This window comes from Centroberyx gerrardi, chromosome 19, assembly GCF_048128805.1.
Source record: "Centroberyx gerrardi isolate f3 chromosome 19, fCenGer3.hap1.cur.20231027, whole genome shotgun sequence".
Taxonomy (NCBI): domain Eukaryota; kingdom Metazoa; phylum Chordata; class Actinopteri; order Beryciformes; family Berycidae; genus Centroberyx; species Centroberyx gerrardi.
Genome location: NC_136015.1, coordinates 25,597,638 through 25,741,816, shown reverse-complemented (window position 1 = coordinate 25,741,816; position 144,179 = coordinate 25,597,638). Strand labels below are relative to the sequence as shown.

At 40.5% G+C, this 144,179-nt stretch overlaps 1 protein-coding gene, 18 pseudogenes and 2 gene segments (V, D, J or C); 13 read left to right on the top strand and 8 right to left on the bottom strand.

Moving 5' to 3' along the window:
* Positions 1-2,454: 2,454 nt before the first annotated feature.
* LOC144542899 (Ig kappa chain V region 3547 pseudogene) lies at positions 2,455-2,954 on the bottom strand (annotated as a pseudogene).
* Positions 2,955-5,660: 2,706 nt separating this feature from the next.
* On the bottom strand, positions 5,661-6,157 carry LOC144542843 (Ig kappa chain V region 120 pseudogene; annotated as a pseudogene).
* A 419-nt stretch (positions 6,158-6,576) lies between these two features.
* On the top strand, positions 6,577-8,101 carry LOC144542842 (Ig kappa-b4 chain C region pseudogene; annotated as a pseudogene).
* A 6,593-nt stretch (positions 8,102-14,694) lies between these two features.
* LOC144542898 (Ig kappa chain V region 3547 pseudogene) lies at positions 14,695-15,105 on the bottom strand (annotated as a pseudogene).
* Positions 15,106-33,121: 18,016 nt separating this feature from the next.
* LOC139927922 (hydroperoxide isomerase ALOXE3-like) lies at positions 33,122-43,620 on the top strand. Its single transcript, XM_078290483.1, has 16 exons — positions 33,122-33,151; positions 34,996-35,164; positions 35,428-35,632; positions 36,051-36,132; positions 36,240-36,362; positions 37,167-37,270; positions 37,902-38,074; positions 38,373-38,513; positions 38,970-39,173; positions 39,720-39,806; positions 39,954-40,120; positions 41,200-41,321; positions 41,453-41,553; positions 41,808-41,978; positions 42,106-42,303; positions 42,609-43,620. Exons 2-15 carry the CDS (start codon positions 35,018-35,020, stop codon positions 42,283-42,285), a joined length of 2,007 nt encoding a protein of 668 aa, XP_078146609.1. The 5' UTR covers positions 33,122-33,151; positions 34,996-35,017; the 3' UTR covers positions 42,286-42,303; positions 42,609-43,620.
* A 2,215-nt stretch (positions 43,621-45,835) lies between these two features.
* LOC144542841 (Ig kappa-b4 chain C region pseudogene) lies at positions 45,836-50,212 on the top strand (annotated as a pseudogene).
* Positions 50,213-55,824: 5,612 nt separating this feature from the next.
* On the bottom strand, positions 55,825-56,321 carry LOC144542939 (immunoglobulin kappa variable 3-20 pseudogene; annotated as a pseudogene).
* Positions 56,322-60,724: 4,403 nt separating this feature from the next.
* On the top strand, positions 60,725-61,908 carry LOC144542840 (Ig kappa-b4 chain C region pseudogene; annotated as a pseudogene).
* Positions 61,909-63,497: 1,589 nt separating this feature from the next.
* Positions 63,498-68,691, top strand: LOC144542839 (Ig kappa-b4 chain C region pseudogene; annotated as a pseudogene).
* Positions 68,692-72,949: 4,258 nt separating this feature from the next.
* On the bottom strand, positions 72,950-73,309 carry LOC144542838 (Ig kappa chain V region 3381-like). The segment is given in 1 exon segment: positions 72,950-73,309. A coding segment is annotated over 1 exon segment (360 nt).
* Positions 73,310-73,947: 638 nt separating this feature from the next.
* Positions 73,948-74,428, top strand: LOC139928431 (Ig kappa-b4 chain C region pseudogene; annotated as a pseudogene).
* Positions 74,429-78,701: 4,273 nt separating this feature from the next.
* LOC144542900 (immunoglobulin kappa variable 4-1 pseudogene) lies at positions 78,702-79,237 on the bottom strand (annotated as a pseudogene).
* Positions 79,238-79,966: 729 nt separating this feature from the next.
* LOC144542837 (Ig kappa-b4 chain C region pseudogene) lies at positions 79,967-81,531 on the top strand (annotated as a pseudogene).
* Positions 81,532-85,678: 4,147 nt separating this feature from the next.
* Positions 85,679-86,047, bottom strand: LOC144542901 (Ig kappa chain V region 3547 pseudogene; annotated as a pseudogene).
* A 1,996-nt stretch (positions 86,048-88,043) lies between these two features.
* On the top strand, positions 88,044-88,490 carry LOC144542947 (Ig kappa-b4 chain C region pseudogene; annotated as a pseudogene).
* A 7,058-nt stretch (positions 88,491-95,548) lies between these two features.
* LOC144542836 (immunoglobulin kappa variable 3-20 pseudogene) lies at positions 95,549-95,917 on the bottom strand (annotated as a pseudogene).
* Positions 95,918-97,807: 1,890 nt separating this feature from the next.
* Positions 97,808-98,303, top strand: LOC144542948 (Ig kappa-b4 chain C region pseudogene; annotated as a pseudogene).
* Positions 98,304-108,989: 10,686 nt separating this feature from the next.
* Positions 108,990-113,165, top strand: LOC144542835 (Ig kappa-b4 chain C region-like). The segment is given in 4 exon segments: positions 108,990-109,013; positions 110,696-110,747; positions 111,596-111,928; positions 113,140-113,165. Coding segments are annotated over 4 exon segments (435 nt in total).
* Positions 113,166-121,232: 8,067 nt separating this feature from the next.
* Positions 121,233-122,927, top strand: LOC144542834 (Ig kappa-b4 chain C region pseudogene; annotated as a pseudogene). Its single transcript, XR_013507483.1, has 3 exons — positions 121,233-121,241; positions 121,552-121,627; positions 122,474-122,927. The product of XR_013507483.1 is annotated as an Ig kappa-b4 chain C region pseudogene (transcript).
* A 5,531-nt stretch (positions 122,928-128,458) lies between these two features.
* LOC144542833 (Ig kappa-b4 chain C region pseudogene) lies at positions 128,459-129,959 on the top strand (annotated as a pseudogene).
* Positions 129,960-135,855: 5,896 nt separating this feature from the next.
* On the top strand, positions 135,856-137,331 carry LOC144542940 (Ig kappa-b4 chain C region pseudogene; annotated as a pseudogene).
* Positions 137,332-144,179: the final 6,848 nt, after the last annotated feature.

Genomic DNA, 144,179 nt, shown 5'->3' with positions numbered 1-144,179 from the left:
TGGGGAGTCTCTCAGGGTGACGGGGGTGAGTGGGGCCGGGTTCTTCCTGAAGTCCACAACCATCTCCACTGTCTTTACAGCGTTGAGCTCTAAGTTGTTCAGTCCGCACCAGGACACCAGGCGGTCGATCTCCCGCCTGTAGGCTGACTCATCCCCACCAGAGATGAGCCCAATGAGGGTGGTGTCGTCCGCGAACTTCAAGAGCTTGACAGACTGGTGACTGGAGGTGTAGCTGTTGGTGTACAGGGAGAAGAGTAGAGGGGAAAGAACGCAGCCTTGAGGGGAACCGGTGCTGATGGTCCGGGAGTCAGAGACGTGTTTTCCCAGCTTCACGTGCTGCTTCCTGTCCGACAGGAAGTCTGTGATCCACCTGCAGGTGGAGTCAGGCACACTCAGCTGGGAGAGCTTGTCCTGTAGCAGAGCCGGGATGATTGTGTTAAAGGCAGAGCTGAAGTCCACAAACAGGATCCTGGCGTAGGTTCCTGAGGAGTCCAGGTGCTGGAGGATGAAGTGGAGGGCCATGTTTACTGCATCGTCTACAGACCTGTTGGCTCTGTAGACGAACTGCAGGGGGTCCAGGAGTGGGTCAGTGATGTTTTTGAGGTGTGACAGCACAAGGCGCTCAAATGACTTCATCACCACAGATGTCAGGGCGACGGGTCTGTAGTCGTTAAGTCCTGTGGTCCTTGTCTTTTTGGGGACGGGGATGATGGTGGAGGTCTTGAAGCAGGCTGGTACGTGGCATGTCTCCAGTGAGGTGTTGAAAATGTCTGTGAACACCGGAGACAGCTGATCCGCACAGTGCTTCAGGGTGGATGGAGAGACAGAGTCTGGCCCGGCTGCTTTGCGGGGGTTCTATGGATGGGAGGGATTATGTAATGCATCATCACACATCCAGTAAACACATCCACATCCAATAGATGGTGGGCTTGACTGGTATAATGCTGTATTCATATGATGGTAAAAAAAAAACAGAATCAGAATCAAATGTATTTGTTGCATAATTTTATATTTCCTTTCTTGTGCTTTATTATAATAATTGTCTTGCCTCTAGTGCAGTGGAGGGAGGGAGACGTGGCTTTGCTGAGAGTTTATTTACAAATGTGTTGCTGTTCTTGTCGCCCTCTAGTGGTCAGAAAATGTCACTTATTGCAGCTTTAAATCATGTTGGGTTGCACCATTAGAAATGTGTTCTATAAATAAATTTGATTTGACCATTTTGTACAAAGTTTCTTTCATACACAGTCAGATGTTCATCATCAGATGTTTCAGGGTCCATAACTTCTACTTGGAGGAGTTGTTTGACTGTTTATGTGTGTGTGTGTGTGTGTTCTGAGAGAGAGAAAAAGACATGTTTGTTTTGAATTTAATGGTGTTGTGTATATTCTTGATGAGGTGTGCTCCATGATTAATATTTGTGTATTTTCATTCATATTTGCATTGCATGCTCAAATTTGATCTTCTGTAATGAATTTAAATAAAAGTATTTTTATGCAGTTATAGATTTGAATTACTTACTGAAAATATTTCATACTGTTACTCCAAGGATCCAGATCACCTCACCTCATTGATTGACAAAACATGAATGATAATACAAACTACTACTACATATTAGTCTAAATTATAAATTCACTCTTAGTTTCATATAGAGAAATTAAGTCATATTTCCTCATTGCCGATTTCATTGTTATAGGAAAACTCTTCACATATATATATAATATATATATTTTTTGCCTGTCAATCAACTGGTGCGCCGCCCACTGTGCTCCAATGGGCCGGCCGCCACGGACTGTTGGGGAGTTTAAACTCTAACAATGCAACATATTTTATAAGCTTATCATATGTTTTGCATGTAAAACCTTATTCTGCAAAGTATAAGTTACATAACTATATATAACTATAACTATATAACTAGTTAGTAGATACAACTATATATAACTAGTAACTACAGCCGTCAGATAAATGCAGTGGAGGAAAAAGTAGAAAGTCTCACAAAATGGAAATACTCAAGTAAAGTGCCAGAACCTCAAAATTGTACTTAAGTACAGTACTTGAGTAAATATACTTAGTTACTTTCCACCTCTGCATAATAGTAAAAAGACAAATAATTTCCACAGAAACAGGGTGAGTTGTTCCCTGTTGGGATGCTGATATCACACACACATGCGTACACACACACACACACACACACACACATACACAGAGAGAGAGAGAGACACACCCTGACTTCCACAGAATGTCTTGACATGGAGAATTATTAATACTTCTATGTGGAGACTGAACAGTTCCAAGGGTGAGTGTGTGTGTGTGTGTGTGTGTGTGTGTGTGTGTGTGTGTGTGTGTGTGTGTGTGTGTGTGTGTGTGTCCTCAGTGAACTGTATCAGTTCCTGCAGTAGCTTCCAGCTGCAGCAGTCAGTTCAGTCTGACTGAGGGAGGTTTTTGTACGATGCTTTATCACTGTGTGAACAGATACTGACTGTTGATATAGTGTTCACTCTGACAGTAGTAAACTGCTGCATCTTCAGCCTGGACTCCACTGATGGTCAGAGTGAAGTCAGTCCCTGATCCACTGCCTGTAAAACGACCTGGAATCCCTGATGCTCGAGTATTAGCATTATAAATGAGCAGTTTAGGAGTTTCTCCATCTCTCTGTTGGTACCAGGCTAAACGGTGGGAGCTACTAAAACTAAAATAAACCTTGGGACTGGTTCGACAGCTGATGGTGACGGAGCCTCCCGGAGCAGACCTCACTGCTCCAGGCTGAGTCACTGTGACCTGGCCTCTGGACTCTGAGGATACAGAGACAAAAACATAAACCACCGTCATGGTTTTCTCCGCTTCATTTCAGAGGGACGGATGTTCATAGAGGAGAGGAGTTTGATTCTCTGGACTTTACCTGTGAAGCAGCAGCAGAGGAGAGTCCAGATGAGGATGGAGATCAAAGTCATGTTTTGATGAGGAGGATTTCTGTGGCTTCTGTTGTCATGAAGGACAGCTGTCAGTCATCCAGTGTTCAACTCTCAGGACTATAAACTCTCCCAGAGCACTGGAGCATGGTGCTGCTGATGCAAAGTGGCTCTCTATGGAAATGCTCTGACTGACTCCAACAGGGACTTGGATTACTCTGATGATGCTGTTTCTAAATGGATCAATCAATTTAACAAACTCTTGACTAAGCATTTATATAAGCTAAATTTTTACAAACGAACACAAACACAAACAAAAAGTTATTAATCTTGTAAATTTGGGGCATAAATTGAAAGTTAGGTAGTTATTACATCAGCTAGCTAATGTTTTACAAACTGAGACTGATTTCGATCAGTTTGGGGTTTTTTTCACAGTGAGTGAACAAAATTAATTTGAATTTGTTAATTTATTTCCAACGTAGTTTAATATATTCCTGGTCATATGAGGACTCTTTCTGTGCTGATATGCATGAGAGGCTTCTTAAAGGGAAGTGAAACAATGTTAGCCTGGTTCCCGACTCCTGAATCGCGACCCGCCCACTTTTCAGATTTGTCGAGTGATTCAGAGAGTCTGGTGTTGCTCTATTCAACGGCGATTTCTCCATCGGAAAAACGATCGGACCAATCAGCGCCTTTGAGGGCGGGACTAAAGTTTGAACCGTTCGTGCAACGGGTTTTTCATTTTGCGTTTCGGCAGAATAATATTTGTTGAAATCATTCCTTAACCAACATATTGTCTTTACAAAGACGATATTTTTTGTCAAAAACGACCGACATTCTTGGTAAAGTTAGTAAATACGCCCAGCATCAGTGTAACTGAAAATAACGTCAGAGCGGCCGGATACGTCAGTCACTAGTGATCGGTTCGGGGAAAATCAAACCCCCCCACACAGAAAACGGCTAACAAGGAGGAAATGTCAGACTGAATAATGAAGTGGGAACGAAATGGCCATTCAGTCTGAATATCAGGCTAAAACAATGTGTGAGTGAGTGACTGGTGGAGCATAAAAACCATCTGACAGAAACTCCTTAAAGGGGAAAATCCACTCTCACACAGTAAAGGTGTCAAACCGCCTGGTGATTGATTGACAGCTGCAGCCTTCCTGTCCTCTAAGCTGATGAAGGTCACCCTCATGTGCCTGGACAACAACAACAGTAACGCCGCTATTCTTAATATGTTAAGACAATAAAGACTTTTCCACAAAATCAGTTGTGTCTCCATGCATGGATATTAATATAAAAATAACAGATGTTTTATGTTGCTTTCTTAATGGTAACAGTGGTTCCATTAAATCCACAGAGACTGAGCTTGTCTCAGGGTAAAGTGACTAGGAGTTTACAATTACTGGTGATAGTTTGAGACAGTTATGTAATGATTATGTAATGCATCATCACACATCCAGTAAACACATCCACATCCAATAGATGGTGGGCTTGACTGGTATAATGCTGTATTCATATGATGGTAAAAAAAAAAAAAACGGAATCAGAATCAAATGTATTTGTTGCATAATTTTATATTGCCTTTCTTGTGCTTTATTATAATAATTGTCTTGCCTCTAGTGCAGTGGAGGGAGGGAGACGTGGCTTTGCTGAGAGTTTATTTACAAATGTGTTGCTGTTCTTGTCGCCCTCTAGTGGTCAGAAAATGTCACTTATTGCAGCTTTAAATCATGTTGGGTTGCACCATTAGAAATGTGTTCTATAAATAAATTTGATTTGACCATTTTGTACAGAGTTTCTTTCATACACAGTCAGATGTTCATCATCAGATGTTTCAGGGTCCATAACTTCTACTTGGAGGAGTTGTTTGACTGTTTATGTGTGTGTGTGTGTGTGTGTGTGTGTTCTGAGAGAGAGAAAAAGACATGTTTCTTTTGAATTTAATGGTGTTGTGTATATTCTTGATGAGGTGTGCTCCATGATTAATATTTGTGTATTTTCATTCATATTTGCATTGCATGCTCAAATTTGATCTTCTGTAATGAATTTAAATAAAAGTATTTTTATGCAGTTATAGATTTGAATTACTTACTGAAAATATTTCATACTGTTACTCCAAGGATCCAGATCACCTCACCTCATTGATTGACAAAACATAAATGATAATACAAACTACTACTACATATTAGTAATATATATAAGTTACATAACTATATATAACTATAACTATATAAGTAGTTAATAGATATAACTATATATAACTAGTAATTACAGCCGTCAGATAAATGTAGTGGAGGAAAAAGTAGAAAGTCTCACAAAATGGAAATACTCAAGTAAAGTGCCAGAACCTCAAAATTGTACTTAAGTACAGTACTTGAGTAAATATACTTAGTTACTTTCCACCTCTGCATAATAGTAAAAAGACAATAACATTTCATATCAGAGAAGGATTTCCACAGAAACAGGGTGAGTTGTTCCCTGTTGGGATGCTGATATCACACACACATGTGTACACACACACACACACACACACACACACAGAGAGAGAGAGAGACACACCCTGACCTCCACAGAATGTCTTGACATGGAGAATTATTAATACTTCCAAGGGTGCGTGTGTGTGTGTGTGTGTGTGTGTGTGTGTGTGTGTGTGTGTGTGTGTCCTCAGTGAACTGTATCAGTTCCTGCAGTAGCTTCCAGCTGCAGCAGTCAGTTCAGTCTGACTGAGGGAGGTTTTTGTACGACGCTTTATCACTGTGTGAACAGATTCTGACTGTTGAGATAGTGGAAACTCTGACAGTAATAAACTGCTGCATCTTCAGCCTGGACTCCACTGATGGTCAGAGTGAAGTCAGTCCCTGATCCACTGCCTGTAAAACGACCTGGAATCCCTGATGCTCTCTGATTAGCCCTGTAAATGAGCAGTTTAGGAGTTTCTCCATATCTCTGTTGGTACCAGGCTAAATAGTGGTTGCCGCTATTAACATAAACCTTGGGACTGGTTCGACAGCTGATGGTGACGGAGCCTCCCGGAGCAGACCTCACTGCTCCAGGCTGAGTCACTGTGACCTGGCCTCTGGACTCTGAGGATACAGAGACAAAAACATAAACCACCGTCATGGTTTTCTCCGCTTCATTTCAGAGGGACGGATGTTCATAGAGGAGAGGAGTTTGATTCTCTGGACTTTACCTGTGAAGCAGCAGCAGAGGAGAGTCCAGATGAGGATGGAGATCAAAGTCATGTTTTGATGAGGAGGATTTCTGTGGCTTCTGTTGTCATGAAGGACAGCTGTCAGTCATCCAGTGTTCAACTCTCAGGACTATAAACTCTCCCAGAGCACTGGAGCATGGTGCTGCTGATGCAAAGTGGCTCTCTATGGAAATGCTCTGACTGACTCCAACAGGGACTTGGATTACTCTGATGATGCTGTTTCTAAATGGATCAATCAATTTAACAAACTCTTGATTATCAATGTATCTAATCTAATTAATATGTAGATTTGGTTTGATGTCTATAAACAAGTGTTTTTCAAGAATTTCTTTTGTCTTGTTTAAGTTCACTGCTAGAGAATTAAATATCACTACAAGACAAATTTAACAGTATACAAACCAAAAGTGATTAATGTAGGAATGTTGTGCTATTTGTGATAATTTAGCTAGTTATTACATGAGCTAGCTAGGTTTTACAAATTCAGCCTGATTTTGGTGAGTTTGTTGTTGTCAAAGTGAGAGAGCCGTGTCTCTCTAGAGTGAGAGGTTTTTGTACGGCGGCTCAATGAGTTTGTATCACTGTGGTGGACTTTTGGTGGAGGAACCAGACTGGATGTTGGAAGTAAGTTTCTGCACAAATTTTAAACATCATATTATTTATTAAGGCTTTTATTCCTGTGTCTGAATTTTAGAAGTAGATATAAATATCCAGTGTGTTGACTTACATCACTTACAGTTAGCTTTCTTTTCTCTGTTTCTCTCCTTAACCATGGAGTCTAACTTACAGCTGCTTGACTACACTTTTGTTTTTACACATTGTAGACATACTGTGAAAAGTCAACAACTTGACCTTTAGAAAAGATAAATGAAAAACATTACTACTTTCCAAAATTGCTTTTTAATCTTCAATTTTCACTTAAATGATTGTTGACAACTTGTGAATATTTGAAAATGTAGACAAATGTCTTATTTTGTCGCTTCAAGTAGGCGTACGGTTTCAAAAGCTATTTCAACATTTTCTAATTTTATGGTCATGTTTCTTTTTGGTTTAAACTTTACAGAAACGCAGAGTTATGTTTCAACAAACCTCAAGAAAAAAATCCTATTTAAAAATGTATTTGTAATCCAATTTGTTTGCAATTTTTCCAGTTTCTAGTTTAATTTAAAATACAGTTAGAAATGTTTGCTGATTTAGAAAAGAAATTTTAAAATGTTTCCAAATCTGTACTCCTTTTATTATGTAGTTTGATATATTCGTGGTCATATGAGGACTCTTTCTGTGCTGATATGCATGAGAGGCTTCTTAAAGGGAAGTGAAACAATGTGTGAGTGAGTGACTGGTGGAGCATAAAAAGCATCTGACAGAAAGTCCTTAAAGGGGAAAATCCACTCTCACACAGTAAAGGTGTCAAACCGCCCGGTGATTGATTGACAGCCGCAGCCTTCCTGTCCTCTAAGCTGATCGGTGTCTCCTAGGTGATGTCCGTCCCACCCTGACGGTGCTGCCCCCCTCCAGCGTGGAGCTGCAGCAGGGGAAGGCCACGCTCATGTGCCTGGCCAACAAGGGCTTCCCCTCAGACTGGAGGCTGGCCTGGAAGGTGGACGGCAGCAGCAGCAGCAGCAGCAGCTGGGAGGAGAGCAGGAGCCCCGGGGTGCTGGAGAAGGACGGCCGCTACAGCTGGAGCAGCACCCTGAGGCTCCCTGCAGAGCAGTGGAGGAAGGTGGGCTCTGTGACCTGTGAGGCCACCCAGGGCTCCCAGTCTCCGCTCTCGGAGACACTGAGGAGAGACCGGTGTTCCCAGTCCTGACCTGACTCACTGGGACTTCTGCTACTGGTTTTACTCTGCTACTGCTCTCAGTCTGCACTCAGCACTGTAGTCTCTCTCTCTCTCTCTCTCTCTCTCTCTCTCTCTCTCTGTCTCTCTCTCTCTCTCACCGGAGTCATTACATGTTTAAATAGTATTGTTTTCTTGATTACAGTAAAGCCGCTTTTCTTGATATGTTAAGACAATAAAGATCTTTTCACCAAATCAGTTGTTTCCATGGATATTATTATAAAAATAACAGATGTCTTATGATGCTGTCTTAATGGTAACACTGGTTCCATTAAATCCACAGAGACTGAACTCGTCTCAGGGTTAATTTGCTAGGATTTTATAAATGCTGGTGATGATCTGAGAAGGAAAAGATGGGATTATGTAATTCTTTTCTCACATATCCAGTAACTCTGTGAGAGCAACATGACAGTGGTTCTGTTTCTCAGTGGTTTCCTAAAGTTATTTTTGTGATTTGGGTGTTGTTGAGGACAAATTTCATTCTTTCTTTTTATTCTACAAGGTACAGTGACCTGAGAAATCTTTTGTTTAAAATAATACAGGAGAAAAACCCTGATTTGTTCTGGTCTTGTGAGGGTGATATGTTGAGGTGGCTGTTCAAGGAAGAGGTTTTTGTTTTGGTGAGATTTCTGGAGAAAGCGTGGAAGAGAAGGCAGGATTTCTTGTACCCCTAAGTTCTCTCCACCCTTGTGTGGCGTTCATGTTTTTGTTATTCACCCAATGTTTGCGGGTCTGGTGGACCCACAACATTATTGGGTTTTTAAAACAATACAGCCATAACAATTTATGTAAAAATAGGGTCAATCTCATCCTCTTCTTCCAACACACTGTCAGACTCCGAATTGACAGAGACATGATCCTCATATTTGGAAAATTCTTCATCTTCCAAAGTGGAAGACGCTCCTTCCACACTAGCTTCTCTCTCTGCAAAAATGATTTCTAAGGCCCTCTGAGCAGAGAGTCTTTTTGCCATACTGATCGACTGCGGTAACACACGCAAAGCTGTTTATGTGTTGTGTGTCTCCTCTATTTTAGCAGAGTGTGGAAAAATACTGAATGTTTAAAATGTTTCAAAATAACACTGTGCAGGTTCCCACAAGATTTAGTGTAGTTTCACACACTGCAGAGGGTAAAGAGTGCGGATAAAGCGGGAGCAGACAGGTTCTTGGTGCTGTGTTGAAACAGCAGGCAGAGTGAAGGCACACAGCAAACCTTTTTATTTCATTTTTACTTGCTTTCACCTACACACACACTTTTCCACACTTGTATTACCCTCGGGTCCAGTGGACCTGATCACCACATATGTAATATAAATGTGTATGGGGGTGCACAGTGTGCACTCAATGAAAATGTGTTCTTTTATATGTTCTTCACAGAAAATGAGCCAAGGTCAATGAGTCTGAGGTTGAAAAAATAATTCATTTTATCATTTTTCTTTTCTGTCTTGTAAGCCCATGTGGGCTGGGCATCCAACCGGTGAAGGACACTTTTAATAAATACAATTTATTCATTCATTTAATTCAGAATTCATTCAAATTCCAAGTAAAAGCTATAAGACTGTAAACCTGTAAGTACTGCCGGTGGAGCATGATGTTTCCATTTTATAAAGTCGTCCCTGAACATTAAAAGGAAACATCATGATTGACAGAGTGTTGTTCAGTTTTCTGACCTGAGGCTGAATGGAGCACAACAAGACTACTGTGTGTTTGAGTTTGGACTGAACCAGTCTTCCCAGTCTTCCCAGTCTTGGTCTGTGAACACAGACACTATGAACAACATCATAAATTCTCAATTGTGTGTGTGTGTGTGTGTGTGTGTGTGTGTGTGTGTGTGTGTGTGTGTGTGTGTGTGTGTGTATGTGTGTGTGTGTGTGTGTGTGTGTCCTCAGTGAACTGTATCAGTTCCTGCAGTAGCTTCCAGCTGCAGCAGTCAGTTCAGTCTGACTGAGGGAGGTTTTTGTACGACGCTTTATCACTGTGTGAACAGAGCTTGACTGTTGATAGAGTGGTGACTCTGACAGTAGTAAACTGCTGCATCTTCAGCCTGGACTCCACTGATGGTCAGAGTGAAGTCAACTCCATTCCCTCCTCCACTTCCAGTGAATCTGGAGGAGATTCCAGAAAATCTGTCTGATGTTAGGTAGATCAGAAGTTTAGGAGCTTCTCCAGTTTTCTGATGGTACCAAGCAAGGTAATATTGGGAGCCAGAGTGGTGTGTAACTTTTGGACTGGCCTTACAGTCCATAGAGACAGTTTGACCAAGCTGGACTGATTTTGCTGCTGGCTGAGTCAAGACAACGTTTTGACCAAAAGACCCTGAGGAGAGAGAAGAAACATTGGACATGAGATGGAGAGGTGAAACTCAGCTACACTCCAAATGATTTTCACAATATAGAAAAAATAGATTTTTTTTTTCTCACCCTGAGTGAAGCAGAGGAGAGTCCAGATGAGGATGGAGATCAAAGTCATGTTTTGATGAGGAGGATTTCTGTGGCTTCTGTTGTCATGAAGGACAGCTGTCAGTCATCCAGTGTTCAACTCTCAGGACTATAAACTCTCCCAGAGCACTGGAGCATGGTGCTGCTGATGCAAAGTGGCTCTCTATGGAAATGCTCTGACTGACTCCAACAGGGACTTGGATTACTCTGATGATGCTGTTTCTAAATGGATCAATCAATTTAACAAACTCTTGACTAAGCATTTATGTAAGCTACATTTTTACAAACGAACACAAACACAAACAAAAAGTTATTAATCTTGTAAATTTGGGCCATAAATTGAAAGTTAGGTAGTTATTACATCAGCTAGCTAATGTTTTACAAACTGAGACTGATTTCGATCAGTTTGGGGTTTTTTTCACAGTGAGTGAACAAAACTAATTTGAATTTGTTAATTTATTTCCAACGTAGTTTAATATATTCCTGGTCATATGAGGACTCTTTCTGTGCTGATATGCATGAGAGGCTTCTTAAAGGGAAGTGAAACAATGTTAGCCTGGTTCCCGACTCCTGAATCGCGACCCGCCCACTCTTCAGATTTGTCGAGTGATTCAGAGAGTCTGGTGTTGCTCTATTCAACGGCGATTTCTCCATCGGAAAAACGATCGGACCAATCAGCGCCTTTGTGGGCGGGACTAAAGTTTGAACCGTTCGTGCAACGGGTTTTTCATTTTGCGTTTCGGCAGAATAATATTTGTTGAAATCATTCCTTAACCAACATATTGTCTTTACAAAGATGATATTTTTTGTCAAAAACGACCGACATTCTTGGTAAAGTTAGTAAATACGCCCAGCATCAGTGTAACTGAAAATAACGTCAGAGCGGCCGGATACGTCAGTCACTAGTGATCGGTTCGGGGAAAATCAAACCCCCCCACACAGAAAACGGCTAACAAGGAGGAAATGTCAGACTGAATAATGAAGCGGGAACGAAATGGCCGTTCAGTCTGAATATCAGGCTAAAACAATGTGTGAGTGAGTGACTGGTGGAGCATAAAAACCATCTGACAGAAACTCCTTAAAGGGGAAAATCGACTCTCACACAGTAAAGGTGTCAAACCGCCTGGTGATTGATTGACAGCTGCAGCCTTCCTGTCCTCTAAGCTGATGAAGGTCACCCTCATGTGCCTGGACAGCAACAACAGTAACGCCGCTATTCTTAATATGTTAAGACAATAAAGACTTTTCCACAAAATCAGTTGTGTCTCCTTGCATGGATATTAATATAAAAATAACAGATGTTTTATGTTGCTTTCTTAATGGTAACAGTGGTTCCATTAAATCCACAGAGACTGAGCTTGTCTCAGGGTAAAGTGACTAGGAGTTTACAATTACTGGTGATAGTTTGAGACAGTTAAGTAATGATCAGAACCAGAATCAGAATCAGAATCAGAATCAGGTTTATTGCCAAGTAAAGTTCACAATACAAGGAATTTGCCTTGGTATGTAGGTGCATACAATAAACATGGAGAAAAATAGAAAGTAGAAGTAAAAAAACACAACAAGTACTGTAAGTCAAAGTCAAGAATATAAATATAAAAAACAAAAAGAGATATTTACAATACAGAATATGAAAAAATATAATAAAAAAATGTGCAATGTATCTGCTATTGAAGTGAAATGGAAAAGCTGTACAGTTAGTGCAGGGATGTGCAAAATATTGACCAGAGGAATGTTTACTGTACAGAATGCGTAAATGAACGCATTGAGTCAGATGTGGAGACTGTGGTTACTGTAGCGTGTGGTGCCTATGGGGGGAGGGGGCAAGGGTCCGTGTCAGTGGGGGTCCCGGGCCTTGTTGATGAGGCCGGCTGCAGACGGGAAGAAACTGTTCTTGTGGCGTGAGGTTTTGGTCCTGATGGACCGCAGCCTCCTGCCAGAGGGGAGTTTTTCAAAGAGTTTGTGTCCAGGGTGGGAGGGGTCGTCCACAATCGTTCCTGCTCGCCTCAGGGTCCCACCAGAGATGAGCCCAATGAGGGTGGTGTCGTCCGCGAACTTCAAGAGCTTGACAGACTGATGACTGGAGGTGCAGCTGTTGGTGTACAGGGAGAAGAGTAGAGGGGAAAGAACGCAGCCTTGAGGGGAACCGGTGCTGATGGTCCGGGAGTCAGAGACGTGTTTTCCCAGCTTCACGTGCTGCTTCCTGTCCGACAGGAAGTCTGTGATCCACCTGCAGGTGGAGTCAGGCACACTCAGCTGGGAGAGCTTGTCCTGTAGCAGAGCCGGGATGATTGTGTTAAAGGCAGAGCTGAAGTCCACAAACAGGATCCTGGCGTAGGTTCCTGAGGAGTCCAGGTGCTGGAGGATGAAGTGGAGGGCCATGTTTACTGCATCGTCTACAGACCTGTTGGCTCTGTAGGCGAACTGCAGGGGGTCCAGGAGTGGGTCAGTGATGTTTTTGAGGTGTGACAGCACAAGGCGCTCAAATGAGTTCATCACCACAGATGTCAGGGCGACGGGTCTGTAGTCGTTAAGTCCTGTGGTCCTTGGCTTTTTGGGGATGGGGATGATGGTGGAGGTCTTGAAGCAGGCTGGTACGTGGCATGTCTCCAGTGAGGTGTTGAAAATGTCTGTGAACACCGGAGACAGCTGATCAGCACAGTGCTTCAGGGTGGATGGAGAGACAGAGTCTGGCCCGGCTGCTTTGCGGGGGTTCTATGGATGGGAGGGATTATGTAATGCATCATCACACATCCAGTAAACACATCCACATCCAATAGATGGTGGGCTTGACTGGTATAATGCTGTATTCATATGATGGTTAAAAAAAAAACGAAATCAGAATCAAATGTATTTGTTGCATAATTTTATATTGCCTTTCTTGTGCTTTATTATAATAATTGTCTTGCCTCTAGTGCAGTGGAGGGAGGGAGACGTGGCTTTGCTGAGAGTTTATTTACAATGTGTTGCTGTTCTTGTCGCCCTCTAGTGGTCAGAAAATGTCACTTATTGCAGCTTTAAATCATGTTGGGTTGCACCATTAGAAATGTGCTCTATAAATAAATTTGATTTGACCATTTTGTACAAAGTTTCTTTCATACACAGTCAGATGTTCATCATCAGATGTTTCAGGGTCCATAACTTCTACTTGGAGGAGTTGTTTGACTGTTTATGTGTGTGTGTGTGTGTGTGTGTGTGTGTGTGTGTGTGTGTGTGTGTTCTGAGAGAGAGAAAAAGACATGTTTGTTTTGAATTTAATGGTGTTGTGTATATTCTTGATGAGGTGTGCTCCATGATTAATATTTGTGTATTTTCATTCATTTTTGCATTGCATGTTCAAATTTGATCTTCTGTAATGAATTTAAATAAAAGTATTTTTATGCAGTTATAGATTTGAATTACTTACTGAAAATATTTCATACTGTTACTCCAAGGATCCAGATCACCTCACCTCATTGATTGACAAAACATAAATGATAATACAAACTACTACTACATATTAGTCTAAATTATAAATTCACTCTTAGTTTCATATAGCGAAATTAAGTCATATTTCCTCATTGCCGATTTAACTATTATAGGAAAACACTTCACATATATATATAATATATATATTTTTTGCCTGTCAATCAACTGGTGCGTCGCCCACTGCGCTCCAATGGGCCGGCCGCCACGGACTGTTGGGGAGTTTAAACTCTAACAATGCAACATATTTTATAAGCTTATCATATGTTTTGCATCTTATTCTGCAAAGTATAAGTTACATAACTATATATAACTAACTATATATCTATACATATAGTTAATAGATATATCTATATATAACTAGTAACTACAGCCGTCAGATAAATGTAGTGGAGGAAAAAGTAGAAAGTCTCACAAAATGGAAATACTCAAGTAAAGTGCCAGAACCTCAAAATTGTACTTAAGTACAGTACTTGAGTAAATATACTTAGTTACTTTCCACCTCTGCATAATAGTAAAAAGACAAATAATTTCCACAGAAACAGGGTGAGTTGTTCCCTGTTGGGATGCTGATATCACACACACATGCGTACACACACACACACACACACATACACAGAGAGAGAGAGAGAGACACACCCTGACTTCCACAGAATGTCTTGACATGGAGAATTATTAATACTTCTATGTGGAGACTGAACAGTTCCAAGGGTGAGTGTGTGTGTGTGTGTGTGTGTGTGTGTGTGTGTCCTCAGTGAACTGTATCAGTTCCTGCAGTAGCTTCCAGCTGCAGCAGTCAGTTCAGTCTGACTGAGGGAGGTTTTTGTACGACGCTTTATCACTGTGTGAACAGAGCTTGACTGTTGATAATGTGGAAACTCTGACAGTAGTAAACTGCTGCATCTTCAGCCTGGACTCCACTGATGGTCAGAGTGAAGTCAGTCCCTGATCCACTGCCTGTAAAACGAGCTGGAATCCCTGATGCTCTCTGATTAGCATAGTAAATGAGAAGTTTAGGAGTTTCTCCATATCTCTGTTGGTACCAGGCTAAATGGTGGTAGCTGCTCGAAACATAAACCTTGGGACTGGTTCGACAGCTGATGGTGACGGAGCCTCCCGGAGCAGACCTCACTGCTCCAGGCTGAGTCACTGTGACCTGGCCTCTGGACTCTGAGGATACAGAGACAAAAACATAAACCACCGTCATGGTTTTCTCCGCTTCATTTCAGAGGGACGGATGTTCATAGAGGAGAGGAGTTTGATTCTCTGGACTTTACCTGTGAAGCAGCAGCAGAGGAGAGTCCAGATGAGGATGGAGATCAAAGTCATGTTTTGATGAGGAGGATTTCTGTGGCTTCTGTTGTCATGAAGGACAGCTGTCAGTCATCCAGTGTTCAACTCTCAGGACTATAAACTCTCCCAGAGCACTGGAGCATGGTGCTGCTGATGCAAAGTGGCTCTCTATGGAAATGCTCTGACTGACTCCAACAGGGACTTGGATTACTCTGATGATGCTGTTTCTAAATGGATCAATCAATTTAACAAACTCTTGACTAAGCATTTATGTAAGCTAAATTTTTACAAACGAACACAAACACAAACAAAAAGTTATTAATCTTGTAAATGTGGGGCATAAATTGAAAGTTAGGTAATTATTACATCAGCTAGCTAATGTTTTACAAACTGAGACTGATTTCGATCAGTTTGGGTTTTTTTTTCACAGTGAGTGAACAAAACTAATTTGTATTTGTTAATTTATTTCCAATGTAGTTTAATATATTCCTGGTTATATGAGGACTCTGTGCTATATGACTTCTGTGCTGATATGCATGAGAGGCTTCTTAAAGGGAAGTGAAACAATGTGTGAGTGAGTGACTGGTGGAGCATAAAAACCATCTGACAGAAAGTCCTTATGGGAAAATCGAGGGCTTGACTGGTATAATGCTGTATTCATATGATGGTAAAAAAAAAAACGGAATCAGAATCAAATGTATTTGTTGCATAATTTTATATTGCCTTTCTTGTGCTTTATTATAATAATTGTCTTGCCTCTAGTGCAGTGGAGGGAGGGAGACGTGGCTTTGCTGAGAGTTTATTTACAAATGTGTTGCTGTTCTTGTCGCCCTCTAGTGGTCAGAAAATGTCACTTATTGCAGCTTTAAATCATGTTGGGTTGCACCATTAGAAATGTGCTCTATAAATACATTTGATTTGACCATTTTGTACAAAGTTTCTTTCATACACAGTCAGATGTTCATCATCAGATGTTTCAGGGTCCATAACTTCTACTTGGAGGAGTTGTTTGACTGTTTATGTGTGTGTGTGTGTGTGTGTGTGTGTGTGTGTGTGTGTGTGTGTGTGTGTTCTGAGAGAGAGAAAAAGACATGTTTGTTTTGAATTTAATGGTGTTGTGTATATTCTTGATGAGGTGTGCTCCATGATTAATATTTGTGTATTTTCATTCATATTTGCATTTGCATTGTATGCTCAAAATGTATCTTCTCTAATTAATTTAAATAAAAGTGTTTTTACTTTTTATGCAGTTCAATAGATTTGAATTACTTACCGAAAATATCTTATACTGTTACTCCAAGGATCCAGATCACCTCACCTCATTGATTGACAAAACATAAATGATAATACAAACTACTACTACATATTAGTCTAAATTATAAATTCACTCTTAGTTTCATATAGCAAAATTAAGTCATATTTCCATATTAGCGATTTCATTATTATAGGAAAACGCCACTCTAACAGTAGGTAACATTTTTACCCTGTGGTATTTAAGTAACGTTAGTGGAATTATTTAACTGATAAGCGTGTTGCAGTGCTTCCAAGCATTGAATTGAATTGAATTGAACTGAATTGAACTGAATTGAATTGAGTTGAATTGTACACGCGCGCCGTGGGTCTGTACAGGATCTGTGCTTGCTCTCATAGCAGCTTCTGCAGAATACTCAGGTGTAGCTCTCTCTCTGTCACCACAGCGCTGTTTGATGCTGATCGGCTCTGTCCGGGCCAAGCTGCTTGATATGAAGCTTTTCCTGTAGACTACACCATTCAACATTTCTGAGAGATTCAACGCTGTTTGGTGCAATATCAGCAGCCATGATGTTAAACACTCGGTCGTCCTCTCTGTTGCGGGTGACGGGAACATTCCAGTGAATTTGATTGGTGAAGTTTCTATCATCAGGGTGGCCAGAGCGCACATCTCTGCATCCCAAAAGCCGTACACTTGTCATCTCATGCTGATAGATCGCTGCCTGCTGTTCTTTATTAAACCACTAGGGTGTACTCAACGTTGGCCTGCTGTTCTTTATTAAACCACTAGGGTGTACTCAACGTTGGCCTGCTGTTCTTTATTAAACCACTAGGGTGTACTCAACGTTGGCCTGCTTGGATGCAAGCAAGTGAGCCCCGACAGCAGATCACATGTCTCAGAATGCAACTGACAGTCAGTGTCTATAAAGTGTACTAGCACATATTCAGAGCATAATATTTTACTTACAAGATTAGGACCTTTTATTAATATTTTAAACACAATTTAAGAGGCAAAATCCCCAAATCTTAAAAAGAAATATATATTTTTTCTGCCTGTCAATCAACTGGTGCGCCGCCCACTGCGCTCCAATGGGCCGGCCGCCACGGACTGTTGAGGAGTTTAAAAGTTATATAAGTATGTATAACTATAACTATATAACCATACATATAGTTATTAGTTATATATATAACTATATATAACTATAACTATATATCTATACATATAGTTAATAGATATAACTATATATAACTAGTAACTACAGTCGTCAGATAAATGTAGTGGAGGAAAAAGTAGAAAGTCTCACAAAATGGAAATACTCAAGTAAAGTGCCAGAACTGTACTGAAGTACAGTACACTTACTTTCCACCTCTGCATAAACAAAAGACAATAACATTTCATATCAGAAAATAATTTCCCGTTTGACCGGGGACATTCGGCAACTTGAGCTCTTTCCACAGAAACAGGTTCAGTTGTTGCCAAGCATGACAGATTTTCGTTGGAAAATGGTGTTTGTGATGCTGATATGAGACACACACACACGCACAATGTCCTCACTCCCGAATAGGGAGGTATAGGCACTTCCTTGTGAAGACTGAACAGTCCAAGTGTATGGGTGTGTGAGAGAAAGAGATAAGAGATCTGGTTATTTTCCACCTAGACCTTATTTTCCTAGACTTTGCCATTATGACGATTAATTGTTTGAAATTTTGTTACTGACTTCACTTAGGCACCTCTAGTTCACAGTCCAACAAACACCCAATGCAATCTCCACTGCAGTTGAACCATAAAAGTGACTAAAACGTTCTTTCAACACAATAACACTCACACTGCAGTTACACGTCATTAAAAAAAGAAACAGATTTATTTTTGCAATCTGTTCTTTCTGAGCAGAACTGATATTTAACATTTCTGTTCTTGTGTTCCGCCCCAACATAATGTTCCCAAACCGAAAGCGATAACTCTAGTTATTTTCCACCTAGTCCTTATTCTCTACCCCCACCTCCATTATTAATATTTGTGTATTTTCATTCATTTTTGCATACTTGCATTGTATGCTCAAATGTCATCTTCTCTAATTAATTTAAATAAAAGTGTTTTTACTTTTTATGCAGTTCAATAGATTTGAATTACTTACCGAAAATATCTTATACTGTTACTCCAAGGATCCAGATCACCTCACATTGTGTAACATACATCAGGTATTCCTTCGTGAAACTACTTCACTATTACTTTTGTTACTATGTTTTGGAGTATTTTGGTTATGATGCTTTTCATTGTGTTCCTCACAGTGTGTGAATATTGGCATAAGGATGTCATCAGTAAAGTGCTCAAATTAATAGCAGACAAATCTAATGCACCTAATCAATCCACAATAGTCATGTGGTGTAGCCTCATAGATAACAATATAATGATATAATAACATAATAGCAGTGATGGAAGAGGTAGGGAGATTGTAGCAGCAGTACGGTTGTAGCACGGACCCTTATTCGTGTTACACAAGAGCTATGAACTTGCAACTTGGTGAGCAGATGCGACTCCGTGTCAAGGAATTCCCTGCAGAAAATCAACACTGAGTTTTGTTTTTGCGGAATTATGGTAAAAACATACATATACAGTATGTGTGTATACATACTAGGGATGTGCAGAGAGCCCAATATTTAGGGCCCGAGGACCGACCGATGCGAAGCCCTATTGTAATGCAAGGAATTATTATTATTTTTCTTCTTCTTGGGCCGAATGAATCGCATTTTTAAGGGGCTAAAGGTGCTCGGATAGTTGCGAAACTTTGCACACGCCTCAGAAGTGGTGGAAATTAGATATTTTATGGCTCTTGCGCATGAGTGTGGCAAAATGGCTCAACAGCGCCCCCTACAAAATTCAAAAAAATACTCATCGCTCTACGTTTCACCTACATGTACGAAATCTTGTAGGCACATGTATCATGTCCAGACTTTAAAAAACGTCAACAGGTGCCATGACCTAAACCCAACAGGAAGTCAGCCATTTTGAATTTATTGTGGCATTTTTGTGCATTTTTGGCCATTTACAGGGGTCATATTTTAACGAACTCCTCCTAGGAGGTTAATCGGATCCACCTCAAACTTGGTCAGCGTATATAACAGACCTTGACGATTAAAAGTTAGTATAAGCTTGAGTTTTCGTCCAACGGCGTGGGCGTGGTGAGGCGTCGAATTTCCATGTTTCGCCACGAAACAGGAACACAGCACACCCCGACGTGCGCAAAGTGCGAGGGCCCGATCATCGCTGCTTGCAGCTTTAATTTTATATTGCCTTTCTTGTGCTTTATTATAATAATTGTCTTGCCTCTAGTGCAGTGGAGGGAGGGAGACGTGGCTTTGCTGAGAGTTTATTTACAAATGTGTTGCTGTTCTTGTCGCCCTCTAGTGGTCAGAAAATGTCACTTATTGCAGCTTTAAATCATGTTGGGTTGCACCATTAGAAATGTGCTCTATAAATACATTTGATTTGACCATTTTGTACAAAGTTTCTTTCATACACAGTCAGATGTTCATCATCAGATGTTTCAGGGTCCATAACTTCTACTTGGAGGAGTTGTTTGACTGTTTATGTGTGTGTGTGTGTGTGTGTGTGTGTGTGTGTGTGTGTGTGTGTGTGTGTGTGTTCTGAGAGAGAGAAAAAGACATGTTTGTTTTGAATTTAATGGTGTTGTGTATATTCTTGATGAGGTGTGCTCCATGATTAATATTTGTGTATTTTCATTCATTTTGGCATATTTGCATTGTATGCTCAAAATTTATCTTCTCTAATTAATTTAAATAAAAGTGTTTTTACTTTTTATGCAGTTCAATAGATTAGAATTACTTACCGAAAATATCTTATACTGTTACTCCAAGGATCCAGATCACCTCACCTCATTGATTGACAAAACATAAATGATAATACAAACTACTACTACATATTAGTCTAAATTATAAATTCACTCTTAGTTTCATATAGCAAAATTAAGTCATATTTCCATATTAGCGATTTCATTATTATAGGAAAACGCCACTCTAACAGTAGGTAACATTTTTACCTTGTGGTATTTAAGTAACGTTAGTGGAATTATTTAACTGATAAGCGTGTTGCAGTGCTTCCATGCATTGAATTGAATTGAATTGAATTGAACTGAATTGAACTGAATTGAATTGAGTTGAATTGTACACGCGCGCCGTGGGTCTGTACAGGATCTGTGCTTGCTCTCATAGCAGCTTCTGCAGAATACTCAGGTGTAGCTCTCTCTCTGTCACCACAGCGCTGTTTGATGCTGATCGGCTCTGTCCGGGCCAAGCTGCTTGATATGAAGCTTTTCCTGTAGACTACACCATTCAACATTTCTGAGAGATTCAACGCTGTTTGGTGCAATATCAGCAGCCATGATGTTAAACACTCGGTCGTCCTCTCTGTTGCGGGTGACGGGAACATTCCAGTGAATTTGATTGGTGAAGTTTCTATCATCAGGGTGGCCAGAGCGCACATCTCTGCATCCCAAAAGCCGTACACTTGTCATCTCATGCTGATAGATCGCTGCCTGCTGTTCTTTATTAAACCACTAGGGTGTACTCAACGTTGGCCTGCTGTTCTTTATTAAACCACTAGGGTGTACTCAACGTTGGCCTGCTGTTCTTTATTAAACCACTAGGGTGTACTCAACGTTGGCCTGCTGTTCTTTATTAAACCACTAGGGTGTACTCAACGTTGGCCTGCTTGGATGCAAGCAAGTGAGCCCCGACAGCATCATGTCTCAGAATGCAACTGACAGTCAGTGTCTATAAAGTGTACCAGCACATATTCAGAGCATAATATTTTACTTACAAGATTAGGACCTTTTATTAATATTTTAAACACAATTTAAGAGGCAAAATCCCCAAATCTTAAAAAGAAATATATATTTTTTCTGCCTGTCAATCAACTGGTGCGCCGCCCACTGCGCTCCAATGGGCCGGCCGCCACGGACTGTTGAGGAGTTTAAAAGTTATATAAGTATGTATAACTATAACTATATAACCATACATATAGTTACTAGTTATATATATAACTATATATAACTATAACTATATATCTATACATATAGTTAATAGATATAACTATATATAACTAGTAACTACAGTCGTCAGATAAATGTAGTGGAGGAAAAAGTAGAAAGTCTCACAAAATGGAAATACTCAAGTGCCAGAACTGTACTGAAGTACAGTACACTTACTTTCCACCTCTGCATACAAAAAAGACAATAACATTTCATATCAGAAAATAATTTCCCGTTTGACCGGGGACATTCAGCAACTTGAGCTCTTTCCACAGAAACAGGTTCAGTTGTTGCCAAGCATGACAGATTTTCGTTGGAAAATGGTGTTTGTGATGCTGATATGAGACACACACACACGCACAATGTCCTCACTCCCGAATAGGGAGGTATAGGCACTTCCTTGTGAAGACTGAACAGTTGATATGATTGAAATGCAGCATGTGGTCAAATCATGAAGAAACATTTTTTTTACCTGGTAAAAGCTCACATTTACCTGAACATGAGTCAGATAGCTTAAATTAACATTAAAATATTAAAATAAACATTATAATTTCTTACAAATAACATGAGTAGTTCTGTTTAAAACAAGTTAAAAAGCAACAAAGTTTGCGCATTGCATATTCTTTACTCTTGAGGGATAACGTTAGCTACCTGAAGAATAAATAACGTTAACGTTAGCGAAGTAGCTAGCTAGCGGGATAGCTTAGTTAGCTAGCTAGCTAACTAGCTAGTTAGCTCCCGTGTGTCCGCCATTTAATACTTTGTCGCGCTGATTACATCATATTCATTGGACAAACACTCCAGTGGTCTAGATTTGGTTGTCTAACATAACTAAAACTGCACTGTATTTAATTATAGGATTTCAATGGCTGCAAGGAGAAGCAGGAAACCACCATTACAGGATGCAGAAGAACATGCTGTCAAGGTCCTGGACAAGACAGCAGACTTGGACGTGCAATACATTAACTCTTTTAAAGGTATGTGTGTGTGTGTGTTTATATTATACATTGTTGTTCTCGCAGAACTTACCTCTTACTTGTACCCAGGGGTTTAGTAAAGAAAAGAAATGGAAAGTTGCATAGAAATGGCATTGCGTTTTGTTCTCCCATCCTCAACACTAGGGCATGACATTAGTTCTGGTCTGGTGGCCTGATTGGATGCGGATGCACAAACCAAAGCTAGAAAATTATTATTCACTTTTTGGGGGTTATTGTAGTTATAACCTTTATTAATCCTTTCATGTGGTTATTGATGTCTTATGAAAAAAATAGCTCCTGCATATGCAGCTTTTAGGGATACTAAAAAATAACATAACTGTAAAGCTTTCAACAGTGTAGTGGTATCTGTGTGTGCACTAGGTCGAGGGGTGTTTGCCAAGGCCCATTTCAGAAAAGGAGACTTTGTGGTGGAGTACAGAGGGGAATTAATAAATTCTGAAGAATCTCTAAGGAGGAGGAGGGCATATCACAGTAGATGTGTTGTTTTCATGTTTGACTTCTACTGGCAAGAAAAAACATGGTGGTAAGGCTTAGATTGAATTTTACATTTCTGAACAATTGAGTTTTTTCATATCTCAAACAAATGTGTGATAATTAAATGGTCATTTAGTTAGCAACTATAGCCATCAGTAAGTAGCCTGTGTTGTGTATCTGAAGTTCTCTTCTTAAGGACTGATGGTAAATTACAATCAGTGATTTAATTTTATGAAGCCTAATCAGTGATTTGTTACCTTTCTGAAGTGTTGATGCAGCTCGAGAAGATGGCAGCCTTGGACGACTAGTTAATGATGACCACAAGCATCCAAACTGCAAAATGAAGAGGGTCATAACAGAGGGCAAACCACACCTCTGTCTATTTGCTTTGAGGGACATTAATGCAGGAGAAGAGATAACGTATGACTATGGTGGAACTGATTGGCCTTGGAGGAAACAGGTTTGTCAAAAATGAGTTGCTAAATGTCAGTGTGAAAAACTGTCATTCAGTTAAAGAAAGATTAATGATTGTGAATATTGGCTTAAATGTGAACATCAGAATGATGCAGATTTGTTTTTTCTCAGATTTAACCCAATACTGGTGTTTCTGCCTCTGACTAGATTTGCCTAGTTCAGGATAACTTTGCAGCCTTTCATAAACATAGAGCCTTGTACAATGTAATTTTTTTGCAAAGATTGTGCTTCCAAATACAGTCTAAACAATGTAGTAACAGGTTTGAATTAGTGCAGACAGATCAAAAGAATCTGTTTGTGGAGGTGTGTGTCGAAACTTTCGGCTCTGGGCATTAGGTGTTGTGTTATACACATGTCCACATTATCACAGGTGAGGGTTGGGGACAACGAGGGAAAGGACCCAAATGCAGACTCTCAGGCAGGCAGGAACAGTTCACAGATTTACAAAGAAAACAAAACCAAGGCTTACACTGATGGTAGCGAATCCAAACTAAGAAAGTCCAAACTAAGAAAGTCCAAACTGAGAAAGTCCAAACTGAGAAAGTCCAAAAAACGAAAAATCCAAACTAGAGAGTCCAAACAAAGACAGTCCAAGGAAGGGTCAGATGGAAAATGGCAGGGTGCAGACACAAAAGGGCAGGTGAGGGAGGCACGGTCGTGACACACATAGAGTACATACATGTATTACATGTGATAAATTTGTGTGTATATTAGACTTGCCCCAAAGTGTCTTAAGACCACCAGTTTTCTTTTGGACCTTTTTTGAAACTGCTTATGGTTATTATTCTTAATGCTGACCATCTACTCAATAATAATGTTGAACTCATTCTTCAGGTTGAAGGACAGTGGAATGCCACTGAGTCTTTCGAGGCTGACATCTCCAGAACAACAGAGCAGACTCCTGAGAGATCTTCATCCTCCAAGATGCAGGTACTAATTTTTGTCTGAATTTTTTTTCCTGTCTTTCACTGGTTCATACTTTAGTTTTTAAGCCTCTTCTGTTTAATTACTTGTTGAAGTTTTAGTCAAATATGTGCAATGTTTGCTTAGATTTTGAGTCAGATACATGAAACATGTAAATAGAGCCAGTCATACCAGCTGTTGGTCACAGGTACATTCAGTTCTGCCAGTTAAGTATAAGCCAAATTAATTTCTAATCTGGACACTAAGGTAATGTTTGCTGAAATGGTATTTTGCAGTTTTATGTGAGTAATTATCTATAAATCTGTCATTTCCAGCTTTAATAGCAATTCTTAAGAAAAGTAATGTCTTCGCTATATATTTAAATCAATTTAATTACTTTTTTTGAAAAATATGAAAATGTCTTGGTGATTCCAAAGTTTTTTAAATGCCAGTTTATGTACATATGTATACATTTGTGTATGTGTGTTGTCATTCATATATTATTTCTTCACTATTTCTTTGATCTTCTATAGGGCTCAGATGAACCAGAACCCCTTCCTCCAACAAACAATGTTGGAATGAAGCCTTCCCTTGTAGACTACACCGATTCTGACGAATCTCAGAGTCCATGCACGAGTCCTACCCAGTTTAATTCAAGCTGCCAGGTATTGTGATGTTAATACATTTTTTGAGCATTTACATGTGTTCTTTTTGTACATTGGTACAAATGCAAATTACATATCTTTTGGACACTCTAGACATGGAGTCTGACTTCTGAGTCTCAACTTAGCCTCACCGACCAGGACAGAGATTCTATTCCAAGGTTGAGGAGGACCAAAAGCATACAGGTAAGCAACACACACAATGTAGAGATTAATGCATGTGCTTAACATTTCTTTACTGATAGTTTGCATCTTGTGTTAAGTAAACTGTGCATAGCAAATGTTTAATCAGTGTGCTGACTTTAATTGAATTTACTTTTTCTTTTCTGAAGATGAACAGACAGATTGATTTTGATTCAGATGAGCTTTTTGACCTCACCTCAGACGACAGTGGAGAGGAATATATTCCTAAGAGTAGTGAGGATTCTTCTGAAGATACAGACACAAGCGAAGCTATTGACCCATTCGACCAGAAAGAGAGCATGCTCAGATTTCCAAACTTAGGGAAGATGGCTGACGTCAGAGATAGATGTCTCTCACTGACAGAACTGAACAATGCCTCTTCAAAGCAAATGCGCAACAGAGGATGCTCACCTTCAAGAAAAGGAAACAACTCTGGTATGAGACGTAAAAGGCGATGTTTAAGCAGTGTATCCTGCCCTACAACACGAACAAGTAGTGGTCATTCAACAAAACAGTGTGGAGGGGGAGACACTGGAGCCCTGTTAGAAAACTCAACACCTGATCGGGAGCAAAATCTTCCTGACAGTGCCTCTTCCCTCCTTACAGTAGATGGAGTGGCTGATGGTTCGCTTTCCATACCTGCTGTCTGTAAAAAGAAGAATGGGTCAAGAATGTACAACAAAAAGCAATATTGTTTGTACTGTTGGTACAAGTTGGGACTTGTAAAAATGGCAAGGCATTTGGAGCGTGCTCATCACAATAAGCCAGAGGTTGCACAGGCTCTGTCCTTCCCAAAAGGCTCCAAAGAAAGACGACTGCATATGGAACATTTGAGAAATAGGGGCAACTTTGCACACAATGTTGAGGTATTAAATACTGGTGTTGGAAATCTTGTTCCTCGCAAGCAACCAAAACAGGATTCTCAAGCACAGAATTTCCTGCATTGTGTATATTGCCAAGGCTTCTTCACAAAGAAAGTCCTTTGGAGGCACATGAAGATCTGCAAGTTCAAGCCTGGTGTTCCACAAAAACATGGCAAAACACGTGTCCAGGCCCTCTGCGCATTTGCTGTACCTCCACCACCTGGTGTCATGGTAGAATTTTGGAAGCTGCTAAACAACATGGTTCAAGATGAAGTATATTCTTTAGTCAAATCTGATGTCTGTATCATGGAGTATGGTGAGCATCTGTATAACAGGCTTGGATATGATGTTGGCAAACATGAATACATTCGTCAGAAATTGAGAGAGCTGGGAAGGCTTCTGATATGCTCAAGGAAAACCACTCCCTTGAAGACCATTCAAGATCACATCAAACCTGCCAATTTTATGCATGTTGTGCAAGCAGTGAAACACCTGGCAGGCTATGACAGTGAAACCAAAGCATACAGGTGCCCAAGTCTAGCTCTCAAAATTGGACACAATGCTTGCTGAAAGCCGTGCAAATGTACAGAGCAACCACAGTGCAGCAAAAGATGCTCGTACATTCCGCAGAGTGTATGAAACCAGATGGAATGAAATGATATCAGCTGCATCACTGAGAACACTTCAGGAGTCCAAGTGGAATACTCCTCTGTTGCTTCCATTCACAAAAGATGTCCAGACTCTCCATTCCTATTTAGATGTGCAACAACAAGATTTTCACAGTAAATTGTCCACAGAGACATCCCCCCAGACATGGACACAGCTGGCAAAGGTAATTTTGACACAAGTCATTTTGTTCAACCGACGAAGAGCTGGGGAGGTGTCCAAAATTCCCCTTTCTGCTTATTTATCTCAAAATCCATCAGACCCACAGGAAGATGTGAATGAAGCCCTCTCAGATCTAGAGAAGAAACTCTGTCAGCATTTCAGGAGGATAGAGATAAGAGGAAAAAGGGGAAGAAAAGTTCCTGTGCTTTTGACCCCAGCAATGCAGAAAACATTGGATCTGCTCGTCAGCAAACGGCAGGAAAGTGGGGTTCCTCTGGAGAACATATACTTATTTGCAAGACCATCCGCTTTGACTTGCTACCGTGGGTCTGATTGCCTTCGACACTTTGCCAAGGTCTGTGGTGCAAAAACTCCTGAAAGTCTCACTTCTACAAAACTACGCAAACAAACAGGAACCCTGTCTCAAGTTCTCAACCTCAGTAATACAGAGCTGGATCAGTTAGCTGATTTTCTTGGCCATGATATTAGAGTGCACCGGCAGTTCTACAGACTTCCTGAGGGCACCCTCCAACTTGCCAAAATTAGCAAACTTCTCATGGCTCTGGACCAGGGACGCATGGCAGAATTCAAGGGCAAGACCCTGGATGACATCAGAATTGATCCCGATGGTACTAATTTAATTGTTCTACACAGATTTCTACATACCGTAATTTCCGGACTATAAGCCGCAGCTTTTTTCACATGCTTTGAACCCCGCGGCCAATACAAGCTAACGGCCACCAGGGGCGCTCTAGCAGGAAGCGCAAGAGCGAGACAGACAGTTCGCACCAAGGAAGACGCTAGTTGTATTTTGAACAGCAATTGTATTTTGAACAGCCATTTTTCGTTTCATGCACACACCCTCATTATGGAAAACACACGAAGAAATGCATATGATGCAGCTTTTAAGTTAAAGGCAATCGATCTGGCTATCAAAGAAGGAAATAGAGCTGCTGCACGTACGCTTAGCATCAATGAATCAATGGTGAGACGTTGGAGACGGCAGCGTGAAGAACTGACTCAATGCAAAAAGACGACAAAAGCTTTCAGAGGTAATAAAAGCAGATGGCCTGAACTTGAAAACGTTCTTGAAGACTGGGTGAACACACAGAGAGCAGACGGCCGAGGTGTTTCCACCGTGCAGATCCGACTGAAAGCCAAAACAATCGCCACCGAAATGAAGATTGAAGATTTTAGAGGTGGACCATCGTGGTGTCTCAGATTTATGAGACGAAAAGGCCTGTCCATCAGGGCGCGGACGACTCTGTGTCAGCAACTCCCTCCCGACTACGAGGAAAAAATTACAAACTTCCGCAAATTCACACAAACAAAGATAGCCGAAAATTCCATCGGACTGGACGAGATCATAAATATGGATGAAGTCCCTTTGACGTTTGACCTGCCTCTCACTAGGACTGTTAACAAGAAAGGTGAATCGTCCATCACGTTGAAAACAACTGGCCATGAGAGAACGCATTTCACTTGTGTTCTGAGCTGCACAGCATCCGGACTAAAGCTTCCACCAATGGTGATTTTTAAGCGGATGACTATGCCAAAAGAAAAACTCCCGAAAGACATCGCCGTGAAAGTCAACAGGAAAGGGTGGATGATAGAAAGTGTAATGAAGGAATGGCTGACGGAGTGCTATGGCAAGCGACGAGGAGGATTTTTTCACAGAAAAAAAGCATTGCTCGTTTTGGACAGCATGAGGGCCCATATAACAGATTCTGTGAAAGCAGCCATCAAGAGGCCAAATCAATTCCAGCTGTGATTCCTGGGGGCACAACGAAGAATTTGCAGCCACTCGACATCAGTGTGAATCATGCATTTAAAGTGGCACTACGAGTTCAGTGGGAGGCTTGGATGACTAGCAGCGAGAAATCATTCACCAAAACTGGTCGCATGCGAAGAGCAACTTTTGCTCACGTCTGCCAGTGGATCCTGACAGCGTGGAGCAGTGTGAAAAAATCCACGATCACCAACGGGTTTCGAAAGGCTGGACTGCTGCGTGATGAAGAGGACGGCACGTCCTACAGTAAGTAAAAATTAATATACGGTAAGTAAAAATTTAAAAAATCTTTCTGTGTATCATCTTTCTGTGTACCGTAAATATCTCGTTGCAACGTGGACACCTGCGGCTTATAGTCAAGTGCGGCCTGTATATGTACACATTTGTTTTTCTTTCTAAATTTAGTTGGTGCGTCTTAAATTCAGGTGCGCTCAATAGTCCGGAAATTACGGTAAAAGAAAATCTGCTTATCTAAAGTGATTAAACAATAGTTTATACATGTCATACATGTTTTTCTTAGGCATTATTGGAGTGTGTCAGGATCAAATGAATTGCATTCTGCTTTCACTAACAGTCATTCTCCTCCCTCCCCTCTTCCAACCCTTCACAGATAATGTGCACCTGGACAGCGACCCTGAGGCAGTGTGTGAGTCAGACTTAGAAGGTAAGTATTTTCATATGGTCCTAAATCTTACCATGCTTATGTATTCAAGGATAACCACAAAATTGTCCATTTACTATGTGGATGTTCCGATCAAGGCTTTTTTTCCCTTTAATATTATCTGCTGATATTGAGTCCAATCTGATACTTATATTTTCCTAAATATTGATTTAATATGTATCTGAAACATTGAAATAACATCTGTAGATACAAAATCTGACACACCTTATTGTTCACGAGCTACTTGATCCAAATACTGAAGGTCCTGGTTCAAAAAGCTTAAGTTGATAAACTTAAATTACTGATATGATATAAATGAGTGATTAACTTGGGGAATGCCACTCCTGAAATTGACATGACACGATCAGCTATATCGAAGACGTCTCACACCTTGTTGGAACTACAGAAACACTCAGTCCACTCTGACTGTACAGTGGTGTTTCAGAGTGGAGCTACTTCACAAAATAATCTTTGGTTGAGTGTCAGAACTCAGTCGCTCACCAGTAACCTTGTGAGGCAGCTGGATTCGCGAGAGCGAGAATCCATCTTGCCAAGCTTCAATCTATGCGCTTGTGGCCGAGCCACAGTGGTTCGGACCAATCAGCGTGCTTGCTAGCTTTCAAAGTTCCTCAGACTGCGGCTTGTTGTTGTGTTTCCTCTTCGGCTGGTCTTCGGATTGGTTGTAGTTAGGTGATAGACGGTGATGGACAGATGGTTCATCCAATCACCTGCCAGGTATTTTTTGAAAGTGCCTGCCCTTTTCCAAACAGTTTCAAAGGACGACTTCCCAGATGGTTCTGTGTAACAAACCATCTGGCGCGTCAGGTTAACTCACCGGGGCGCCCAAAGAATTTTTCACATTCACACACTGTAGTTTTCACTTTCATATGCAGTGAAATGTTGTACTGTACAGCGCGGCTGTTGTAAAGAAGAGCAGTGTTGCAACACTAGCAGACTGAGGTGGACAAAACACAGTAGAGTACAGTAAAGAAACACACTAGAGTACAGTTAAGAAAGGATCAGATTTTGATCGGCTTTATTTTAGCCAGTGCCGATCCATTAAAAAATGCCCGGATTGGCCCTGATACCGATACTTAGGATTGTCTCAGGACGGCTCTAATTTACTGTCGTATGACTAATACTTCATAATTGTTATTTTTTTGTAATTTGTTTTCTTCTGGTTTTCAGAGAGTCAGGTGTCATCTAGTCAGAGGGAAGAGAATGAGACAACAGTGCCAGATGTGAGTCATAGCGATGCAGCACCAAAGCAGGACACCATGACACCTCCACAAGCCATCATCATCAGCCGTCATCGCAAGTCACGAAAAAGGGAAAAAGGTAAAGTTTTTAGATATTTTAATTTTATATTGAAATTTACAATTTGAACAAAATGCACTTCCTCTATTTGATATCAAACTTTGTTACTGTATGCTCTTTCAAGATTGACTGCTCAAAAATAAGTAATGTTTGAGTGCCACATTCTTTGTTTGTGTTAATTGCTGTACAGGTCGCCAACCTTTCAAGAGAAGGATGTGGGAGGAAGAAGAGATCCTTGCAGTCGAGAAGCACATGATATCCTTCATCACTTCATGCCGTGTTCCAGGGAAAAGTGACTGTGATAACTGCCTTGAACTGGAGAAAGTAGCACTTAAAAACAGAAATTGGCTGGCCATTAAATTCTACATTAAGAATCGAATCACAGCTCTCAAGAACAAAGTTTAAAACTGTCCTGTTGGCACCTGTTATGCTTGTTGTGTCGCATGTTTACAAGGTCCCCACGGGTCATAATCAAGGCCTTGAAAGTTTTTGAAAATAGGCATAAATAGACATGGGTCATTGGAAGTGCTTGAATTCATATATTTGTGTTAGAGAAGGCAAGAGACCACATAGTCTGCCATCACTGTAACACAGCACAGCTCATTATAAAAATTCTCAGTGTTGTAACAGTAATTAACCTTGATCTGTGTCCGTGGGAACCCTGTGTTTTGTTCATTTAACTAAGAAGTTCTCAAATGTAGAATGTTGTCTACACTCAAGTAGCTGTGCAAGAACTTGAAAAAATAAGTAAAAATACTGAAATTGGTAAAATGTGACAGCGTCTGGTGTTTTCGTTCCCAAGTAGGGCGAGGTCATTTTTCAGTTTTTTACAGATTATGAAAGTGCAGATTATTGTAAGCTTTCAAATGATGTCATACATTGAAATCTGAAAATATTTGAAGAAGATATGCTTATTTGAATGTTGGTACACCTAAAATCAAGTAGCAGAGAAAATCCCCCTCAAAGATCTAGAGCTTTTTCACACTTCTCACAGGCAGGTAATGGGTGGGAACAATAGCTGGTTAACTCCACCCCTAACCACTCCCCCACTACATTTACATGTAGGGCATTTAGCAGACGCTTTTGTCCAAAGCGACTTACAGTAAGTACATTTGTCAGAAGAAGATGAAACAACAATATATCGCTGTCGGTACAGTAAGGATGTCAATAGAACAAGTTTCAAGCACTCATAATTGCTAGGTTAACCTATTGCTGGTATACAACAACGATAGCTAGGGTAAGATGCTACACGAGTGGTTTGGTCCCAACATGGGACTCCTGTAATAATGCTGACCTTAATGGTGATACCTTTGTCTGCGTTTAATACTGGGTTTCATATGGTAGCATTGAAATTGTAATAATCACAAACAAGCTCAGACATCCTGGAGAAAGGGACCTATTTTCTGACCGAAGGAGAGTGGAAACAGTTCACTAATGAGAGGGACACTTCTGGTGCACTACATCCGTGCAGGTGTCACAGCATGTTGACTAATAATATAATACTCTACTGGCCTAAATATTTATTTAAACCTGATCAGTACTCAGAAATGGAATATAATTGTGTTGTACAGAAATTAAGCTCCAGCAAATATCTTGGCACTCACCAGTCATAAGTGTTAAGTGGCTCTACAAAGTAAGTTTAACCTGAATGTGTGTTAAGTGGTACTCAGGAAGACAGAAAAGCCAGATAGTGTGTATATGCTGACCCCACTAATAACTAAATACCTGACAAGTCCCCAGGAAGTGGGGTCTAGTCAGTTCACGGACTTCTACTTTGTCTGATTGATAATTTGAAGTGACATCTCTGTTTATGCCCGCTCCAGTATACTGCCTGATTTTTTTCAGTGCTGTGTGTGTGTGTGTGTGTGTGTGTGTGTGTCTGGCGGAGTTGATCTTTGGCTGAATGGTCATCGTAGTTGTCCGTGGTCTGGGAGATCGGGGTTCAACACCCGCTGTGGGAACTCTCCTTAGCAAAATAGTTTATTGAAGAACACTTACTTTAACACTTTAATATCCTAAAATTAAAAGTGTAATAAAAACAAAAACAGGATTGTTACGCCTATTTCCACTTTTATTCGAATACAAATACAAATAATTTTGCTGCCTCAACAAATACAGATACAAATACAAATACTGGACTCTCTGCACATCCCTACTCCGTACTAATACCATTATTTATTATCCTAACAGAAAATAATTCAGCACAGCAGATCAGTGACCTTGACCACCTTCTTTCCACAGAAACAGGCTGAGCTGTTGGCAAACACAAGTTGTGATTTTCGTTGGAACTGTGCACATGCACACACACACACACACACACACACACACACACACACACACACACACACACACGCACACACCCTCGTGTAGTGATTGTTAAAATCAGCACTGTATTCCAGCCAAGTGCCGAGTAGTTACTAGTAATGGTAAGCAAAAAAGTGGGAGGGACGTGAGATATAAGGTATAAAAGACCACAGAAGAACTGAGAAGAAGAAGAAGAAGAAGAAGAGAAGAGAAGAAAAGGCTCTGGACCTGCACCGAAAGCAAGGAGGTAGGTGATACACAGGATACACAGGTCTTTTGCTTCTTGACAAAAAATTGGGATTCATATTACAGGATATGTAATCACTTTACCCAACTATCGTCTATCATCTGACTAGAGAGAAATGACGACCAAAACAATCTAATTGCATCTTAACTGAAAAAGTAGGATAAGCCGAGGAAAGGTAAAAATATTGAAAAGATCTTTGGCCTCCTGTGGGGTTATGGTTTATAAGCTTTACAAACTTTTCATTTGATTATTTATTAATTTAAGTTTAAACATGAAAACTATTTTGGATAAGGTGAATTGTTTTGCGTTCTGCACATTTCGTATGTAAACTCAAATTCACACATTTCTCTTTCATTTGTACATAGGCTATTTCATGTATCTCAATATTTTTATACTTTATATAAATATTTATATTTATTATATTGATCGATTTTTGTATATTTGCATTGTACATATTTTCATTTAATTTGCCTTTTTCCCAGTGTGTTTTTATATGTATTGTATATTGTATATTTATTGTATATGTATATACGTATATTTCTATTTGCTCTTGAAATGTTGAAATTGTATGTGTTGTTTTTTTGTGCTGTTTTACTTTGCATATCCTATTTATATCTGAGTGTATTTAGCTGTATCTTATCGTAGTAACATTTGCCATGTTAGACATTTCCATGCTTTTTTAAAATATTTTATTTTTCGGTTTTCAGAAGATAGAACATACAAACTTATAAGCAAACATAACACTGAAACTAGGACTGCATGCAGTCGTGGACGGGGCCGGCAGATGCAGCGTAAGGAGGAAAAAGAGAGTTACAACAAAGAAAGCGCATTTATTCAGCATCACCCAGGAATCAAAGTCACGACCTTTGACACCAAGGGCAAATCATGAACTTGTTGAGCTATCTGTTGGTGGTTTGAAGAGAGGAGGCGTCACGCTACTGAGGCAACCAGCGGGGTGCATGATAAGATCTGTCCATCCATACAAAGGCAGATTTCAAACTAGTGTCAAATATCAACATAAACATTTCAACATAAAATTCGGAGAATTTGCGTACTTTATCTAGACAACATAGAGATGTCTGTAATTTATTTGTACAAGTATGGAATGCTCCATAAGCGAATAACTGATGTTTAAAGATGCTCTGTTTTCCATTGACTATGGTTTCCATAAAGGCAGAATTCAAATCATTTTTAAAAATTCAGTTTTTGAGTTAGAAGTCTGAAATTTTGTTTCATCTAAGTCAGGAAAATATTTTCTATTTTTTACATGAAGATTGGACATCAAGTAAGCAGCAATTCACCGTGGCTGTGTACAGTACCGTTTGCCCCAGACTTTAGTGAGTGTCGTTTGGCATGGAACTGGAGCTATGTACCAAGTTTGTTGATTTTTCATGCATGGGAAGGCAGTTTTAGTAAGAAAGAAAGAAAGATAGAATAATAATAATACATACAAATACAATAGGGACCGGCAGCGGAGCTGCTGCCGGCCCCTAAAAAAAATACAAGGTAGAGACATTTAGACCAATTTCACGAGAGATAATTTGGACAGAATCTCTTCATCATATCTGTATTAGACCTTTCCATTGTTGACAGAGGCAAGGTTTCAGTGGAGTCAATGTAAGGCTGCCACATTTTCAGAAAGCTGTCATATTTCTTCTTTAAAATATATGTAATTTTCTCCAGGGGTTAACATCTATTCATGTCTGAGAGCCAAAGTCCTATTGAGAAGTGACAATTAGACTTTCATCTTACTGCAATGCATGTTTTGGCCATGCAAAGAGCTACCAGTATATCTATAAATCTAATTTTCATTGTAGAATTGACATTTCCATGCTTTATTCCAGACAGTATTTCTACTGAGTGATCATGACTGAGTACAAGGTGCAGGTGACAACAGGTGACATGACACATGCAGGAACACGTGACTACATACATGTCACTTTATTTGGAACTGAGGGAGAGACTGAGCGTACCAACTTGGACAAGTGGGGCAAAGATTTTGCAACTGGGATGGTAAGTTAATCCAAGTATTCAGCGTTGCTCATTTAGTATGTTTCACATTAGGACTGGGACAATAGAAATTATTTTGTTTTGTGTGTGAGAGAGAGAGTGAGAGAATTTTTGTCAGCATGTAATGATTATTTTGAATGTGTGCACCATTTTTTGTCTTGCACTGTGATGGTTGATAGATGGTAATTTTTCAAAAAGGTCAGTCAAGAGTCGGAGATCTAGCCCATTAAAAACAGCATCTACCCTCCTCCAACCATTCTCCACAGACAAGGATCTATACTGTGGAACCCAAAGCATCTCTGGGGAAACTTCTGCTGGTCAAGCTGGAGAAAGATCCCTACCTCCTTCTCCCAGAAAATGAGTGGTTCTGCTCCAACATCGTGGTGACAACTCCAGAGGGAGATCGCATCCTGTTCCCCTGCAACAGATGGGTGTCCAGGGGGGAACTGGTGGAGCTGAGAGGAGGGAGAGGTTTGCTTCAAATCTTTTTGGTCACACATTGTTATGCATGAGATAAAAGAAGTACGAATAAAGAAATAGCCGCTCAATTCTAAACTCTTCTTGTTGCCTTCAGGGTGCAGACTCTTGTGCATACAGATTCAAAAAAGGAGGGATGCACAATCAAATTAATTATAAAAGTTTATTGTACGCACAGCAGCAAGCTAAGAAACAAACCCATGAAGGCTTAGTGCTGAAACACGTTTGTTTCTTAGCTTGCTGCTGTGCATACAATAAACTTTTATAATTCATTTGGTTGTGCAGACATCCCTCCATTTTAAGATAAAAGATGTCTCATAAGCTATCAAATCTGAGAAGATATTGAAATTTCCTAGGTAATGAAGTTCAATGTATGATTTTATATGATCTATTTTGTCCCGAACCTTCTCAGCCATGAAGGTTTTTGAGGAGGAGCATCCCCTTCTGATTGACCACCGGAAACTGGAGGTGATGCTTAGACAGAAATTGTTCAAGTGAGTTTCTAAAGTGATACAGAACTTAATGAGGGCTGATGCTACAGAGTCAGGAGTCTATCCAGACAAAACTTTACATGCTGTTATCTATTTTTCTTTGTTTTTAGATGGGGGGTATATGCTGCTGGGTTGCCACACATGAACAATTTCAAAGATTCCTCTAACCTCCCAGATGAATTGCGCTTCTCCTTGTCAAAAAATGTGGAACTAGCTTCCGTAAAAGTAAACACGTAAGTCTATGTAGATATTGAAGATGAAATGCCACACTGTTTATTCCATTATGTATTCATAGTAAAAACCACTTGAAGCAATATTCCACTTAGTTTTAACATGGGGGTTATTTGGCTCTTGACCGCCATGGAAACCAGAATATAATCTCCTCACCAAGGCCAGATGCAGCTGGACCAGTTTGTAGCATTCAGATTTTTTCTTCCCATTCATTTGAATGGAAACTGACATTGAACACGCTGGTGAACAGATTCAGCATCAGATCTGCTGCTGTGAGTCCAGCTGACTGTTGGTCCGACGCTTCAGAACAGAATCTCACCAAACAGCTTTTTTATTGATAGAAGAGAACACAGAGGAGGGATACCATGTAGGAGAGAGAGTTCCTGTTTGGGAGACCGGATCTAGCTTTATTTTTAAATATTAATTTTTGTGTAAACCAACAATAGAAAAACAGACCCAGGATGCTTTGTTGTCTTACAGCAGGATCTGTTGTTGAATCTGTTCACCAACGTGTTCAATGTCAGTTTTCATTCAAATGAATGGGAAGTAAAAATCTGAACACTACAAACTCGTCCAGCTGCATCTGATCTTGGTGAGGAGATTATATTCTGGTTTTCATGGCGGTCAAGAGCCAAAGAACCCCATGTTAAAACTAAGTGGAATATTGCTTTAACAATACAGTCACATCCGTCACCTGTTTTAAGCCACAGAACTGTATAGAAACAGTAATGTCGGAATATTGTTTTGACTCCTGCATTGTAATATGCTTTTTCTGTCATTTTTACCCCTTCTTTCCTTTACCTCAGTGCTATTAAACTCAAGTTCACGGGGCTGGCTGACTCAACTGACCAATGGCAAAGCATCGAGGCCATGAAAAAGGTCTTCCTGTGCAATAAAACACCGATCGCAGGTAGAAGTTGCCCATAGTTTTGTAGCTGAACCCACTGAAATGTTTTCATTGTCATGGTTTCATAATAATTACAAATGATTATGCTTACATGCATTTACAGCATGTATAACAATTGACCATGTTCGGTGCTCTCTAGTAAACTGTAATGCAGCTTAGGTTAAGTAGTAGTTTTAGTTTGATATTGAAGAATATCCTAAAAATGCTCTTAATGCTGTAGGATAAAACAAACTAATTTAGCTGAAGTTATGCAAAAGAATTAGTGTACTTTTGAGCTTTTGGTGTACTTTTCAAAAATATACTATAATACCACATAAAATACACTGGCAGCACATGCATATACAGTATCAAATATCTCAACACACACAGAGGGAGAACATACAAACTCCACACAGAAAGGACCGGGGTCGAGATTCAAACCCAGGACCTTCTTGCTGTGAGGCGACAGTGTGAAACACTGAACCACTGTGTCACCTGTGCTTCAGAGTTAAAACATGAAAATTGCCAAAATTGGAGTTACAGAGGTTTCACCCGACCGCAACGATATGTTGATCATTTACCTTGGTTGAGTTTACTTATATTTTCATCACTTCAAGACGTGAGGAAAATGTCTCTGTCCACTGCCACCTTGCAGAGTATGTCTCAGAGCATTGGAGCGAAGACGACTTTTTTGGATTCCAGTTTCTGAATGCAACTAACCCCAATGTGATCCAGCGCTGCTCGGAGCTTCCCTCCAACTTCCCAGTCACAGAGGAGATGGTGAAGCCCTTCCTGCAACCTGGCAGCTCTCTGCAGAGAGAAATGGAGGTATGGAAGAAGAAGAAGAAGAAGAAGAAGAAGAAGAGTGCCTTAAGATGTGTGATAATGTTTGTCTTGGAGACTGTTTGTAGGTTTGAAACTTCGCTTGTGTAGCAGTGAGTCTTGTAACGTCTGTGCCTCTTGAACACTGATGATTTGGATAACAGTTTGACTGCTTGATATTCTCTTGGTTTAAAGTGAGATCATTTTAGTTCATGTGGGGAACTGATCACCTCCATTTCTTGTGCTAGTTCTTCCTACCTTTTCATGTCTTATGTCCTTTAATCGATCTTTATCTCCCATACAGAAAGGCAATATATTCCTCCGTGACTACAAGAGGATGGATGGATTACCCACCAGGAAGTATGATCAACCGCTGCATCTGACTGCTGGTCTCTGCTTGTTCTACATGAACCCAGAGAACAAGCTGATGCCAATCGCAATACAGGTATTTCACTGATGCAGTGAATCAGTGGCTGCATTCATGCTGTAAATATATTGAAAATATATACACTGACAGAAAATGACAAGCTGTCCAGTGATTTTATCTTTTTTCCAGACCTTCACTTGATACATGCCAATATGCCTTCTTTCAATAAATCATCATAAAACAATAAAGAAAATCACTTTTACCAAGTAAATGTTCTCCTGAAAAAAAAATCCAATTTGTTGGAACCGGTAAAATTATCTGCCAGTGCAGTAAGATGATTTCACTAAACAAAATCCTAAAATGATGCTTGATAAGTCTGGATACAAGATAAAATAACAAGTTTGTCAGTTTTTGCAGGTTAAGCACTGAAATTGAATCACAAGGCCATGTTTTCATGAACAACGTATCATAGTCCATAATGTATTGAAGAAATATCTTCTATCTAAAAATCCTGTCTCTTTTTCAACATTCCAGCTGCATCAACAACCCTCTGAGCAGAACCCAATTTTTCTGCCCAGTGACCCTGAGAACGACTGGCTGCTCGCCAAGATGTTTCTGAAAAATGCAGATGTCATCGAATACGAGACTGTTTATCACCTGATGATGACACACTTTCTGGCTGAAGCCTTTGCAGTTGCCACTCTTCGCAGCTTCCCTGTGATTCATCCGCTCTACAAGGTATAATCGGTTAATATGTTTTTCCTTTGGTCCCGTGTCTTATGATCTCAATGGCTACGTTTACATGCACACCAATAATGTGATTATAATGCGAGTAAGCAGAGCCTGTGTAAACACCATACTGATTATTTTACTGCAATTGTGTTTACTTTGACTATAGCATAATCTTAATCTTAATCTTAATCTTAATCATAATCTTGGACGATTGATCTAGTCATGAACATGAACTTCTACAAGGTGTGATCATGTAGCAGAGATCATGTAGCTGGTTCATTTTCAAAGTAAAACCTTTCAGACTATATTCATTAAGCTTTAACGGAGAGTACTAATCTTGGACCACTGATCATGACATAAGACCAAATAAACCTGAATATGAGAGGGCTTTTAAGAGGTAGTTTTGAACTGAACCACCTATCAGCACACCTAAATTAGATCACATGAGAACATGAGTCGTATTTTGTGATTGGTCCCTATGTAAAATGTGATTTAAGCCATCCCATAAATAATTGTTTGACATTTAGATTCTTCTCTCTGTTGTGTATGCAGCTGCTGATCCCGCACTTCCGTTACACTCTCCAAATAAACACTACCGGCCGCCCACTACTCATGGGACCTGATGGAGTTTTAAGTCAGGTATGAATCTTTTCCTCTGATTTTCTCGATAATATTCAGATCTTCATCTTGAATTATTAGATTGTGAAAATTATGATTCTGATTTTCAGTATGCCAGCAAGAGATCCTGGCAAAACTAATGTTGTCTAATGCTACTTATTTGTGTAGAGTTCCCTAGGAACAGAGAGCCTGACGGAGCTGATGAGAAGGGCTCAGTCTGAAATGACCTACAGCTCCCTCTGTCTGCCAGAAGACATCGCTGCACGAGGACTGGAGTCCATCCCCAACTTCTACTACAGAGACGATGGAGTGAAGCTGTGGGGCATCATCAGCAGGTTACCATGAATAGTTTGCCATATAAATATTACTCTGGAGCCAATATTGTCTGTGGGTCCAAGTACTACAGATACTATATGTAAGAGACAAATTAAATATGGGTCCAAAATCGCCGAACTTATCCTTAAAAAACTTGAATAGAAAGTAGACAGACGAGCTTAGAACAGGGATGAAACGGGACATAAAAAAACATTTGAAAAGTGATTTAAAAAGTGATTTGGTTGGGAGCTCTGACAGCAAAGGCCCAGCCACCGTTTGTTACCAGCCGAGTCCTTGGAACAAACAGTAGGGCTCTGCCAGAGGACCTCAGGACCTTTAAGGGTTTTAAAGCAATATTCCACGTAGTTTTAACATGGGGTTTATTTGGCACTTGACCGCCATGAAAACCAGAATATAAACTAGTCACCGAGATCGGATACAGCTGGACGAGTTTGTAGCATTAAAGGTCTGATACGTAGCTGGGTGCCAGACCGACGCCGTGCCTTAAAAGCTAAAAGTAAAATCTTGAAATCAATTCTAAAACGAACAAGACAACTAGTGTAAAGCTGCTAAAATGGGGGTGATGTGATCCCGTCTTCTTGATCTAGGTAAGAGCCTTGCTGCTGCATTTTGCACTAGTTGAGAGGGAACTAGAAGGGAATAGAGGGAGTTACAGTAGTCTAAACATGAAGACATAAAAACATGGATCATTTTTTCAAGGTCAGGAAAGGATAAAAAAAGACCTTATCTTGGGAATATTTTCGAACTGAAGGAAGGCGAGACTTAACACCCCACCTTGTATACGTATATATATCTGAGTGTCATCTGCATAACAGTGAAAATGAATATGATGCTTGCGGATGACGTCCCCAAGCGGAAGCATATAAATGGAGAATAATGCAGGGCCTAAGATTGACCCTTGTGGAACACCATATTTCAGATGAGCTGTAGAAGAAACAGAGTTTTATGTATTATTTATTTATTTATTATTTAGAATGCTAATTAGCGAGGGCATTTATTTTGAATAGAAAAAAATAGCCTAAATACAACCTCTGGCCACTGACACCTAATATTAACATCCTATGTTTTTTCTCTCCAGCTTTGTGAAGGCCATGGTGGAGCACTATTACCCCTCAGACACGGAGGTGCAGAAAGACTCTGAGCTCCAGGCATGGATCAAAGAGATATACACACACTGCTTCCTGGGGGACAAAAAATCAGGTAATTTAGTTCATGCTCTAGTAGTATCATGTTGTAAACAGCCGTAAACAGTAGTATAATGGTGTGTAAACAGCAAATAGCTATAGTAGTCTCTATTGAAAACAAATGGTTGCTGATGGGGACCCCAACAGGCATCCCTACAAGCTTTCAAACTGTGGAGGAAGTGATCAAGTTCGTCACCATGGTGATCTTCAGAGTGTCAGCCCAACATGCTGCAGTCAACAATGGGCAGGTGAGACAATTAAGAGCTGGGGAAATATTATACAAATATTGTACAATCGATCATGTGCCTGTTATCTTTGTGTATTATTTCCTTCTAGTGGGGTATCAGAGAAGCAGCAGCGCAATGGAAGCATGTCATTTCTTCTATATTTTAATGTTTCATGTTCAATTCAATAAAGTATGTTTCAGTTAAACATGAGCCCACAACCCTAAAAGTAATTGATGCATCTGCAATAGATACTGAAGCTTCTCTCCTAATTTTAGTATGAATACAACGCCTGGACGCCTAACAGCCCTCTCCTGATGCGCAAACCTCCTCCAACAACCAAGGGGAAGTCTAGCATGAAGACCATTTTGGAGACGCTCCCAAATGTTGGAGAGACGGTCAACTTTATGTCATTGGGTTTGCTGCTTACCAGCCCATACAGTGATGTTGTAAGTTTGGCAGGCATGAATGAATATACACTTATCAATTTAGAAACTGCCTTGAGGCCCTGCACCTTAAACAATCTGCTGTCAGTGGTCAGTCATGGTTTCTGCTTCTATTTCTACTTTTTGGCAGGTTCTACTGGGAACATATCCAGTTGAACGCTTCGATGAGCCTGCACCCAAGAAGATGATCAAGGAATTTCAAGCAAATTTGACCGACCTCAGTGAGGTCATTGCAAAGAGGAACTCAAAGCTTGTGGTGCCCTACAACTACTTAAACCCTGCTCAAATGGAGAACAGCATAGCCATTTAAATGAGCTTGAGGACACAGGCAAGCACAGCTTAATTTCTGTTAAACTTGTATTGAAGACCTTTGTGAACATCTTCAGAATCTGTCTCATTTCTTGCTAATTTTCTTTTTTCATTATCGTCTTCCTGTAAGAGCAGACATTCATTTATTTCACTTTGAAAGCATTATGCATTTCAAAAACCATGTCATTTAACCATATTCCAAACTTTTTGACTGTGATTTATACTTAACAGAATTACCTGGTCTGGCTTGGATCCAAGTGCGTATTGCTGTTGCCACACAACAACAATCCCTGTCATGTGACTTCACATTTTCTGTCATTGCAGTCCATCTGGAGAGAGACGTCTCATCATTCACACAACATGAGGAGGGAGAAGACACGGACCACTTCAATAAAGAGAGTGACCAAGTGGCTCAGTTTGATCACTTTTCTTCCATGTCCATGATTGGACCATTTTTTTTCTGTCACAGTTTCAGTCAACCATAATATATCAGCTTTCATGTAATCGCAGGGTCTAGCAAAATCTAAACTTATTTGAAAGGTCAAAATGTGCTTGGTTTTATTTAGTTCATAAAATTCAGAATTTGAACTAATTTGCTTTCATGATAATGGTAGGAGGGTTGTTATGTTATCAACCGTAATATATCTGCTTTCATGTAATCAAAATGTGCTTGGGTTTATTAAGTTTAGAAAATTCATGATTTAAACTAATTTGCATTCATGATAATGGTAAGAGGGCCTTTATTATATCAGCCACAATATATCTGCTTTCATATAATCAAAATGTGCTTGGGTTTATTTAGTTCATAAAATTCATGATTTAAACTAATTTGCATTCATGATAATGGTAGGAGGGTTGTTATGTTATCAACCGTAATATATCTGCTTTCATGTAATCACAATGTGCTTGGGTTTATTAAGTTTAGTTAAGTTTAGAAAATTCTGAATTTCAACTAATTTGCATATGTATTCACGTCAAGAGGGCCTACCTTGTATAACATAGAACAATGCATGACCTGCTGACCAAACATGCCAATTGTCATTCTTAAGGTCATAAATGTATTTGTCATTATGGGAACTGTCTTCAGTAGCGCAATAAATATCATATAATATCAATATACAATTTAAACTACATACAGTGGCACTATGATTAATTAAGTGCATTTGCAAAACTATTTCAGTAACAAACATGTTCATCTTCATTTCCAGTAATGAAGCCTTTCTGTTTCTATGGTTCAGTAGTGAAACCTGTGGAAACGAGGAGAGCAAACGCACACTGTCTCTTACAAATACTGTTATTCTTTTTATGCTAAGACAATAAAGACCCTTTCATTAAATCAGTTGTGTTTCTATGAATATTTTTGTTTAAATGACTCTCAGTGGGCAGAATAATCCCCACGCTCAGCCTTCACAATTCATGCAGTCAAAGAACACTTGAATTGATTACAGGAAATAACAAGGACAAGAATTACATGAATGCCATATTGCTGTTAATCTTTAATTATAGATTATTTAGCCCTTACTTACCTATGGTAGATTAGTTGAGCACAGATGCAGTGTTGTAACAAACTGCAGTTAACCCCAGACTAAAAGGAGTACGTATGATTTTTAACATAATTTCTCAACATTAGTCACACACAAAGTATAATTTAACACTCCCACTGTTTCACAATCGCAGCAGGAAAGTCACTTTTGAACCTACCTCTCACATTCATGGTGCTCATTACCTAACATCAACTAAACTATGTCAGTTTCACATACCCTGTGTAGCAGCCAACGCAACAATAACAACTTTAACCAAATCATTCCCATAACGTAATTGACACAATTTATAAGTGCTGTACAATGAATGCTGCACGGCATTCTGGGAAATATGGCAATGACACTCCGGGACGCCACTGTATTGAACAGCAATTGAGAATTATTATTATTATTATTATTATCATTAGCAATTTTCAATGGATTCTGATTCCACATACTTTATAATATAATAGCCTGAGCCTGAATATTGTTATTCCTTTTTGTCGTAGCTGCTCTGCTGCTTTGTTTGCAGTTTTTCCCCAAGGAGGTTTAATGGGCTGGTCCCCAGTAGTTCCTAATGATACTACTGCTACCACTGCTACTACCAATACAAATACTAATACTAATACTAATAATGATGATAATAGCCTAATATAAAAAATAAATAAACTGTATGGATCCGGAAACAATAATCCGCTGACATTGTTTCCCTCCAACCTCTTCTTTTCTCGGAACTCCGCTGCATTGTTTACCTTTCCGCTCGCAGCCTCGGTACTGTGTTGTTATTCAGAACAGGTTCCTCCTTCATTATATTTTCCATTTTAATATTGGTGTTTTGTAGTTTTTATTCTATTAAAACCATATTGCATTGAAAAGTCCTAGATATTTAGTTTTCTTTAAGATATTAAATTGATACTGGACTCTTGATTTGTTCTGACTTGACTTGCTGTTCTACAGTTAGACTTGAGACTTGACATTAATGACATGGACTTGACTTGACTTGGTAATCTACATTTAGACTTGGGACTTGACTTGAGACTTGTGCCTCAAGACTTGAGACTGACTTGGGACTTGAGCAAAGTTGACTTGGTCACACTTTAGGTAAACAAAACTTGTTAACTTAAAGGGGAAATCCCCCTCTGATAGTCTAACACTGTTATATATCGGCAATCTGTGATGTTCAGGTGCATTCAAGGATTTATTTTGTGATTGTAGCCTAATTAACTTTTTTTGATTTACCTTTTCTTCAGCCTGCCTCATCCAGGCTTTCTACTTTAGTTAGTGATTTCCTACATTTCCCAAAATGCCTTTCAACAACCCAAAGAGAAAAGATGTGAACCATGGAAGTGTGTGTGTATTTCATTCAGCTGTTGGTAAATCCGCGTTTAATATCCTATGGGAAAGTCACAATGAAATGAAAAATTACTTTTTCAACTTGTTGGCTAATTTTCCATCCCATAATATGCACACTAATGGGGACAACAATTTTTGAAATTGGTCCAGTATTGAGTGAGATCGCTTCAGCTGGCAGCCGTGAAACGAGCTGCAATGTAATCCGACGGGGCAAATCGCACCGTCAATGTACGTCCACTAAAAGTTCTTATTTTTGCCACTGACTCAGATTGTTATTATAAGTGTCTGACAACATTATGGAAAGGACCCTACAGAGAAATGAAACGTTTTTTTTTACCTTTCGCTTGATCCAGTCTGTTTGTTATTGTGTGTAACCAAGTCTTATAGGCTTATAGCCTATTTCACAATAAAGCCTACGCTTAAAAAACACAACACCAGCCTATAGAAAGAGTAAACTACAATGCATCATGTATTTACCAAGCTTTTGGCTCCGTTAATTTGGCTCCGTTAATTCACTGTTTTAACCAAGACCGGGGCCAACAAGTCGGTCCAACTCTCTAGACAAAACCACGATACAACTTTCAGGGACCATAACGGCCATCCAGCGGGGAGATTACCGGACTACCGAGGCTACTGTTACTTACCCTGAGCCCGGCAGCAGTGTCCTCCACCGGGGAAATGGTCCCTTTACCAGGCGAGCCGCCCCGTCGCCTCCCCGCCGTGGACGTACATTAACGGTTCACAATTGCCCCGTCGGATTACATTGCAGCCCATTTCGTGGCTGCCGGCTGACGCGATCTTGCTCAATACTGGACCAATTTCAAAAATTGTTGTCCCCATTAGTCACTTAGACACAAAAAGTTGGGAAAATAGGGTCCAGGTTGAAAAATACCGAAGTTACCCTTTAAGGCCCTGACACAACAAACCGGCATCAAAGAACTAGCGGCGAGGAAGGCCGACTGTTGCGTCGCCTCACCTCGCCTGTGTCTGGTCCAAAAAGTTGCACTTGAACACACCGCAAAGACTACAGCCAACGGCCAACTAGCACGTACGTACTGCACCTGCGTGAGGGGAAATAACTCTCCATACCAGCAGGTTGTTCTGTAATGTCGTACAGAGCTGGCCTCTCCTGAATCATGCTGATCAGTTGGTCTTCAGTTTCTTCATTCCAGACGGCCATGTCGTTGTGAAAATATTTGCGTATTGGAATAGAGATGGAGAATGGAGAAGAGCCTTCTGTGTGTGCCCTCTTGACTTTGTCGTTTGCTTGCTTTCATCACTTCCGTTTCTCTTCTCGTGCCAATCAGAGTGATCTCTCTCACCGACGGGCTCCGCCGCCGATTCAACACGCTCAATCGGCCGAAAAGCCGCCAACAGGGGTCCGACTAGTGCCAGCGGTGCGGGACACACCGCAAAAACTAGGGACACAGACGCTTACCGACGGCCTGACCCTGGTGTGTCAGGGGCCTTTAACGGGTGGAGAGCAGAGGCAGGACAGATATGCAAACACACACACACACACACACACACACACACAGAGTCAGTGAACTGTAGCTGTCCTGAGCATATCATGGTGTTTCCCCCTCAGTGCTGGGAGCATTGACTATTTAAATGATCCTCATGTTCATGAGATTAATAGAAGGTTTTAATAAAGTGTCAGAGCGTTGTCATCCTAGAAGAGACCACTCCCACACTCCCATCAGGATAGAAACACTATTTATTACACACAGGCTTTTAATGTCATTTGGTTTCACCTATTCCTCTTGTTTTTTCCTGTATGATTCTTCTATAATCCTATTTTTATTATATCCTGGAATCTTCATCATTCATCTTAATGGTTTTGGTTCATTGTTGTATCGCTGTATTTAAAAGTGGTTTTCATTAAATTTTAATTATTATTAAACCATATCAGTAAAATGCCCCAACCTGTTTTCAGTATATTTAGTTTCCCTCATTTCCTCAGGAGTTTCCTTGTTCTTGGTGCTTGTCTGTATTTCCAGTGGCTTGTCTTTATTTTCTGATGCCAAGGTTTCCTTCTACAGTCTGACACCACATTCCCCTCTTCTGGCCTGACTCAGTGTCTGTACAATAGATACATGTGTTCACCCAACTATTCCCTTCCTTCAAGAAAAAGACTCTCTTGACTTTCCTCTATCTAAATAAGGCTTCCTGATCCAGTTGACTGAATGATCCTCCTGATCTGTTTGGATCCTGACAGTCCAGATATTCCAGGACCAGCGTGGATAAGCTGTTTGGATCATTCAGCAGTGGTTTGGGGGTCGGCATCAGGACGGCTTACTTTGCTAGATGTTGTTGTGCTTTTAATGGGTCTGATTGGACTTCTTCACTGGAACTGTCCTCTTCATTTGGGGGAACTTTCAGGTTGTTGAGGTGGGAGGTGGGCTGTTTTAACTTCAGAAGGAAAACTGGTAGTGACAGTGTGTCTGTGTGTGTGTGTGTGTGTGTGTGTGTCCTCAGTGAACTGTATCAGTTCCTGCAGTAGCTTCCAGCTGCAGCAGTCAGTTCAGTCTGACTGAGGGAGGTTTTTGTACGACGCTTTATCACTGTGTGAACAGATGCTGACTGTTGATATAGTGGTAACTCTGACAGTAGTAAACTGCTGCATCTTCAGCCTGGACTCCACTGATGGTCAGAGTGAAGTCAGTCCCTGATCCACTGCCTGTAAAACGACCTGGAATCCCTGATGCTCGCTGATTAGCATAGTAAATGAGGAGTTTAGGATTTTGTCCATCTCTCTGTTGGTACCAGGCTAAATAGTGGTCACCATCATAGTATACAGCAGGATTGGTACGACAGCTGATGGTGATGGAGCCTCCCGGAGCAGACCTCACTGCTCCAGGCTGAGTCACTGTGACCTGGCCTCTGGACTCTGAGGATACAGAGACAAAAACATAAACCACCGTCATCGTTTTCTCCGCTTCATTTCAGAGGGACGGATGTTCATAGAGGAGAGGAGTTTGATTCTCTGGACTTTACCTGTGAAGCAGCAGCAGAGGAGAGTCCAGATGAGGATGGAGATCAAAGTCATGTTTTGATGAGGAGGATTTCTGTGGCTTCTGTTGTCATGAAGGACAGCTGTCAGTCATCCAGTGTTCAACTCTCAGGACTATAAACTCTCCCAGAGCACTGGAGCATGGTGCTGCTGATGCAAAGTGGCTCTCTATGGAAATGCTCTGACTGACTCCAACAGGGACTTGGATTACTCTGATGATGCTGTTTCTAAATGGATCAATCAATTTGACAAACTCTCATTAACAATTTATCTAATTAATGTGTATATTTGGCTTGATGTCTATAAACAAATTTTCTTAAACGATATCTCATGTCATTTTTTAGTTTACTGCTAGAGAAATCAGTATCACTAGAAGATAAAATAGACAATAAATGAAAAACTATTAATGTTGGAACTTTGTCGCATAATTTGATAGTTTATCTAGTTATTACATCAGTTAGCTAAAGCTTTACAAACTGAGAGTGATTTTGGTGAGTTTGTTGTTGTCAAAGTGAGAGAGCCGTGTCTCTCTAGAGTGAGAGGTTTCTGTACGGCGGCTCAATGAGTTTGTATCACTGTGGTTGACTTTTGGTGGAGGAACCAGACTGGATGTTGGAAGTAAGTTTCTGCACAAATTTTAAACATCATATAATTTATTAATACTTTAATTCCTGTGTCTGAATTTTAGAAGTCGATATAAATATCTTGTGACTTATAGTCTCCTTTTCTTTTCTCTGTTTCTCTACTTAACCTTGGAGTCTAACTTACAGCTGCTTTACTGCACTTGTCTTTACACATTGTTGGACTGTCAAAAGTCAACAGTTTGAGCTTTAGAAAAGGTTTTAGAAAAAAAATACTATTTTTGAAATGGGTTGGCAGATTCCTTTTTAATTTCCCAGTTTTACCATAAATGTAAATCAAATTAAAACTAAACTAACAAGCGTTTCGATATAGAAGAAAATTTGAAAATGTAGCCAAATCTCACGCTTTCAAATGTAGCCTACTTGAACATTATTTTGACAGTTTGCTAATTCTAATTGATGTTTTAAATCTGTTTTGATGAACACCATTGTATGGTAGTTATGTTATGGTAGCCATTTCATTTTGAATTTTTCTATACAAAACCATTAAATCTAACTCACTGTTGCTTTTTTACAGTTTTCTTCAACACAATCCATGTGTTAGTATACATTTCTATTTTGACCATGATGTAAACATTATTTCAACCGAATCATAGAAAATCTGAAAATGTATTGGTAATCTGATTCCTTTATATTTTTCCACCTCATTTTTTATATGAAGTACAGTTAAAGAAGATTTGAAAATTTAGAGGAAATTTTCAAAATGCAGACAAATTTATTTCCACTGTAGTTTGATATATTCGTGGTCATATGAGGACTCTTTCTGTGCTGATATGCATGAGAGGCTTCTTAAAGGGAAGTGAAACAATGTGTGAGTGAGTGACTGGTGGAGCATAAAAACCATCTGACAGAAAGTCCTTAAAGGGGAAAATCCACTCTCACACAGTAAAGGTGTCAAACCGCCCGGTGATTGATTGACAGCCGCAGCCTTCCTGTCCTCTAAGCTGATCGGTGTCTCCTAGGTGATGTCCGTCCCACCCTGACGGTGCTGCCCCCCTCCAGCGTGGAGCTGCAGCAGGGGAAGGCCACGCTCATGTGCCTGGCCAACAAGGGCTTCCCCTCAGACTGGAGGCTGGCCTGGAAGGTGGACGGCAGCAGCAGCAGCAGCAGCAGCTGGGAGGAGAGCAGGAGCCCCGGGGTGCTGGAGAAGGACGGCCGCTACAGCTGGAGCAGCACCCTGAGGCTCACTGCGGACCGGTGGAGGAAGGTGGGCTCTGTGACCTGTGAGGCCACCCAGGGCTCCCAGTCTCCGCTCTCGGAGACACTGAGGAGAGACCGGTGTTCCCAGTCCTGACCTGACTCACTGGGACTTCTGCTACTGGTTTTACTCTGCTACTGCTCTCAGTCTGCACTCAGCACTGTAGTCTCTCTCTCTCTCTCTCTCTCTCTCTCTCTCCCTCCCTCTCTCCCTCTCTCTCTCTCTGTCTGTCTCACCAGAATCGTTAAATCTTTAAAAAGTTTTCATGCTCACAGTAATGCTGATATTCTTGATATGTTAAGACAATAAAGATCTTTTCACCAAATCAGTTGTGTTTCCATGGATATTATCATAACAATAACAGATGTCTTATGATGCTGTCTTATTGGTAACAGTGGTTCAATTAAATTCACAGAGCCTTAGCTTGTCTCAGGGTAAAGTGACTAGGATTTTATAAATATTGGTGATGATTTAAGAAGAAATTATGGGATTATGTAATATATTGTCACACATTCATTAACTCTGTGAGTGCAACATGACAGTGATTGTGTTTACCAGTGGTTTCCTAAAGATAGGCAGGAGCTCGGTGTGGATGTAAGGATGAAAGGAGACCATTTTCATCATTACTCTCATTTATTGTTTGCAAATTTCTCTGTATGGTTACACCTACATCGCCTATGTTTTAAGTGTCCTATTGGTAAGGCTTCGGATGTTTTCACGTTTATACTGTATCCAGAAAATATGCTGAATCTTTGTAATAAATCTACAAACGTAGTATGAGAAATTTCAGGATTAGAAATAAAAAGCAGGATATCATCAGCATAAAGTGATATAACTTGAGTGTGGTCTCCAGTTTTGACCCCTGAAATATTTACATGTCAGTGTTCTGTCTCTGCAAAGGGTTCAAGCACTGAGGCAAAAACATGTGGTGACAAAGGAAACCCTTGATGTTTCCCCCTGTCCAAGTAAAAGCTAGAAGATTGTAACCCATTTGTAAATACTGAGGCCTGGGGGACATGATGTAGTAATTATATCCATTTCATGAAGTCTTCCCTAAAAATTCAAAGGAAACATCATCATTGACAGAATGTTGTTCACATTTCTGACTTGAGGCTGAATGGAGAACAACAAGTCTCGTGTGTGTTTGTGTTTGGACTGAACCAGTCTTCCCAGTCTTCCCAGTCTTGGTTTAAGAGGGTGAGGAAGGAACAGCTGAATGGTTGTAAAATTGACTTTCAACAGGTTGGAGGTCAGCATGGAGAGGTCAAAGACCAACAGAGATGGATGGATATGCTTAGAAACACAGCCAATAAAATACATATCTACTTCATAAATAATGTCAAATTAATTGCATTTTGGTTCACTGGAAATTACATCAACTGTCAGCTTGTGAGAATTGTTTTGCTAAAGGACTCTCAGTATGTTTGTATTAAAATATAATACATAGAAATAATATTGAATAACACAATGAATTAAATAGTCTTTTCTGTTGTTGGAGAATTGTAATGAGTTTGAGTTTGTGGAGTCTTTTGGAATAAAAGGTACTCAGTTCATTTGACTAAAAAACTCCTATATTGAAATCAGTATTAATCTGATTAAAACTATGCATTAAATGATCTTTTGTGATCTTTTGTTTTTGTAATTCTGCAGAGTTTGATATTGTTGAGTTTGTCTGAAAAATACTCAGTATGTTTGAAGTTGAACATAGTTAAAAAATGAAAATCCTCTAAAATTTCAAATAAAGTATCAATGTTTCATAATTTGTATTAAAATATCTTGTTTTATGACAGTTGAAATTCTATACTTAAAATGTGTTTAACTCTGACTTTGAATAAAGTTAGATTCGCTGTAACAGTGATCCTGTTTCAAACCCTGTTTCATCAACATAATCATTAAAACAACATTAAAAAGAATGTTTTCATGATGAAAACATGATTATTATATCCTATTATAAACTGTCTTTTTGGACAAACCATTGTTGTTTTAGTTTCTCTGCAGCTGTTGAGTCAGATCAGTTCCTCTCCAGCTGAGGGAGGTTTTTGTACGACGTTGTATCACTGTGTGAACGGCCAGCTGTTACACTGCTGACAGTAGTAAACTCCTGTATCTTCAGTCTGGACTCCACTGATGGTCAGAGTGAAGTCAGTCCCAGATCCACTCCCACTAAAACGATCTGAAACCCCAGACTGACGGGTTGTAGCATAATAAATCAGAAGTTTAGGAGTTTCTCCAGGTTTCTGAAGGTACCACTGGAGGTTGTTACTAATACTTGTACTGGCTTTACATCTGATAGAGACAGTCTGTCCTGGTTCAACAGACTGAGATTCAGGAGACTGAGTCACAATGATTTCTCCTGTTGAATCTGAAAAATATGAAAAAGAGGAGAAGGGTTATTGAGACAAATACAGCTTGGAGAAAGATGATCAATATCAAAACAGAAGAGTATAATTTCTTTAACATGGAGAATAGATGGAAGAAGGTAAATGCTGGTTGTTTCAGTGTTTCTCCATCATAGCAGAACATCATTCTGGTAAACCTGGTTGCATCCTGAAGCAAAGTTTTCAGAAGAGAGTCTCACCCTGAACAAGGAGCCCCAGGGTGCCCAGCAGTAGAATCTGTGACATCATCATTGTGCTGCCGGCGTGTCAGTGGCTCTGAAAGGCCTGGACAGCCACTGATCAACACTGGCCTCTTAACGGGTGGAGAGCAGAGAGGCAGGACTGATATGCAAACACACACACACACACACACACACACACACACAGAGTCAGTGAACTGTAGCTGTCCTGAGCATATCATGGTGTTTCCCCCTCAGTGCTGGGAGCATTGACTATTTAGAAAAAGATAGAAAAACTATTTATTACACACAGGCTTTTAATGTCATTTGTTTTCACCCATTCCTCTTGTTTTTGTATGTATGATTCCTGTATAATCCTGTTTTTAATTCAATCCTGGCATATTCTTCATCATCGTTCATCTTAATGTTTTTGGTTCTTTGTTATTTTGTCTATAACTCTGCTTATAAAAGTGCTGTCCTTTAAATTTTAATTATTACAAACCATGTCAGTGAAATGCCCCATCTTGTTTTCAATATATTTAGTTTCCCTCATTTCCTTGTTCTTGGTGCTTGTCTGTATTTCCAGTTGCTTGGCTTTATTTTCTGATGCCAAGGTTAATGTAAAGTGCAAATGTAAAGACCGTGGCATAACTTACATTCAAGTTTTTATATTTCTGTTTGATGTGTGCGGAGCATAATGTTGAAATTCGTTACACAGGGTGGCAGTGTTTTAAAAAAAATCATATCACACCAAAACAAAACATAGAAGAAGAGAAAAAAAGGAAGCAGACGTGATGACAATCACCGGCAAAAAGTATAAAATGCGCTTTACACCACATTCCCCTCTTCTGGCCTGACTCAGTGTCTGTACAACAGATACATGTGTTCACCCAACTATTCCCTTCCTTCAAGAAAAAGACTCTCTTGACTTTCCTCTATCTAAATAAGGCTTCCTGATCCAGTTGACTGAATGATCCTCCTGATGTGTTTGGATCCTGACAGTCCAGATATTCCAGGACCAGCGTGGATAAGCTGTTTGGATCATTCAGCAGTGGTTTGGGGGTCAGCATCAGGACAGCTTACTTTGCTAGATGTTGTTGTGCTTTTTTCTTTTTTTTTTATTTAGCCTTTATTTTACCAGGAAGTCCCATTGAGATTCAAAATGTATTTTCCAGGGAAACAAAAGAACATAGGTAGCTAACCTAACTCTCTAAACAAAACATGAGAAAACAGAGTACTTCAACAAAAAGGCTAGCCACCCCTACAGGCCTGGAGCTGCTACTGGAATAGGTATTTACAAATAACTCAAGGTCCTTAAATACTGCAACAAGTTACTGGAGCTTAGTTACAAACTCAGCAGCTGTATCACAACGTGGTCTGGCTGGTTGGGAGCAGGGAAGAAGAGAGAGCCCACAGTATCAGCTGTCCTCTGCCTTTATATCCCTGGAGCTGTCATCCGCAGGCCAATCAGTACACAGGACACACCCCTCCAATCACCCGGGTCATCCAATAGCAAAACCCCCACCTGCAAGCAATTACCCACACTCCAGAGAGGGCACAGAGAGGGAGAGAGAGAGAGAAAACAGAATATGCCGACATACATACATACATACATACTACAGAACATGCCAGCATACATGACCCCCACTGGGTCATAACAGTGGGGCATGCATATAAATAATATTACGGTAATCTAAAACTGGTATGAAGGTAGAGGAAACTAGTCTTTGCCTGGCGTTTTGAGAAAAGCAGGATTTGTTTTGAAAAAAGAAACCAAGCTTGACTTATGAGTTTTTTTTGTCAATTTGCTGATGTGCTCTTTGAAATTAAGATCCTTATCCAGACAGACTCCCAGGTACCTGTAGCTTGTAACATGTTCAATTTGCATGTTATTTGCAGCCATAATGGGGTGAGTTGTGGGAGTAAGAGATTTAGTGCGGGAAAAAGTCATAAGTTTGGTCTTGTCAGAATTCAGCATAAGTCGGATTTTCCTGCAGGGTGTTGAAAGCAGACTGGAGTTTAGATAGAGCACTGTCTAAAGAGGGGGCAATATAATAAAGAACAGCGTCATCTGCATAAAAGTTAGCTTTTGTGTCCGCAATGCCATCATCAAGTTTGTTTATATAAATACTGAAGAGGATGGGAGCCAGGATCGAGCCCTGGGGAACACCATTTTTAACATTTAAAAAAGTGGATTTCAGACCATCGACTGAGACACACTGCTTCCTGTTAGCCAACCACACTGGAACTCAGCCCAACATCGTACAGTCTATTGAGGAGAGTTTGATGGTCAACTGTGTCAAAAGCCAGGACAGGTCAACAAAGAGACAAGCATAGTGCTGTTTATTGTCACATCATTAACAACATTCATGATAGCTGACATGGGGCTGTGGCCCGCTCTAAAACCTAATTGGTGCTTATTGAGAATATTATTTCAACTGAGAGTTTATAAGGCTCTCAAGGGTTTTTGTCAGGGCAGGTAATTCAGAAATGGGTCTGTAGTTATTCAAATTTGAAGGATCACTACCTCTGTGCAGTGGTAGAACGTCAGCCATTTTCCAGATAGAAGGCATCGTGTTTGTTTGGATTGAAAAATTGAAAATGTGAGTTAGGGACATTGCAATTATATCAGCCACAGTTTTTAACAGACTAGGTTCAAGCATGTCAGCACCAGAGGATTTGCCACCATCAATTGCGCGGAGGGCCTTGAGCACCTCAGCACAGGTAAAAGGTTTAAAATTAAATGCACCATTGTTTTCTTTTGCCATAGGGCGAACAAAAGACTGGGAGAAAGCAGTTCACTCAAAAAGAGAACAGGATTCAACAAAGTGCTGATTAAAATGATTCACCATATAAGATTTATATGTGTCAGACTGTGATGATCCAAGTGAAATCTCAAATGGAAGATTATTATTACTAGACAGAGATAAAGATTTAACAATCTTCCAGAAGTTTTTGGGATCATTTAAGTGTTTGGTGGTGGTTAAAAGATCTGATTTGGATTTCTGATTTCTATCTGTGCGAAAGTTTAGCCAATCAGTACGGGAATTAGTTAGTTTTAATAGTGGGCTGTTTAAAGTTCAGAAGGCAAACTGGTAGAAACACTATGAACAACATTATGAATTCTCACCAACGATGCATGTGTGTGTGTGTGTGTGTGTGTGTGTGTCCTCAGTGAACTGTATCAGTTCCTGCAGTAGCTTCCAGCTGCAGCAGGCAGTTCAGTCTGACTGAGGGAGGTTTTTGTATGATGCTTTATCACTGTGTGAACAGAGCTTGACTGTTGATAATGTGACCACTCTGACAGTAGTAAACTGCTGCATCTTCAGCCTGGACTCCACTGATGGTCAGAGTGAAGTCAGTCCCTGATCCACTGCCTGTAAAACGATCTGGAACCCCTGATGCTCGACTTTTAGCATTGTAAATGAGAAGTTTAGGAGTTTCTCCATCTCTCTGTTGGTACCAGGCTAAACGGTGGTAGCTGCTATGAACATAAACCTCTGGACTGGTTCGACAGCTGATGGTGACGGAGCCTCCCGGAGCAGACCTCACTGCTCCAGGCTGAGTCACTGTGACCTGGCCTCTGGACTCTGAGGATACAGAGACAAAAACATAAACCACCGTCATGGTTTTCTCCGCTTCATTTCAGAGGGACGGATGTTCATAGAGGAGAGGAGTTTGATTCTCTGGACTTTACCTGTGAAGCAGCAGCAGAGGAGAGTCCAGATGAGGATGGAGATCAAAGTCATGTTTTGATGAGGAGGATTTCTGTGGCTTCTGTTGTCATGAAGGACAGCTGTCAGTCATCCAGTGTTCAACTCTCAGGACTATAAACTCTCCCAGAGCACTGGAGCATGGTGCTGCTGATGCAAAGTGGCTCTCTATGGAAATGCTCTGACTGACTCCAACAGGGACTTGGATTACTCTGATGATGCTGTTTCTAAATGGATCAATTAATTTAACAAACTCTTGATTAACAATGCATCCAATGACAATTATATTTTTATTAAATCCTGGGCTTTTTATTGTTCATCTAAATGGTTTTGAGTCGTTGTTTGTCTATATAATTGTCTTAAAAAGTGATATTCAATGAAGTTTAATATTATTTATTATCAGTCCATGTCAGTAAAATATCCCAACCTGCTTTCAGTATATTACGTTTCCCTCATTTCCTCAGGAGTTTCCTTGTTCTTGGTGCTTGTCTGTATTTCCAGTGGCTTGTCTTTATTTTCTGATGCCAAGGTTTCCTTCTACAGTCTGACACCACATTCCCCTCTTCTGGCCTGACTCAGTGTCTGTACAATAGATACATGTGTTCACCCAACTATTCCCTTCCTTCAAGAAAAAGACTTCACCTTTATTTAACCAGATAAGTCAGTTGAGAACCAATTCTCATTTACAATGACGACCTGGCCAAGAGGCAGAAACAGAAGGCAAGACGGTGCAAGACATTAACACATAAATACAGCAAGTACATAACAACATTAGACAAATTTAAGACATCACAATATATACAGTATATACAACAACAACAATCTATGTACTATGGACCAGAAGTCAAAAGCAGGTGCAGTGATCAGAAACTATCGCTTGTAATGAGTTATTAAAGGAGGGTAACGGAATGAAGGTGTGGAGTTTTAGCATCTTTTGCAACTCATTCCAGTCACTAGGAGCGGCAAACTGGAATGAGTGAAGACCAAAGGAGGTGCGGACTTTAGGAATGACCATAATAATGAATTTGCCAGAACGTAAATTGCAGTTACTGATGGAGATATTGAGTAGTGAGCGGAGGTATGGGGGGGTTTTGCCAGTGATAGTTTTATAAATGAACTGATACCAGTGGATTTGTCGCCTGGTATGGAGTGATGACCAGTTGACTAGAGAATACAGGTTACAGTGATGAATGTTGAAAGGGGCACCGGTGACAAAGCGGATGGCAGTGTGGTAGATGACGTCCAGTTTATTGAGAAGGTTTTTGGGGGCAATCCTGTAGATTAAGTCGCCATAATCCAGGATTGGGAGAATGGTCATCTTAACCAGGGTGTGCTTTGCAGAATGGGTGAAAGATGCTTTATTACGGTACAGGAAACCAATTCTTGCTCTGACTTTGGAGAGCAGCGTGTTGATGTGAGTTTGAAAGGAGAGTGAACTGTCGAGCCAGATACCCAGGTATTTATAGGAGTTGACGAATTCAAGTTCTGACCCATCCAGGGAGGAGATTTTGAGGGGGCAGGCGACTTGGGGTAGGTTCCGGTTGAAGACCATGCATTTTGTTTTTTTAGTATTTAGGAGAAGGTGAAGGTTGGAGAAGGCGTATTGGATACTGTTGAAGCTGTGCTGCAGGGAAGTCAGGGCAGTGTTCAGGGAGGGGCTGGATGTGTACAAAATGGTGTCGTCAGCATACAGGTGGATGTGAGAGCTGCCAGCAGCATGAGCAACATTATTTATGTAGATCTTGAATAGGGTTGGACCTAGAATGGACCCCTGAGGGACACCCATGGACAGGGACAGTGGGTCAGACAGGAAACCCTCAGCTCTCACAGACTGTACACGACCAGAGAAGTAGCTGTTGAACCATGCCAGACATTCCTCTGTGAATCCTATGTCCTTGAGCCTGTCAAGCAGGATACAGTGGTCCACAGAATCAAAAGCCTTTGCAAGTCAATAAATACAGCCACACAGTACTCTTTGTTGTCGATGGCACATATGATGTCGTTTAACACTTTAAGTGTTGCAGAGACACACCCATAGCCGGTTCTAAAGCCAGACTGCATGATGGTGAGAATACTGTGGGACTCCAGGTGGTGGGTGAGCTGTTTGTTCACCAATTTCTCAACAACTTTGGAGAGGCAAGGCAAGATGGATATGGGCCTGTAACTACTGAGGTCTAACTTGTCACTTCCCTTGAAGAGTGGGATGACAGCAGCAGATTTCCAGTCCTGGGGGAATTCATAGGTCTGCAGGGAGAGGTTGAACAGACAGGTGATGGGAGTTGAGATAATATGAGCCGCTAACTTCAAGAAGAAAGGGTCTAGAGCATCCAGCCCAGCTGATTTATAAGGATCCAGTTTGAGCAGCTCCCCAAGCACCTCATTCTCCTACACTGGCTGGAAGGAGAAGTGGAGGGTGTCTGGGGGGAGAGGACCAGTGCTCGAAACTGAGTCAGCAGGGCTGACAGTAGGAGTGAGCGTGGCAGCTACAAAGGCATGACCAACCCTAACAAAATGCTTATTGAAACAGTCTACCATTCTGCCTTTATCTGAGATGACAATGTAAAGACTCTCTTGACTTTCCTCTATCTAAATAAGGCTTCCTGATCCAGTTGACTGAATGATCCTCCTGATCTGTTTGGATCCTGACAGTCCAGATATTCCAGGACCAGCGTGGATAAGCTGTTTGGATCATTCAGCAGTGGTTTGGGGGTCGGCATCAGGACAGCTTACTTTGCTAGATGTTGTTGTGCTTTTAATGGGTCTGATTGGGCTTCTTCACTGGAACTGTCCTCTTCATTTGGGGGAACTTTCAGGTTGTTGAGGTGGGAGGTGGGCTGTTTTAACTTCAGAAGGAAAACTGGTAGAGACACTATGAACCACATCATCAATTCTCAATTGTGTGTGTGTGTGTGTGTGTGTGTGTGTGTGTGTGTGTGTGTCCTCAGTGAACTGTATCAGTTCCTGCAGTAGCTTCCAGCTGCAGCAGTCAGTTCAGTCTGACTGAGGGAGGTTTTTGTACGACGCTTTATCACTGTGTGAACAGATCCTGACTGTTGATATAGTGGAAACTCTGACAGTAGTAAACTGCTGCATCTTCAGCCTGGACTCCACTGATGGTCAGAGTGAAGTCAGTCCCTGATCCACTGCCTGTAAAACGACCTGGAATCCCTGATGCTCGAGTATTAGCCCAGTAAATGAGCAGTTTAGGAGTTTCTCCATCTCTCTGTTGGTACCAGGCTAAATAGTGGTTGCTGCTATGAACATAAACCTTGGGACTGGTTCGACAGCTGATGGTGACGGAGCCTCCCAGAGCAGACCTCACTGCTCCAGGCTGAGTCACTGTGACCTGGCCTCTGGACTCTGAGGATACAGAGACAAAAACATAAACCACCGTCATCGTTTTCTCCGCTTCATTTCAGAGGGACGGATGTTCATAGAGGAGAGGAGTTTGATTCTCTGGACTTTACCTGTGAAGCAGCAGCAGAGGAGAGTCCAGATGAGGATGGAGATCAAAGTCATGTTTTGATGAGGAGGATTTCTGTGGCTTCTGTTGTCATGAAGGACAGCTGTCAGTCATCCAGTGTTCAACTCTCAGGACTATAAACTCTCCCAGAGCACTGGAGCATGGTGCTGCTGATGCAAAGTGGCTCTCTATGGAAATGCTCTGACTGACTCCAACAGGGACTTGGATTACTCTGATGATGCTGTTTCTAAATGGATCAATCAATTTAACAAACTCTTGATTATAAATATATCCAATGTTATTAATATGTAGATTTGGCTTGATGTCTATAAACAAGTGTTTTTCAAGAATTTATTTTGTCTTGTTTAAGTTCACTGCTAGAGAAATAAATATCACTACAAGACAAATTTAACAGTATACAAACCAAAAATGATTAGTTTTGGAATGTTGTGCTATTTGTGATAATTTAGCTAGTTATTACATGAGCTAGCTAGGTTTTACAAATTCAGCCTGATTTCGGTGAGTTTGTTGTTGTCAAAGTGAGAGAGCCGTGTCTCTCTAGAGTGAGAGGTTTTTGTACGGCGGCTCAATGAGTTTGTATCACTGTGGTTGACTTTTGGTGGAGGAACCAGACTGGATGTTGGAAGTAAGTAACCCATCTCATGTTTTTCGGAATCCATGAGCTACATTTTAATTTGTTACATAATCAGTGTATTTTAGGAAACTATGTATTTAATTTTCTATGTTAATATGTATTTTGTAAATGAGAAATTCCTTTCACCAATGAACAGACAATTTAATTAAATGAATCCAAATGGCCAATTTAATAATTATGAGTCTTGGGCCAGAGGAGAAAGTATGTATTCCTAACAATTAATATAAAGTTGCTTCTTGAGGGCTTGTAGTTTTAGTTTTGTCTGACAAAGTGAGAGAGCCGTGTCTCTCTAGAGTGAGAGGTTTTTGTACGGCGGCTCAATGAGTTTGTATCACTGTGGTACACTTTTGGTGGAGGAACCAGACTGGATGTTGGAAGTAAGTTTCTGCACAAATTTTAAACATCATATTATTTATTAAGGCTTTTATTCCTGTGTCTGAATTTTAGAAGTAGATATAAATATCCAGTGTGTTGACTTACATCACTTACAGTTAGCTTTCTTTTCTCTGTTTCTCTCCTTAACCATGGAGTCTAACTTACAGCTGCTTGACTACACTTTTGTTTTTACACATTGTAGACATACTGTGAAAAGTCAACAACTTGACCTTTAGAAAAGATGAATGAAAAACATTACTACTTTCCAAAATTGCTTTTAAATCTTCAATTTTCACTTAAATGATTGTTGACAACTTGTGAATATTTGAAAATGTAGACAAATGTCTTATTTTGTCGCTTCAAGTAGGCGTACGGTTTCAAAAGCTATTTCGACATTTTCTAATTTTATGATCATGATTTGTTTTTAGCTTATACTTTACAGAAACACAGAGTTATGTTTCAACAAACCTCAAGAAAAAAATCCTATTTAAAAATGTATTTGTAATCCAATTTGTTTGCAATTTTTCCAGTTTCCAATTTAATTTAAAATACAGTTAGAAATGTTTGCTGATTTAAATGAGAAATTTTAAAATGTAGCCAAATCTGTTCTCCTTTTATTATGTAGTTTGATATATTCGTGGTCATATGAGGACTCTTTCTGTGCTGATATGCATGAGAGGCTTCTTAAAGGGAAGTGAAACAATGTGTGAGTGAGTGACTGGTGGAGCATAAAAACCATCTGACAGAAAGTCCTTAAAGGGGAAAATGGACTCTCACACTCATAAGCTGATCGGTGTCTCCTAGGTGATGTCCGTCCCACCCTGACGGTGCTGCCCCCCTCCAGCGTGGAGCTGCAGCAGGGGAAGGCCACGCTCATGTGCCTGGCCAACAAGGGCTTCCCCTCAGACTGGAGGCTGGCCTGGAAGGTGGACGGCAGCAGCAGCAGCAGCAGCAGCTGGGAGGAGAGCAGGAGCCCCGGGGTGCTGGAGAAGGACGGCCGCTACAGCTGGAGCAGCACCCTGAGGCTCCCTGCGGACCGGTGGAGGAAGGTGGGCTCTGTGACCTGTGAGGCCACCCAGGGCTCCCAGTCTCCGCTCTCGGAGACACTGAGGAGAGACCAGTGTTCCCAGTCCTGACCTGACTCAGTGGGACTTCTGCTACTGGTTTTACTCTGCTACTGCTCTCAGTCTGCACTCAGCACTGTAGTCTCTCTCTCTCTCTCTCTCTCTCTCTCTCTCTCTCGCTCTCTCTCTCTCTCTCTCTCTCTCCCTCTCTTTCTCTCTCTCTCACCAGACTCATTTCATCTTTAAAAAGTAAAAAAGTAATGTTTTCATGCTCGCAGATATGATTCTTGATATGTTAAGACAATAAAGATCTGTTTACCAACTCAGCTGTGTTTCCATGGATATTATTTTTATATTATTCATTAACTCTGTGACAGAAACATGAAAGTGATTATGTTTACCTGTGATATCCTAAAGATAGGCAGGAGCTAGGTGTGGATGTTAAGATGAAAAGAGGCAATTTTCATTTCCATTTCTTATCACTCTTTGCATGACTGCAGTAAAATTGCTCTCATGTATTGTTTGGAAATTTCTCTCTATGGTTACACGTAGATAGATAATCCAATGTTTTAACCCAATGATCCCTCATTACTAAAGTGTCCTATTGGTAAAGCCTCTGCCTGTGTCAAGTTTATAGTGTATCCAGAAAATATGCTGAATCTTTGTAATAAATCTACAAAAGTTGTAAGAGCATCTCAGGAGTAGAAATAAAAAGCAGGATATCGTCAGCATAGAGGGATATAACATGAGTGTGAACTTAAGGTTTGACCCCTGAAATATTTACATCTCATCCTTCTGTCTCTGCAAAGCGCTCAAGCACTGAGGCAAATAAAAAGGATGACAACAGACACCCTTGGTGTGTCCCCCTTTCCAAGTAAAAGCTGGAAGACTTCCTTAGAAATTAAAAGGAAAAATGATCACTAACAGAATGTTGTTCAGTTTTCTGAGACTGAATGAATCACAACAAGTCTAGTTTGTGTTTGTGTTTGCACTGAACCAGTCTTCCCAGGCTTCCCAGTCTTGGTTTGAGAGGATGGAGATGGAACAGCTGAGTGGTTGGGAAGGACACATAAAACCTTAAAAACAAGTATAAAACACCAACACGAGGACGCCAAACTCTCACTGCCGGTCGCTGCGTGCGCATGCCAGTGAGCAGGTCGGAAATGTATTTAGGAGCGAAACCATTTAGGGCCTTGTAAACAAGCAGTAATACTTTGAAATCAATTGTATACTGTACCGGGAGCCAGTGAAGTGTTCTCAGTACAGGAGTAATGTGTTCGATTTTCCTAGTCCCAGTTAGCACTCTGGCTGCAGCATTCTGGATGAGCTGGAGCCTACCTACTGTCTTTTTGGGAAGTCCTGCAAAAAGGGCATTACAGTAATCTAATCTGCTGGAAATAAATGCATGGACCAGTTCTTTAGAGTCAGACTGGGACAGGAAGCTCCTAAGTTTGGAAATGTTTTTTAAATGGTAAAAGGCTGTCTTCGTAATAGGGATGCACGATATATATCGGGCCGATAAATTATTGGCCAATAATGGGAAATTTATATTATTATGTATTATTCCGATAATGAAATTATAGCCGATAAATAGAGCCGATAATACGAAACCAATATTGCTTTCATTGACTTAACAAGCGCAGCACGCCGTTGTCGCGCTCATGACGTCAAACTGCTGCACCTGGGTAGAGCCACGCAGTGTGTGTAGACTGTGTAGAGAGCCAAACATGTCATCGCCGGTGTGGAAGTTTTTCACAGTTTTAGAGGAAGACAACACGATTGCAATTTGCAGTACATGTTCCGCAAGGGTTCCGAGAGGAGGGAAAAAGTCTACGAGTTTTAACACAACAAATCTTATAAGTCACCTGAAAGGTCGTCATCGCAACGAAGATGTATTGAAGGAATACAAAGCAGCCAGCGTTGGCACACAAAAAAAAAAGCGAGTGCGGTACTGCCTATTCAACAGGCATTTGAAAACTGCAGGAAGTTTACTAGAGACAGCCCAAAGGCTAAGGCAATTAATGACAAAATCACGGAATTTATGGCACTTGATGACCAGCCTTTTTCCGTGGTAGAAGGATTTCGCCTGCTAATGGCGCATTTGGAACCCCGGTATACTCTCCCAAGCCCCCGCTACTTTGCAGACGTATCCCTACCTGCCCTGTATGATGTGGTCGCCACACACATTCATAGTCTGATCGATACCAACGTAAGCGACATAAGTTTTACCACGGACATATGGACTTCTGACGTTAGTCCAGTGAGTATGTAGATTAGGGAACAACAATAGAAAACTCTTGTCTATTTGGGTGAAAATGTGAATGTATACAAAACGAGTTGTTTACAAGGAAAACTCCTTTGGATACCTTTAAGCATAAAATGACATAGGGGCCAGTCTACTATATGCCTTTTGTCACTGTGTTTTATCTGCAGACTAAGCAGCCATAGGCTTTCGGTTCTATAAAAGCCTTTATTTTTGTATTGAGTGATGCACTTTACTACTAATAATAACCTGTATTTAATACATTGACATGTCTGATTTGACAGATCATGTCAAAGGTCATGCACAAACTACAGGTTATGAACTTATTTTTTAAAATACAAAAATGTGAAATTATCGGTTATCTTATCGGTATCGGCCATGAGAAGCAGGTAATTATCGGTTATCGGCTGAAAAAAATCCATATCGTGCATCCCTACTTCGTAATATTGGTGATGTGATGCTGGAAGTTAAGATTGGCGTCCATAATAACACCCAGGTTTCTGACATGCTCACTGTGCTTTAGAGACAATGATGACAACATGGATAGGATCTCCTGCCTTTGTCAGGACAGCTTACTTTGCTAGATGTTGTTGTGCTTTTAATGGGTCTGATTGGGCTTCTTCACTGGAACTGTCCTCTTCATTTGGGGGAACTTTCAGGTTGTTGAGGTGGGAGGTGGGCTGTTTTAACTTCAGAAGGAAAACTGGTAGAGACACTATGAACCACATCAAAATGGCAGGATAGGAGAAAGTAGTTATCCACCCCCTAATGATGTTGACCCTGAACCCCTATCCCATCCCATTCATATCCTAGTGTTCATTAGTAAGGCTAGACATACCAGCACTATGTTGAGGCCAGGTTTCAGGTCTGTAAATCCAGCTAATCTGATCAGTATGCCCCTCCAAAACACAACTGCAGTTGCTTCAAAAACTGTTGCTATCAAGTTAATGTTACAGAATGTGAGATCCTTGAACAACAAATCTTTTATCTGCAGTGATTTAATCACTTCACAAAATGTAGACCTCCTGATGCGGACCTGGCTTAAACCAAAAGACGACTGTGCTCTAAATGAAGCTCCCAGTTATCCACGTTTTTATTTTTTCCCGCCTAGATTACTGCATTTCTTTATACTCCACCCTCAATAAGAAAAACCTTTTACATTTACAATTAGTCCAAAATGCAGCAGCCAGGCTTTTAACTTGTACAAGAAGAACAGAACACATCACCCCAATCTTAGCCTCTCTTCATTGGCTACTCATTAGTTTTAGAATCGATTCTAAGATTTTATTGATTACTTTCAAAGCACGGCTCGGTCTAGCTCCCTCTGACATCACAGACCTTTTAACCCCGTATGAACCAGAGGGCAGCCTGAGATCCTCCGGCAAGGCCCTTCTGGCAGTTCCTAGGTGGAGGCTGAAGACACTAGGTGGTCGTGCTTTTGCTATTAGGGCCCCTTCCCATTGGAACTGCCTGCCTGAGGATATCAGGAGGGCAAAGCGGCCTCCTTCAAATCCCTTCTTAAAACTCACTTTTTGAGACTTGCTTTTAAAACCTGATTCATTGCTTTTGTGTTCTTTTGTTTTTACATTTGCATATCTCATGTTGTTTTAATTCAATTCTTACTTTCTGTTGTTTTTCTGATTGTTAATCTAGTCTTTGTAAAGCACTTTGTAACTCTATTTTTAGTAAGTGCTATATAAATAAAGTTATTATTATTATTATTATAAATTCTCAACAGACAAGTTCTGTGTGTGTGTGTGTGTGTGTGTCCTCAGTGAACTGTATCAGTTCCTGCAGTAGCTTCCAGCTGCAGCAGTCAGTTCAGTCTGACTGAGGGAGGTTTTTGTACGACGCTTTATCACTGTGTGAACAGATACTGACTGTTGATATAGTGTTGACTCTGACAGTAGTAAACTGTTGCATCTTCAGCCTGGACTCCACTGATGGTCAGAGTGAAGTCAGTCCCTGATCCACTGCCTGTAAAACGACCTGGAATCCCTGATGCTCTCTGATTAGCATAGTAAATAAGAAGTTTAGGAGTTTCTCCATTTCTCTGTTGGTACCAGGATAAAAGGTGGTTGCTGCTCCACACCCGAACCTCTGGACTGGTTCGACAGCTGATGGTGACGGAGCCTCCCGGAGCAGACCTCACTGCTCCAGGCTGAGTCACTGTGACCTGGCCTCTGGACTCTGAGGATACAGAGACAAAAACATAAACCACCGTCATCGTTTTCTCCGTTTCATTTCAGAGGGACGGATGTTCATAGAGGAGAGGAGTTTGATTCTCTGGACTTTACCTGTGAAGCAGCAGCAGAGGAGAGTCCAGATGAGGATGGAGATCAAAATCATGTTTTGATGAGGAGGATTTCTGTGGCTTCTGTTGTCATGAAGGACAGCTGTCAGTCATCCAGTGTTCAACTCTCAGGACTATAAACTCTCCCAGAGCACTGGAGCATGGTGCTGCTGATGCAAAGTGGCTCTCTATGGAAATGCTCTGACTGACTCCAACAGGGACTTGGGTTACTCTGATGATGCTGTTTCTAAATGGATCAATCAATTTACCAAACTCTTGATTATCAATCCATCCAATGTAATTAATATGTAGATTTGGTTTGATGTTATTTTGTCTTGTTTAAGTTCACTGCTAGAGAAATAAATATCACTACAAGACAAATTTAACAGTATACAAACCAAAATTGATTAATGTAGGAATGTTGTGCTATTTGTGATAATTTAGCTAGTTATTACATGAGCTAGCTAGGTTTTACAAATTCAGCCTGATTTTGGTGAGTTTGTTGTTGTCAAAGTGAGAGAGCCGTGTCTCTCTAGAGTGAGAGGTTTTTGTACAGCGGCTCAATGAGTTTGTATCACTGTGGTTGACTTTTGGTGGAGGAACCAGACTGGATGTTGGAAGTAAGTAACCTATCTCATGTTTTTCGTAATCCATGAGCTACATTTTAATTTGTTACATATTCAGTGTAATTTAGAAAGCTACATATTCAATTTTCTATGTTGATATGTATTTTGTAAATGAGAAATTCCTTTCACCAATGAACAAACAATTTAATTAAATGAATCCAAATGGCCAATTTAATAATCATGAGACTTGGGCCAGAGGAGAAAGTATGTATTCCTAACAATTAATATAAAGTTGCTTCTTGAGGGCTTGTAGTTTTAGTTTTGTCTGACAAAGTGAGAGAGCCGTGTCTCTCTAGAGTGAGAGGTTTTTGTACGGCGGCTCAATGAGTTTGTATCACTGTGGTGGACTTTTGGTGGAGGAACCAGACTGGATGTTGGAAGTAAGTTTCTGCACAAATTTTAAACATCATATTATTTATTAAGGCTTTTATTCCTGTGTCTGAATTTTAGAAGTAGATATAAATATCCAGTGTGTTGACTTACATCACTTACAGTTAGCTTTCTTTTCTCTGTTTCTCTCCTTAACCATGGAGTCTAACTTACAGCTGCTTGACTACACTTTTGTTTTTACACATTGTAGACATACTGTGAAAAGTCAACAACTTGACCTTTAGAAAAGATGAATGAAAAACATTTCCAAAATTGCTTTTTAATCTTCAATTTTCACTTAAATGATTGTTGACAACTTGTGAATATTTGAAAATGTAGACAAATGTCTTATTTTGTCGCTTCAAGTAGACGTACGGTTTCAAAAGCTATTTCGAAATTTTCTAATTTTATGGTCATGATTTTATTGGTTCATACTTTACAGAAACACAGAGTTATGTTTCAACAAACCTCAAGAAAAAAATCCTATTTAAAAATGTATTTGTAATCCAATTTGTTTGCAATTTTTCCAGTTTCTAGTTTAATTTAAAATACAGTTAGAAATGTTTGCTGATTTAGAAAAGAAATTTTAAAATGTATCCAAATCTGTACTCCTTTTATTATGTAGTTTGATATATTCGTGGTCATATGAGGACTCTTTCTGTGCTGATATGCATGAGAGGCTTCTTAAAGGGAAGTGAAACAATGTGTGAGTGAGTGACTGGTGGAGCATAAAAAGCATCTGACAGAAAGTCCTTAAAGGGGAAAATCCACTCTCACACAGTAAAGGTGTCAAACCGCCCGGTGATTGATTGACAGCCGCAGCCTTCCTGTCCTCTAAGCTGATCGGTGTCTCCTAGGTGATGTCCGTCCCACCCTGACGGTGCTGCCCCCGTCCAGCGTGGAGCTGCAGCAGGGGAAGGCCACGCTCATGTGCCTGGCCAACAAGGGCTTCCCCTCAGACTGGAGGCTGGCCTGGAAGGTGGACGGCAGCAGCAGCAGCAGCAGCAGCTGGGAGGAGAGCAGGAGCCCCGGGGTGCTGGAGAAGGACGGCCGCTACAGCTGGAGCAGCACCCTGAGGCTCCCTGCAGACCGGTGGAGGAAGGTGGGCTCTGTGACCTGTGAGGCCACCCAGGGCTCCCAGTCTCCGCTCTCGGAGACACTGAGGAGAGACCAGTGTTCCCAGTCCTAACCTGACTCACTGGGACTTCTGCTACTGGTTTTACTCTGCTACTGCTCTCAGTCTGCACTCAGCACTGTAGTCTCTCTCTCTCTCTCTCTCTCTCTCTCTCTCTCTCTCTCTCTCTCTCTCTTCTCTGTCTCTCTTTCTCTCTTTCTCTCTCTCTCACCAGACTTATTACATCTTTAAAAAGTAAAAAAGTAATGTTTTCCTGCTCGCAGTTATGATTCTTGATATGTTAAGACAATAAAGATCTGTTTACCAACTCAGCTGTGTTTCCATGGATATTATTATTATATTATGCATTAACTCTGTGACAGAAACATGAAAGTGATTATGTTTACCTGTGATATCCTAAAGATAGGCAGGAGCTAGGTGTGGATGTTAGGATGAAAGGAGGCAATTTTCATTTCCATTTCTTATCACTCTTTGCATGAATGGAGTAAAATTGCTCTAATGTATTGTTTGGAAATTTCTCTCTATGGTTACACGTAGATAGATAATCCAATGTTTTAACCCAATGATCCCTCATTACTAAAGTGTCCTATTGGTAAAGCCTCTGCCTGTGTCAAGTTTATAGTGTATCCAGAAAATATGCTGAATCTTTGTAATAAATCCACAAAAGTAGTAAGAGCATTTTCAGGAGTAGAAATAAAAAGCAGGATATCGTCAGCATAGAGGGATATAACATGAGTGCGAACTTAAGTTTTGACCCCTGAAATATTTACATGTCATCCTTCTGTCTGTGCAAAGGGCTCAAACACTGAGGCAAATAAAAAGGATGACAACGGACACCCTTGGCTTGTCCCCCTTTCCAAGTAAAAGCTAGAAGACTTCCTTAAAAATTAAAAGGAAAAATTATTACTAACAGAATGTTCAGTTTTCTGAGGCTGAATGAATCACAACAAGTCTAGTGTGTGTTTGTGTTTGTACTGAACCAGTCTTCCCAGGCTTCCCAGTCTTGGTTTGACAGGATGGAGATGGAACAGCTGAGTGGTTGGGAAGGACACATAAAACCTTAAAAACAAGTATAAAACACCAACACGAGGACGCCAAACTCTCACTGCCGGTCGCTGCGTGCGCATGCCAGTGAGCAGGTCGGAAATGTATTTAGGAGCGAAACCATTTAGGGCCTTGTAAACAAGCAGTAATACTTTGAAATCAATTGTATACTGTACCGGGAGCCAGTGAAGTGTTCTCAGTACAGGAGTAATGTGTTCTATTTTCCTAGTCCCAGTTAGCACTCTGGCTGCAGCATTCTGGATGAGCTGGAGCCTACCTACTGTCTTTTTGGGAAGTCCTGCAAAAAGGGCATTACAGTAATCTAATCTGCTGGAAATAAATGCATGGACCAGTTTTTCAGAGTCAGACTGGGACAGGAAGCTCCTAAGTTTGGAAATGTTTTTTAAATGGTAAAAGGCTGTCTTGGTAATATTGGTGATGTGATGCTGGAAGTTAAGATTGGCGTCCATAATAACACCCAGGTTTCTGACATGCTCACTGTGCTTTAGAGACAATGATGACAACATGGATAGGATCTCCTGCCTTTGTCAGGACAGCTTACTTTGCTAGATGTTGTTGTGCTTTTAATGGGTCTGATTGGGCTTCTTCACTGGAACTGTCCTCTTCATTTGGGGGAACTTTCAGGTTGTTGAGGTGGGAGGTGGGCTGTTTTAACTTCAGAAGGAAAACTGGTAGAGACACTATGAACCACATCAAAATGGCAGGATAGGAGACAGTAGTTATCCACCCCCTAATGATGTTGACCTTGAACCCCTATCCCATCCCATTCATATCCTAGTGTTCATTAGTAGGGCTAGACATACCGGCACTATGTTGAGGCCAGGTTTCAGGTCTGTAAATCCAGCTAATCTGATCAGTATCCCCCTCCAAAACACAACTGCAGTTGCTTCCAAAAATGGTGCTATCAAGTTAATGTTACAGAAAGTGAGATCCTTGAACAACAAATCTTTTATCTGCAGTGATTTAATCACTTCACAAAATGTAGACCTCCTGATGCGGACCTGGCTTAAACCAAAAGACGACTGTGCTCTAAATGAAGCTCCCAGTTATCCACGTTTTTATTTTTTCCCGCCAAGATTACTGCATTTCTTTATACTCCACCCTCAATAAGAAAAACCTTTTACATTTACAATTAGTCCAAAATGCAGCAGCCAGGCTTTTAACTTGTACAAGAAGAACAGAACACATCACCCCAATCTTAGCCTCTCTTATTTATGGAAATACTTCATTAGGAATAACCCCTTGAGATGTACCATCTCGTTTTCAAGGGGGTCCTAAATGACAAAAACACAATATAAACAGACAAAACATTTAACAACAAACCCCCCCCCCCCAAAAAAAAAAAAAACAACAACCAATAAATATCAAATAATAAGACATACAAAATCAGGAGATCATACTTCAAGCAGAGCATGAAAAATGGATCATTCATTCATAGATTATAGAAAAGTATTAAAGTATTAATGTCAGTGATAGCATTAAGTAATAAAGTTATACAACATAATTATAGAGATGTTATTATGGACAAGTACAACTGATCCCATAATAAGAAGACAGGGTATTTTTGAACAGGTGGAAAGATGATATGGACAGAATATTTACAGGTAGATTATTCCAATCAGAGGGAGCTTTAAACATAAAGGCTTTCTTAGCTATTGACTTAGAGACTGCAGGAACAGAAAAAAAGAGCTGTATAGAGTGTCTCAATTGATAATCAGAGGAGAAGGGTGCCATAAACTGTTTTAAATAGTGAGGGTAATTGAAATGTATACATTTAAAAATAAACTGCAGCCAATGTCGCTGTCTTCTTATGATGGGAGAGGGCAAATTAAGAGTTTCATACATTGTACAATGATGAGTTATGAAAGGACAGCCAAGAACAAATCTGCATAGTCTATTATAAACTATATTGAGAGGAAGAAGATTAGTTTGGGATGCAGCCTGATGTACAACATCAGCATAATCTAAGATTGGTAAAATGAGTTCTTTCTAATAGTAAATGAAAAGCAGTTTCTGGCATGGTAAAGAACACCAATACCGAAGTTCATTTTCTTCACAATATAATTAATATGACATTTAAATGAGAGCTCTGAGTCTAGCAATAGGCCCAGGTATTTAGTGTGTTCAATTCTTTGCAGTGGCGTACCATCAAGACAGGCAATAACACATGAATAAGCTTTAGATTTGGATTTAATGTTTTGACGAGTACCAAAATTCATAGTGTGAGATTTAGATTTATTGAGTAGTAATTTATTAACTGCAAGCCAGTGTTGTAGGATATTAAAATCAGACTGCAAAGCTGAGTCAATCTGTATTAAATTAGTTTTAGATGTGTATATTACCGTATCGTCCGCATAAAGCTGAACAACATTCAGAACAAATCGAGGGGAGGTCATTAATAAAAATGGAAAAAAGAAGTGGACCAAGAGTTGAGCCTTGAGGCACGCCTCGTTGTTGTACTAATGTATCAGATTTGCTTCCTTGTATGACAACACATTGTTTTCTGTTATGAAGATAGGAATTGAACCAAAGTAAAGCATTACGTGACAGACCAACAGAGTAAAGTTTATCTAAAAGAAGGTAGTGATTGACCAGATCAAAAGCCTTGGTCAAATCAACGAAAATTGCACCTGTTAATTTACTATCGTTAGATGCAGAGAAAATATCATTTGTAAGTTTTAATAAAGCAGTAATTGTGGAATGATCTGATCGAAAGCTCTTCCCCAGCTACTCATTAGTTTTAGAATTGATTTTAAGATTTTATTGATGACTTTCAAAGCACGGCTCAGTCTAGCTCCCTCTGACATCACAGACCTTTTAACCCTGTATGAACCAGAGGGCAGCCTGAGATCCTCCGGCAAGGCCCTTCTGGCAGTTCCTAGGTGGAGGCTGAAGACACTAGGTGGTCGTGCTTTTGCTATTAGGGCCCCTTCCCATTGGAACTGCCTGCCTGAGGATATCAGGAGGGCAAAGCGGCCTCCTTCAAATCCCTTCTTAAAACTCACTTTTTGAGACTTGCTTTTAAAAGCTGATTCATTGCTTTTGTGTTCTTTTGTTTTTGCATTTGCATATCTCATGTTGTTTTAATTCAATTCTTACTTTCTGTTGTTTTTCTGATTGTTACTCTAGTCTTTGTAAAGCACTTTGTAACTCTGTTTTTAGTAAGTGCTATATAAATAAGGTTATTATTATTATTATTATAAATTCTCAACAGACAAGTTCTCTCTCTCTCTCTCTCTCTCTCTCTCTGTGTGTGTGTGTGTGTGTGTGTGTCCTCAGTGAACTGTATCAGTTCCTGCAGTAGCTTCCAGCTGCAGCAGTCAGTTCAGTCTGACTGAGGGAGGTTTTTGTACGACGCTTTATCACTGTGTGAACACATACTGACTGCTGATAACATGGAAACTCTGACAGTAGTAAACTGCTGCATCTTCAGCCTGGACTCCACTGATGGTCAGAGTGAAGTCAGTCCCTGATCCACTGCCTGTAAAACGATCTGGAATCCCTGATGCTCGAGTATTAGCCAAGTAAATGAGAAGTTTAGGAGTTTCTCCATCTCTCTGTTGGTACCAGGCTAACCAGTTACTACCATGAACCTGCTGACTGGTTCGACAGCTGATGGTGACGGAGCCTCCCGGAGCAGACCTCACTGCTCCAGGCTGAGTCACTGTGACCTGGCCTCTGGACTCTGAGGATACAGAGACAAAAACATAAACCACCGTCATTTTTCTCCGCTTCATTTCAGAGGGACGGATGTTCATAGAGGAGAGGAGTTTGATTCTCTGGACTTTACCTGTGAAGCAGCAGCAGAGGAGAGTCCAGATGAGGATGGAGATCAAAGTCATGTTTTGATGAGGAGGATTTCTGTGGCTTCTGTTGTCATGAAGGACAGCTGTCAGTCATCCAGTGTTCAACTCTCAGGACTATAAACTCTCCCAGAGCACTGGAGCATGGTGCTGCTGATGCAAAGTGGCTCTCTATGGAAATGCTCTGACTGACTCCAACAGGGACTTGGATTACTCTGATGATGCTGTTTCTAAATGGATCAATCAATTTACCAAACTCTTGACTAAGCATTTATGTAAGCTACATTTTTACAAACGAACACAAACACAAAGAAAAAGTTATTAATCTTGTAAATTTGGGGCATAAATTGAAAGTTTAGCTAGTTATTACATTAGCTAGCTAATGTTTTACAAACTGAGACTGATTTCAATCAGTTTGGGGGTTTTTTCACAGTGAGTGAACAAAACTAATTTGAATTTGTTAATTTATTTCCAACGTAGTTTAATATATTCGTGGTTATATGAGGACTCTTTCTGTGCTGATATGCATGAGAGGCTTCTTAAAGGGAAGTGAAACAATGTGTGAGTGAGTGACTGGTGGAGCATAAAAAGCATCTGACAGAAAGTCCTTAAAGGGGAAAATGGACTCTCACACAGTAAAGGTGTCAAACCGCCCGGTGATTGATTGACAGCCGCAGCCTTCCTGTCCTCTAAGCTGATCGGTGTCTCCTAGGTGATGTCCGTCCCACCCTGACGGTGCTGCCCCCCTCCAGCGTGGAGCTGCAGCAGGGGAAGGCCACGCTCATGTGCCTGGCCAACAAGGGCTTCCCCTCAGACTGGAGGCTGGCCTGGAAGGTGGACGGCAGCAGCAGCAGCAGCTGGGAGGAGAGCAGGAGCCCCGGGGTGCTGGAGAAGGACGGCCGCTACAGCTGGAGCAGCACCCTGAGGCTCCCTGCAGACCGGTGGAGGAAGGTGAGCTCTGTGACCTGTGAGGCCACCCAGGGCTCCCAGTCTCCGCTCTCGGAGACACTGAGGAGAGACCGGTGTTCCCAGTCCTGACCTGACTCACTGGGACTTCTGCTACTGGATTTACTCTCTCTCTCTCTCTCTCTCTCTCTCTCTCTCTCTCTCTCTGTCTCTCTCTCTCTCTCTCTCTCTGTCTCTGTCTCTCTCACCAGAATCATTACATCTTTAAATAGTAATGTTTTCATGCTCACAGTAATGCCAATATTCTTGATATGTTAAGACAATAAAGATCTTTTGACCAAATCAGTTGTGTTTCCATGGATATTATTATAAAAATAACTAATGTCTTATGATGCTGTCTTAATGGTAACAGTGGTTCCGTTAAATCCACAGAGACTGAGCTCATCTCAGGGTAAAGTGACTAGGATCGTATAAATACTGTACATATACTATACTACTATACTACTATAAATTTCTCTGTATGGTTACCAACAAATCCAATGTTTTAACCATTTAAATGGAAAATCGCCCAATGATCTCTCATTACCAAAGTGTCATATTGACAAGGTCTCTGATTTTGCCAAGTTTATATCCAGAGAAAATGCTGAATTTTTGTAATAAATCAGCAAAATTAGTAAGCTACATTTTTAGGATCAGAAATAAGAAGCAGGATATCATCAGCATAAAGGGATATAACATGAGTGTGATCTCCAGTTTTGACCCCTGAAAAATTTCCATGTGAGTTTTCGGTCTCTCCAAAGGGTTCGAGCACTGAGGCAAATAAAAGTGGTGACAAAGGACACCTTTGACCCTTTCCAAGGGTCCAAAAAGCAACTGTAACACATTTGTAAATGCTGAGGCCTGGGGAATATGATATCATAATTGTATCCATTTTATAAAATTATCCCTCATGAAAAAGGAAGCATCATCACTGACAGAGGGTTGTTCAGTTTTCTGACCTGAGGTTGAGTGGAGCACAACTCTAGTGTGTGTTTGTGTTTGGACTGAACCAGTCTTCCCAGTCTTGGTTTTGGAGGGTGGAGAAGGAACAGCTGATGGTTGGGAAGTTGACTTTCAACAGGTTGGAGGTCAGCATGGGGAGATGAAACAAAAACAGAGCTGGATCTGACTCACTGGAAAACATTTACATTGAATCTGTTCAACTCTGAGCTTGGGAGAATTGTTTTACTGAAGGACTCTCAGTATGTTTGTATTCAAATTTTACTTTTGTTGGAGAATTGTATTGATTTTGGAATAAACAATACTCAATATATTTGACTAAAAAATCCTATATTGAAATCAGTATTAATTTTATGAACACTATGCATTAAATTATATTATTTGACGAGATGAAATTATTTAATGTAACTTTGCACTGAGATTGTTGAGTTTGTCTGAAAAATACTCGAAAAAAAAAAAAAATAACAGTTAAATAATGAAAATCCTCTTCAATATGTATTATTGAAATTGCTAATTAAGTATCACTGTCTTATAATTTGTATTAAAATATCTAGCTTTATGACAATTTAAATTATATACTTAAAATGTGTTTGACTTTGAGTAAACTTAGACTCACTGTAATAGTGATCCTGTTTCAAACCATATATTAACAATATAATAATTAAAACTGTATTAAATACAGTGTTTTCATGATGAAAATGTAATTTTTGTATGCTGTTATGAACTGTTATTTTAGTCAGACCTCTAATGTTTTAGTTTCTCTGCAGCTGTTGAGTCAGATCAGTTCCTCTCCAGCTGAGGGAGGTTTTTGTACGACGTTGTATCACTGTGTGAACGGGAAGCTGTTACTCTGCTGACAGTAGTAAACTCCTGTATCTTCAGTCTGGACTCCACTGATGGTCAGAGTGTAGTCAGACCCAGATCCACTCCCACTAAAACGATCTGAAACCCCAGACTGACGGTTTGTAGCATAATAAATCAGAAGTTTAGGAGTTTCTCCAGGATTCTGAAGGTACCAGTGGAGGTAGCTACCAACACTGGTACTGGTTTTACATCTGATAGAGACAGTCTGTCCTGGTTCAACAGACTGAGATTCAGGAGACTGAGTCACAATGATTTCTTCTGATGAATCTGGAAAATATGAAAAAGAGGAGAAGGGTTATTAAAACAAATACAGCTTGGAGAAAGATGATCAATATCAAAACAGAAGAGTATAATTTCTTTAACATGGAGAATAGATGGAAGAAGGTAAATGCTGGTTGTTTCAGTGTTTCTCCATCATAGCAGAACATCACTCTGGTAAACCTGGTTGCATCCTGAAGCAAAGTTTTCAGAAGAGAGTCTCACCCTGAACAAGGAGCCCCAGGGTGCCCAGCAGTAGAATCTGTGACATCATCATTGTGCTGCCGGCGTGTCAGTGGCTCTGAAAGGCCTGGACAGCCACTGATCAACACTGGCCTCTTAACGGGTGGAGAGCAGAGAGGCAGGACCAATATGCAAACACACACACACACACACACACACACACACACACACAAACACACACACAGAGTCAGTGAACTGTAGCTGTCCTGAGCATATCATGGTGTTTCCCCCTCAGTGCTGGGAGCATTGACTATTTAAATGATCCTCATGTTCATGAGATTAATAGAAGGTCTTAATAAAGTGTCAGAGCGTTGTCATCCTAGAAGAGACCACTCCCACACTCCCATCAGGAGAGAAACACTATTTATTACACACAGGCTTTTAATTAGTTTTCACCTATTCCTCTTGTTTTTGACTGTATGATTCTTCTACAATCCCTTTTTAAATTAAAACCTGGCATCTTCATTGAGCCAGATACCCAGGTATTTATAGGAGTTGACGAATTCAAGTTCTGACCCATCCAGGGAGGAGATTTTGAGGGGGCAGGCGACTTGGGGTAGGTTCCGGTTGAAGACCATGCATTTTGTTTTTTTAGTATTTAGGAGAAGGTGAAGGTTGGAGAAGGCGTATTGGATACTGTTGAAGCTGTGCTGCAGGGAAGTCAGGGCAGTGTTCAGGGAGGGGCTGGATGTGTACAAAATGCTGTCGTCAGCATACAGGTGGATGTGAGCGCTGCCAGCAGCATGAGCAACATTATTTATGTAGATCTTGAATAGGGTTGGACCTAGAATGGACCCCTGAGGGACACCCATGGACAGGGACAGTGGGTCAGACAGGAAACCCTCAGCTCTCACAGACTGTACACGACCAGAGAAGTAGCTGTTGAACCATGCCAGACATTCCTCTGTGAATCCTATGTCCTTGAGCCTGTCAAGCAGGATACAGTGGTCCACAGAATCAAAAGCCTTTGCCAGGTCAATAAATACAGCCACACAGTACTCTTTGCTGTCGATGGCACATATGATGTCGTTTAACACTTTAAGTGTTGCAGAGACACACCCATAGCCGGTTCTAAAGCCAGACTGCATGATGGTGAGAATACTGTGGGACTCCAGGTGGTGGGTGAGCTGTTTGTTGACCAATTTCTCAAAGACTTTGGAGAGGCAAGGCAAGATGGATATGGGCCTGTAACAACTGAGGTCTAACTTGTCGCCTCCCTTGAAGAGTGGGATGACAGCAGCAGATTTCCAGTCCTGGGGGAATTTATAGGTCTGCAGGGAGAGGTTGAACAGAAAGGTGATGGGAGCTGAGATAATATGAGCCACTAACTTCAAGAAGAAAGGGTCTAGAGCATCCAGCCTAGCTGATTTATAAGGATCCAGTTTGAGCAGCTCCCCAAGCACCTCATTCTCCTGCACTGGCTGGAAGGAGAAGTGGAGGGTGTCTGGGGGAGAGGACCAGTGCTCGAAACTGAGTCAGCAGGGCTGACAGTAGGAGTGAGCATGGCAGCTACAAAGGCATGACCAACCCTAACAAAATGCTTATTGAAACAGTCTACCATTCTGCCTTTATCTGAGATGACAATGTAAAGACTCTCTTGACTTTCCTCTATCTAAATAAGGCTTCCTGATCCAGTTGACTGAATGATCCTCCTGATCTGTTTGGATCCTGACAGTCCAGATATTCCAGGACCAGCGTGGATAAGCTGTTTGGATCATTCAGCAGTGGTTTGGGGGTCGGCATCAGGACAGCTTACTTTGCTAGATGTTGTTGTGCTTTTAATGGGTCTGATTGGGCTTCTTCACAGTAACTGTCCTCTTCATTTGGGGGAACTTTCAGGTTGTTGAGGTGGGAGGTGGGCTGTTTTAACTTCAGAAGGAAAACTGGTAGAGACACTATGAATAACATCATCAATTCTCTGCGTGGGTGTGTGTGTGTGTGTGTGTGTGTGTCCTCAGTGAACTGTATCAGTTCCTGCAGTAGCTTCCAGCTGCAGCAGTCAGTTCAGTCTGACTGAGGGAGGTTTTTGTACGACGCTTTATCACTGTGTGAACAGATTCTGACTGTTGATATAGTGGTAACTCTGACAGTAGTAAACTGCTGCATCTTCAGCCTGGACTCCACTGATGGTCAGAGTGAAGTCAGTCCCTGATCCACTGCCTGTAAAACGAGCTGGAATCCCTGATACTCGCCGATTAGCCCAGTAAATGAGAAGTTTAGGAGTTTCTCCATCTCTCTGTTGGTACCAGGCTAAAATGTGGGTGCTGCCCGAAAGATAGACCTTGGGACTGGTTCGACAGCTGATGGTGACGGAGCCTCCCGGAGCAGACCTCACTGCTCCAGGCTGAGTCACTGTGACCTGGCCTCTGGACTCTGAGGATACAGAGACAAAAACATAAACCACCGTCATGGTTTTCTCCGCTTCATTTCAGAGGGACGGATGTTCATAGAGGAGAGGAGTTTGATTCTCTGGACTTTACCTGTGAAGCAGCAGCAGAGGAGAGTCCAGATGAGGATGGAGATCAAAGTCATGTTTTGATGAGGAGGATTTCTGTGGCTTCTGTTGTCATGAAGGACAGCTGTCAGTCATCCAGTGTTCAACTCTCAGGACTATAAACTCTCCCAGAGCACTGGAGCATGGTGCTGCTGATGCAAAGTGGCTCTCTATGGAAATGCTCTGACTGACTCCAACAGGGACTTGGATTACTCTGATGATGCTGTTTCTAAATGGATCAATCAATTTACCAAACTCTTGATTATCAATGTATCCAATCTATTTAATATGTATATTTGGCTTGATGTCTATAAACAAGTTCTTTACAAGAATTTCTTTTGTCTTGTTTAAGTTCACTGCTAGAGAAATAAATATAACTACAAGACAAATTTAACAGTATACAAACCAAAAGTGATTAATGTAGGAATGTTGTGCTATTTGTGATAATTTAGCTAGTTATTACATGAGCTAGCTAGGTTTTACAAATTCAGCCTGATTTTGGTGAGTTTGTTGTTGTCAAAGTGAGAGAGCCGTGTCTCTAGAGTGAGAGGTTTTTGTACGGCGGCTCAATGAGTTTGTATCACTGTGGTTGACTTTTGGTGGAGGAACCAGACTGGATGTTGGAAGTAAGTAACCTATCTCATGTTTTAAATAATCCATGAGCTACATTTTAATCTGTTACATAATCAGTGTATTTTAGGAAACTATGTATTTAATTTTCTATGTTGGTATGTATTTTGTAAATGAGAAATTCCTTTCACCAATGAACAAACAATTTAATTAAATGAATCCAAATGGCCAATTTAATAATTATGAGTCTTGGGCCAGAGGAGAAAGTATGTATTCCTAACGATTAATATAAAGTTGCTTCTTGAGGGCTTGTAGTTTTAGTTTTGTCTGACAAAGTGAGAGAGCCGTGTCTCTCTAGAGTGAGAGGTTTTTGTACGGCGGCTCAATGAGTTTGTATCACTGTGGTGGACTTTTGGTGGAGGAACCAGACTGGATGTTGGAAGTAAGTTTCTGCACAAATTTTAAACATCATATTATTTATTAAGGCTTTTATTCCTGTGTCTGAATTTTAGAAGTAGATATAAATATCCAGTGTGTTGACTTACATCACTTACAGTTAGCTTTCTTTTCTCTGTTTCTCTCCTTAACCATGGAGTCTAACTTACAGCTGCTTGACTACACTTGTGTTTTTACACATTGTAGACATACTGTGAAAAGTCAACAACTTGACCTTTAGAAAAGATGAATGAAAAACATTACTACTTTCCAAAATTGCTTTTTAATCTTCAGTTTTCACTTAAATGATTGTTGACAACTTGCGATTATTTGAAAATGTAGACAAATGTCTCATTTTGTCGCTTCAAGTAGGCGTACGGTTTCAAAAGCTATTTTGACATTTTCTAATTTTATGGTCATGTTTTTTTTTGGCTTATACTTTACAGAAACACAGAGTTATGTTTCAACAAACCTCAAGAAAAAAATCCTATTTAAAAATGTATTTGTAATCCAATTTGTTTGCAATTTTTCCAGTTTCTAGTTTAATTTAAAATACAGTTAGAAATGTTTGCTGATTTAGAAAAGAAATTTTAAAATGTATCCAAATCTGTACTCCTTTTATTATGTAGTTTGATATATTTGTGGTCATATGAGGACGCTTTCTGTGCTGATATGCATGAGAGGCTTCTTAAAGGGAAGTGAAACAATGTGTGAGTGAGTGACTGGTGGAGCATAAAAAGCATCTGACAGAAAGTCCTTAAAGGGGAAAATGGACTCTCACACAGTAAAGGTGTCAAACCGCCTGGTGATTGATTGACAGCCGCAGCCTTCCTGTCCTCTAAGCTGATCGGTGTCTCCTAGGTGATGTCCGTCCCACCCTGACGGTGCTGCCCCCCTCCAGCGTGGAGCTGCAGCAGGGGAAGGCCACGCTCATGTGCCTGGCCAACAAGGGCTTCCCCTCAGACTGGAGGCTGGCCTGGAAGGTGGACGGCAGCAGCAGCAGCTGGGAGGAGAGCAGGAGCCCCGGGGTGCTGGAGAAGGACGGCCGCTACAGCTGGAGCAGCACCCTGAGGCTCACTGCGGACCGGTGGAGGAAGGTGGGCTCTGTGACCTGTGAGGCCACCCAGGGCTCCCAGTCTCCGCTCTCGGAGACACTGAGGAGAGACCGGTGTTCCCAGTCCTGACCTGACTCACTGGGACTTCTGCTACTGGTTTTACTCTGCTACTGCTCTCAGTCTGCACTCAGCACTGTAGTCTCTCTCTCTCTCTCTCTCTCTCTCTCTCTCTCTCTCTCTCTCTCTCTCTCTCTGACTCAGAATCATTACATCTTTAAATAGTAATGTTTTCTTGCTCGCAGTAATGCCAATGTTCTTGATATGTTAAGACAATAAATACTTTTTCACCAAATCAGTTGTGTTTCCATGGATATTATTATAAAAATATCAGATATCCTTTGATGCTGTCTTAATGGTAACAGTGTATCTATTAAATACACACACTGAGCTTGTGTCAGGGTAAGGTGACTAGGATTTTATAATTACTGGTGATGATTTAAAAATAAATGATGGGTTATGTAATGCATTGTCACACATTCATTAACTCTGTGAGTGCAACATGACAGTGACTGTGTTTACCAGTGGTTTCCTAAAGATAGGCAGGAGCTAGGTGTGGATGTAAGGAGGAAATGAGGCCATTTTCATCATTGCTCTCATTTATTGTTTGCAAATTTCTCTGTATGGTTACACCTATTGGTAAGGCTTCGGATGTTGTTTGTTTATACTGTATCCAGAAAATATGCTGAAACTTTGTAATAAATCTACAAAAGTAGTATGAGAAATTTCAAGATTAGAAATAAAAAGCAGGATATCATCAGCATAAAGTGATATAACATGAGTGTGATCTCCAGTTTTGACCCCTGAAATATTTACATGTCAGTGTTCTGTCTCTGCAAAGGGTGCAAGCACTGAGGCAAAAACATGTGGTGACAAAGGAAACCCTTGATGTTTCCCCCTGTCCAAGTAAAAGCTAGAAGATTGTAACCCATTTGTAAATACTGAGGCCTGGGGGACATGATGTAGTAATTATATCCATTTCATGAAGTCTTCTCTAAAAATTAAAAGGAAACATCATCATTGACAGAATGTTGTTCACATTTCTGACTTGAGGCTGAATGGAGCACAACAAGTCTCGTGTGTGTTTGTGTTTGGACTGAACCAGTCTTCCCAGTCTTCCCAGTCTTGGTTTAAGAGGCTGAGGAAGGAACAGCTGAATGGTTGTAAAATTGACTTTCAACAGGTTGGAGGTCAGCATGGAGAGGTCAAAGACCAACAGAGATGGATGGATATGCTTAGAAACACAGCCAATAAAATACATATCTACTTCATAAATAATGTCAAATTAATTGCATTTTGGTTCACTGGAAATTACATCAACTGTCAGCTTGTGAGAATTTTTTTGCTAAAGGACTCTCAGTATGTTTGTATTAAAATATAATACATAGAAATAATATTGAATAACACAATGAATTAAATAGTCTTTTCTGTTGTTGGAGAATTGTAATGAGTTTGAGTTTGTGGAGTCTTTTGGAATAAAAGGTACTCAGTTCATTTGACTAAAAAACTCCTATATTGAAATCAGTATTAATCTGATTAAAACTATGCATTAAATGATCTTTTGTGATCTTTTGTTTTTGTAATTCTGCAGAGTTTGAGATTGTTGAGTTTGTCTGAAAAATACTCAGTATGTTTGAAGTTGAACATAGTTAAATAATGAAAATCCTCTAAAATTTCAAATAAAGTATCAATATTTCATAATCTGTATTAAAATATCTTACTTTATGACAGTTGAAATTCTATACTTAAAATGTGTTTAACTCTGACTTTGAATAAAGTTAGATTCGCTGTAACAGTGATCCTGTTTCAAACCCTGTTTCATCAACATAATCATTAAAACAACATTAAAAAGAATGTTTTCATGATGAAAACATAATTATTATATCCTATTATAAACTGTCTTTTTGGACAAACCATTGTTGTTTTAGTTTCTCTGCAGCTGTTGAGTCAGATCAGTTCCTCTCCAGCTGAGGGAGGTTTTTGTACGACGTTGTATCACTGTGTGAACGAGCTGTAACTCTGCTGACAGTAGTAAACTCCTGTATCTTCAGTCTGGACTCCACTGATGGTCAGAGTGAAGTCAGTCCCAGATCCACTCCCACTAAAACGATCTGAAACCCCAGACTGACGGTTTGTAGCTTGATAAATCAGAAGTTTAGGAGTTTCTCCAGGTTTCTGAAGGTACCAGTGGAGCCAGCCACCAACACTTGTACTGGTTTTACATCTGATAGAGACAGTCTGTCCTGGTTCAACAGACTGAGATTCAGGAGACTGAGTCACAATGATTTCTCCTGTTGAATCTAGAAAATATGAAAAAGAGGAGAAGGGTTATTGAGACAAATACAGCTTGGAGAAAGATGATCAATATCAAAACAGAAGAGTAGAATTTCTTTAACATGGAGAATAGATGGAAGAAGGTAAATGCTGGTTGTTTCAGTGTTTCTCCATCATAGCAGAACATCATTCTGGTAAACCTGGTTGCATCCTGAAGCAAAGTTTTCAGAAGAGAGTCTCACCCTGAACAAGGAGCCCCAGGGTGCCCAGCAGTAGAATCTGTGACATCATCATTGTGCTGCCGGCGTGTCAGTGGCTCTGAAAGGCCTGGACAGCCACTGATCAACACTGGCCTCTTAACGGGTGGAGAGCAGAGAGGCAGGACTGATATGCAAACACACACACACACACACACACACACACACACAGAGTCAGTGAACTGTAGCTGTCCTGAGCATATCATGGTGTTTCCCCCTCAGTGCTGGTAGCATTGACTATTTAAATATTCCTCATGTACATGAGATTAATAGAAGGTCTTAATAAAGTGAACTAAGCACGATCCACACACTCTAAGCAGAAATGTTCAAATGCGTACACCTTCATGCAGACAGCATGCAGACAGTGAGTGTAATGATGCAGACAGACCAAGAGGTAGCCCTAAACTGGATTCCCAACAGCCTGTTCACATATTAATGCTGTCTAAATTAAAGTAATTATGAATTAAGAAGAGACTGTATCGGTCCCAAAATAAACAGGGCGAGGGTTGGTCTTATGACAGTGAAAATAGATAGGTTTTTTGTTTGGATAGAAGATTTCCAAAGAATTAGCTTCCCTAATGGCAAGAGTAAGTTGACTCCAAAGACAGGGACCTCTGTAGGAAATTTGTCTGCTGCCTGCTGATTTCTCCTTGATTATCGGGACGGTAACCAGCGTCCTGCGATCAGAGGACACGAGGAGGTATGTAAGGGATTATGTCAGATAAATATGACGGCACAAGCCCATATAACAATTTGTACATTAGTGGAAATACTTTGAAATCAGATCTGGCTTGAATCGGGAGCCAGTAAGCAGAGGTCGCAATGGGTGTAATGTGATTGAATTCTCTAGTTTTAGTTAATATTGTAGTTGCAGCATTTTGTACAACTAGAAGGGTTTTAACACTGGAGTTTGGCAGACCAGAAAGACATGACAGTAATCAGGTCTCAGGGAAACAAATGCATGTACAAGAATTTCATTGGCTATCAAGGCTATCCCTGTGATATCTCTGTGTGAGTCAAATGAGAGAATTGGATCAAAAGTAATGCCAAGGCTTTCAGCTTTGGGACTCCCGCAAATTTGAAGTGACTCGAGATCTTTTTGTTACAACTAACCTATGTTTTGTTGGCATTTAGTATCAAGAAGTTTAATGTCAGAACCATTTCCAAAGTCAAGTTCTTCCTTTCTTTTCATGACCTAGAAATAGTTTTACATGCATTAATTTCCTGTCGCTTCAACTATTGTAACTCCTTGTATTCTGGTATCAGTCAGTCTTCCCTGACTGACTGATACCGAAAAGATAAAACTTAAATCATGAAAGTGCAGGGCCTCGGATACCAATGTAGTTCACAAGGCGATTTAAAAGAATACTGTGATCGACTGTAATGTGTACAACAGATACATGTGTTCACCCAACTATTCCCTTCCTTCAAGAAAAAGACTCTCTTGACTTTCCTCTATCTAAATAAGGCTTCCTGATCCAGTTGACTGAATGATCCTCCTGATCTGTTTGGATCCTGACAGTCCAGATATTCCAGGACCAGCGTGGATAAGCTGTTTGGATCATTCAGCAGTGGTTTGGGGGTCGGCATCAGGACAGCTTACTTTGCTAGTTGTTGTGCTTTTAATGGGTCTGATTGGGCTTCTTCACTGGAACTGTCCTCTTCATTTGGGGGAACTTTCAGGTTGTTGAGGTGGGAGGTGGGCTGTTTTAACTTCAGAAGGAAAACTGGTAGAGACACCATGAACAACATCATAAATTCTCAATTGTGTGTGTGTGTGTGTGTGTCCTCAGTGAACTGTATCAGTTCCTGCAGTAGCTTCCAGCTGCAGCAGTCAGTTCAGTCTGACTGAGGGAGGTTTTTGTACGACGCTTTATCACTGTGTGAACACATACTGACTGTTGATAACATGGACACTCTGACAGTAGTAAACTGCTGCATCTTCAGCCTGGACTCCACTGATGGTCAGAGTGAAGTCAGTCCCTGATCCACTGCCTGTAAAACGACCTGGAATCCCTGATGCTCGATTATTAGCATAGTAAATGAGAAGTTTAGGAGTTTCTCCATCTCTCTGTTGGTACCAGGCTAAATTGTGGTAGATACTATAAACATAAACCTTGGGACTGGTTCGACAGCTGATGGTGACGGAGCCTCCCGGAGCAGAGCTCACTGCTCCAGGCTGAGTCACTGTGACCTGGCCTCTGGACTCTGAGGATACAGAGACAAAAACATAAACCACCGTCATCGTTTTCTCCGCTTCATTTCAGAGGGACGGATGTTCATAGAGGAGAGGAGTTTGATTCTCTGGACTTTACCTGTGAAGCAGCAGCAGAGGAGAGTCCAGATGAGGATGGAGATCAAAGTCATGTTTTGATGAGGAGGATTTCTGTGGCTTCTGTTGTCATGAAGGACAGCTGTCAGTCATCCAGTGTTCAACTCTCAGGACTATAAACTCTCCCAGAGCACTGGAGCATGGTGCTGCTGATGCAAAGTGGCTCTCTATGGAAATGCTCTGACTGACTCCAACAGGGACTTGGATTACTCTGATGATGCTGTTTCTAAATGGATCAATCAATTTAACAAACTCTTGACTAAGAATAGATCTAAGCTAGTCTTGGGTGGATGTATTAAAAAAGGCCCTATTAACAATTTGTCTTATTTAAGTTTACTGCGAGATAAATTAATATCACTACCAAATAAATTAATATTGTAAACAATATATTAACCAAAAGTAATAAATGTTGGAAATTTGTGGCATAGTTTGATAGTTTTTCTAGTTATTATGTCAACTAGCAAGATTTTACAAACTGAGAGTGATTCTGGTGAGTTTGTTGTTGTCAAAGTGAGAGAGCCGTGTCTCTCTAGAGTGAGAGGTTTTTGTACGGCGGCTCAATGAGTTTGTATCACTGTGGTGGACTTTTGGTGGAGGAACCAGACTGGATGTTGACTGTAAGTACCTTTAATTTCTCCATGAGCTCATATTCAATATTCATTCCATTTTCATTTAATAAATGTAGCCCTCACTTGAAGATTTTGCTGTGATTTGGAATTTAATATTATTTCAGTCTTCACGTCTCCTAATATAAACTAAAACCACACCAATGAAAAACGGTTTGCTTGCACTGAAAATTATTTTTGACTGTTTGTAGATTCATGTCTTTTAAGTTTTTCCTAAAAAACAAATTTTGTTTTTTTTGTTAGGCAATATTTTGATTTTATCTTTCTGTCTATTGACAAATACTTCCTCTTTAAGACTGAAGTCTGAAATCTGAATTTAAGTCTGAATGAAAATGTTCTTGAAATTTTTAAATGTAGAGCCTAATTGTTGCCAAAAAAAAATCTCCTATGTTCTGCAAAGTATTTAGTAAGTTCATTATATGTTTTACTCAAACATTTTATCAGTCTAATCATTAGACTGATAAAATCATTAGACTAATGATTTTAATGGCATGCCACGTCTTCATTAGCATCAATGAATATCATATAATATCAATGTATAATTTTAATCACATACTGTAGTACAAGGATTAATTAGGTGAGTTGACAAAACTATTTCTGTAACTGCCTTTTTCAGTCATGAAGCCTGTTTGCTGCCCTGGTTCATTAGTGAAACCTGCGTAAATGAGTAGAGCAAACGCACAACATATCTTACGACTTACTGGTTTCAGCAAAGAAGTCTGGAAGATAAAAAGTAAAAAGACTCACACTCTTGCTCCAGTGCATAATTTGTAATTATCAAACACTGATAAGTCCAGTTTAATAATTAAAATGTATGCATTGGAGCAGGAGTGTGTGTTTTTTATCTTCAGTAGTGAAACCTGTCTGTTGCCATGGTTCAGTAGTGATGCCTGTCTGTTTTCATGGTTCCTGAGCTCAGAGAGGGAAGTGAAACATTGAAGATCAGTTTCATCCAATCTCTCCCACTGCTGAGTCTTCTGAGAAAGATCCTCAGAACTAGCAGCCTCCTCTCCCCTCCATTTTGTTCACCTATAATCAATAGGATTTACAGTTTATTTTCCCCTGTATGAACGTGTTTTATCTATTCTCTCTCTCTCTCTCTCTCTCTCTCTCTCTCTCTCTCTCTCTCTCTCTCTCTCTCTCTCTCTCTCTCTCTCTCTCTCTCTCTCTCTCTCTCTCTCTCTCTCTCTCTCTCTCTCTCTCTCTCAGTGGGTCGAGTCGTCCCCACCCTGACGGTGCTGCCCCCCTCCAGCGTGGAGCTGCAGCAGGGGAAGGCCACGCTCATGTGCCTGGCCAACAAGGGCTTCCCCTCAGACTGGAGGCTGGCCTGGAAGGTGGACGGCAGCAGCAGCAGCAGCAGCAGCTGGGAGGAGAGCAGGAGCCCCGGGGTGCTGGAGAAGGACGGCCGCTACAGCTGGAGCAGCACCCTGAGGCTCCCTGCAGACCGGTGGAGGAAGGTGGGCTCTGTGACCTGTGAGGCCACCCAGGGCTCCCAGTCTCCGCTCTCGGAGACACTGAGGAGAGACCGGTGTTCCCAGTCCTGACCTGACTCACTGGGACTTCTGCTACTGGTTTTACTCTGCTACTGCTCTCACTCTGCACTCAGCACTGTAGTCTCTCTCTCTCTCTCTCCCTCTCTCTCTCTCTCTCTCTCTCTCTCTCTCTCTCTCTCTCTCTCTCACCGGAGTCATTACATGTTTAAATAGTATTGTTTTCTTGATTGCAGTAAAGCCGCTTTTCTTGATATGTTAAGACAATAAAGATCTTTTCACCAAATCAGTTGTGTTTCCATGGATATTATTATAAAAATAACAGATGTCTTATGATGCTTTCTTAATGGTAACAGTGGTTCCATTAAATCCACAGACTGAACTTGTCTCAGGGTAAATAGGCTAGGATTTTTTAAATGCTGGTGATGATCTGAGAAGGAAAAGATGGGATTATGTAATTCTCTTCACACATATCTCTGCTACTGCTCTCAGTCTGCACTCAACACTGTAGTCTCTCTCTCTCTCTCTCTCTCTCTCTTTCTCTCTCTCTCTCTCTCTCTCACACACACAGTAATGCTGATATATTCGATATGTTAAAACAATAAAAATAAAATGCTGTCTTAATGGTAACAGTGGTTCAATTAAATCCACAGAGCCTGAGCTCGTCTCAGGATAAAGTGACTAGGATTTTATAAATACTGGTGATGATTTAAGAAGAAATTATGGGTTTATGTAATATATTGTCACACAGTCATTAACTCTGTGAGTGCAACATGACAGTGACTGTGTTTACAAGTAGTTTCCTAAAGATAGGCAGGAGCTAGGTGTGGATGTAAGGATGAAAGGAGACTATTTTCATCATTACTCTCATTTATTGTTTGCAAATGTCTCTGTATGGTTACACCTACATAGGCAATACAATGTTTTAATCTAATAATCCTTCATTACCAAAGTGTCCTATTGGTAAGGCTTAGGATGTTGTCAATTTTATCCTGATCCAGATAATATGCTGAAACTTTGTAATAAATCTACAAAAGTAGTATGAGAAATTTCAGGATTAGAAATAAAAAGCAGGATATCATCAGCATAAAGTGATATAACATGAGTGTGATCTCCAGTTTTGACCCCTGAAATATTTACATGTCAGTGTTCTGTCTCTGCAAAGGGTTCAAGCACTGAGGCAAAAACATGTGGTGACAAAGGAAACCCTTGATGTTTCCCCCTGTCCAAGTAAAAGCTAGAAGATTGTAACCCATTTGTAAATACTGAGGCCTGGGGGACATGATGTAGTAATTATATCCATTTCATGAAGTCTTCCCTATAAATTAAAAGGAAACATCATCATTGACAGAATGTTGTTCAAATTTCTGACCTGAGGCTGAATGGAGCACAACAAGTCTAGTGTGTGTTTGTGTTTGCACTGAACCAGTCTTCCCAGTCTTCCCAGTCTTGGTTTAAGAGGCTGAGGAAGGAACAGCTGAATGGTTGTAAAATTGACTTTCAACAGGTTGGAGGTCAGCATGGAGAGGTCAAAGACCAACAGAGATGGATGGATATGCTTAGAAACACAGCCAAAAAAATACATATCTACTTCATAAATAATGTCAAATTAATTGCATTTTGGTTCACTGGAAATTACATCAACTGTCAGCTTGTGAGAATTGTTTTGCTAAAGGACTCTCAGTATGCTTGTCTTAAAATATAATAAATAGAAATAATAATGAATAACATAATGAATTAAATAGTATTTTCTGTTGTTGGACAATTATAATGAGTTTGAGTTTGTGGAGTCTTTTGGAATAAAAGGTACTCAGTTCATTTGACTAAAAAACTCCTATATTGAAATCAGTATTAATCTGATTAAAACTATGCATTAAATGATCTTTTGTGATCTTTTGTTTTTGTAATTCTGCAGAGTTTGAGATTGTTGAGTTTATCTGAAAGATACTCAGTATGTTTGAACTTGAACATAGTAAAATAATGAAAATCCTCTAAAATTTCAAATAAAGTATCAATGTTTCATAATCTGTATTAAAATATCTTGCTTTATGACACTTGAAATTCTATACTTAAAATATGTTTGACTTTGAGTAAACTTAGACTCACTGTAACAGTGATCCTGTTTCAAATCCTCTTTCATCAACATAATCATTAAAACAACATTAAAAAGAATGTTTTCATGATGAAAACATGATTATTATATCCTATTATAAACTGTCTTTTTGAACAAACCATTGTTGTTTTAGTTTCTCTGCAGCTGTTGAGTCAGATCAGTTCCTCTCCAGCTGAGGGAGGTTTTTGTACGACGTTGTATCACTGTGTGAACGGCCAGCTGTTACTCTGCTGACAGTAGTAAACTCCTGTATCTTCAGTCTGGACTCCACTGATGGTCAGAGTGTAGTCAGACCCAGATCCACTCCCACTAAAACGATCTGAAACTCCAGACTGACGGGTTGTAGCATAATAAATCAGAAGTTTAGGAGTTTCTCCAGGTTTCTGAAGGTACCAGCTGAGGTAGCTACTAACACTTGTACTGGTTTTACATCTGATAGAGACAGTCTGTCCTGGTTCAACAGACTGAGATTCAGGAGACTGAGTCACAATGATTTCTCCTGTTGAATCTGGAAAATATGAAAAAGAGGAGAAGGGTTATTGAGACAAATACAGCTTGGAGAAAGATGATCAATATCAAAACAGAAGAGTATAATTTCTTTAACATGGAGAATAGATGGAAGAAGGTAAATGCTGGTTGTTTCAGTGTTTCTCCATCATAGCAGAACATCACTCTGGTAAACCTGGTTGCATCCTGAAGCAAAGTTTTCAGAAGAGAGTCTCACCCTGAACAAGGAGCCCCAGGGTGCCCAGCAGTAGAATCTGTGACATCATCATTGTGCTGCCGGCGTGTCAGTGGCTCTGAAAGGCCTGGACAGCCACTGATCAACACTGGCCTCTTAACGGGTGGAGAGCAGAGAGGCAGGACCAATATGCAAACACACACACACACACACACACACACACACACACACAAACACACACACAGAGTCAGTGAACTGTAGCTGTCCTGAGCATATCATGGTGTTTCCCCCTCAGTGCTGGGAGCATTGACTATTTAAATGATCCTCATGTTCATGAGATTAATAGAAGGTCTTAATAAAGAGTCAGAGCGTTGTCATCCTAGAAGAGACCACTCCCACACTCCCATCAGGATAGAAACACTATTTATTACACACAGGCTGTTTTTACCTGTTCCTCTTGTTTTTGACTGTATGATTCTTCTAAAATCCCTTTTTAAATTAAAACCTGGCATCTTCATTGTTTATCTTAATGGGTTGTATTTGTTTTAATTTTGTCAGCAACTCTGATTTAAAAACTGCTTTCAAATGAGTTTCCCATGTCTTCAGGAGTTTCCCTGTTTTTGGAGTTAGTCTTTAAATCCAGTGGCTTGGCTTTATGGTTCCCCAAAATGAAATTGGAGGAAGGACTAAGGACGGTACATTTGACCGTCCGTCCATCATGCACAATATCTCAGATGCCAGTGATTGGTTTTGATGAAACCTCAGTTGATGATGCATGTTATTGCTCCATTCCAGCATTTCCATAATTACATTGGTCAGCCTCAGGGGGGCACTATAAACTTAGTTTAATTGTAAGTCACGCACAATATTTCAGACGCTGCTGATCAGAATTTCAGGAAATTTAAAGGAATGATGCATCTCATTACAACATTCTGGAATTTTTCAAATTGTGCTGGAGTAAGGAGGGCATTACAATGTTTGTTTACTTGTTGGATTTTGCTTTTTGGGGGAAATTTGGGGGAATGATGCATCTGACCACTGCATTCTCACATTTTCAAAATGACACTGATCAGCTGAAGGGGGAACACATTACCTGGTTTGTTCACTCATCCATGTGTCCCACACAAAATTGCAGATATCACTTATATGATTTTGATAAAACTTGTGAAACTAATGCATCTATCTGCTGCACTCCAGCATTCAAAAGTACATTGATTGACCCAAGGGCAAAAGAACAATTACAGCTCAAAACAAGGTGATTGGCCGAGGTGGGGACTTCGTAATTCATGTGGGACGACATGTTTACTGTTGCCTTGTTTTCTGATGCCAAGGTTTCCTTCTACAGTCTGACACCACATTCCCCTCTTCTGGCCGGACTCAGTGTCTGTTATAAGTTATAAATTAAGTATCACTGTCTCATAATCTGTTCTATATCTGTTCTAATCTATATCTTGCTTCATGACAGGTTTCATTCTATATTTAAAATGTTTGACTTTGAGTAAACTGTTGGACTCGCTGTAACAGTAATCTTGTTTCAAACCATGTTTCAACAATATAATCATTAAAACTATATTAAAAATTTGAAAAATTAAAGAAAATAATTAATATATTCATGATTAAAATGATATTATTGTATGCTACTATGAACGATCTTTTTAGTCAAACCTCTAATGTTTTAGTTTCTCTGCAGCTGTTGAGTCAGATCAGTTCCTCTCCAGCTGAGGGAGGTTTTTGTACGACGTTGTATCACTGTGTGAACGGGAAGCTGTTACGCTGCTGACAGTAGTAAACTCCTGTATCTTCAGTCTGGACTCCACTGATGGTCAGAGTGAAGTCAGTCCCAGATCCACTCCCACTAAAACGATCTGAAACCCCAGACTGACGGTTTGTAGCATCATAAATCAGAAGTTTAGGAGATTCTCCAGGTTTCTGAAGGTACCAGTGGAGGTAGCTACCCATACTTGTACTGGCTTTACATCTGATAGAGACAGTCTGTCCTGGTTCAACAGACTGAGATTCAGGAGACTGAGTCAGAATGATTTCTCCTGTTGAATCTGGAAAATATGAAAAAGAGGAGAAGGGTTATTGAGACAAATACAGCTTGGAGAAAGATGATCAATATCAAAACAGAAGAGTAGAATTTCTTTAACATGGAGAATAGATGGAAGAAGGTAAATGCTGGTTGTTTCAGTGTTTCTCCATCATAGCAGAACATCATTCTGGTAAACCTGGTTGCATCCTGAAGCAAAGTTTTCAGAAGAGAGTCTCACCCTGAACAAGGAGCCCCAGGGTGCCCAGCAGTAGAATCTGTGACATCATCATTGTGCTGCCGGCGTGTCAGTGGCTCTGAAAGGCCTGGACAGCCACTGATCAACACTGGCCTCTTAACGGGTGGAGAGCAGAGAGGCAGGACTGATATGCAAACACACACACACACACACACACACACACACACACACACACACACACACACACACACACAGAGTCAGTGAAGTGTAGCTGTCCTGAGCATATCATGGTGTTTCCCCCTCAGTGCTGGGAGCATTGACTATTTAAATGATCCTCATGTACATGAGATTAATAGAAGGTCTTAATAAAGTGAACTAAGCACGATCCACACACTCTGAGCAGAAATGTTCAAATGCGTACACCTTCATGCAGACAGCATGCAGACAGTGAGTGTAATGATGCAGACAGACCAAGAGGTAGCCCTAAACTGGATTCCCAACAGCCTGTTCCCATATTAATGCTGTCTAAATTAAAGTAATTATGAATTAAGAAGAGACTGTATCGGTCCCAAAATAAACAGGGCGAGGGTTGGTCTTATGACAGTGAAAATAGATAGGTTTTTTGTTTGGATAGAAGATTTCCAAAGAATTAGCTTCCCTAATGGCAAGAGTAAGTTGACTCCAAAGACAGGGACCTCTGTAGGAAATTTGTCTGCTGCCTGCTGATTTCTCCTTGATTATCGGGACGGTAACCAGCGTCCTGCGATCAGAGGACACGAGAATGTATGTAAGGGATTATGTCAGATAAATATGACGGCACAAGCCCATATAACAATTTGTACATTAGTGGAAATACTTTGAAATCAGATCTGGCTTGAATCGGGAGCCAGTAAGCAGAGGTCGCAATGGGTGTAATGTGATTGAATTCTCTAGTTTTAGTTAATATTGTAGTTGCAGCATTTTGTACAACTAGAAGGGTTTTAACACTGGAGTTTGGCAGACCAGAAAGACATGACAGTAATCAGGTCTCGAGGAAACAAATGCATGTACAAGAATTTCATTGGCTATCAAGGCTAACCCTGTGATATCTCTGATGTGTGAGTCAAATGAGAGAATTGGATAAAAAGTAATGCCAAGGCTTTCAGCTTTGGGACTCCCGCAAATTTAAAGTGACTCGAGATCTTTTTGTTACAACTAACCTATCTTTTGTTGGCATTTAATATCAAGAAGTTTAATGTCAGAACCATTTCCAAAGTCAAGTCCTTCCTTTCTTTTCACGACCTAGAAATAGTTTTACATGCATTCATTTCCTGTCCTGCTTCAACTATTGTAACTCCTTGTATTCTGGTATCAGTCAGTCTTCCCTGTCCCGCCTACAGCAGGTCCAGAACACTGCCGCAAGGCTTCTCACTAGTACCAAAAAGAGAGACCACATTTCCCCTGTTCTGGCGTCATTGGCTCCCGGTTCGCCAAAGGATTGATTGCAGTCATTATAGATTTGAGTTTTGTCAGCATAGCAGTGAACATTTATATCATAGCATGTGAATAGAGAATAGCAATGGGTCTAGAACTGAACCTTGTGGTACACCAAAGTTCACATTGGAGCATTCAGAGATGATGCTGTGGTCAGATATATTCTGCATTCTATCGAAAAGATAAAACTTAAATCATGAAGGTGCAGGGCCTCGGATACCAATGTAGTTCACAAGGGGATTTAGAAGAATATTGTGATCGACTGTATGTGTACAACAGATACATGTGTTCACCCAACTATTCTCTTCCTTCAAGAAAAAGACTCTCTTGACTTTCCTCTATCTAAATAAGGCTTCCTGATCCAGTTGACTGAATGATCCTCCTGATCTGTTTGGATCCTGACAGTCCAGATATTCCAGGACCAGCGTGGATAAGCTGTTTGGATCATTCAGCAGTGGTTTGGGGGTCGGCATCAGGACAGCTTACTTTGCTAGATGTTGTTGTGCTTTTAATGGGTCTGATTGGGCTTCTTCACTGGAACTGTCCTCTTCATTTGGGGGAACTTTCAGGTTGTTGAGGTGGGAGGTGGGCTGTTTTAACTTCAGAAGGAAAACTGGTAGAGACACTATGAATAACATCATCAATTCTCAATTGTGTGTGTGTGTGTGTGTGTGTGTGTGTGTGTGTGTGTGTGTGTGTGTGTGTGTGTGTGTCCTCAGTGAACTGTATCAGTTCCTGCAGTAGCTTCCAGCTGCAGCAGTCAGTTCAGTCTGACTGAGGGAGGTTTTTGTACGACGCTTTATCACTGTGTGAACAGAAGCTGACTGTTGATATAGTGGTAACTCTGACAGTAGTAAACTGCTGCATCTTCAGCCTGGACTCCACTGATGGTCAGAGTGAAGTCAGTCCCTGATCCACTGCCTGTAATACTACCTGGAATCCCTGATACTCTCTGATTAGCATAGTAAATGAGGAGTTTAGGAGTTTCTCCATCTCTCTGTTGGTACCAGGCTAAATAGTGGGTGCTGCCCGAGTTATGAACCTTGGGACTGGTTCGACAGCTGATGGTGACGGAGCCTCCCGGAGCAGACCTCACTGCTCCAGGCTGAGTCACTGTGACCTGGCCTCTGGACTCTGAGGATACAGAGACAAAAACATAAACCACCGTCATCGTTTTCTCCGCTTCATTTCAGAGGGACGGATGTTCATAGAGGAGAGGAGTTTGATTCTCTGGACTTTACCTGTGAAGCAGCAGCAGAGGAGAGTCCAGATGAGGATGGAGATCAAAGTCATGTTTTGATGAGGAGGATTTCTGTGGCTTCTGTTGTCATGAAGGACAGCTGTCAGTCATCCAGTGTTCAACTCTCAGGACTATAAACTCTCCCAGAGCACTGGAGCATGGTGCTGCTGATGCAAAGTGGCTCTCTATGGAAATGCTCTGACTGACTCCAACAGGGACTTGGATTACTCTGATGATGCTGTTTCTAAATGGATCAATCAATTTAACAAACTCTTGACTAAGAATAGATCTAAGCTAGTCTTGGGTGGATATATTAAAAAAGGCCCTTTTAACAATTTATACTGTCTTGTTGTGGTTTATTGTTAGATAAATAAATATCACTACCAAATAAAATAATAAATTTAAAAATATATAAACCAAAAGTGACAAATGTTGGAAATTTTTAGCATAGTTTGATCGGTTTTCTAGTTATTATGTCAACTAGCAAGATTTTACAAATTCAGCCTGATTTTGGTGAGTTTGTTGTTGTCAAAGTGAGAGAGCCGTGTCTCTCTAGAGTGAGAGGTTTTTGTACGGCGGCTCAATGAGTTTGTATCACTGTGGAGGACTTTTGGTGGAGGAACCAGACTGGATGTTGACTGTAAGTATCTTTAATTTCTCCATGAGCTCATATTCAATATTCATTCTATTTTCATTTAATAAATGTAGGCCTTACTTGAAGATATTGCTGTTTAGATTTGGTTTTAATATTATTTCAGCGATCACTAAACTCTTCATGTCTCCGAATATAAACTAAAACCACACTAATGAAAAACTGGCAACTTTGGTTGCACTAAAAATTATTTTTAACTGTTTGTAGATTCTTGTTATTTAAGTTTTTTCTACAAAATGGATTTGGTTAATGTAAATAATATTTTGATTTTATCGTTTTGTCTATTGACAAAGACTTCCTCTTTAAGACTGAAAGAAAATGTTCTTGAAATTTTTAAATGTAGAGCCTACTGTTGCCAAAAAAAATCTCCTGTTCTGCAAAGCATTTATTAAGTTTATTATATGTTTCACTAAAACATTCTATCAGTCTAATAATTTTAATGACATGCGACATCTTCATTTGCGTCAATGAATATCATATAATATCAATGTATAATTTTAATCACATACTGTAGTACAAGGATTAATTAGGTGAGTTGACAAAACTATTTCTGTAACTGCCTTTTTCAGTCATGAAGCCTGTTTGCTGCCCTGGTTCATTAGTGAAACCTGCGTAAATGAGTAGAGCAAACGCACAACATATCTTACGACTTACTGGTTTCAGCAAAGAAGTCTGGAAGATAAAAAGTACAAAGACTCACACTCTTGCTCCCGTGCATAATTTGTAATTATCAAACACTGACATTTCAGTTTAATAATTAAAATGTATGCACTGGAGGAAGAGTGTGTGGTTTTTATCTTCAGTAGTGAAACCTGTCTGTTGCCATGGTTCAGTAGTGATGCCTGTCTGTTTTCATGGTTCCTGAGCTCAGAGAGGGAAGTGAAACATTGAAGATCAGTTTCATCCAATCTCTCCCACTGCTGAGTCTTCTGAGAAAGATCCTCAGAACTAGCAGCCTCCTCTCCACTCCATTTTGTTCACCTATAATCAATAGGATTTACAGTTTATTTTCCCCTGTATGAACGTGTTTTATCTATTCTCTCTCACACTCTCTCTCTCTCTCTCTCTCTCTCTCTCTCTCTCTCTCTCTCTCAGTGGGTCGAGTCGTCCCCACCCTGACGGTGCTGCCCCCCTCCAGCGTGGAGCTGCAGCAGGGGAAGGCCACGCTCATGTGCCTGGCCAACAAGGGCTTCCCCTCAGACTGGAGGCTGGCCTGGAAGGTGGACGGCAGCAGCAGCAGCAGCAGCAGCTGGGAGGAGAGCAGGAGCCCCGGGGTGCTGGAGAAGGACGGCCGCTACAGCTGGAGCAGCACCCTGAGGCTCCCTGCAGACCGGTGGAGGAAGGTGGGCTCTGTGACCTGTGAGGCCACCCAGGGCTCCCAGTCTCCGCTCTCGGAGACACTGAGGAGAGACCGGTGTTCCCAGTCCTGACCTGACTCACTGGGACTTCTGCTACTGGTTTTACTCTGCTACTGCTCTCAGTCTGCACTCAGCACTGTAGTCTCTCTCTCTCTCTCTCTCTCTCTCTCTCTCTCTCTCTCTCTCTCTCTCTCTCTCTCTCTGTCTCTCTCTCTCTCTCACCGGAGTCATTACATGTTTAAATAGCATTGTTTTCTTGATTACAGTAAAGCCGCTTTTCTTGATATGTTAAGACAATAAAGATCTTTTCACCAAATCAGTTGTTTCCATGGATATTATTATAAAAATAACAGATGTCTTATGATGCTGTCTTAATGGTAACACTGGTTCCATTAAATCCACAGAGACTGAACTCGTCTCAGGGTTAATTTGCTAGGATTTTATAAATGCTGGTGATGATCTGAGAAGGAAAAGATGGGATTATGTAATTCTTTTCTCACATATCCAGTAACTCTGTGAGAGCAACATGACAGTGGTTCTGTTTCTCAGTGGTTTCCTAAAGTTATTTTTGTGATTTGGGTGTTGTTGAGGACAAATTTCATTCTTTCTTTTTATTCTACAAGGTACAGTGACCTGAGAAATCTTTTGTTTAAAATAATACAGGAGAAAAACCCTGATTTGTTCTGGTCTTGTGAGGGTGATATGTTGAGGTGGCTGTTCAAGGAAGAGGTTTTTGTTTTGGTGAGATTTCTGGAGAAAGCGTGGAAGAGAAGGCAGGATTTCTTGTACCCCTAAGTTCTCTCCACCCTTGTGTGGCGTTCATGTTTTTGTTATTCACCCAATGTTTGCGGGTCTGGTGGACCCACAACATTATTGGGTTTTTAAAACAATACAGCCATAACAATTTATGTAAAAATAGGGTCAATCTCATCCTCTTCTTCCAACTCACTGTCAGACTCCGAATTGACAGAGACATGATCCTCATATTTGGAAAATTCTTCATCTTCCAAAGTGGAAGACGCTCCTTCCACACTAGCTTCTCTCTCTGCAAAAATGATTTCTAAGGCCCTCTGAGCAGAGAGTCTTTTTGCCATACTGATCAACTGCGGTAACACACGCAAAGCTGTTTATGTGTTGTGTGTCTCCTCTAATTTAGCAGAGTGTGGAAAAATACTGAATGTTTAAAATGTTTCAAAATAACGCTGTGCAGGTTCCCACAAGATTTAGTGTAGTTTCACACACTGCAGAGGGTAAAGAGTGCGGATAAAGCGGGAGCAGACAGGTTCTTGGTGCTGTGTTGAAACAGCAGGCAGAGTGAAGGCACACAGCAAACCTTTTTATTTCATTTTTACTTGTTTTCACCTACACACACACTTTTCCACACTTGTATTACCCTCGGGTCCAGTGGACCTGATCACCACATATGTAATATAAATGTGTATGGGGGTGCACAGTGTGCACTCAATGAAAATGTGTTCTTTTATATGTTCTTCACAGAAAATGAGCCAAGGTCAATGAGTCTGAGGTTGAAAAAATAATTCATTTTATCATTTTTCTTTTCTGTCTTGTAAGCCCATGTGGGCTGGGCATCCAACCGGTGCAGGACACTTTTAATAAATACAATTTATTCATTCATTTAATTCAGAATTCATTCAAATTCCAAGTAAAAGCTATAAGACTGTAACCCTGTAAGTACTGCCGGTGGAGCATGATGTTTCCATTTTATAAAGTCGTCCCTGAACATTAAAAGGAAACATCATGATTGACAGAGTGTTGTTCAGTTTTCTGACCTGAGGCTGAATGGAGCACAACAAGACTACTGTGTGTTTGAGTTTGGACTGAACCAGTCTTCCCAGTCTTCCCAGTCTTGGTCTGTGAACACAGACACTATGAACAACATCATAAATTCTCAATTGTGTGTGTGTGTGTGTGTGTGTGTGTGTGTGTGTATGTGTGTGTGTGTGTGTGTGTGTGTGTGTGTGTGTATGTGTGTGTGTGTGTGTGTGTGTGTCCTCAGTGAACTGTATCAGTTCCTGCAGTAGCTTCCAGCTGCAGCAGTCAGTTCAGTCTGACTGAGGGAGGTTTTTGTACGACGCTTTATCACTGTGTGAACAGAGCTTGACTGTTGATAGAGTGGTGACTCTGACAGTAGTAAACTGCTGCATCTTCAGCCTGGACTCCACTGATGGTCAGAGTGAAGTCAACTCCATTCCCTCCTCCACTTCCAGTGAATCTGGAGGAGATTCCAGAAAATCTGTCTGATGTTAGGTAGATCAGAAGTTTAGGAGCTTCTCCAGTTTTCTGATGGTACCAAGCAAGGTAATATTGTGAGCCAGAGTGGTGTGTAACTTTTGGACTGGCCTTACAGTCCATAGAGACAGTTTGACCAAGCTGGACTGATTTTGCTGCTGGCTGAGTCAAGACAACGTTTTGACCAAAAGACCCTGAGGAGAGAGAAGAAACATTGGACATGAGATGGAGAGGTGAAACTCAGCTACACTCCAAATGATTTTCACAATATAGAAAAAATAGATTTTTTTTCTCACCCTGAGTGAAGCAGAGGAGAGTCCAGATGAGGATGGAGATCAAAGTCATGTTTTGATGAGGAGGATTTCTGTGGCTTCTGTTGTCATGAAGGACAGCTGTCAGTCATCCAGTGTTCAACTCTCAGGACTATAAACTCTCCCAGAGCACTGGAGCATGGTGCTGCTGATGCAAAGTGGCTCTCTATGGAAATGCTCTGACTGACTCCAACAGGGACTTGGATTACTCTGATGATGCTGTTTCTAAATGGATCAATCAATTTAACAAACTCTTGACTAAGCATTTATGTAAGCTACATTTTTACAAACGAACACAAACACAAACAAAAAGTTATTAATCTTGTAAATTTGGGCCATAAATTGAAAGTTAGGTAGTTATTACATCAGCTAGCTAATGTTTTACAAACTGAGACTGATTTCGATCAGTTTGGGGTTTTTTTCACAGTGAGTGAACAAAACTAATTTGAATTTGTTAATTTATTTCCAACGTAGTTTAATATATTCCTGGTCATATGAGGACTCTTTCTGTGCTGATATGCATGAGAGGCTTCTTAAAGGGAAGTGAAACAATGTTAGCCTGGTTCCCGACTCCTGAATCGCGACCCGCCCACTCTTCAGATTTGTCGAGTGATTCAGAGAGTCTGGTGTTGCTCTATTCAACGGCGATTTCTCCATCGGAAAAACGATCGGACCAATCAGCGCCTTTGTGGGCGGGACTAAAGTTTGAACCGTTCGTGCAACGGGTTTTTCATTTTGCGTTTCGGCAGAATAATATTTGTTGAAATCATTCCTTAACCAACATATTGTCTTTACAAAGATGATATTTTTTGTCAAAAACGACCGACATTCTTGGTAAAGTTAGTAAATATGCCCAGCATCAGTGTAACTGAAAATAACGTCAGAGCGGCCGGATACGTCAGTCACTAGTGATCGGTTCGGGGAAAATCAAACCCCCCCACACAGAAAACGGCTAACAAGGAGGAAATGTCAGACTGAATAATGAAGCGGGAACGAAATGGCCGTTCAGTCTGAATATCAGGCTAAAACAATGTGTGAGTGAGTGACTGGTGGAGCATAAAAACCATCTGACAGAAACTCCTTAAAGGGGAAAATCCACTCTCACACAGTAAAGGTGTCAAACCGCCTGGTGATTGATTGACAGCTGCAGCCTTCCTGTCCTCTAAGCTGATGAAGGTCACCCTCATGTGCCTGGACAGCAACAACAGTAACGCCACTATTCTTAATATGTTAAGACGATAAAGACTTTTCCACAAAATCAGTTGTGTCTCCTTGCATGGATATTAATATAAAAATAACAGATGTTTTATGTTGCTTTCTTAATGGTAACAGTGGTTCCATTAAATCCACAGAGACTGAGCTTGTCTCAGGGTAAAGTGACTAGGAGTTTACAATTACTGGTGATAGTTTGAGACAGTTATGTAATGATTAGAATCAGAATCAGAATCAGAATCAGGTTTATTGCCAAGTAAAGTTCACAATACAAGGAATTTGCCTTGGTATGTAGGTGCATACAATAAACATGGAGAAAAATAGAAAGTAGAAGTAAAAAAACACAACAAGTACTGTAAGTCAAAGTCAAGAATATAAATATAAAAAACAAAAAGAGATATTTACAATACAGAATATGAAAAAATATAATAAAAAAATGTGCAATGTATCTGCTATTGAAGTGAAATGGAAAAGCTGTACAGTTAGTGCAGGGATGTGCAAAATATTGACCAGAGGAATGTTTACTGTACAGAATGCGTAAATGAACGCATTGAGTCAGATGTGGAGACTGTGGTTACTGTAGCGTGTAGTGCCTATGGGGGGAGGGGGCAAGGGTCCGTGTCAGTGGGGGTCCCGGGCCTTGTTGATGAGGCCGGCTGCAGACGGGAAGAAACTGTTCTTGTGGCGTGAGGTTTTGGTCCTGATGGACCGCAGCCTCCTGCCAGAGGGGAGTTTTTCAAAGAGTTTGTGTCCAGGGTGGGAGGGGTCGTCCACAATCGTTCCTGCTCGCCTCAGGGTCCCACCAGAGATGAGCCCAATGAGGGTGGTGTCGTCCGCGAACTTCAAGAGCTTGACAGACTGATGACTGGAGGTGCAGCTGTTGGTGTACAGGGAGAAGAGTAGAGGGGAAAGAACGCAGCCTTGAGGGGAACCGGTGCTGATGGTCCGGGAGTCAGAGACGTGTTTTCCCAGCTTCACGTGCTGCTTCCTGTCCGACAGGAAGTCTGTGATCCACCTGCAGGTGGAGTCAGGCACACTCAGCTGGGAGAGCTTGTCCTGTAGCAGAGCCGGGATGATCGTGTTAAAGGCAGAGCTGAAGTCCACAAACAGGATCCTGGCGTAGGTTCCTGAGGAGTCCAGGTGCTGGAGGATGAAGTGGAGGGCCATGTTTACTGCATCGTCTACAGACCTGTTGGCTCTGTAGGCGAACTGCAGGGGGTCCAGGAGTGGGTCAGTGATGTTTTTGAGGTGTGACAGCACAAGGCGCTCAAATGAGTTCATCACCACAGATGTCAGGGCGACGGGTCTGTAGTCGTTACGTCCTGTGGTCCTTGGCTTTTTGGGGACGGGGATGATGGTGGAGGTCTTGAAGCAGGCTGGTACGTGGCATGTCTCCAGTGAGGTGTTGAAAATGTCTGTGAACACCGGAGACAGCTGATCCGCACAGTGCTTCAGGGTGGATGGAGAGACAGAGTCTGGCCCGGCTGCTTTGCGGGGGTTCTATGGATGGGAGGGATTATGTAATGCATCATCACACATCCAGTAAACACATCCACATCCAATAAGGTGGGCTTGACTGGTATAATGCTGTATTCATATGATGGTAAAAAAAAAAACAGAATCAGAATCAAATGTATTTGTTGCATAATTTTATATTGCCTTTCTTGTGCTTTATTATAATAATTGTCTTGCCTCTAGTGCAGTGGAGGGAGGGAGACGTGGCTTTGCTGAGAGTTTATTTACAAATGTGTTGCTGTTCTTGTCGCCCTCTAGTGGTCAGAAAATGTCACTTATTGCAGTTTTAAATCATGTTGGGTTGCACCATTAGAAATGTGCTCTATAAATACATTTGATTTGACCATTTTGTACAAAGTTTCTTTCATACACAGTCAGATGTTCATCATCAGATGTTTCAGGGTCCATAACTTCTACTTGGAGGAGTTGTTTGACTGTTTATGTGTGTGTGTGTGTGTGTGTGTGTGTGTGTGTTCTGAGAGAGAAAAAGACATGTTTGTTTTGAATTTAATGGTGTTGTGTATATTCTTGATGAGGTGTGCTCTATGATTAATATTTGTGTATTTTCATTCATTTTTGCATTGTATGCTCAAATTCGATCTTCTGTAATGAATTTAAATAAAAGTCTTTCTATGCAGTTAAAGATTTGAATTACTTACTGAAAATATTTCATACTGTTACTCCAAGGATCCAGATCACCTCACCTCATTGATTGACAAAACATAAATGATAATACAAACTATTACTACATATTAGTCTAAATTATAAATTCACTCTTAGTTTCATATAGCGAAATTAAGTCATATTTCCTCATTGCCGATTTCATTATTATAGGAAAACTCTTCACATATAAATATAATATATATATTTTTTACCTGTCAATCAACTGGTGCGCTGCCCACTGCGCTCCAATGGGCCGGCCGCCACGGACTGTTGGGGAGTTTAAACTCTAACAATGCAACATATTTTATAAGCTTATCATATGTTTTGCATCTTATGCTGCAAAGTATAAGTTACATAACTATATATAACTATAACTATATAACTAGTTAATAGATATAACTATATATAACTAGTAACTACAGCCGTCAGATAAATGTAGTGGAGGAAAAAGTAGAAAGTCTCACAAAATGGAAATACTCAAGTAAAGTGCCAGAACCTCAAAATTGTACTTAAGTACAGTACTTGAGTAAATATACTTAGTTACTTTCCACCTCTGCATAACAGTAAAAAGACAATAGCATTTCATATCAGAAAATAATTTCCACAGAAACAGGGTGAGTTATTCCCTGTTGGGATGCTGTGTGTGTGTGTGTGTGTGTGTGTGTGTGTGTGTGTGTGTGTGTCCTCAGTGAACTGTATCAGTTCCTGCAGTAGCTTCCAGCTGCAGCAGTCAGTTCAGTCTGACTGAGGGAGGTTTTTGTACGACGCTTTATCACTGTGTGAACACATACTGACTGTTGAGATAGTGGAAACTCTGACAGTAGTAAACTGCTGCATCTTCAGCCTGGACTCCACTGATGGTCAGAGTGAAGTCAGTCCCTGATCCACTGCCTGTAAAACGACCTGGAATCCCTGATGCTCGAGTATTAGCAGCATAAATGAGAAGTTTAGGAGTTTCTCCATCTCTCTGTTGGTACCAGGCTAAATCGTGGTAGAGACCAGCATTAACCTTGGGACTGGTTCGACAGCTGATGGTGACGGAGCCTCCCGGAGCAGACCTCACTGCTCCAGGCTGAGTCACTGTGACCTGGCCTCTGGACTCTGAGGATACAGAGACAAAAACATAAACCACCGTCATGGTTTTCTCCGCTTCATTTCAGAGGGACGGATGTTCATAGAGGAGAGGAGTTTGATTCTCTGGACTTTACCTGTGAAGCAGCAGCAGAGGAGAGTCCAGATGAGGATGGAGATCAAAGTCATGTTTTGATGAGGAGGATTTCTGTGGCTTCTGTTGTCATGAAGGACAGCTGTCAGTCATCCAGTGTTCAACTCTCAGGACTATAAACTCTCCCAGAGCACTGGAGCATGGTGCTGCTGATGCAAAGTGGCTCTCTATGGAAATGCTCTGACTGACTCCAACAGGGACTTGGATTACTCTGATGATGCTGTTTCTAAAAGGATCAATCAATTTAACAAACTCTTGACTAAGCATTTATGTAAGCTACATTTTTACAAACGAACACAAACACAGACAAAAAGTTATTAATCTTGTAAATGTGGGGCATAAATTGAAAGTTTAGCTAGTTATTACATCAGCTAGCTAATATTTTACCAACTGAGACTAATTTCGATCAGTTTGGGGGTTTTTTCACAGTAAGTGAACAAAACTAATTTGAATTTGTTAATTTATTTCCAACGTAGTTTAATATATTCTTGGTCATATGAGGACTCTTTCTGTGCTGATATGCATGAGAGGCTTCTTAAAGGGAAGTGAAACAATGTGTGAGTGAGTGACTGGTGGAGCATAAAAACCATCTGACAGAAACTCCTTAAAGGGGAAAATCCACTCTCACACAGTAAAGGTGTCAAACCGCCTGGTGATTGATTGACAGCTGCAGCCTTCCTGTCCTCTAAGCTGATGAAGGTCACCCTCATGTGCCTGGACAACAACAACAGTAACGCCGCTATTCTTAATATGTTAACACAATAAAGACTTTTCCACAAAATCAGTTGTGTCTCCATGCATGGATATTAATATAAAAATAACAGATGTCTTATGATGCTGTCTTAATGGTAACAGTGGTTCCATTAAATCCACAGAGAATCAGCTTGTCTCAGGGTAAAGTGAGTAGGATACTGGTCATGATTTGAGAAATAAATTCTACGATTATGTAATGCACTGTCACACTTTCATTATCTCTGTGATACAACATGACAGTGACTGTGTTTACCAGTGGTATCCTAAAGATAGGCAGGAGCTAGGTGTGGATGTGAGGATGAAACCATTTTCAGAAACAGAAACAGACAAGAAAATGTATCTCTACTTCATGAATAATGTCAAATGAATTAATTTAGACTCACTGGAAATAGTTTACATCAAAAGTGTTCAACTCTGAGCTTGAGATAATTGTTTTACTAAAGGACTCTCAGTATGTTTGTATTCAAATATGACATATTTAAATAATATTGAGTTACACAATGCATTAAATTGTCTTTTCTTTTGTTGGAGATTTGTAATCAGTCTGAGTTTGTGAAGTTTTTTGGAATTAAACAATACTCAGTATTGACAAAATAATCCTATATGAAATCAGTATTAAACTTATTAACACTATTCATTAAATAATATTTATTGAAGAGATTAAATTATTTGCTATAATTCTGAAGGAGAAAATAAATTAAATAAGTTAAGTATCACTGTCTCATAATCTGTTTTAAAATATCTTGCTTCATGACAGGTTTCATTCTATATTTAAAATGTTTGACTTTGAGTAAACTGTTGGACTCGCTGTAACAGTAATCTTGTTTCAAACCATGTTTCAACAATATAATCATTAAAACTATATTAAAAATTTGAAAAATTAAAGAAAATAATTAATATATTCATGATTAAAATGATATTATTGTATGCTACTATGAACGATCTTTTTAGTCAAACCTCTAATGTTTTAGTTTCTCTGCAGCTGTTGAGTCAGATCAGTTCCTCTCCAGCTGAGGGAGGTTTTTGTACGACGTTGTATCACTGTGTGAACGGGAAGCTGTTACGCTGCTGACAGTAGTAAACTCCTGTATCTTCAGTCTGGACTCCACTGATGGTCAGAGTGAAGTCAGTCCCAGATCCACTCCCACTAAAACGATCTGAAACCCCAGACTGACGGTTTGTAGCATCATAAATCAGAAGTTTAGGAGATTCTCCAGGTTTCTGAAGGTACCACTGGAGGTAGCTACCCATACTTGTACTGGCTTTACATCTGATAGAGACAGTCTGTCCTGGTTCAACAGACTGAGATTCAGGAGACTGAGTCAGAATGATTTCTCCTGTTGAATCTGGAAAATATGAAAAAGAGGAGAAGGGTTATTGAGACAAATACAGCTTGGAGAAAGATGATCAATATCAAAACAGAAGAGTATAATTTCTTTAACATGGAGAATAGATGGAAGAAGGTAAATGCTGGTTGTTTCAGTGTTTCTCCATCATAGCAGAACATCATTCTGGTAAACCTGGTTGCATCCTGAAGCAAAGTTTTCAGAAGAGAGTCTCACCCTGAACAAGGAGCCCCAGGGTGCCCAGCAGTAGAATCTGTGACATCATCATTGTGCTGCCGGCGTGTCAGTGGCTCTGAAAGGCCTGGACAGCCACTGATCAACACTGGCCTCTTAACGGGTGGAGAGCAGAGAGGCAGGACTGATATGCAAACACACACACACACACACACACACACACACACACACACACACACACAGAGTCAGTGAAGTGTAGCTGTCCTGAGCATATCATGGTGTTTCCCCCTCAGTGCTGGGAGCATTGACTATTTAAATGATCCTCATGTACATGAGATTAATAGAAGGTCTTAATAAAGTGAACTAAGCACGATCCACACACTCTGAGCAGAAATGTTCAAATGCGTACACCTTCATGCAGACAGCATGCAGACAGTGAGTGTAATGATGCAGACAGACCAAGAGGTAGCCCTAAACTGGATTCCCAACAGCCTGTTCCCATATTAATGCTGTCTAAATTAAAGTAATTATGAATTAAGAAGAGACTGTATCGGTCCCAAAATAAACAGGGCGAGGGTTGGTCTTATGACAGTGAAAATAGATAGGTTTTTTGTTTGGATAGAAGATTTCCAAAGAATTAGCTTCCCTAATGGCAAGAGTAAGTTGACTCCAAAGACAGGGACCTCTGTAGGAAATTTGTCTGCTGCCTGCTGATTTCTCCTTGATTATCGGGACGGTAACCAGCGTCCTGCGATCAGAGGACACGAGGAGGTATGTAAGGGATTATGTCAGATAAATATGACGGCACAAGCCCATATAACAATTTGTACATTAGTGGAAATACTTTGAAATCAGATCCGGCTTGAATCGGGAGCCAGTAAACAGAGGTCGCAATGGGTGTAATGTGATTGAATTCTCTAGTTTTAGTTAATATTGTAGTTGCAGCATTTTGTACAACTAGAAGGGTTTTAACACTGGAGTTTGGCAGACCAGAAAGACATGACAGTAATCAGGTCTCGAGGAAACAAATGCATGTACAAGAATTTCATTGGCTATCAAGGCTATCCCTGTGATATCTCTGATGTGTGAGTCAAATGAGAGAATTGGATCAAATGTAATGCCAAGGCTTTCAGCTTTGGGACTCCCGCAAATTTAAAGTGACTCGAGATCTTTTTGTTACAACTAACCTATCTTTTGTTGGCATTTAGTATCAAGAAGTTTAATGTCAGAACCATTTCCAAAGTCAAGTCCTTCCTTTCTTTTCACGACCTAGAAATAGTTTTACATGCATTCATTTCCTGTCGCTTCAACTATTGTAACTCCTTGTATTCTGGTATCAGTCAGTCTTCCCTGTCCCGCCTACAGCAGGTCCAGAACACTGCAGCAAGACTTCTCACTGGTACCAAAAAGAGAGACCACATTTCCCCTGTTCTGGCGTCATTGGCTCCCGGTTCGCCAAAGGATTGATTGCAGTCATTATAGATTTGAGTTTTGTCAGCATAACAGTGAACATTTATATCATAGCATGTGAATAGAGAATAGCAATGGGTCTAGAACTGAACCTTGTGGTACACCAAAGTTCACATTGGAGCATTCAGAGATGATGCTGTGGTCAGATACATTCTGCATTCTATCGAAAAGATAAAACTTAAATCATGAAAGTGCAGGGCCTCGGATACCAATGTAGTTCACAAGGCGATTTAGAAGAATATTGTGATCGACTGTATGTGTACAACAGATACATGTGTTCACCCAACTATTCCCTTCCTTCAAGAAAAAGACTCTCTTGACTTTCCTCTATCTAAATAAGGCTTCCTGATCCAGTTGACTGAATGATCCTCCTGATCTGTTTGGATCCTGACAGTCCAGATATTCCAGGACCAGCGTGGATAAGCTGTTTGGATCATTCAGCAGTGGTTTGGGGGTCGGCATCAGGACAGCTTACTTTGCTAGATGTTGTTGTGCTTTTAATGGGTCTGATTGGGCTTCTTCACTGGAACTGTCCTCTTCATTTGGGGGAACTTTCAGGTTGTTGAGGTGGGAGGTGGGCTGTTTTAACTTCAGAAGGCAAACTGGTAGAGACAGTGTGTGTGTGTGTGTGTGTGTGTGTGTGTGTGTGTGTGTGTGTGTGTGTGTGTGTGTGTGTGTGTGTGTGTGTGTCCTCAGTGAACTGTATCAGTTCCTGCAGTAGCTTCCAGCTGCAGCAGTCAGTTCAGTCTGACTGAGGGAGGTTTTTGTACGACGCTTTATCACTGTGTGAACAGAGCTTGACTGTTGATAATGTGGAAACTCTGACAGTAGTAAACTGCTGCATCTTCAGCCTGGACTCCACTGATGGTCAGAGTGAAGTCAGTCCCTGATCCACTGCCTGTAAAACGACCTGGAATCCCTGATGCTCGCCGATTAGCCCAGTAAATGAGGAGTTTAGGAGTTTCTCCATCTCTCTGTTGGTACCAGGATAAAACATGGGTGCTGCCCGAATTAAAAACCTTGGGACTTGTTCGACAGCTGATGGTGACGGAGCCTCCCGGAGCAGAGCTCACTGCTCCAGGCTGAGTCACTGTGACCTGGCCTCTGGACTCTGAGGATACAGAGACAAAAACATAAACCACCGTCATCGTTTTCTCCGCTTCATTTCAGAGGGACGGATGTTCATAGAGAAGAGGAGTTTGATTCTCTGGACTTTACCTGTGAAGCAGCAGCAGAGGAGAGTCCAGATGAGGATGGAGATCAAAATCATGTTTTGATGAGGAGGATTTCTGTGGCTTCTGTTGTCATGAAGGACAGCTGTCAGTCATCCAGTGTTCAACTCTCAGGACTATAAACTCTCCCAGAGCACTGGAGCATGGTGCTGCTGATGCAAAGTGGCTCTCTATGGAAATGCTCTGACTGACTCCAACAGGGACTTGGATTACTCTGATGATGCTGTTTCTAAATGGATCAATCAATTTAACAAACTCTTGACTAAGAATTGATCTAAGCTAATCTTGGCTGGATATATTAAAAAAGGCCCTTTTTAACAAATGTTTCTGTCTTTTTTAAGTTTACTAATAAAATAATAAATGTAAAAATATATAAACCAAAAGTGATTAAGGTAGGAATGTTGTGCTATTTGTGATAATTTAGCTAGTTATTACATGAGCTAGCTAGGTTTTACAAATCCAGCCTGATTTTGGTGAGTTTGTTGTTGTCAAAGTGAGAGAGCCGTGTCTCTCTAGAGTGAGAGGTTTTTGTACGGCGGCTCAATGAGTTTGTATCACTGTGGTGGACTTTTGGTGGAGGAACCAGACTGGATGTTGGAAGTAAGTTTCTGCACTAATTTTAAACATCATATTATTTATTAAGGCTTTTATTCCTGTGTCTGAATTTTAGAAGTAGATATAAATATCCAGTGTGTTGACTTACATCACTTACAGTAAGCTTTCTTTTCTCTGTTTCTCTCCTTAACCATGGAGTCTAACTTACAGCTGCTTGACTACACTTTTGTTTTTACACATTGTAGACATACTGTGAAAAGTCAACAACTTGATCTTTAGAAAAGATGAATGAAAAACATTACTACTTTCCAAAATTGCTTTTTAATCTTCAATTTTCACTTAAATGATTGTTGACAACTTGTGAATATTTGAAAATGTGGACAAATGTCTTGTTTTGTCGCTTCAAGTAGGCGTACGGTTTCAAAAGCTATTTCGACAATTTCTAATTTTATGCTCATGTTTTTTTGGGTTTTATACTTTACAGAAACACAGAGTTATGTTTCAACAAACCTCAAGAAAAAAATCCTATTTAAAAATGTATTTGTAATCCAATTTGTTTGCAATTTTTCCAGTTTACAATTTAATTTAAAATACAGTTAGAAATGTTTGCTGATTTAGAAAAGAAATTTTAAAATGTATCCAAATCTGTTTTATTATGTAGTTTGATATATTCGTGGTCATATGAGCACTCTTTCTGTGCTGATATGCATGAGAGGCTTCTTAAAGGGAAGTGAAACAATGTGTGAGTGAGTGACTGGTGGAGCATAAAAAGCATCTGACAGAAAGTCCTTAAAGGGGAAAATGGACTCTCACACAGTAAAGGTGTCAAACCGCCCGGTGATTGATTGACAGCCGCAGCCTTCCTGTCCTCTAAGCTGATCGGTGTCTCCTAGGTGATGTCCGTCCCACCCTGACGGTGCTGCCCCCCTCCAGCGTGGAGCTGCAGCAGGGGAAGGCCACGCTCATGTGCCTGGCCAACAAGGGCTTCCCCTCAGACTGGAGGCTGGCCTGGAAGGTGGACGGCAGCAGCAGCAGCAGCAGCAGCTGGGAGGAGAGCAGGAGCCCCGGGGTGCTGGAGAAGGACGGCCGCTACAGCTGGAGCAGCACCCTGAGGCTCCCTGCGGACCGGTGGAGGAAGGTGGGCTCTGTGACCTGTGAGGCCACCCAGGGCTCCCAGTCTCCGCTCTCGGAGACACTGAGGAGAGACCCAGTCCCCAGTGTTCCCAGTCCTGACCTGACTCACTGGGACTTCTGCTACTGGTTTTACTCTGCTACTGCTCTCAGTCTGCACTCAGCACTGTAGTCTCTCTCTCTCTCTCTCTCTCTCTCTCTCTCTCTCTCTCTCCTCTCTCTCTCTCTCTCTCTCTCTCTCTCTCTCCCTCCCTCTCTTTCTCTTTCTCTCTCTCTCACCAGACTCATTTCAACTTCAAAAATTAAAAAAGTAATGTTTTCCTGCTTGCAGATATGATTCTTGATATGTTAAGACAATAAAGATCTGTTTACCAACTCAGCTGTGTTTCCATGGATATTATTATTATATTATTCATTAACTCTGTGACAGAAACATGAAAGTGATTACGTTTACCTGTGATATCCTAAAGATGGGCAGGAGCTAGGTGTGGATGTTAGGATGAAAGGAGGCAATTTTCATTTCCATTTCTTATCACTTTTTGCATGACTGGAGTAAAATTGCTCTCATGTATTGTTTGGAAATTTCTCTCTGTGGTTACACGTAGATAGATAATCCAATGTTTTAACCAAATGATCCCTCATTACTAAAGTGTCCTATTGGTAAAGCCTCTGCCTGTGTCAAGTTTATAGTGTATCCAGAAAATATGCTGAATCTTTGTAATAAATCTACAAAAGTAGTAAGAGCATTTTCAGGAGTAAAGTAAGTAAGTAAAAAGCAGGATATCGTCAGCATAGAGGGATATAACATGAAATATTTACATGTCATCCTTCTGTCTCTGCAAAGGGCTCAAGCACTGAGGCAAATAAAAAGGATGACAACAGACACCCTTGGCATGTCCCCCTTTCTAAGTAAAAGCTAGAAGACTTCCTTAAAAATTAAAAGGAAAAATTGTCATTAACAGAATGTCGTTCAGTTTTCTGAGGCTGAATAAATCACAACAAGTCTAGTGTGTGTTTGTGTTTGCACTGAACCAGTCTTCCCAGTCTTCCCAGTCTTGTTTTAAGAGGCTGAGGAAGGAACAGCTGAATGGTTGTAAAATTGACTTTCAACAGGTTGGAGGTCTGCATGGAGAGGTCAAAGACCAACAGAGATGGATGGATATGCTTAGAAACACAGCCAATAAAATACATATCTACTTCATAAATAATGTCAAATTAATTGCATTTTGGTTCACTGGAAATTACATCAGATTAAAACTATGCATTAAATGATCTTTTGTGATCTTATATTTTTGTAATTCTGCAGAGTTTGAGATTGTTGAGTTTGTCTGAAAAATACTCAGTATGTTTGAAGTTGAACATAGTTAAATAATGAAAATCCTCTAAAATTTCAAATAAAGTATCAATATTTCATAATCTGGATTAAAAGATCTTGCTTTATGACAGTTGAAATTCTATACTTAAAATGTGTTTAACTCTGACTTTAGATTCTCTGTAACAGTGATCCTGTTTCAAACCCTGTTTCATCAACATAATCATTAAAACAACATTAAAAAGAATGTTTTCATGATGAAAACATAATTATTATATCCTATTATAAACTGTCTTTTTGGACAAACCATTGTTGTTTTAGTTTCTCTGCAGCTGTTGAGTCAGATCAGTTCCTCTCCAGCTGAGGGAGGTTTTTGTACGACGTTGTATCACTGTGTGAACGACCAGCGGTAACCACCCTGCTGACAGTAGTAAACTCCTGTATCTTCAGTCTGGACTCCACTGATGGTCAGAGTGTAGTCAGTCCCAGATCCACTCCCACTAAAACGATCTGAAACCCCAGACTGACGGGTTGTAGCAGTATGAATCAGGAGTTTAATAGTTTCTCCAGGTTTCTGAAGGTACCAGTGGAGGTAGTTACTAACACTTGTACTGGTTTTACATCTGATAGAGACAGTCTGTCCTGGAACAACAGACTGAGATTCAGGAGACTGAGTCACAATGATTTCTTCTGATGAATCTATAAAATATGAAAAAGAGGAGAAGGGTTATTGAGACAAATACAGCTTGGAGAAAGATGATCAATATCAAAACAGAAGAGTATAATTTCTTTAACATGGAGAATAGATGGAAGAAGGTAAATGCTGGTTGTTTCAGTGTTTCTCCATCATAGCAGAACATCATTCTGGTAAACCTGGTTGCATCCTGAAGCAAAGTTTTCAGAAGAGAGTCTCACCCTGAACAAGGAGCCCCAGGGTGCCCAGCAGTAGAATCTGTGACATCATCATTGTGCTGCCGGCGTGTCAGTGGCTCTGAAAGGCCTGGACAGCCACTGATCAACACTGGCCTCTTAACGGGTGGAGAGCAGAGAGGCAGGACTGATATGCAAACACACACACACACACACACACACACACACACACAGAGTCAGTGAACTGTAGCTGTCCTGAGCATATCATGGTGTTTCCCCCTCAGTGCTGGGAGCATTGACTATTTAAATGATCCTCATGTACATGAGATTATTAGAAGGTCTTAATAAAGTGTCAGAGCGTTGTCATCCTAGAAGAGACCACTCCCACACTCCCATCAGGATAGAAACACTATTTATTACACACAGGCTTTTAATTTGTTTTTACCTATTCCTCTTGATTTTGACTATATGATTCTTCTACAATCCCTTTTTAAATTAAAACCTGCCATCTTCATTGTTTATCTTAATGGGTTGTATTTGTTTTTATTTTGTCAGCAACTGATTTAAAAACTGCTTTCAAATGAGTTTCCCATGTCTTCAGGAGTTTCCCTGTTTTTGGAGTTAGTCTTTAAATCCAGTGGCTTGGCTTTATGGTTCCCCAAAATGAAATTGGAGGAAGGACTAAGGACGGTACATTTGACCGTCCGTCCATCATGCACAATATCTCAGATGCCACTGATTGGTTTTTGATGAAACCTCAGTTGATGATGCATGTTATTGCTCCATTCCAGCATTTCCATAACTACATTGGTCAGCCTCAGGGGGGCACTATAAACTTGGTTTAATTGTACGTCACGCACAATATTTCAGACGCTGCTGATCAGAATTTCAGGAAATTTAAAGGAATGATGCGTCTCATTAAAACATTCTGGAATTTTTCCAATTGTGCTGGAGTAAGGAGGGCATTACAATGTTTGTTTACTTGATGGATTTTGCTTTTTGGGGGAAATTTGGGGGAATGATGCATCTGACCACTGCATTCTCACATTTTCAAAATTACACTGATCAGCTGAAGGGGGAACACATTACCTGGTTTGTTCACTCATCCATGTGTCCCACACAAAATTGCAGATATCACTGATATGATTTTGATCAAACTTGGGAAACTAATGCATCTATCTGCTGCACTCCAGCATTCAAAAGCACATTGATTGACCCAAGGGCAAAAGAACAATTACAGCTCAAAACAAGGTGATTGGCCGAGGTGGGGACTTCGTAATTCATGTGGGACGACATGTTTACTGTTGCCTTGTTTTCTGATGCCAAGGTTTCCTTCTACAGTCTGACACCACATTCCCCTCTTCTGGCCTGACTCAGTGTCTGTACAATAGATACATGTGTTCACCCAACTATTCCCTTCCTTCAAGAAAAAGACTTCACCTTTATTTAACCAGATAAGTCAATTGAGAACCAATTCTCATTTACAATGACGACCTGGCCAAGAGGCAGAAACAGAAGGCAAGACGGTGCAAGACATTAACACATAAATACAGCAAGTACATAACAACATTAGACAAATTTAAGACATCACAATATATACAGTATATACAACAACAAAAATCTATGTACTATGGACCAAAAGTCAAAAGCAACCGGTGACAAAGCGGATGGCAGTGTGGTAGATGACGTCCAGTTTATTGAGAAGGTTTTTGGGGGCAATCCTGTAGATTAAGTCGCCATAATCCAGGATTGGGAGAATGGTCATCTTAACCAAGGTGTGCTTTGCAGAATGGGTGAAAGATGCTTTATTACGGTACAGGAAACCAATTCTTGCTCTGACTTTGGAGAGCAGCGTGTTGATGTGAGTTTGAAAGGAGAGTGAACTGTCGAGCCAGATACCCAGGTATTTATAGGAGTTGATGAATTCAAGTTCTGACCCATCCAGGGAGGAGATTTTGAGGGGGCAGGCGACTTGGGGTAGGTTCCGGTTGAAGACCATGCATTTTGTTTTTTTAGTATTTAGGAGAAGGTGAAGGTTGGAGAAGGCGTATTGGATACTGTTGAAGCTGTGCTGCAGGGAAGTCAGGGCAGTGTTCAGGGAGGGGCTGGATGTGTACAAAATGGTGTCGTCAGCATACAGGTGGATGTGAGATCTGCCGGCAGCATGAGCAACATTATTTATGTAGATCTTGAATAGGGTTGGACCTAGAATGGACCCCTGAGGGACACCCATGGACAGGGACAGTGTGTCAGACAGGAAACCCTCAGCTCTCACAGACTGTACACGAGCAGAGAAGTAGCTGTTGAACCATGCCAGACATTCCTCTGTGAATCCTATGTCCTTGAGCCTGTCAAGCAGGATACAGTGGTCCACAGAATCAAAAGCCTTTGCCAGGTCAATAAATACAGCCACACAGTACTCTTTGCTGTCGATGGCACATATGATGTCGTTTAACACTTTAAGTGTTGCAGAGACACCCATAGCCGGTTCTAAAGCCAGACTGCATGATGGTGAGAGCTTACAGCTTACTTTGCTAGATGTTGTTGTGCTTTTAATGGGTCTGATTGGGCTTCTTCACTGGAACTGTCCTCTTCATTTGGGGGAACTTTCAGGTTGTTGAGGTAGGAGGTGGGCTGTTTTAACTTCAGAAGGAAAACTGGTAGAGACACCATGAACAACATCATGAATTCTCAATTGTGTGTGTGTGTGTGTGTGTGTGTGTGTGTGTGTGTGTGTGTGTGTGTGTGTGCGTGTGTGTGTGTGTGTGTGTGTGTGTGTGTGTCCTCAGTGAACTGTATCAGTTCCTGCAGTAGCTTCCAGCTGCAGCAGTCAGTTCAGTCTGACTGAGGGAGGTTTTTGTACGACGCTTTATCACTGTGTGAACAGAGCTTGACTGTTGATAATGTGGAAACTCTGACAGTAGTAAACTGCTGCATCTTCAGCCTGGACTCCACTGATGGTCAGAGTGAAGTCAGTCCCTGATCCACTGCCTGTAAAACGATCTGGAATCCCTGATGCTCTCAGATTAGCATAGTAAATGAGAAGTTTAGGAGTTTCTCCATCTCTCTGTTGGTACCAGGCTAAACGGTGGTAGCTACTAAAATAAACCTTGGGACTGGTTCGACAGCTGATGGTGACGGAGCCTCCCGGAGCAGACCTCACTGCTCCAGGCTGAGTCACTGTGACCTGGCCTCTGGACTCTGAGGATACAGAGACAAAAACATAAACCACCGTCATGGTTTTCTCCGCTTCATTTCAGAGGGACGGATGTTCATAGAGGAGAGGAGTTTGATTCTCTGGACTTTACCTGTGAAGCAGCAGCAGAGGAGAGTCCAGATGAGGATGGAGATCAAAGTCATGTTTTGATGAGGAGGATTTCTGTGGCTTCTGTTGTCATGAAGGACAGCTGTCAGTCATCCAGTGTTCAACTCTCAGGACTATAAACTCTCCCAGAGCACTGGAGCATGGTGCTGCTGATGCAAAGTGGCTCTCTATGGAAATGCTCTGACTGACTCCAACAGGGACTTGGATTACTCTGATGATGCTGTTTCTAAATGGATCGATCAATTTAACAAACTCTTGACTAAGCATTTATATAAGCTACATTTTTACAAACGAACACAAACTCAAACAAAAAGTTTTTCATCTTGTAAATTTGGGACATAAATTGAAAGTTTAGATGATTTCAATCAGTTTGGGGTTTTTTTCACAGTGAGTGAACAAAACTAATTTGAATTTGTTAATTTATTTCCAACGTAGTTTAATATATTCGTGGTCATATGAGGACTCTTTCTGTGCTGATATGCATGAGAGGCTTCTTAAAGGGAAGTGAAACAATGTTAGCCTGGTTCCCGACTCCTGAATCGCGACCCGCCCACTCTTCAGATTTGTCGAGTGATTCAGAGAGTCTGGTGTTGCTCTATTCAACGGCGATTTCTCCATCGGAAAAACGATCGGACCAATCAGAGCCTTTGTGGGCGGGACTAAAGTTTGAACCGTTCGTGCAACGGGTTTTTCATTGGCGTTTCGGCAGAATAATATTTGTTGAAATCATTCCTTAACCGACATATTGTCTTTACAAAGATGATATTTTTTGTCAAAAACGACCGACATTCTTGGTAAAGTTAGTAAATACGCCCAGCATCAGTGTAACTGAAAATAACGTCAGAGCGGCCGGATACGTCAGTCACTAGTGATCGGTTCGGGGAAAATCAAACCCCCCCACACAGAAAACGGCTAACAAGGAGGAAATGTCAGACTCAATAATGAAGTGGGAACGAAATGGCCATTCAGTCTGAATATCAGGCTAAAACAATGTGTGAGTGAGTGACTGGTGGAGCATAAAAACCATCTGACAGAAACTCCTTAAAGGGGAAAATCCACTCTCACACAGTAAAGGTGTCAAACCGCCTGGTGATTGATTGACAGCTGCAGCCTTCCTGTCCTCTAAGCTGATGAAGGTCACCCTCATGTGCCTGGACAGCAACAACAGTAACGCCGCTATTCTTAATATGTTAAGACGATAAAGACTTTTCCACAAAATCAGTTGTGTCTCCATGCATGGATATTAATATAAAAATAACAGATGTTTTATGTTGCTTTCTTAATGGTAACAGTGGTTCCATTAAATCCACAGAGACTGAGCTTGTCTCAGGGTAAAGTGACTAGGAGTTTACAATTACTGGTGATAGTTTGAGACAGTTATGTAATGATTATGTAATGCATCGTCACACATCCAGTAAACACATCCACATCCAATAGATGGTGGGCTTGACTGGTATAATGCTGTATTCATATGATGGTAAAAAAAAAAACAGAATCAGAATCAAATATATTTGTTGTATAATTTTATATTTCCTTTCTTGTGCTTTATTATAATAATTGTCTTGCCTCTAGTGCAGTGGAGGGAGGGAGACGTGGCTTTGCTGAGAGTTTATTTACAAATGTGTTGCTGTTCTTGTCGCCCTCTAGTGGTCAGAAAATGTCACTTATTGCAGCTTTAAATCATGTTGGGTTGCACCATTAGAAATGTGCTCTATAAATACATTTGATTTGACCATTTTGTACAAAGTTTCTTTCATACACAGTCAGATGTTCATCATCAGATGTTTCAGGGTCCATAACTTCTACTTGGAGGAGTTGTTTGACTGTTTATGTGTGTGTGTGTGTGTGTGTGTGTGTGTGTGTGTGTGTGTTCTGAGAGAGAGAAAAAGACATGTTTGTTTTGAATTTAATGGTGTTGTGTATATTCTTGATGAGGTGTGCTCTATGATTAATATTTGTGTATTTTAATTCATTTTTGCATTGCATGCTCAAATTTGATCTTCTGTAATGAATTTAAATAAAAGTATTTTTATGCAGTTATAGATTTGAATTACTTACTGAAAATATTTCATACTGTTACTCCAAGGATCCAGATCACCTCACCTCATTGATTGACAAAACATGAATGATAATACAAACTACTACTACATATTAGTCTAAATTATAAATTCACTCTTAGTTTCATATAGAGAAATTAAGTCATATTTCCTCATTGCCGATTTCATTATTATAGGAAAACTCTTCACATATATATATAATATATATATTTTTTGCCTGTCAATCAACTGATGCGCCGCCCACTGCGCTCCAATGGGCCGGCCGCCACGGACTGTTGGGGAGTTTAAACTCTAACAATGCAACATATTCTATAAGCTTATCATATGTTTGCATGTAAAACCTTATTCTGCAAAGTATAAGTTACATAACTATATATAACTATAACTATATATCTATACATATAGTTAATAGATATAACTATATATAACTAATAACTACAGCCGTCAGATAAATGTAGTGGAGGAAAAAGTAGAAAGTCTCACAAAATGGAAATACTCAAGTAAAGTGCCAGAACCTCAAAATTGTACTTAAGTACAGTACTTGAGTAAATATACTTAGTTACTTTCCACCTCTGCATAATAGTAAAAAGACAATAACATTTCATATCAGAAACTAATTTCCACAGAAACAGGGTGAGTTGTTCCCTGTTGGGATGTTGTGTGTGTGTGTGTGTGTGTGTGTGTGTGTGTGTGTGTGTGTGTGTGTGTGTCTGTATCAGTTCCTGCAGTAGCTTCCAGCTGCAGCAGTCAGTTCAGTCTGACTGAGGGAGGTTTTTGTACGACGCTTTATCACTGTGTGAACAGAGCTTGACTGTTGATAATGTGGAAACTCTGACAGTAGTAAACTGCTGCATCTTCAGCCTGGACTCCACTGATGGTCAGAGTGAAGTCAGTCCCTGATCCACTGCCTGTAAAACGAGCTGGAATCCCTGATACTCTCTGATTAGCATAGTAAATGAGGAGTTTAGGAGCTTCTCCATCTCTCTGTTGGTACCAGGATAAAAGATGGGTGCTGCCCGAATTATAAACCTTGGGACTGGTTCGACAGCTGATGGTGACGGAGCCTCCCGGAGCAGACCTCACTGCTCCAGGCTGAGTCACTGTGACCTGGCCTCTGGACTCTGAGGATACAGAGACAAAAACATAAACCACCGTCATGGTTTTCTCCGCTTCATTTCAGAGGGACGGATGTTCATAGAGGAGAGGAGTTTGATTCTCTGGACTTTACCTGTGAAGCAGCAGCAGAGGAGAGTCCAGATGAGGATGGAGATCAAAGTCATGTTTTGATGAGGAGGATTTCTGTGGCTTCTGTTGTCATGAAGGACAGCTGTCAGTCATCCAGTGTTCAACTCTCAGGACTATAAACTCTCCCAGAGCACTGGAGCATGGTGCTGCTGATGCAAAGTGGCTCTCTATGGAAATGCTCTGACTGACTCCAACAGGGACTTGGATTACTCTGATGATGCTGTTTCTAAATGGATCAATCAATTTAACAAACTCTTGACAAATAATTGATCTAAGCTAGTCTTGGCTGGATATATTAAAAAAGGTCCTTTTTAACAAATGTTTCTGTCTTTTTTTAAGTTTACAAATGAAATAATAAATGTAAAAATATATAAACCAAAAGTGACAAATGTTGGAAATTTGTGGCATAGTTTGATATTTTTTCTAGTTATTATGTCAACTAGCAAGATTTTACAAACTGAGACTAATTTTGGTGAGTTTGTTGTTGTCAAAGTGAGAGAGCCGTGTCTCTCTAGAGTGAGAGGTTTTTGTACGGCGGCTCAATGAGTTTGTATCACTGTGGAACACTTTTGGTGGAGGAACCAGACTGGATGTTGGAAGTAAGTAACCTATCTCATGTTTTTCGTAATCCATGAGCTACATTTTAATGTGTTACATATTCAGTGTAATTTAGGAAACTATGTATTTCATTTTCTATGTTGATGTGTATTTTTTAAATGAGAAATTCCTTTCACCAATGAACAAACAATTTAATTAAATGAATCCAAATGGCCAATCTAATAATTATAAATCTTGGGCAAGAGGAGAAAGTATGTATTCCTAACGATTAATATAAAGTTGCTTCTTGAGGGCTTGTAGTTTTAGTTTTGTCTGACAAAGTGAGAGAGCCGTGTCTCTCTAGAGTGAGAGGTTTTTGTACGGCGGCTCAATGAGTTTGTATCACTGTGGTACACTTTTGGTGGAGGAACCAGACTGGATGTTGGAAGTAAGTTTCTGCACAAATTTTAAACATCATATTATTTATTAAGGCTTTTATTCCTGTGTCTGAATTTTAGAAGTAGATATAAATATCCAGTGTGTTGACTTACATCACTTACAGTTAGCTTTCTTTTCTCTGTTTCTCTCCTTAACCATGGAGTCTAACTTACAGCTGCTTGACTACACTTTTTTTTTACACATTGTAGACATACTCTGAAAAGTCAACAACTTGACCTTTAGAAAAGATGAATGAAAAACATTTCCAAAATTGCTTTTTAATCTTCAATTTTCACTTAAATGATTGTTAACAACTTGTGATTATTTGAAAATGTAGACAAATGTCTTATTTTGTCGCTTCAAGTAGGCGTACGGTTTCAAAAGCTATTTCGACATTTTCTAATTTTATGGTCATGTTTTTTTTTGGTTTATACTTTACAGAAACACAGAGTTATGTTTCAACAAACCTCAAGAAAAAAATCCTATTTAAAAATGTATTTGTAATCCAATTTGTTTGCAATTTTTCCAGTTTCTAGTTTAATTTAAAATACAGTTAGAAATGTTTGCTGATTTAGAAAAGAAATTTTAAAATGTATCCAAATCTGTACTCCTTTTATTATGTAGTTTGATATATTCGTGGTCATATGAGGACTCTTTCTGTGCTGATATGCATGAGAGGCTTCTTAAAGGGAAGTGAAACAATGTGTTAGTGAGTGACTGGTGGAGCATAAAAAGCATCTGACAGAAAGTCCTTAAAGGGGAAAATCCACTCTCACACAGTAAAGGTGTCAAACCGCCCGGTGATTGATTGACAGCCGCAGCCTTCCTGTCCTCTAAGCTGATCGGTGTCTCCTAGGTGATGTCCGTCCCACCCTGACGGTGCTGCCCCCCTCCAGCGTGGAGCTGCAGCAGGGGAAGGCCACGCTCATGTGCCTGGCCAACAAGGGCTTCCCCTCAGACTGGAGGCTGGCCTGGAAGGTGGACGGCAGCAGCAGCAGCAGCAGCAGCAGCTGGGAGGAGAGCAGGAGCCCCGGGGTGCCGGAGAAGGACGGCCGCTACAGCTGGAGCAGCACCCTGAGGCTCCCTGCAGACCGGTGGAGGAAGGTGGGCTCTGTGACCTGTGAGGCCACCCAGGGCTCCCAGTCTCCGCTCTCGGAGACACTGAGGAGAGACCAGTGTTCCCAGTCCTAACCTGACTCACTGGGACTTCTGCTACTGGTTTTACTCTGCTACTGCTCTCAGTCTGCACTCAGCACTGTAGTCTCTCTCTCTCTCTCTCTCTCTCTCTCTCTCTCTCTCTCTCTCTCTCTCTCTCTTTCTCTGTCTCTCTTTCTCTCTTTCTCTCTCTCTCACCAGACTTATTACATCTTTAAAAAGTAAAAAAGTAATGTTTTCCTGCTCGCAGATATGATTCTTGATATGTTAAGACAATAAAGATCTGTTTACCAACTCAGCTGTGTTTCCATGGATATTATTATTATATTATGCATTAACTCTGTGACAGAAACATGAAAGTGATTATGTTTACCTGTGATATCCTAAAGATAGGCAGGAGCTAGGTGTGGATGTTAGGATGAAAGGAGGCAATTTTCATTTCCATTTCTTATCACTCTTTGCATGAATGGAGTAAAATTGCTCTAATGTATTGTTTGGAAATTTCTCTCTATGGTTACACGTAGATAGATAATCCAATGTTTTAACCCAATGATCCCTCATTACTAAAGTGTCCTATTGGTAAATCCTCTGCCTGTGTCAAGTTTATAGTGTATCCAGAAAATATGCTGAATCTTTGTAATAAATCCACAAAAGTAGTAAGAGCATTTTCAGGAGTAGAAATAAAAAGCAGGATATCGTCAGCATAGAGGGATATAACATGAGTGCGAACTTAAGTTTTGACCCCTGAAATATTTACATGTCATCCTTCTGTCTGTGCAAAGGGCTCAAACACTGAGGCAAATAAAAAGGATGACAACGGACACCCTTGGCTTGTCCCCCTTTCCAAGTAAAAGCTAGAAGACTTCCTTAAAAATTAAAAGGAAAAATGATCACTAACAGAATGTTGTTCAGTTTTCTGAGGCTGAATGAATCACAACAAGTCTAGTGTGTGTTTGTGTTTGTACTGAACCAGTCTTCCCAGGCTTCCCAGTCTTGGTTTGACAGGATGGAGATGGAACAGCTGAGTGGTTGGGAAGGACACATAAAACCTTCAAAACAAGTATAAAACACCAACACGAGGACGCCAAACTCTCACTGCCGGTCGCTGCGTGCGCATGCCAGTGAGCAGGTCGGAAATGTATTTAGGAGCGAAACCATTTAGGGCCTTGTAAACAAGCAGTAATACTTTGAAATCAATTGTATACTGTACCGGGAGCCAGTGAAGTGTTCTCAGTACAGGAGTAATGTGTTCTATTTTCCTAGTCCCAGTTAGCACTCTGGCTGCAGCAGTCTGGATGAGCTGGAGCCTACCTACTGTCTTTTTGGGAAGTCCTGCAAAAAGGGCATTACAGTAATCTAATCTGCTGGAAATAAATGCATGGACCAGTTTTTCAGAGTCAGACTGGGACAGGAAGCTCCTAAGTTTGGAAATGTTTTTTAAATGGTAAAAGGCTGTCTTGGTAATATTGGTGATGTGATGCTGGAAGTTAAGATTGGCGTCCATAATAACACCCAGGTTTCTGACATGCTCACTGTGCTTTAGAGACAATGATGACAACATGGATAGGATCTCCTGCCTTTGTCAGGACAGCTTACTTTGCTAGATGTTGTTGTGCTTTTAATGGGTCTGATTGGGCTTCTTCACTGGAACTGTCCTCTTCATTTGGGGGAACTTTCAGGTTGTTGAGGTGGGAGGTGGGCTGTTTTAACTTCAGAAGGAAAACTGGTAGAGACACTATGAACCACATCAAAATGGCAGGATAAGAGACAGTAGTTATCCACCCCCTAATGATGTTGACCCTGAACCCCTATCCCATCCCATTCATATCCTAGTGTTCATTAGTAGGGTTAGACATACCAGCACTATGTTGAGGCCAGGTTTCAGGTCTGTAAATCCAGCTAATCTGATCAGTATCCCCCTCCAAAACACAACTGCAGTTGCTTCCAAAAATGGTGCTATCAAGTTAATGTTACAGAATGTGAGATCCTTGAACAACAAATCTTTTATCTGCAGTGATTTAATCACTTCACAAAATGTAGACCTCCTGATGCGGACCTGGCTTAAACCAAAAGACGACTGTGCTCTAAATGAAGCTCCCAGTTATCCACGTTTTTATTTTTTCCCGCCAAGATTACTGCATTTCTTTATACTCCACCCTCAATAAGAAAAACCTTTTACATTTACAATTAGTCCAAAATGCAGCAGCCAGGCTTTTAACTTGTACAAGAAGAACAGAACACATCACCCCAATCTTAGCCTCTCTTATTTATGGAAATACTTCATTAGGAATAACCCCTTGAGATGTACCATCTCGTTTTCAAGGGGGTCCTAAATGACAAAAACACAATATAAACAGACAAAACATTTAACAACAACCCCCCCCCCCCCCCCCCCCCAAAAAAAAAAAAAAACAACCAATAAATATCAAATAATAAGACATACAAAATCAGGAGATCATACTTCAAGCAGAGCATGAAAAATGGATCATTCATTCATAGATTATAGAAAAGTATTAAAGTATTAATGTCAGTGATAGCATTAAGTAATAAAGTTATACAACATAATTATAGAGATGTTATTATGGACAAGTACAACTGATCCCATAATAAGAAGACAGGGTATTTTTGAACAGGTGGAAAGATGATATGGACAGAATATTTACAGGTAGATTATTCCAATCAGAGGGAGCTTTAAACATAAAGGCTTTCTTAGCTATTGACTTAGAGACTGCAGGAACAGAAAAAAAGAGCTGTATAGAGTGTCTCAATTGATAATCAGAGGAGAAGGGTGCCATAAACTGTTTTAAATAGTGAGGGTAATTGAAATGTATACATTTAAAAATAAACTGCAGCCAATGTCGCTGTCTTCTTATGATGGGAGAGGGCAAATTAAGAGTTTCATACATTGTACAATGATGAGTTATGAAAGGACAGCCAAGAACAAATCTGCATAGTCTATTATAAACTATATTGAGAGGAAGAAGATTAGTTTGGGATGCAGCCTGATGTACAACATCAGCATAATCTAAGATTGGTAAAATGAGTTCTTTCTAATAGTAAATGAAAAGCAGTTTCTGGCATGGTAAAGAACACCAATACCGAAGTTCATTTTCTTCACAATATAATTAATATGACATTTAAATGAGAGCTCTGAGTCTAGCAATAGGCCCAGGTATTTAGTGTGTTCAATTCTTTGCAGTGGCGTACCATCAAGACAGGCAATAACACATGAATAAGCTTTAGATTTGGATTTAATGTTTTGACGAGTACCAAAATTCATAGTGTGAGATTTAGATTTATTGAGTAGTAATTTATTAACTGCAAGCCAGTGTTGTAGGATATTAAAATCAGACTGCAAAGCTGAGTCAATCTGTATTAAATTAGTTTTAGATGTGTATATTACCGTATCGTCCGCATAAAGCTGAACAACATTCAGAACAAATCGAGGGGAGGTCATTAATAAAAATGGAAAAAAGAAGTGGACCAAGAGTTGAGCCTTGAGGCACGCCTCGTTGTTGTACTAATGTATCAGATTTGCTTCCTTGTATGACAACACATTGTTTTCTGTTATGAAGATAGGAATTGAACCAAAGTAAAGCATTACGTGACAGACCAACAGAGTAAAGTTTATCTAAAAGAAGGTAGTGATTGACCAGATCAAAAGCCTTGGTCAAATCAACGAAAATTGCACCTGTTAATTTACTATCGTTAGATGCAGAGAAAATATCATTTGTAAGTTTTAATAAAGCAGTAGTTGTGGAATGATCTGATCGAAAGCTCTTCCCCAGCTACTCATTAGTTTTAGAATTGATTTTAAGATTTTATTGATGACTTTCAAAGCACGGCTCAGTCTAGCTCCCTCTGACATCACAGACGTTTTAACCCCGTATGAACCAGAGGGCAGCCTGAGATCCTCCGGCAAGGCCCTTCTGGCAGTTCCTAGGTCGAGGCTGAAGACACTAGGTGGTCGTGCTTTTGCTATTAGGGCCCCTTCCCATTGGAACTGCCTGCCTGAGGATATCAGGAGGGCAAAGCGGCCTCCTTCAAATCCCTTCTTAAAACTCACTTTTTGAGACTTGCTTTTAAAAGCTGATTCATTGCTTTTGTGTTCTTTTGTTTTTGCATTTGCATATCTCATGTTGTTTTAATTCAATTCTTACTTTCTGTTGTTTTTCTGATTGTTACTCTAGTCTTTGTAAAGCACTTTGTAACTCTGTTTTTAGTAAGTGCTATATAAATAAGGTTATTATTATTATTATTATTATAAATTCTCAACAGACAAGTTCTCTCTCTCTCTCTCTCTCTCTCTGTGTGTGTGTGTGTGTGTGTGTGTCCTCAGTGAACTGTATCAGTTCCTGCAGTAGCTTCCAGCTGCAGCAGTCAGTTCAGTCTGACTGAGGGAGGTTTTTGTACGACGCTTTATCACTGTGTGAACACATACTGACTGCTGATAACATGGAAACTCTGACAGTAGTAAACTGCTGCATCTTCAGCCTGGACTCCACTGATGGTCAGAGTGAAGTCAGTCCCTGATCCACTGCCTGTAAAACGATCTGGAATCCCTGATGCTCTCTGATTAGCATAGTAAATGAGGAGTTTAGGAGTTTCTCCGTCTCTCTGTTGGTACCAGGATAAACGGTGGTAGGTACTAAAATAAACCTTGGGATTGGTTCGACAGCTGATGGTGACGGAGCCTCCCGGAGCAGACCTCACTGCTCCAGGCTGAGTCACTGTGACCTGGCCTCTGGACTCTGAGGATACAGAGACAAAAACATAAACCACCGTCATGGTTTTCTCCGCTTCATTTCAGAGGGACGGATGTTCATAGAGGAGAGGAGTTTGATTCTCTGGACTTTACCTGTGAAGCAGCAGCAGAGGAGAGTCCAGATGAGGATGGAGATCAAAGTCATGTTTTGATGAGGAGGATTTCTGTGGCTTCTGTTGTCATGAAGGACAGCTGTCAGTCATCCAGTGTTCAACTCTCAGGACTATAAACTCTCCCAGAGCACTGGAGCATGGTGCTGCTGATGCAAAGTGGCTCTCTATGGAAATGCTCTGACTGACTCCAACAGGGACTTGGATTACTCTGATGATGCTGTTTCTAAATGGATCAATCAATTTACCAAACTCTTGATTATCAATGCATCCAATGTAATTAATATGTAGATTTGGTTTGATGTCTATAAACAAGTGTTTTTCAAGAATTTATTTTGTCTTGTTTAAGTTCACTGCTAGAGAAATAAATATCACTACAAGACAAATTTAACAGTATACAAACCAAAATTGATTAATGTAGGAATGTTGTGCTATTTGTGATAATTTAGCTAGTTATTACATGAGCTAGCTAGGTTTTACAAATTCAGCCTGATTTTGGTGAGTTTGTTGTTGTCAAAGTGAGAGAGCCGTGTCTCTCTAGAGTGAGAGGTTTTTGTACAGCGGCTCAATGAGTTTGTATCACTGTGGTTGACTTTTGGTGGAGGAACCAGACTGGATGTTGGAAGTAAGTAACCTATCTCATGTTTTTCGTAATCCATGAGCTACATTTTAATTTGTTACATATTCAGTGTAATTTAGAAAGCTACATATTCAATTTTCTATGTTGATATGTATTTTGTAAATGAGAAATTCCTTTCACCAATGAACAAACAATTTAATTAAATGAATCCAAATGGCCAATTTAATAATCATGAGACTTGGGCCAGAGGAGAAAGTATGTATTCCTAACAATTAATATAAAGTTGCTTCTTGAGGGCTTGTAGTTTTAGTTTTGTCTGACAAAGTGAGAGAGCCGTGTCTCTCTAGAGTGAGAGGTTTTTGTACGGCGGCTCAATGAGTTTGTATCACTGTGGAGGACTTTTGGTGGAGGAACCAGACTGGATGTTGGAAGTAAGTTTCTGCACAAATTTTAAACATCATATTATTTATTAAGGCTTTTATTCCTGTGTCTGAATTTTAGAAGTAGATATAAATATCCAGTGTGTTGACTTACATCACTTACAGTTAGCTTTCTTTTCTCTGTTTCTCTCCTTAACCATGGAGTCTAACTTACAGCTGCTTGACTACACTTTTGTTTTTACACATTGTAGACATACTCTGAAAAGTCAACAACTTGACCTTTAGAAAAGATAAATGAAAATCATTACTACTTTCCAAAATTGCTTTTTAATCTGCAATTTTCACTTAAATGATTGTTGACAACTTGTGAATATTTGAAAATGTCTTATTTTGTCGCTTCAAGTAGGCGTACGGTTTCAAAAGCTATTTCGACATTTTCTAATTTTATGGTCATGATTTGTTTTTAGCTTATACTTTACAGAAACACAGAGTTATGTTTCAACAAACCTCAAGAAAAAAATCCTATTTAAAAATGTATTTGTAATCCAATTTGTTTGCAATTTTTCCAGTTTCTAGTTTAATTTAAAATACAGTTAAAAATGTTTGCTGATTTAGAAAAGAAATTTTAAAATGTTTCCAAATCTGTACTCCTTTTATTATGTAGTTTGATATATTTGTGGTCATATGAGGACTCTTTCTGTGCTGATATGCATGAGAGGCTTCTTAAAGGGAAGTGAAACAATGTGTGAGTGAGTGACTGGTGGAGCATAAAAAGCATCTGACAGAAAGTCCTTAAAGGGGAAAATCCACTCTCACACAGTAAAGGTGTCAAACTGCCCGGTGATTGATTGACAGCCGCAGCCTTCCTGTCCTCTAAGCTGATCGGTGTCTCCTAGGTGATGTCCGTCCCACCCTGACGGTGCTGCCCCCCTCCAGCGTGGAGCTGCAGCAGGGGAAGGCCACGCTCATGTGCCTGGCCAACAAGGGCTTCCCCTCAGACTGGAGGCTGGCCTGGAAGGTGGACGGCAGCAGCAGCAGCAGCAGCAGCTGGGAGGAGAGCAGGAGCCCCGGGGTGCTGGAGAAGGACGGCCGCTACAGCTGGAGCAGCACCCTGAGGCTCCCTGCAGAGCAGTGGAGGAAGGTGGGCTCTGTGACCTGTGAGGCCACCCAGGGCTCCCAGTCTCCGCTCTCGGAGACACTGAGGAGAGACCAGTGTTCCCAGTCCTGACCTGACTCACTGGGACTTCTGCTACTAGTCTTATTCTGCTACTGCTCTCAGTCTGCACTCAGCACTGTAGTCTCTCTCTCTCTCTGTCTCTCTCTCTCCCTCTCTCTCTCTCTCTCTCCCTCTCTTTCTCTCTCTCTCTCACCAGACTCATTTCATCTTTAAAAAGTAAAAAAGTTATGTTTTCCTGCTCGCAGATATGATTCTTGATATGTTAAGACAATAAAGATCTGTTTACCAACTCAGCTGTGTTTCCATGGATATTATTATTATATTATTCATTAACTCTGTGACAGAAACATGAAAGTGATTATGTTTACCTGTGATATCCTAAAGATAGGCAGGAGCTAGGTGTGGATGTTAAGATGAAAAGAGGCAATTTTCATTTCCATTTCTTATCACTCTTTGCATGACTGGTGTAAAATTGCTCTCATGTATTGTTTGGAAATTTCTCTCTATGGTTACACGTAGATAGATAATCCAATGTTTTAACCCAATGATCCCTCATTACTAAAGTGTCCTATTGGTAAAGCCTCTGCCTGTGTCAAGTTTATAATGTATCCAGAAAATATGCTGAATCTTTGTAATAAATCTACAAAAGTAGTAAGAGCATTTTCAGGAGTAGAAATAAAAAGCAGGACATCATCAGCATAAAGTGATATAACATGAGTGTGAACTTAAGGTTTGACCCCTGAAATATTTACATGTCATACTTCTGTCTCTGCAAAGCGCTCAAGCACTGAGGCAAATAAAAAGGATGACAACGGACACCCTTGGCGTGTCCCCCTTTCCAAGTAAAAGCTAGAAGACTTCCTTAAAAATTAAAAGGAAAAATTGTCACTAACAGAATGTTGTTCAGTTTTCTGAGGCTGAATGAATCACAACAAGTCTAGTGTGTGTTTGTGTTTGTACTGAACCAGTCTTCCCAGGCTTCCCAGTTTGGTTTGAGAGGATGGAGATGGAACAGCTGAGTGGTTGGGAAGCTGACTTTCAACAGGTTGGAGGTCAGTATAGAGAGGTCAGCGAGAAACAGAGATGGCTGGACATGCTTAGAAACACAGCCAATAAAATACATTTCTACATCATAAATAATGTCAAATGAATTACATTTAGACTCACTGGAAACTGTTTACATAGAATCTCTTCAACTGTGAGCCTGAGAGAATTCGTTGACTGAACACACAGTATTATTGTACAATAATATAATGTATATATAATATAAGATCAATATTATTGAATTTTTTGATGCAATAAATTGTCCTTTGTATTGTTGGAAAATCGTAATGAGTTTGAGTTTGTTGAGTATATATAACTAAGACATACTAAGTCTGTTTGACTAAAGTATCATATATTGAAATCAATATTAATCTTAAAACATGAATTAAATGATCTATTGTAAAAAGTTGAAATTGATTTGAGTTTGAGTTTATTTGGCTGACATATATTCAGTATGTTTGTGGTAGAACATGCCAGTTAAAAAATTAAACTTATTATTAATATATGTATGTAGTATTAAGTGGTATTAATGCGTGATAATCTCAAGGAAAATATTCTAATTATTGACAGTTGAAATTAAATCCTTAGAATGTGTTTGGCTCTGACTGTGAGTAAACTGTTAGACTCACTGTAACAGTGATCATGTTTCAAACATGTTTCAACAATAGAATCATTAAAAAGTAAAAAGTATGAAGTCATTGAATTACTTAAAATATTTTCATCATGAAAATATTATTATTGTATACTATAATGAACTGCCCTTGTGGTGAGACCTCTAATGTTTTAGTTTCTCTGCAGCTGTTGAGTCAGATCAGTTCCTCTCCAGCTGAGGGAGGTTTTTGTACGACGTTGTATCACTGTGTGAACGGGAAGCTGTAACTCTGCTGACAGTAGTAAACTCCTGTATCTTCAGTCTGGACTCCACTGATGGTCAGAGTGAAGTCAGTCCCAGATCCACTCCCACTAAAACGACCTGAAACCCCAGACTGACGGGTTGTAGCATAATAAATCAGGAGTTTAGGAGTTTCTCCAGGTTTCTGAAGGTACCAGTTGAAGTAGCTACCAACACCTGAACTGGTTTTACATCTGATAGAGACAGTCTGTCCTGGTTCAACAGACTGAGATTCAGGAGACTGAGTCACAATGATTTCTCCTGTTGAATCTGGAAAATATGAAAAAGAGGAGAAGGGTTATTGAGACAAATACAGCTTGGAGAAAGATGATCAATATCAAAACAGAAGAGTATAATTTCTTTAACATGGAGAATAGATGGAAGAAGGTAAATGCTGGTTGTTTCAGTGTTTCTCCATCATAGCAAAACATCACTTTGGTAAACCTGGTTGCATCCTGAAGCAAAGTTTTCAGAAGAGAGTCTCACCCTGAACAAGGAGCCCCAGGGTGCCCAGCAGTAGAATCTGTGACATCATCATTGTGCTGCCGGCGTGTCAGTGGCTCTGAAAGGCCTGGACAGCCACTGATCAACACTGGCCTCTTAACGGGTGGAGAGCAGAGAGGCAGGACTGATATGCAAACACACACACACACACACACACACACACACACATACACACACACACGCACAGAGTCAGTGAACTGTAGCTGTCCTGAGCATATCATGGTGTTTCCCCCTCAGTGCTGGGAGCATTGACTATTTAAATAATCCTCATGTACATGAGATTAATAGAAGGTCTTAATAAAGTGAACTAAGCACGATCCACACACTCTGAGCAGAAATGTTCAAATGCGTACACCTTCATGCAGACAGCATGCAGACAGTGAGTGTAATGATGCAGACAGACCAAGAGGTAGCCCTAAACTGGATTCCCAACAGCCTGTTCCCATATTAATGCTGTCTAAATTAAAGTAATTATGAATTAAGAAGAGACTGTATCGGTCCCAAAATAAACAGGGCGAGGGTTGGTCTTATGACAGTGAAAATAGATAGGTTTTTTGTTTGGATAGAAGATTTCCAAAGAATTAGCTTCCCTAATGGCAAGAGTAAGTTGACTCCAAAGACAGGGACCTCTGTAGGAAATTTGTCTGCTGCCTGCTGATTTCTCCTTGATTATCGGGACGGTAACCAGCGTCCTGCGATCAGAGGACACGAGGATGTATGTAAGGGATTATGTCAGATAAATATGACGGCACAAGCCCATATAACAATTTGTACATTAGTGGAAATACTTTGAAATCAGATCTGGCTTGAATCGGGAGCCAGTAAGCAGAGGTCGCAATGGGTGTAATGTGATTGAATTCTCTAGTTTTAGTTAAAATTGTAGTTGTAGCATTTTGTACAACTAGAAGGGTTTTAACACTGGAGTTTGGCAGACCAGAAAGACATGACAGTAATCAGGTCTCAAGGAAACAAATGCATGTACAAGAATTTAATTGGCTATCAAGGCTATCCCTGTGATATCTCTGATGTGTGAGTCAAATGAGAGAATTGGATCAAATGTAATGCCAAGGCTTTCAGCTTTGGGACTCCCGCAAATTTAAAGTGACTCGAGATCTTTTTGTTACAACTAACCTATCTTTTGTTGGCATTTAATATCAAGAAGTTTAATGTCAGAACCATTTCCAAAGTCAAGTCCTTCCTTTCTTTTCACGACCTAGAAATAGTTTTACATGCATTAATTTCCTGTCGCTTCAACTATTGTAACTCCTTGTATACTGGTATCAGTCAGTCTTCCCTGTCCCGCCTACAGCAGGTCCAGAACACTGCAGCAAGACTTCTCACTGGTACCAAAAAGAGAGACCACATTTCCCCTGTTCTGGCGTCATTGGCTCCCGGTTCGCCAAAGGATTGATTGCAGTCATTATAGATTTGAGTTTTGTCAGCATAGCAGTGAACATTTATATCATAGCATGTGAATAGAGAATAGCAATGGGTCTAGAACTGAACCTTGTGGTACACCAAAGTTCACATTGGAGCATTCAGAGATGATGCTGTGGTCAGATACATTCTGCATTCTATCGAAAAGATAAAACTTAAATCATGAAAGTGCAGGGCCTCGGATACCAATGTAGTTCACAAGGCGATTTAGAAGAATATTGTGATCGACTGTATGTGTACAACAGATACATGTGTTCACCCAACTATTCCCTTCCTTCAAGAAAAAGACTCTCTTGACTTTCCTCTATCTAAATAAGGCTTCCTGATCCAGTTGACTGAATGATCCTCCTGATCTGTTTGGATCCTGACAGTCCAGATATTCCAGGACCAGCGTGGATAAGCTGTTTGGATCATTCAGCAGTGGTTTGGGGGTCGGCATCAGGACAGCTTACTTTGCTAGATGTTGTTGTGCTTTTAATGGGTCTGATTGGGCTTCTTCACTGGAACTGTCCTCTTCATTTGGGGGAACTTTCAGGTTGTTGAGGTGGGAGGTGGGCTGTTTTAACTTCAGAAGGAAAACTGGTAGAGACACTATGAACAACATCATAAATTCTTGCCAACCAAGTTCTCTCTGTGTGTGTGTGTGTGTGTGTGTGTGTGTGTGTGTGTGTGTGTGTGTGTGTGTGTGTGTGTGTGTGTGTGTGTGTCCTCAGTGAACTGTATCAGTTCCTGCAGTAGCTTCCAGCTGCAGCAGTCAGTTCAGTCTGACTGAGGGAGGTTTTTGTACGACGCTTTATCACTGTGTGAACAGATACTGACTGTTGATAGAGTGGTAACTCTGACAGTAGTAAACTGCTGCATCTTCAGCCTGGACTCCACTGATGGTCAGAGTGAAGTCAACTCCATTCCCTCCTCCACTTCCAGTGAATCTGGAGGAGATTCCCGAAAATCTGTTTGATGTTACGTAGATCAGAAGTTTAGGAGCTTCTCCAGTTTTCTGATGGTACCAAGCAAGGTAATATTGTGAGCCAGAGTACTGGCTAACTTTTGGACTGGCCTTACAGTCCATAGAGACAGTTTGACCAAGCTGAACTGATTTTGCTGCTGGCTGAGTCAAGACAATGTTTTGACCAAAAGACCCTGAGGAGAGAGAAGAAACATTGGAGATGAGATGGAGAGGTGAAACTCAGCTACACTCCAAATGATTTTCACAATATAGAAAAAAGATCGATTTTTTTTCTCACCCTGAGTGGAGCAGAGGAGAGTCCAGATGAGGATGGAGATCAAAGTCATGTTTTGATGAGGAGGATTTCTGTGGCTTCTGTTGTCATGAAGAACAGCTGTCAGTCATCCAGTGTTCAACTCTCAGGACTATAAACTCTCCCAGAGCACTGGAGCATGGTGCTGCTGATGCAAAGTGGCTCTCTATGGAAATGCTCTGACTGACTCCAACAGGGACTTGGATTACTCTGATGATGCTGTTTCTAAATGGATCAATCAATTTAACAAACTCTTGACTAAGAACTGATCTAAGCTAATCTTGGCTGGATATATTAAAAAAGGTCCTTTTTAACAAATGTTTCTGTCTTTTTTTTAAGTTTACAAATAAAATAATAAATGTAAAAATATATAAACCAAAAGTGACAAATGTTGGAAATTTGTGGCATAGTTTGATATTTTTTCTAGTTATTATGTCAACTAGCAAGATTTTACAAACTGAGACTAATTTTGGTGAGTTTGTTGTTGTCAAAGTGAGAGAGCCGTGTCTCTCTAGAGTGAGAGGTTTTTGTACGGCGGCTCAATGAGTTTGTATCACTGTGGTGGACTTTTGGTGGAGGAACCAGACTGGATGTTGGAAGTAAGTAACCTATCTCATGTTTTTCGTAATCCATGAGCTACATTTTAATGTGTTACATATTCAGTGTAATTTAGGAAACTATGTATTTAATTTTCTATGTTGAAATGTATTTTGTAAATGAGAAATTCCTTTCACCAATGAACAAACAATTTAATAAAATGAATCCAAATAGCCAATTTAATAATCATGAGACTTGGGCCAGAGGAGAAAGTATGTATTCCTAACGATTAATCTAAAGTTGCTTCTTGAGGGCTTGTAGTTTTAGTTTTGTCTGACAAAGTGAGAGAGCCGTGTCTCTCTAGAGTGAGAGGTTTTTGTACGGCGGCTCAATGAGTTTGTATCACTGTGGTACACTTTTGGTGGAGGAACCAGACTGGATGTTGGAAGTAAGTTTCTGCACAAATTTTAAACATCATATTATTTATTAAGGCTTTTATTCCTGTGTCTGAATTTTAGAAGTAGATATAAATATCCAGTGTGTTGACTTACATCACTTACAGTTAGCTTTCTTTTCTCTGTTTCTCTCCTTAACCATGGAGTCTAACTTACAGCTGCTTGACTACACTTTTGTTTTTACACATTGTAGACATACTGTGAAAAGTCAACAACTTGACCTTTAAAAAAGATGAATGAAAAACATTACTACTTTCCAAAATTGCTTTTTAATCTTCAATTTTCACTTAAATGATTGTTGACAACTTGTGAATATTTGAAAATGTAGACAAATGTCTTATTTTGTCGCTTCAAGTAGGCGTACGGTTTCAAAAGCTATTTCGACATTTTCTAATTTTATGGTCATGATTTGTTTTTAGGTTATACTTTACAGAAACACAGAGTTATGTTTCAACAAACCTCAAGAAAAAAATCCTATTTAAAAATGTATTTGTAATCCAATTTTTTTGCAATTTTTCCAGTTTCCAATTTAATTTAAAATACAGTTAGAAATGTTTGCTGATTTAGATGAGAAATTTTAAAATGTATCCAAATCTGTTCTCCTTTTATTATGTAGTTTGATATATTCGTGGTCATATGAGGACTCTTTCTGTGCTGATATGCATGAGAGGCTTCTTAAAGGGAAGTGAAACAATGTGTGAGTGAGTGACTGGTGGAGCATAAAAAGCATCTGACAGAAAGTCCTTAAAGGGGAAAATGGACTCTCACACAGTAAAGGTGTCAAACCGCCCGGTGATTGATTGACAGCCGCAGCCTTCCTGTCCTCTAAGCTGATCGGTGTCTCCTAGGTGATGTCCGTCCCACCCTGACGGTGCTGCCCCCCTCCAGCGTGGAGCTGCAGCAGGGGAAGGCCACGCTCATGTGCCTGGCCAACAAGGGCTTCCCCTCAGACTGGAGGCTGGCCTGGAAGGTGGACGGCAGCAGCAGCAGCAGCAGCAGCTGGGAGGAGAGCAGGAGCCCCGGGGTGCTGGAGAAGGACGGCCGCTACAGCTGGAGCAGCACCCTGAGGCTCCCTGCAGAGCAGTGGAGGAAGGTGGGCTCTGTGACCTGTGAGGCCACCCAGGGCTCCCAGTCTCCGCTCTCGGAGACACTGAGGAGAGACCGGTGTTCCCAGTCCTGACCTGACTCACTGGGACTTCTGCTACTGGTTTTACTCTGCTACTGCTCTCAGTCTGCACTCAGCACTGTAGTCTCTCTCTCTCTCTGTCTCTCTCTCTCTCTCTCTCTCTCTCTCTCCCTCTCTTTCTCTCTCTCTCTCTCTCTCTCTCTCTCTCTCTGTCACCAGACTCATTACATCTTTAAATAGTAATGTTGTCTTGCTCGCAGTAATGCCGATATTCTTGATACATTGAGACAATAAAGACCTTTTGACCAAATCAGTTTTTTCCATGGGTATTATTATGAAACTATTATTATAAAACTATTATCTTATGATGCTGTCTTAATTTCTCTGTATAGTTACATCTAGATAGCAAATCCAATGTTTTTAGGTTTACAGGATTAGGGTTCCAGAAAACATGTTGCATCTTTTTAATAAATCTACAAAAGTAGTAAGAGAAATTTCAGTATCAGAAATAAGAAGCCGGATATCATCAGCGTAGAGGGATATAGCGTTAGTGTGATCTCTAGTTTTGATCCTTGAAACATTTAAATGTGAGCGTTCTGTCTCTGCAAAGGGCTCAAGCACTGAGGCAAATAAAAGGGATGACAACAGACACCCTTGTGTGTCCCACTTTCCAAGTAAAAGCTAGAAGACTTCCTTAAAAATGTAAAGAAAACATTATTGACAATGTTGTTAGATTTTCTGACGCTGATTGGAGCACAACAAGTCTAGTGTGTATTTGTGTTTGGACTGAACCAGTCTTCCCAATCTTCCAATCTTCTTCTTGGTTTGAGAGGGTGGAGAAGGAACAGCTGAATGGTTGGGAAGTTGACTTTCAACAGGTTAGAGGTCAGCATGGGGAGGTCAAACATGAACAGAGCTGGACTAACGGACATACAAACAGCAAAGAATATACATCTCTACTTACTAAATAACATCAAATGAATTATATTCAGACTCACTGGTTCATATAGAATCTGTTCAACTGTGAGCTTCAGCGAATTGTTTGACTGAAACACAGTATGATTGAACAAAAATATAATATATTGATATTATCATTATACTGTATATTAACAATATGGTTGAATTTAATAGTGCGTTAGATTGTCATTTCTGTTATTGCATAATTGTAATGTGTTTAATGACTTTAAGCTTGTTGAGTTTGTATGAGTAAGACATAGTCTGTTGAATAAAGTATGGTAAAATCAATATTAATCTCATAATGTTAGGAATTAAATCTTAAGTTTTAGAGTTAAAAGAGTTAAACTTCTTTGATTAGAGTTGAATTTGTTGAGTTTATTTGACTGAAATATGTTCAGGATCTTTTAGCTCAAATATGAAAGGTCTTATTAATATATATTATTAAAATTGAGTATTTATGCCTTAAACTCTCAGGGAAAATATCCTTATTCATGACAGTTAAAATTAAATCGGTAACACTTTACAATAAGGGTACATTAATTAAGGGTTAGTTAATGCTTATTAAGCATTAACTAACCCTTAATTAATGTACCCTTATTGTAAAGTGTAAAGCATTAACTAACCCTTAACTAACAGTTAACTAATGTGTCTGGTAATCATTTACTAATGGTGTTCATGTTAACTAAAGTATTGATTTATACATTCTTTAATAGTGATCTTTAGAAATAATGAACTGCCCTTGTGGTGAGACCTCTAATGTTTTAGTGTCTCTGCAGCTGTTGAGTCAGATCAGTTCCTCTCCAGCTGAGGGAGGTTTTTGTACGACGTTGTATCACTGTGTGAACGAGCTGCTACTCTGCTGACAGTAGTAAACTCCTGTATCTTCAGTCTGGACTCCACTGATGGTCAGAGTGTAGTCAGTCCCAGATCCACTCCCACTAAAACGATCTGAAACCCCAGACTGACGGGTTGTAGCAGTATAAATCAGAAGTTTAGTAGTTTCTCCAGGTTTCTGAAGGTACCAGTTGAGCCAATTCCCAACACTGGTACTGGTTTTACATCTGATAGAGACAGTCTGTCCTGGTTCAACAGAATGAGATTCAGGAGACTGAGTCAGAATGATTTCTCCTGTTGAATCTAGAAAATATGAAAAAGAGGAGAAGGGTTATTAAAACAAATACAGCTTGGAGAAAGATGATCAATATCAAAACAGAAGAGTATAATTTCTTTAACATGGAGAATAGATGGAAGAAGGTAAATGCTGGTTGTTTCAGTGTTTCTCCATCATAGCAGAACATCATTCTGGTAAACCTGGTTGCATCCTGAAGCAAAGTTTTCAGAAGAGAGTCTCACCCTGAACAAGGAGCCCCAGGGTGCCCAGCAGTAGAATCTGTGACATCATCATTGTGCTGCCGGCGTGTCAGTGGCTCTGAAAGGCCTGGACAGCCACTGATCAACACTGGCCTCTTAACGGGTGGAGAGCAGAGAGGCAGGACTGATATGCAAACACACACACACACACACACACACACAGAGTCAGTGAACTGTAGCTGTCCTGAGCATATCATGGTGTTTCCCCCTCAGTGCTGGGAGCATTGACTATTTAAATGATCCTCATGTTCATGAGATTAATAGAAGGTCTTAATAAAGTGTCAGAGCGTTGTCATCCTAGAAGAGACCACTCCCACACTCCCATCAGGATAGAAACACTATTTATTACACACAGGCTTTTAATTAGTTTTCACCTATTCCTCTTGTTTTTGACTGTATGATTCTTCTACAATCCCTTTTTAAATTAAAACCTGGCATCTTCATTGTTTATCTTAATGGGTTGTATTTGTTTTTATTTTGTCTGCAACTCTGATTTAAAAACTGCTTTCAAATGAGTTTCCCATGTCTTCAGGAGTTTCCCTGTTTTTGGAGTTAGTCTTTAAATCCAGTGGCTTGGCTTTATGGTTCCCCAAAATGAAATTGGAGGAAGGACTAAGGACGGTACATTTGACCGTCTCTCCATCATGCACAATATCTCAGATGCCACTGATTGGTTTTTGATGAAACCTCAGTTGATGATGCAAGTTATTGCTCCATTCCAGCATTTCCATAATTACATTGGTCAGCCTCAGGGGGGCACTATAAACTTAGTTTAATTGTACGTCACGCACAATATTTCAGACGCTGCTGATCAGAATTTTCAGGAAATTTAAAGGAATGATGCGTCTCATTAAAACATTCTGGAATTTTTCCAATTGTGCTGGAGTAAGGAGGGCATTACAATGTTTGTTTACTTGATGGATTTTGCTTTTTGGGGGAAATTTGGGGGAATGATGCATCTGACCACTGCATTCTCACATTTTCAAAATTACACTGATCAGCTGAAGGGGGAACACATTACCTGGTTTGTTCACTCATCCATGTGTCCCACACAAAATTGCAGATATCACTGATATGATTTTGATCAAACTTGGGAAACTAATGCATCTATCTGCTGCACTCCAGCATTCAAAAGCACATTGATTGACCCAAGGGCAAAAGAACAATTACAGCTCAAAACAAGGTGATTGGCCGAGGTGGGGACTTCGTAATTCATGTGGGACGACATGTTTACTGTTGCCTTGTTTTCTGATGCCAAGGTTTCCTTCTACAGTCTGACACCACATTCCCCTCTTCTGGCCTGACTCAGTGTCTGTACAATAGATACATGTGTTCACCCAACTATTCCCTTCCTTCAAGAAAAAGACTTCACCTTTATTTAACCAGATAAGTCAATTGAGAACCAATTCTCATTTACAATGACGACCTGGCCAAGAGGCAGAAACAGAAGGCAAGACGGTGCAAGACATTAACACATAAATACAGCAAGTACATAACAACATTAGACAAATTTAAGACATCACAATATATACAGTATATACAACAACAAAAATCTATGTACTATGGACCAAAAGTCAAAAGCAACCGGTGACAAAGCGGATGGCAGTGTGGTAGATGACGTCCAGTTTATTGAGAAGGTTTTTGGGGGCAATCCTGTAGATTAAGTCGCCATAATCCAGGATTGGGAGAATGGTCATCTTAACCAGGGTGTGCTTTGCAGAATGGGTGAAAGATGCTTTATTACGGTACAGGAAACCAATTCTTGCTCTGACTTTGGAGAGCAGCGTGTTGATGTGAGTTTGAAAGGAGAGTGAACTGTCGAGCCAGATACCCAGGTATTCATAGGAGTTGACGAATTCAAATTCTGACCCATCCAGGGAGGAGATTTTGAGGGGGCAGGCGACTTGCGGTAGGTTCTGGTTGAAGACCATGCATTTTGTTCTTTTAGTATTTAGGAGAATGTGAAGGTTGGAGAAGGCGTATTGGATACTGTTGAAGCTGTGCTGCAGGGAAGTCAGGGCAGTGTTCAGGGAGGGGCTGGATGTGTACAAAATGGTGTCGTCAGCATACAGGTGGATGTGAGAGCTGCCAGCAGCATGAGCAACATTATTTATGTAGATCTTGAATAGGGTTGGACCTTGAATGGACCCCTGAGGGACACCCATGGACAGGGACAGTGTGTCAGACAGGAAACCCTCAGCTCTCACAGACTGTACACGACCAGAGAAGTAGCTGTTGAACCATGCCAGACATTCCTCTGTGAATCCTATGTCCTTGAGCCTGTCAAGCAGGATACAGTGGTCCACAAAATCAAAAGCCTTTGCCAGGTCAATAAATACAGCCACACAGTACTCTTTGCTGTCGATGGCACATATGATGTCGTTTAACACTTTAAGTGTTGCAGAGACACACCCATAACCGGTTCTAAAGCTAGACTGCATGATGGTGAGAGCTTACAGCTTACTTTGCTAGATGTTGTTGTGCTTTTAATGGGTCTGATTGGGCTTCTTCACTGGATCTGTCCTCTTCATTTGGGGGAACTTTCAGGTTGTTGAGGTGGGAGGTGGGCTGTTTTAACTTCAGAAGGAAAACTGGTAGAGACACCATGAACAACATCATGAATTCTCAATTGTGTGTGTGTGTGTGTGTGTGTGTGTGTGTGTGTGTGTGTGTGTGTGTGTGTGTGTGTGTCCTCAGTGAACTGTATCAGTTCCTGCAGTAGCTTCCAGCTGCAGCAGTCAGTTCAGTCTGACTGAGGGAGGTTTTTGGGACGACGCTTTATCACTGTGTGAACACACGCTGACTGTTGATATAGTGGTAACTCTGACAGTAGTAAACTGCTGCATCTTCAGCCTGGACTCCGCTGATGGTCAGAGTGAAGTCAGTCCCTGATCCACTGCCTGTAAAACGATCTGGAATCCCTGATGCTCTCAGATTAGCATAGTAAATGAGAAGTTTAGGAGTTTCTCCATCTCTCTGTTGGTACCAGGCTAAATCGTGGTAGAGACCAGCATTAACCTTGGGACTGGTTCGACAGCTGATGGTGACGGAGCCTCCCGGAGCAGACCTCACTGCTCCAGGCTGAGTCACTGTGACCTGGCCTCTGGACTCTGAGGATACAGAGACAAAAACATAAACCACCGTCATGGTTTTCTCCGCTTCATTTCAGAGGGACGGATGTTCATAGAGGAGAGGAGTTTGATTCTCTGGACTTTACCTGTGAAGCAGCAGCAGAGGAGAGTCCAGATGAGGATGGAGATCAAAGTCATGTTTTGATGAGGAGGATTTCTGTGGCTTCTGTTGTCATGAAGGACAGCTGTCAGTCATCCAGTGTTCAACTCTCAGGACTATAAACTCTCCCAGAGCACTGGAGCATGGTGCTGCTGATGCAAAGTGGCTCTCTATGGAAATGCTCTGACTGACTCCAACAGGGACTTGGATTACTCTGATGATGCTGTTTCTAAATGGATCGATCAATTTAACAAACTCTTGACTAAGCATTTATATAAGCTACATTTTTACAAACGAACACAAACTCAAACAAAAAGTTATTAATCTTGTAAATTTGGGACATAAATTGAAAGTTTAGATGATTTCAATCAGTTTGGGGTTTTTTTCACAGTGAGTGAACAAAACTAATTTGAATTTGTTAATTTATTTCCAACGTAGTTTAATATATTCGTGGTCATATGAGGACTCTTTCTGTGCTGATATGCATGAGAGGCTTCTTAAAGGGAAGTGAAACAATGTTAGCCTGGTTCCCGACTCCTGAATCGCGACCCGCCCACTCTTCAGATTTGTCGAGTGATTCAGAGAGTCTGGTGTTGCTCTATTCAACGGCGATTTCTCCATCGGAAAAACGATCGGACCAATCAGAGCCTTTGTGGGCGGGACTAAAGTTTGAACCGTTCGTGCAACGGGTTTTTCATTGGCGTTTCGGCAGAATAATATTTGTTGAAATCATTCCTTAACCAACATATTGTCTTTACAAAGATGATATTTTTTGTCAAAAACGACCGACATTCTTGGTAAAGTTAGTAAATACGCCCAGCATCAGTGTAACTGAAAATAACGTCAGAGCGGCCGGATACGTCAGTCACTAGTGATCGGTTCGGGGAAAATCAAACCCCCCCACACAGAAAATGGCTAACAAGGAGGAAATGTCAGACTGAATAATGAAGTGGGAACGAAATGGCCGTTCAGTCTGAATATCAGGCTAAAACAATGTGTGAGTGAGTGACTGGTGGAGCATAAAAACCATCTGACAGAAACTCCTTAAAGGGGAAAATCGACTCTCACACAGTAAAGGTGTCAAACCGCCTGGTGATTGATTGACAGCTGCAGCCTTCCTGTCCTCTAAGCTGATGAAGGTCACCCTCATGTGCCTGGACAGCAACAACAGTAACGCCACTATTCTTAATATGTTAAGACAATAAAGACTTTTCCACAAAATCAGTTGTGTCTCCATGCATGGATATTAATATAAAAATAACAGATGTTTTATGTTGCTTTCTTAATGGTAACAGTGGTTCCATTAAATCCACAGAGACTGAGCTTGTCTCAGGGTAAAGTGACTAGGAGTTTACAATTACTGGTGATAGTTTGAGACAGTTATGTAATGATTATGTAATGCATCGTCACACATCCAGTAAACACATCCACATCCAATAGATGGTGGGCTTGACTGGTATAATGCTGTATTCATATGATGGTAAAAAAAAAAACAGAATCAGAATCAAATATATTTGTTGTATAATTTTATATTTCCTTTCTTGTGCTTTATTATAATAATTGTCTTGCCTCTAGTGCAGTG

Coding starts and splice junctions, on each gene's coding strand:
- LOC139927922 (XM_078290483.1), top strand. CDS start 35,018: ATGACTGAGTACAAGGTGCAGGTGACAACAGGTGACATGACACATGCA. Junction 35,633..36,050: donor GGAGCTGAGAGGAGGGAGAG/GTTTGCTTCAAA, acceptor GAACCTTCTCAG/CCATGAAGGTTTTTGAGGAG. Junction 38,514..38,969: donor TGATGCCAATCGCAATACAG/GTATTTCACTGA, acceptor TCAACATTCCAG/CTGCATCAACAACCCTCTGA.